At 48.0% G+C, this 143,809-nt stretch overlaps 2 protein-coding genes across 5 annotated transcripts in view; both read left to right on the forward strand.

The window, feature by feature from the left end:
* The first annotated feature begins 10,433 nt into the window (after positions 1-10,433).
* Positions 10,434-76,293, forward strand: MRAS (muscle RAS oncogene homolog). 3 transcript variants are annotated; one of them, XM_075933062.1, is made up of 7 exons: positions 10,619-10,793; positions 27,727-27,836; positions 48,991-49,215; positions 64,996-65,149; positions 67,775-67,874; positions 70,952-71,031; positions 75,403-76,293. In XM_075933062.1, exons 3-7 carry the CDS (start codon positions 49,023-49,025, stop codon positions 75,500-75,502), a joined length of 627 nt encoding a protein of 208 aa, XP_075789177.1. In that variant the 5' UTR covers positions 10,619-10,793; positions 27,727-27,836; positions 48,991-49,022; the 3' UTR covers positions 75,503-76,293. The 3 variants fall into 3 exon arrangements, with proteins under 3 accessions (XP_075789178.1, XP_075789177.1, XP_075789176.1); XM_075933063.1 differs by lacking the exons at positions 10,619-10,793; positions 27,727-27,836 and adding an exon at positions 10,434-10,538; XM_075933061.1 differs by lacking the exon at positions 27,727-27,836 and having other exon boundaries at positions 10,622-10,793.
* Positions 76,294-137,854: 61,561 nt separating this feature from the next.
* TMEM177 (transmembrane protein 177) overlaps positions 137,855-143,809 on the forward strand; it is a 9,765-nt gene continuing 3,810 nt past the window's right edge. The window contains exon 1 of one of the 2 annotated variants that reach the window (XM_006137721.4): positions 137,855-137,980. The gene's annotated coding sequence lies outside the window, so the exon portion shown is untranslated. The remainder of the gene's footprint in view (positions 137,981-143,809) is intronic. The other variant, XM_006137722.3, reaches the window with a different exon arrangement.

The following is a 143,809-nucleotide window of genomic DNA, read 5'->3' on the forward strand; positions in this document are numbered from 1 at the left end:
ACAGAAGTGCGCAGCGTGGTTGATCTGAGGGTCTGCGGCTCTCTCTTTTCCCCCTCTCTCGGTTTAAAAAGGCTATTTACAAAACACCCGTCACTCATGCAAAGCAGATCAGTCTTTGGCCTTGGCTTCCTAGGGCTACTCTCCAGTCTTGGCTATCGAACACACGCGAATAATATCAGGAGAGATTCCTCCGTGGCAAAGCTCCCAGCTGTGCAAGGCAACAGGTGAATGGGCAGAGATGGGGGGGGTCAGTAAGTCAGTCACCGATCACTGCTTCTGCATGGCATCACAAGACGGTATTCCAGTGGAAGATTGGCACTGCAGAGCACTACCCTCCGCACCCCCGCCATCCCTTCACTTTCCCCTAGAATCGTGGTGTCCAACGCACTAGCCACCTGTGGCTGTTTGGTTGGTTGAGTGTGGCTAGTTGGTTCACAAAATTAATTATTTACATTTTCAGAATAATGTGGCTAGTTCACTACAGTGGCTACTGCTTCAGAACTGGTTGGTCCCCACGGCCCTAGAATGCACCCTATGCTAGGGTGGCCTGGCATAGGAGTTTCCTTCCATGCTTTTAGGGAATACACCTCCATAAGGCTATTTGCAGCCAGAAACCACCCCTGTGCTGCCTTGAGAGCGCACATACTGTATGTAAGCAGCCACCCAGCTCCATCTAGGGATGGTCTAGACAGTACTGGGTCCTGCCATGGGGACAGAGGACTGGACTCGATGACCTCTCGAGGTCCCTTCCAGTCCTAGTATTCTATGATTCTATCACATCCTCCCCCCAAACCCTGCATTACACTCTAGTCCAGAGATAAGTGTGTGTCCCCACCCACACCCATGCACTGCAGAGCGGATTCCAATTTAATGTGCAACGAATACACACATTTCAGCCAAAAAACATACCTAACAAAGCCAACGGAATGAATGCTGCTTAAGCTTGGTTATTTGGCTCCATAGAGACCTGCCCATAAAATGATATTGGGCCAGATCCCAACCTAAGCCCCGGAATCAATAAGTGAGGTCAAATGGAGGTTTGCATAGGAGTGGGGATGTCAGGGTTTGGGGTACAGTGATTTTCGTTTAACTTTGATGGATGCCACCCCACAGGACCGGAATTCGGTTTTCTTAGTGACATGCTCACCACTTTGCGAGAGCATAGGTTAGCTTGTTGTTGCAGACACCAGGTCAATAGGAACTAGACATGGACCACTAAAGTCACATGGACCAGAGGTCTCAAATGCCAGCCACAGCCGGAGCAACTGCACAATCCAGCCCAGGACTCCCAGTGGGGGGCAAACACGGTCCTTTACTGGGCCCTAAGCCCCACCCCTTTCTGCCAGCCCCCACCCTCCTCCAAGGACACAGATTCAGGGATCACGGGGGTGGAGGGCTCACAGGGATTGCTCAGCAGCAGCAGTTGTACCACCCTACACTCTGTTTTGCTTCGCCATCGTTCCAGCACTACCATGACCACTACCATGACCACTGACTACCAGCACTACCATGACTACCAGCACTACCATGCAGCGCCAGGCTCCCTGGTGATCCCCAAAGCTGCATCCTCGGGAATGGGGTGCTATGGGACGGGATGGGATTATGGCAGGAAAGAATGGCACTTGGGGGCCAGTATCAGACAGCCTCCCCTCTCCTGCCCGTCGGGAATCCAGGTTCGATTGCACAATCACTCCGGCCAGGGCTGGCTCCCAGATTGGTAGTTTGAGACTCTGACATAGACCAACTCAACTTCACTTCAGGAAACTCTCAGGCTAGGTTAGAGGTCTGCAGATAATCAACACAGCCCATGTTCTGGGAGCCATTTCCCACCCTCCTCAGCCAGCCGCTCCCATTTCAAGCGACATACGGATACGACGCACAAGCAGTTTGCTCCTAACTGTACCTGCATGTGGCCACAGATAGCGATAAGCTCACTTTGTGACCTTCACAGCAGCACAGATGACCCTCGCAGTAGAATAATACGCTGTACAAATAACGGACAATGTTAGTATACACCCTCGGCTGGCTGCTCTCCAATGGGTTTATAGCCACTTCTATCCAAACTCAAATTCTGCCAGGAAACTGAAATGCAATGTTCGAGCAGACTGGGGAAAAGAAAAATGTTCCATGGAAACACCATCCAAAAATCGTACATTTTGAAAATAAAATTTAATTAAAAAGTTTCCTCCAAGTTTTGACCAGCTCTGTTTTATGTTCTACTGCATAACCAAGCTAGAGAGAGAACTGGCAATGGGGATCTCTTCTGTAATAAAGTCTTCTTCGTAGGTTCGGTTGAATAGGACATCCTCAGCTTTGAGTATCAGTCTGATTCCGCAACATACTGAAGTGCGCTGAAATAGGCATCACATTATACAAGGGCTTAAACCTGGGAGAAATTTACATCCCATTGTTTAGTTAATACGTCCGGTGGATAATCTCCCTCTGCCCCAGATAGCAGCCAGAATTTAGATAAAAGCTGCATTGTCATTGTTCATTTTACCTGCTTACATTTATGTGATGGAGGTGATGTGACTCAAGAGAGGCCAATTGGAACAATCCCAGCTAATGCTCGGGAGTCAGGAAATGCAAGTTCTCCCCCCACTGTTGTGTAACAAACTAAGCCATCATTTTCATACATCGGTGGCCTTAGGTTAGGCACCTAAATTTTCATGGAGGTGGCTAAGTCAGAGTAGGAAAGATGGCAGAGGTCAATGACAGCAGCGAGTACTCAGCAGTTCAGACCATCAGCTGCCAAAACATATTTGGGTGGGGATTTAGGTGACTAGTCTAGGTTAGACATGAACTGGCACCCAAGTTTGAAAGTGCTGGCCTTAAGCACTCTGTATCTGGCGGTTAAAGCACTAAGCAGGGAGTCTGGATTCACCTCCAAGACTTCCTTTGATTCTGGACAAGCCAATCTTACCTCTCTTGCACCATCTCTAAAACGGAAATAATAATATTTTATTTCTCCAACTCCTTGTCTGTTTCACTTGGAAGCATTTTGGGATGGGGCTGTCCGTTGCTATGCACATGTACAAACAGCACAATCTTGTGTAGGTTTTCTAGGGTTCTACATACAAATAACATGCGTGTGGAGGGTATTCATTTTCCTGAGTCATTCTGTGTATGAATCCAAGAATTACACATCTACTTAATCTGACAAAGTGGGTCTTTGCCCACGAAAGCTTATGCTCCTATACTTCAGTTAGTCTATAAGGTACCACAGAACTTCTCGCCACATCTACTTAATAAAACACAAGGCAGATAGGCACTGTGACAAAGTGAGACTTTTCTGAAGTATTTTCATGAAGCCCATGCATGCCTCAGTTTCCCTCTGAATTATAAAAAGGTTTTAAGTATCCCGATACAACAGCCCTGTAGGCAGGAGGTTGTGTGTCATCTACTTGTCTGCTTACAATGAATAGGGCCAACTAGATGAAGCCAACCCCTTGTCAGAAATTAATAGGCAATAGGTTTAAAACAAACAAAAGGAAGTTTTTCTTCACTCAGCGCAAGTCAACCTGTGGAACTCCTTGCCAGAGGATGTGGTGAAGACTAGGACTTTAACAATGTTCAAAAGAGCTAGATAGATTCATGGAGGTTATGTCTATCAATGGCTTTTAGCCAGGATGGATAGGAATGGTGTCCCTAGCCTCTGTTTGTCTGGAAATGGGTGACAGAGAGGGATCACGTGAGGATTACCTGTGTGTTCCCTCCCTCCGGGGCATCTGGTATTGCCCACTGTCGGCAGACAGGACACTGGGCTAGATGGACCTTTGGTCTGACCCAGTATGGCCATTCTTATGTTTTAAGGCTCTTAGAAAATAAATTTTTGGCTGATAACTTAGCAGTTAGCTGACAGGAGCACTGTATCTAATTCATATAAAAAGAAAGAAAATGAAATAGATATTAGAACTACTCAGCTCTACTACTAACATTCTGACATCTTGTGGCAAATCACTTAAGGATCACTGGTTAGCTTTACCATGTTAATGCATTTGCTTACTTGGTTACTAACTTTGCAAAGAGAGAGACCCCTTCAGGACTGCTGAGCTCTCCGCTCTTGGAGGGGAATGAGGTCTAGTGGGTTTTAGCAGGGGGCAGATACACCTGGGTTCTATATAAGAACATCAGAACAGCCATACTGGGTCAGACCAAAGATCTATCTGGACCAGTATCCTGTCTTGCAACACTGACCAATGCCAGGTGCTTCAGAAGGAATGAACAGAACAAGAAATCCATCCCCTGTCACCCAATCACAGCTTCTAGCAAACAGAGGCCAGGGACACCATTTCTACCCACCCTAACTAACAGCCATTGAAAGACCTATTCTCTCTGATCTTATTTCATTCTTATTGGAACCCTGTTATAGTTTGGACCTTTCCATCACTGCTAGCAAAGAGTTCCACAAGCTGATTATTTCATGATTGTGTTTTGCTTATTTTAAATCCGCTGCCTATAAATTTCATTGGGTGACCATCTTATGTTATGTTAATGGGAGTAAATAATGTTTCCTTATTCAATTTTGCACACCAGTCATGATTTTCTAGACATACCCCCATCCCCCACACACCATCTAGTAATTTCTTTTCCAAGATGAATAGTCCCGGTCTTTTAAATTTCTCCTCCTATGGAAGCTATGCCTTAGCCCTCATTATTTCTGGTGCCCTTATCTGTACCTTTCCCAAGTCCAATATAACTTGGTTTAGGTGGGGGCACTGCCAGGGGGCAAGCCCTCTCAATCAGTGCCCAACCCCGCACATAGCCTAATGGTCACAGTAACACCCTTGTGCCTCAAAGCAATGAGACCTAATGGCCAGTTTCCCAGGAACACCCTCTCTCAGCACGATGGTCAGGCCTAACTGCCCAAGTCAGTGGCAAAGCTCCATCCCTGCAGGGCAGCATGGCCTAGTGGCCAGAGTCAATAGTGACAGAAAGGTAGAGCCCCTTATGTGGTTGGTGAGGAGGGGGTAGAGGAACCCAGGCCCACGCGCTTCACTGGGTCCCAGACCAGGGCCCTGTCAGCAGTGGAGGGGGCCACCACTAGCTCATCAGGGAACCCTACCAAAACACACTAAGCACCGAGGGTACCACACCCCACCCTGGGCTACTTCCTACCAGTCTCTCCGGCTCAGTCTTCTCTGCCTCCAGCCCAAGGGGCTCTGCTGTGGCTCCCTGCTGACAGGGAACGGCACTGGCACTTGCACTTCCCCGTCAGGCGCACCTTCCTCACCAGCAATCAGCTCAGACTTAGCTGATCCACAGGCCTTTATAGCCGGCCTCCAGCTGGAGCATGCCCAGTAGGGCTGTGGGGGCGGGGCCTTCTCTGCTAGGTAGCCAGGGCAGGGCAGAAGCTGCGGCAGGGGAGAAGGCAATTGCACCTACCTATGTGCTCCCCTAGGGACAGCCCTGTCTGTGAGAGCTCTTTGCAGTCAGCTTAGGACTTAACTATTTTGGGTAATGTTGTATCACCTGCAAATTTTGCCACTTCATTGTTTCAAGATCATTTTTCAGTAACTGGAACGGCACTGGTCCCAGTACAGATCCCTGGAGCACACCGCTACGGATTCCTACCCTTTTCCCCCCTGTCTTTTAAGTGGAGTCCCTGGGCTATGTGATCTAACAATCTTTCCATTACTTGGCTTACAAACCTCCTGTTATCTTAATCACCCTGCCTCTCTGTGTCTATAAACAAACTCCCTGCCCCAAAGGCCAAGCTGGGAGCAGCACAAGCTCTGCTGGGATGCGTCTACACTGCACCCGTAGCTCCAAATAAGCTACGCACGTGGAGCTACGCAGATGCCGTAGCTTATTTCGGGTGCGTTTCGAAACAGAGCGCCATTCCGAAACGTCCCTTCATTCTCGTGGAACGAGATTTAGAAGGATGCCAGAATAGCGAGCCCGGTATTTCAAAAGCTATTTTGAAATAACGGGCTTGTTTAAAAGATGCGAAATAGCTATTTCGGGATACCAAAAGCATCCCGAAATAGCTCCATGGTCTAGACGCACCCTTGCAGATGAGAGCTGCCCCTTGACTTGGGCATGTGCTCTAGGCAGATCTCACCGTTCCACGAGGAGTAACGGTAGTTCGGAATAGGAAGCCTAATCCGAACTACCTAGTTCATGCCGCGTGTAGCCGCGGGCACAGAGTCCGAACTAGCGGACATTTAAAAATGGCGGCGCCCGGCAATATACAAATGATGCCCAGGAAATTCAAATCCCGGGCTTCATTTGCAACTCCGGTTGACTACATTAACCACCCTAGTTCGAACTAGGGTGGTAGTGTAGACATACCCTAAGAGAGGCTATAACCACTCTAGAGGCAGCTGTAGGATGGGGGCATGAGCCCCAGTAAACTGTCCTCTCCTCAGGCAGCTACTGTGGCTGAAGTCCATTAAGTGCATTTTTATTTTTTACTACTGAATATAAAGACTGTCTTGTGATTGTAATGTGCATTAAAATATTTAGTGGCTACTTTTTTACAGCCTTGTAATGCTTTTTAAAAAAAAATTAAATACTAGCTATTCTGAGTAACACAGGCCACTGGGGTCGTGCAGTAATTTTTATTTTCAGAAGGGGCTCGCCATGTGAAGAAGTTTGAGACATGCTGGGCTACAGGAACAGCCTCCCAGCGGAATCTGATTTGGCTGGATTTGCTGCAAGGAGCCATGGAGAGAGACAGAGGTTGCTGGTGCCAAAGGCCCAGTCTTAGAGGCCATGAGCCGGCCTCAGTGGAGTCCTTGGGATGTGTCAAATTAAAGGGATCACTCCCAGGACACTGGTTAAAAGCCCTGACTGAACAAGAATTTAAGCATGTGCCAAACCTCCAGTCAAGGACACTACTCAGCTGCTAAAAGTTAGGTACGTGATCAACGTTAGGTACTTTGCTAGATTGTGACCCAAGATACTAACATATTTAAGGGCAACGTCAGAGCCTGATCCTGCAAACCCTTACTCACACAAGTCATGTTCACTGATGCAACAAATCCCATCCAGCATCTTTCATAGGAACTGACCAGTGAAAAGGACTACTCAGGTGAGATGAAGTTGACAAGACCCACCTCTCCCCTTCCCCTTTCTCAGCCCCAAAGAGGTGGGTCAAGTTTATCAAAGGTGAATATCCCTGCCCCTCCTTGTCCCCTGTCTGAGACCCACTTGGTGAGTTTAACACAATGAACTCTACAAGATCTTGCTCTGATGAATCAGCCTGATTTGTACAGAGCTGCTGTTTAACCCTCATGGCTGTGTCTACACTGCACCCCTTTTCCGGAAAAGGGATGCAGATTAGACACTTTGGAATTGCAAATCCACGGGGGATTTAAATATCCCCCGCGGCATTTGCATTTACATGGCTGCCGCTTTTTTCTGGCTCTGGGTTTTTGCCGGAGAAAAGCGCCAGTGTAGACGCGATTCTCCGGAAAATAAGCCCTTTTCCGGAGGATCCCTTATTCCTACTTTCAAATAGTCCAGTAGCACCTTAAAGACTAACAAAACATGGTATCATGAGATTTTGTAGGCACAACCCACTTCTTCAGTTGACCTGAGTGTAGGAAGTCCAGATCCAAGAATAAATAAGAGAGGGGAGGGGCCGAAGAAGAAAAAAATGGAGGGGAGAAAGAAAAAAGAGACAGTGAGTTGATAAACTTCAGAGGGGTAGCCGAGTGAGAGTGTAACAGGAAAGACTTAAAACACAACAATAATCCAGTAGCACCCTAAAGTCCAAATCAGCGTTTCCCAAACTATGGGCCACGACCCGGTGCCGGGCCACAGGAAAAAAATACCAGGCCACAACCTGGTAGCCGGGGTGCTGTGGGCATCCAGAGTGCCCGTGTGACGCCAGGTCCGCCAAGCCATGGAGGAGGCTGGGCGGAGGATGCAGCCAGATGTTCCTGGCTCCTGGCACGGAGGAGTAACGGGGGGGAGAAGTTGCCTCAGGCACCACGCTAGGCAGAGGTGTAGCGAGCGGGAAGGACGGGAGAGGGCAGTTGCCCCCGGGCACCACACTAGGGGGGCGCCGGGCTGGGATGGGAGCAGAGCGCACAGCACCATGAATTGTGGCGAGCGGCGAACATGGTCTGTATAGAAATGCTCCCTGTAGGACTGTGCTATTCTGATAGTTTCCTATAGGAGCATTTCCTTACAATCGTACAGATAAGAAAATGCTCCCAGTAGCACATTCCTATAAGGTAGCAGCTTTCTACATTACACGAGCACTGTCGGGCCACATGCTCCCCGTGCAATCACGCCTCCGAGGCAGGGCCAAGCGGCAGGATCAGCAACTTTAAAGGCAGGGTTACCCTGCCTGGCTCTGCGGAAGTGGGAGAGGGACTGGGCTAGGGCAGGGAAGCTGGGGGTGCCTGGCTCTGGGGGATGGGCAGTGGATTAGAGCGGGGGGGGGAGAGTGTTTTGGGTCAAAAGGGGCATTAGGTTGGAGCAGGGGGGTTGGGGATGCCTGGATCTGGGGGAGGGGTGGGTGCATTGGGGATACTTATAATTTTTTTAATGGGGTACTTTATAAAAAAAGTTGAAAAACACTGCTCTAAACCAGTGTTTCTCAACCAGTAGTATGAATACCCATAGGGGTACTCAAGAGAAGTCTGGGGGGTACCTCAACACAACTGAAATTTGGAGAAAACTGAATTTTTGGTTTAAGTTAGTCAGTGCTTTACTAGTTTTGTACTTTTTACACCCAAAAATCTCATTACCCACCAAGCTATGATTAAGTTGTTTAAACAAATGTGTTGCAATGGTAGAAAAAAATGTTGTGTGTCTGAAAACTGTGCTGGGGGTACTGATAATTTTTTAAAGAGGGGTACTTTATAAAAAAGGTTGGGAAACACTGCTCCAAAGCATTCCTGTTCAACCCCCTGTTTCCTTTCTCCTTTGGCAAGTTGGGCAGGTAGCAGTTTTGGTAAAAATATATCAGACATGTGCACACGGTGCCCGCTCTACCTCAACTCGTGCTGGATAATCCGGGCTTCAGTTCTGAAGGAGTTGGCATTACTGAGGTGATCGATTTCCTCCATGTGTTATTGTGGACAGTGCATGTGGGGGCCTGCCCCAAACTGGAGGGGGTGGGGGAAGATGCAGTATTAGCTCCCTCCTTCCTCTCAAGGTCCGGCTCAGCCATGCACTAGGTTCAGGGCCCTGCCTCATGGTGGGGGGAGGACGCACATTTTGCTTTTGCCCCCGGGTGCATAACATCCTTGCTACTCCTCTGATGCTAGGGGGCGTGAGGCTGGGCTGCAGAGGGGCAGGGGGAGGTGTAGGGCGCTGGGCTCACCTGGGCTGCAGGAGGAGGGTGGTGCCAGGAACCCAGGGCTAGGATCAAGGGGAGGAAGGGACAGGAAATCAGAGCTGGGCTCAGCAGTTTTGCGGGGCTTGGGAGGAGGTGCAGGGAAACGGGGCTCAGCTGGGCCGCGGGGGAGGCATGCAGGGAACCAGTGCGGGGCTCAGCTGGGCTGAGGTGGATGGAGGAAGGCATAGGGAACAGAAGGGCAGCTCAGATGGGCTGCGGGGAACTGGTGCTGCTCTCCCTTGGATTGTGGGGGAGGTGCAGGGAACCAGCGGGGGTGGGCAGCTCAGTTGGGTTGCAAGAGAAGGAGGTGCAAAGAAACCTAGTGGGGAGGGGGGGAACCAGGAGCCCAGAAATGACCTTCCCTGGTCCAAAAAATCCCTCATCTGGGACCGGTCAGGTTTGGGAAACCCTGGTCTAGCCAGCTTGCTATCCATCTTACAGTCCATGTATCCAATCCATATTCCCTTAACTTGCTGGCAAGAATATTGTGGGTGACCATATCAAAAGCTTTGCTAAAGCTGGCACTGGGGGCTTTGGGAGGACCAGAAACAACTTATTTGCATATTTATCATTTGTTTAAAGAGTATGCAAATATGCAAATGAATGTTACCAGCCCTCCAAAAGCTGGTGAATGGCTTTACTGGTCCCCATATCAAAAAGTTTGGGAACCCTCTGGACTAAATAGTTACAAGAGGCTGATAAGAACTTGGAAAAGAAGATGAAAATCCATTCGCTTCGTTTATCTGACCAGACCAGCACACCAGCCCCTGTGTAAACAGCCTTGGATTCGGGATGACTAAGGGAGGTGGTGGAATCTCCCCCTCTGGAGATATTTAAGAACAGGTTAGATAGACATCTGTCAGGGATGGTGTAGACGGAGCTTGATCCTGCCTTGAGGGCGGGGGGCTGGACTCGATGACCTCTCGAGGTCCCTTCCAGTCCTATTATTCTATGATTCTATGAAGTGGTCTCACACTCCAAAAACGCCTTAAGGTCCCGCTGCCCAGTTCCCCACCTCTCGGTCCACCTTAAAGGCAACTCGCTGGAGCACACTAGGCGGACGAGTCCATTTGTCAAAGGGAGGGATGGTTGCTTTTTTTTTTTTTTTTTCTGGGGCAGCTCTAAAGAGCAGCTTGGCCCCTCCGGCCTCGGCTAAACCCAGAGTGGGGGAGGCTGGGCCGCTCTGCAGCGCGCAGCCTATTTTCCAAAGACCCCGGGCAGCTGAAATTGCGTCTGCCAAGTGAGCAACTAACCCACCCCGCCCCCCCCTTTTTTTGGGAGCCGGGCTATTTTTAGCCGCCGCTCTTGCAATATAAAGAATGGTGGAAGTGTTCAATCTGCAGGCAGACGGGCTGCTGCCGCTTTAAGGGGCGCTGGGGCAGGCGGGGATGGTGGAGGGGGTGGCAGGGGCAGCGCTTCCCACGCCCACCCAGGGCAGGGGGCTGCTGTAAGGGAGCGAGGCGCCGCTCGGACCGGTCCTGGGCACGGCCCCGAGGTGAGTGCGATGGAACGCGATCCGGAGCGTAGCCCTCGCTTGCTGCAAGCGCTTCGCATAGTTCCAGCTGGGGGTGCCCTCTGGCAGCGCTTCCCTGCCCCCTGTTGGCAGGGCCAGGGGGCCGAGCCGGCGGGGGGGGCTTTCTACTCAGGCTTCTCCAGGTAGGGGCATGTGGCACGGACCGACCTGTTGTAACCAGGTCCTGTCTGGAGCCCCCGGGGGCTGTTTGAAGCGGGCCATGTACCCTCTGGCTGGCGAGAAGTGGCGCAAGTTGAAGTTCCCCCTAGCAGCTCCCTGGGGGCGGGGGATGAGACTTTCCCCTTTTAAAAGGAGAAGTGAGCCGCGGTTAGACGGGGCTGCTCTTCTTTCGGACACGCCCGCTACTCTCCAGCTCCAACTCTGCTGTAGCATGTGGCGCGTCTCCCTCCTTGTCTGTGCCCCCCTGGCAAGATGTGGTTCCTAGTGACACTTTGCCCTGGATCCGCTGTGAGCCACGTTTCATAGACTCCTCCATGGAGAGGAGACCCCTTTCTCTCTTTCTATGGCTCAGTGTCAGAAAGAAAGGGGCAAAATGCAGGACAATGTAGCACTTTAAAGACTAACAAGATGGTTTATTAGATGATGAGCTTTCGTGGGCCAGACCCACTTCCTCAGATCAAATAGTGGAAGAAAGAAAGGGTTTATGCACAGGGGTGATTTTGGAGGAAAAAGCTTCCTCATCTTAAAAAATATTTCAGGGGTGCAGGATCTGGGGGTGGCAGCAGCCCCGATTTGAAATGGTTTTACAGGATGTACAGTTTTGTTCCATAGCTTTCGACAGCCCCACTACGCAAATTGCTTCAATGCCGCTGAAATATGTGCGATCTTCATTTTTCCACGGACGTGATAATTTTTAATAAAAAGTGATACGCCCAGTGGGTCTGATTGAATTTTCTGTATAGATAAAACTAGTGCCCAAAGTGAAGAGGGATGGTTGGGGGAAGAGATGCTTAGTGATAATGTGTAAATAAAATACCTTCTTTTAAAGTGTCTGACTCTCACAAAGACACCAGGCTTATATTTTTCAAAGATGCTTAATTATCATTTACTTTAATGTGATGTTGGTATCCAGTTCCCTGATATTCCCCACCTCATAGTTTTGCATTGAGCTAGTTTTGGACTACAGGATATTGTTGCTAACTGTCTGGGAAGCGGAGCCTTTCATTTTGTATTTTGGTTCTAGAGCCAGGAGTCGTTTCCTAGGACTCTAAATGAAATTTGTCGGCACAGAAGCTTCTTTATTAGAGTTAATGGAAAAATTATCAAAAAACAATGCCAAATGTATTTAATAATGCAAACTAATTGGCTTTAACTCCTATTTGCGGAGACAAAGTACTAGAAATCTGAGATGACTCTGAAAACTCCCTAGCTATTTGAATTTGTGACCACTGGTGCTGTGAATTAGTAATGTTACTTGGTGCGTCTTTCCATCCCGAGATCTCAAAGCACTTTGCAAAAAGTAGCAAATCCCTGTTTTACAGGCTGAGCAACTGAAGCACCGAGAAGTTAACTGACCATCCCACAATGACGCAAGATACAGTCAAGTGCTGGGATTAGAACCCACACTGGATGCCTCTCTGTCCTGTGCTCTACTCAGGAGATCATGCGGTGCAGGAGAATCAGTCTGATTTATTTAGCATATCGTTGACTGCTATCATTTTATATATACATTTATAACCGTTCCAGGGTGAACGATGGAAACTTTGGACTGTAAGCTTCAGGGGACAGAGACTGTCTTTGTAGTCACATTGAGACCAGTGTTTCCTGTAAGTTGTGCGCTTTTGTGGCTGCTCAGGAGAAATTCAGATGCCGTCCAGCTGATTAGCAGAGCACCCACAGATGTTGTGTCTCTATCGGTGCACAACTGCAAATGTCTCGGTGCACATTAAAAAATTATTCCGCACATAGATGGAAAAGATTAAAGGGAGCAATGGTTGAGAGGCCTGAAGGTATGGCTGAAATGTAAATATATAACACTAACCACGGAGCATTGCTGAGTGTGAAGTAAGCTGGCCAAAATTTCCAACATTGGTTCCCTAACATCAAGTATCTAAGTATAAAAATCTAGGCCATTTGCTTTAGGGATCTCACTTAAGGTTACAGTTTTAAGGCCAGACTTATTTCAGGCTTTAAGGGTTACAATCAATTGGAAAATCCTATTTTTCTGATCTGGAAAACATTGCTCATACAACAGCTTCAAGTAATAACTAAGGCACACATGTGGTTAAATCAGTGCAGTTGAGCTTGCATGTTTGCACAGAGCAGCACTGAAGTCTGTGGGGGCTCTGCAGAGGAACAAGGAGCTGACCACACCAATCTGCTTGTGGGATTGGGGCCTGGCACTGCAGTAATCAACTTTCTCCCTTTTTGTGTGTACTGTATTTGGAAGCATGTGCTCCCCTCTGTGTTGCCTTGAACCTCAAGACTGTTTTTCCTGGGAGACCTCCTTGCAAAAGCAGGCTCCAGCAATTCGTGGAAAGAAAACCTCCTTTTGCAAAGGAAATTAAGAAATATAACTCTAAAAACTCTAGCCCATGCTGTTAAACGGGCTCTCTACAAAAAGCTGGATTCCTTTTTCCATTACTCAGTTCCCAAAACCTCGAGTTGACAGTGTCCATCTAAATAATGGTGCAAAAATGAGAGCAAGTGCGCTGTTCAGCACTAGCTATTATTCATAACTCTTCCATTAAGTATTTGAATTTCTTCTGCCTTCACTCCAGTGAATCCCACAAAATACCATGGGTAGCCTGACTCTGCAAAGTGGGCTGAATTCATCTCTGGCCTCGCTGCACTGAAGTCCCTGTTTTCTGGAATGATGTGAAAGGCAGTTTGTATTTATTGAAGCAGTTGGTAGGAGTTGTCACAAACTCAAGATTTTTACAAAAGACGTGAAAGAAACAGAGCTTTCCTTTTTCCTTTTAAACGGGCTGAGCCTAGCAAAAAAGGAGAGGAAAAACTGGATCACCCGACAGTGCACATTGACACTTCGGAGATGAAGGGGGGGGGGGAGATGAAAGGTTTCCTAAAATAAAATGTTGTACTCTAATGAAGAGGCAGGAGTGTTGCCCCGTACCTGGGCTAGTGCCATAACTGGCCCTAAAGCTGTTGACGCCAGTCCAAATGAATGTGGTGCGAATGAGTATAACAAATCCACAGAGTTGGCATCCTGCTCTCAATTCTCTGTGCTGTCTGGCACAAAATACAGAGATGCTTTTCTACGCCAGGGACAGCATGCACATCGGTTTCAAACCGCATGGGATTCTGGGGTGATCTGAGGGATCGGGCCAATGCTCTGTTCTCCCTGTAATTCCATTTGCACAGTCCATTTCAAGGACTTTGTGCAGGTGGGGAGGGAGCATGTGGTGGTTCCTGTGTCCTTTTCTTTTCTTTCCTTTGCTTTCTTTTGTTATCTCTGTTGGAGATCAACACTAGGCCTTAAGCATCACCTAAACCATGGGTTCCCAAACTGGGGGGCGTGAAGGAATTCCAGGGGGGTGCAAGGCGACCCAGCCCCTCCCCGGTCAATCCCCTTGCTATTTTTGTTGCTGGGGGGGAGGCATGAGAGTTTCTCAAAAATCAAAAAGGGGGCGTGATGCCGAAAAGTTTGGGAACCACTGACCTATACTCTCCAAATAGCACCTCTGCACTGGTCTCTTCATGGGGGTGAATTTCATGCTACATAAGACAGGAAGTGGACCCACATTTCCTGAGTCCTAATCCAGTGCGCTAACTACTGACTCTCCCTTCCTCCTGAGACTGTCCTTCTTTCCTCAGGCTGGGTTGTTCTGTGGATTTTCCCTAAGGCTCCGTCTACACTATGAGTTTTGCTGCAAGCGCCTATGCAAATGAAGCATGGATTAGCATTTTCTTATGCTTCATTTGCATACTCTCTTCCAATCCATTTTTGCACAAGATCGGTATACCTCCTTTTTGGAGGCATAAGGGTCTTGTGCGAAAAGGGAATGTCCACACTACTTGTTTTTGCGCAAAAACAGCTCGGAAGAGAGTATGCAAATGAAGTGTGAGAAAATGCTAATCCACGCTTCATTTGCATAGGCTCTTGCGGCAAAACTCACCATAGCCTAATTGGTCTACTAGTGTGAGGTTGGCTTTACAGCTTCCTGCCCCTGGGAAATAAGGAGAGAGACTCCAACAGTTGGGCCTTCTCTCCAATCAGCCTGCTTTTTTGCACCCAAGATCTCGGCCAACCTGAGGAAAGAAGTGTAAGTCTTGGGAGGAAAGACTGCTTCCTCCCTCTGCCACAGACTTTCACTGTGACCTTGACTGACTCATTTGATCTCACTGTGCCTAGTTCCCCAGCTTACACTTGGTCAGGACGGTCTTCTCTCTGTCTTGTCTTTTTCGACTGTAGGAGGTAGGGATTCTCTTTTTACTACGTACACAGTTTGCCTTTGGTAAAGTTCTTGATATATCCGTAATGCAAATAATAATGAGGCCACAATAACAGTGACAGGAGACGGGTGTCTCCGGAAGCCACTCAGTGATGGCAAAATGTATACAGGGCAATGGAAAAGTGAATCTGACAAGGAATTAACTTTCAAACTTTATTTGAAAGAGAGAAATGATCTTAAAAGTTATGGAAACATATCTTGAAAGTGACCTTTTACAAATCAACATTGTTGTTGTGCTTGGGGTCTAAGGCATGGAAAAGTTAATGAAATATAAAGCCTGGGGGATTTGGAGAATTCAAACTAACTTTGAAAACAGACAGAACTGTCCTAAAATCAGCAAATGGGAGATGTGTGAGCCACTTGGCTTCCAGCCATGACATATCTTGCTGCGGCTGCAGTTGAGAACAGAGAAGATCCTTAGGTGGGAAAAGAACACAACGGTGCTGCCATCCTCAAATGTCCCACCACCGCAGACTAACTAGAGGAAAAACTCAGCAAAGGGGAAAATCCAAGATTGAGAAAGAAGCAGCCAACATCGGAGTAGCTCGATGCTGCTGGGGTGTGCCAATGTAAATCCAGTGTAATTCTGTTGGCTTCCGCAGCTTTTACGATAAGCTTTCCAAACAGAAGGAAGCGATAGAATCCTAGATACCAAGGTCAGAGGGGCCAGTTATGATTTTTTTTTTTTCCCCATCTGATTCCTGCATAATTTCCCCAGAATAATTCCTGTTTGGTTTTAAGGTTTCTGGCTCTCTGATTAGCTACGTTAGAATCCAAGGGAGTGGTCACTACATCTGAGGTAATACTGGTGAGGGAGTAACATGGATGGATAATCTACATGGGGATACGACTGACTAGCTGTCCCCCGCCAGGTATAGTTAACTGTCTTTATGGACCAGCTGTTTTCATATTGGCGGATTCAGTAAGTGATGGCGAGCTATGCACATGTATACTGAGTTGGCAGCATTTCATCTGAGGGAGGATGATCTAGTGGTTAAAGAACTAGGCAGGCGTTATATGCGCAAGCCCCTGCTCCATCACAGACTTCTTTGGTGACCCTACAACAACTTATTTAGGCCCAATTTTTTAAAAGCATGTAGCTGTTCCTGCACTCAGTGTGGCAACACCCAACTCTCATTTTCGGAAGAGGTGGAGGCACTTGACAATCTAAATCGCACTTGAACATGTAACATCGGCTCCTAAATCAGGGAGGTACTGCAACATTGAGAGTAGCGACACCTTTTAACGATCGGGACGTTAGCCTTGCTGTGCTTCGTATTGCCATCCGTAAAATGGGCGCAACTGCACTTCCCTACCTAAGAGGGGTGTTGTGAAGATAAATACATGAGATTGGGAGGTGCTTGGATACTTCAGTAATTGTGTTGTGGCTGCTCCGCGTGTCTGAAAACTAGTCCCGGAGTAACACGTGGCCAAAATCTGCCAGCCTTAATTTCCATTTGCCATTGTCTCCGTTGCTTAATTACAAACCACAGAGCTTAGCTGGTGGACTTCAGGTGGAAGTTTTTTAAGTAGCTCCCTGTGATGTAGTACAATAGGGGTGTGTCTAGACTACATGCCTCCTTCGACGGAGGCATGTAGATTAGCCAGATCGGAAGAGGGAAATGAAGCCGCGATTAAAATAATCGCGGCTTCATTTAAATTTAAATGGCTGCCCCGATCTGCCGATCAGCTGTTTGTCGGCAGATCGGGGGAGTCTGGACGCGATGCCCCGACAAAGAAGCCTTTCTTCATCGACACAGGTAAGCCTGGTTTCACGAGGCTTACCTGTGTCGATGAAGAAAGGCTTCTTTGTCGGGGCATCGCGTCCAGACTCCCCCGATCTGCCGACAAACAGCTGATCGGCAGATCGGGGCAGCCATTTAAATTTAAATGAAGCCGCGATTATTTTAATCGCGGCTTCATTTCCCTCTTCCGATCTGGCTAATCTACATGCCTCCGTCGAAGGAGGCATGTAGTCTAGACACACCCTAGCTGTATAGCCCTCTTATTCCAGCTCCAAGCAACAGCTCCGGTTTTGGGGACAGAAATGGTTTAACTCTAACAGGCCTCAGATGGGTAGCTGTGTTCTGTACGTTTAAAAATGAGTGGTCCTGTAGCAGCTTAGAGACCATCACAAATATAGAGTACCATGAGCCTTCATGGGCAGAACCCACCAGCTCATCTAATGAAGTGGCCTTTGCCCACGAAAGCTCATGATACTATATGTATTTTTGTTAGTCTCTAAGGCTATGTCTAGACTGCAGGCTTCTTTCGAAAGAGGCTCTTTCGAAAGCATCTTTCGAAAGAGCCTCTTTCGAAAGAGAGCGTCTAGACTGCATGGAGAAATTTCGAAAAAGCGGCTTGCTTTTTCGAAAGAGAGCACCCAGCGAGTCTGGATGCTCTCTTTCGAAGACGGCCTCTTTACATTGAAGAACGCCTTCTTTCGAAAGAGGAGCTTTCGAAAGAAGGCGTTCTTCCTCGTGAAATGAGGTTTACCGCCATCGAAAGAAAAGGCGCGTTCTTTCGAAATAATTTCGAAAGAACGCGGCTTGAGTCTGGACGCAGGGGAAGTTTTTTCGGGAAAAGGCTACTTTTCCCGAAAAAACCCCTGAGTGTGGACATGGCCTTTGGTAGTGGTCTCCAACCTTTTTAACCACCAGATCACTTTTTCAATTTAAGTCCAATGTAAGATCTACCTCAAACCCAAATACCCTTGCCCCGCTTCATTCCTGCCCCTTCTTTCAGGCCCTGCCTCTGCTCTACCTCTTCTCCGATGCCTCACCCTGCTCACTCCATCCCCCTGCCTCCCCATCCTCACTCACTTGCCCCAGGCTGGGGTAGGTGGTTAGGCTGCAGGCTCTGGTCTTGGGCCAAGGGGTTTGGAGTGTGGGAGGGGCTCCAGGATTAGCCCAGGGCAGGGAATTGGGGTCCAGGAGGGGTTTCGGGGTGCAAGCTCTGAGAAGGAGTTTGGGTGAGGGGGGACCTCTCGAGGTCCCTTCCAGTTCTAGTGTTCTATGATTCTATGACACATCTAGGGTAGGAGGTTGGGGGCAGGAGGAGGTTCAGGGGTTCAGGATGCAGGTTCTGGCTGGGTACCATGTAACTGAGATGGCTTCCAGGTGGTGGAGCAGTGGGGTTAAGGCAGCCTTACTCCTGCCATGGCCCTGCACTGCTCCAAAGCAGCTGGCATGTACAGCAATGGCTCCATGGCACCATGTGCTGCCCCTCATCTATAGGCACTAACCCCACAAGCTTCTACTTGCCACGGTTCCCCATTACTGATCAATGGAGCCACAGGAGTAGTGTCTGCAGGCAAGGACAGCATGTGGAGACCCCCTATCTCCCTCCCACCGCTCTGCCTTTCTCAGAGCCACTTCCAGCCACTTCCAAGAGCAGCATTTACCATAGGGATAATTACTCCAGGCATGGCATTTTAGAGCTCACTCCTCAAAGAATTAAATTTAAGTGTTAGAGAGAAAAGAAAACTATGAAATGCACAGACCAGTCACAAAGCAAACGTAACCCACTTTGCAAGCAGTAAAAGCAGTAACAATAAACCGCTCTTTCCCCCCCCCCCCCCCAATTATTTTGTTGGGTCGGGAGAGCAGAGTGAAGGACAGTGTGTGTGTTTATGAGAATGTGAGAGTGACAGAGATTTGCATGGCCAAGCTCCCTCCCTCCCCTTCTCTCTGTGTGGTGATAGGGTACACCCAGACATCAGCCCTCCCTCTTCTTCCCCCCACACCCTGCACAGCAAGAAGGCTCTTGGGGGGGCAGCTCCAAGGCAGAGGGCAAGTACAGCATGACAGTGGGTGGAAGGGCAACTGAAGTGCCAGCTCTTGATAGCTTCCTGGACAAACCCTAGTCAAGATCACCTGTCAGAGGCTCCAAGACCTACCAGTAGATCCTGGTCTACTGGTTGGTGACCACTGCTCTAAGGCTATGTCTGCACTGCTCAGTTATTTTGGAATAAGCTATTCTAGAATAGTTATTCCAAAATAGCTTATGTCAAAATAGCACATCTACACTGCAGGGAATCCTCCAAATGAGTCCGAGGCAGGCTTCCCTAATGTAGACGTGCTATCTCAATTGAGACCCCCAGAATGTCCCTGGTGAGGGGCTATATCAAAATAGCAGAAGTGGAGGGTCTACATACCTTATTTTGAAATAGCTGTTTCGGAATAGGCGTTATTCTTTGTAGAATGAGGTTTACAGAAGTCGGAATAAGCCGTCCGTTATTTCAAAATTATTTTGAAATAAAGGAATTGCTGTGTAGACACTCGCATCGTTATTTCGGAATAACGGCTGTTCTTTCGAAATAACTTTGCTACGTAGACACACCCAAAGGTGCCACAGGGCTACTCCATTGTTTCTAACAAGCCTACAAGTTCAGCTCTCGCACTGTTAAGTAAGAACACTGGTGACCACTGAAACCCTGGAAGGTCTGTTTTAAATTCTTTCCAAATAGTTGAGGTGTAACTTAATACAATATCATATGATTTTTCATCACACAAACCTTTTTAATTGCCGCAGACAAAGTGTCTGTCATGCGGCAGCTCTCTTCCAAATATGCTCATGCTGGTACTTCAGGTTAACAGGGAAATAGGAACTTGAAAAGCTCTTTGGTTTGGGTTTTTATCCCCAGGGTGGAAGCAGCCCAAGATTTTCACAACCAGAGAAATGTCTCCTGCTGGATCCCAGATGGCTCTTCCGGCAGCCAGATGTAGATTGATGTTCCCTATGCCAAATACAGACTAGACACTGCTTAGTTTCTGAGGCTAGACAAGCACAGCTGGGTGTTTATGGAGCTGCTGTCTTTTTATCAGATTAACTGGCGTTTGGGATCTCTCCCGTCCCACGTGCTTTATTAGATCATTAGCTGGTGTTAACTGGTGTAGCTCCATTGAAGTAAAAGGGGTTGCGCTAATTTACACTGACTGAAGGGGAAAAATCAGTTCAGCTACATGAATTTGCACTGAAGGTCTGACTTGTAGTCTGGGTCCAAATATCTTGGGTCCAATTCTGATCTCCAATATAACTCTCACTTCGGTGGTGTAACTCCTGATTTTGCATCCATGGAAGTAAAAGGAGACTAGGACCCATGGTTAAACTCGTTTGTCAGTTTTTTAAATTATTCATATTGTCATAGCCGATCTCTTATTTCTAATCCCTTTGAGGAACTGGGCCTTACAGCCTCTGAAAACATTTACCAGAAGTTGTACTATGACTTAGTTTCTTCAAATTCTCTATATTCCAAGGTAAATCTGGGCATCTCTTTTTCCAGAGACTGGCTGAAAAGGGTTGAAAAGAACACACTTTTCAAAAATCCAGCTACCTCATAATCTTGCTCGACTGGTCTGAGAGAAAGCCAGTGCCCATTCTTTAACTTGCTGAAACAGCTGCTGTGGAGCTTGCTCATGGTTAATTATCCATAACCCTGGTTGGAAGACATATGGAACCTTCTTAAGCTACTTCGAAGAGACAAGCATGATGATTGATGTCTCAGCCCGCCTCGCAGATAGAGCGAAAGCAAGAGTGTCTCCAAAGACCACCAGAGTGATGGCTTCCCAGAGCTTGAAAATGGATCTGTGTTTTAGAAGAGCCGTTGGTGCCGTTACTCACTGCGCCACTTCTTTGGCGGAACAGCGCGGTGGGGTTGTGCCTACGAAAGCTCGTGATCCTTACATGTTTTGTTGGACTCTACAGTGCTGCTAGACTATTCGTTGTTTTTTAATTCTCAAATCATCAGTCCAAAATGGAAAACAACATACGTGCCACAGTCCCACAGAGTTCAAAAATTAAATTTAAATTAATGGAGATTGCCTATCTCCTAGGACTGGAAGGGACCTTGTAAGGTCATCGAGTCCAGTCCCCTGCCTTCACAGCAGGACCAAGTACCACCCCTGATGAATTTTTGCCCCAAAGCCCTAAATGGCCTCCACAAGGATTGAACTCACAACCCTGGGAGCTATCTCTCCCCCCTGTTCAGTACACCTGGTTGCATACATAAGACTTTCCTTGTCTTACAATGTCTAGCTCAGTGTTTCTCAACCAGCGGTATGAGTACCCTTAGGGGTACTTGAGAGAAGTCTGGGAGGTATGTCACCACAACTGAAATTTGGAGAAAACTGAATTTTTGAGTTAAGTTTTACAGCACTTTATTATTTTTGTACTTTTTTACATCCAAAAATTTCATTGCCCGGCTACGATTAAGTTGTTTAAACAAATGTGTTGCAATGGTAGAAAAAAAAATTGTGTGTCTGAAAACTGTAGGTACTGGGGGTACTTATATTTTTTCTTTTTTTTTTTTTTAAAGGGGTACTTTATAAAAAAAAAAAAAAAAGGTTGAGAAACACTGGTCTAGCTGCTGCTGGAGTAGCTCAGTTTGGAGTGTGTTAGAGTGACGATCTGAAGTTCCCTTGTTCAATGCCAGGCTTTGGCACAGCTCTTTCTCCATGACCTCAGACAGGATTTTAAAAAATTGCCTAGAGAGGTTGTGGAATCTCCATCACTGGAGATATTTAAGAGCAGGTTAGATACACACCTGTTAGGGATGATCTAGTTGGTGCTTGGTCTTGCCATGAAGGCAGGGGACTGGACTCGATGCCCTCTCGAGGTCCCTTCCAGTTCTAACATTCTATGATTTCTTTAATACTAATCTCTCTCTTTGGGACTGACTTGGCCTCCATTACTATAGCTCTGAGCACTTGACAATCTTGAACGCGTTGATCCCCCCACACCCTGTAAGATAGGGAACTGCTACTATTCTCATTTTTTATAGCTGGGGAACCGAGACAAGCAAGCCTGCCGACAGGGGGCAAAAAGGGGAAATGTCCTGGGGCATTCAAAGGGGCCTGGGGCTGAGAGGTGGCTGTTCTTGCCCCGCCCCTTCCATCTGAGGCTCAGCCCCTTCTGGAGGTGCAGAATCACCCCCTCCCCCCACCATACACACACACCTTGCCCCAGGGCCTGTGGTAGCTTTCGACCCCACTGGAGACAGAGACACTACAGGTGTGTCTACAGTATTGTTAAAAAAAAACAGAAGCTGAGCCACCTGGTTCGAGCTTTAGGGCTCTCAAATAGCAGTGTCCATGTCCAGGCGCTGAGACCCCAGGAGGGAGAGGGTCTGTGATCTGCAGTTTGCGGGAGGCCAGACTGCATGATCGCGACGGTCCCTCCCGGCCTTACGTGGGAGTCTGTGCAGCTTCTTATTCTTTGCACAGCCTGGTGAAACTGGTTACACCTTTGGGATGTGATTGGTGAAACAGCCGGACAGTTTCTGCCTGGTCCTTCCTTCGCTAATGTCCCTGCCAATCCATTTTTCCCTATCTTTCACATGTGGAAAGTGAAATAAGCTAGCGTGACGCGATAAAGAACCAAAGAAGATCCGTTAGATCCATAGCACGAAGTCTGCCCTTGTGGCTATGTCCATGTAGCAGATGGGGAGGGCGGGGAAATTGCCAGCTCAGGTAGACCTATCCCGAAGCGAGCAAACTAACCACAGCAGCGGGGCACACAGGGCGTCTCCAGCTAGCTGGAGGTCCAAGGTACAAGCCTGGGCAACTGGCCTGAGCCATGGCAGCCACAGGGCTATTTTCAGCACCCGTGTGTCTGCCTGAGGTGGGAACGGCACTCCCAGCTGCCATGTAAACACGCCCTGGATGAGAAAAGCAAAGCAGACTTACGTTGTAGGGTGTCTGTATCCCTATATGCTCTGCAGACTTGGAGGCAAATAACAAAGGGAGAGAGACACTAGGATGTAAAAGCAAAGGAGAAATTGTTCTGGATGAAGGGTCCAGGCAGGCGGGGGGCAAAGGGAGCAGCTGCCCCCAGGACTTGGGGTCTGCTAGGGCTGCTGCTATCTGGCCATATGGAGCCTAGCCCCCAGCTTGCCCCTTCTGGCCGAGGCCCTGCCCCTTTTAGGAGGGCCCGGAGCCACATCCCGCCCCACCTCCTCCTTTCCCAGGGCCCAGCATTTCTGTCCTCAGCCGTGGAAGGGTCTGTTCCCTTACGCGTTGGGAAGAAGAATTCCTTCCCCTGCAGAAATCACGGGGTGGAATTCTCGGGTGTGTGTCATGCAGGAGGTCAAATGAGATGACTGTAACGGTCCCGTCTGGCCTTTGAAATCTATGAGGCAGAGAGATAAAGCATGATGGTGCCAGATGACATGCACTTGGGGAGACTTACAGAGAGAGATGAAGTGCCGGGATGAACCGTGGGGAATAGAGAGATGAGGTAGTCGGAGCAAGCAATCTTGGAAAGAGCTTTTAAAACCAAGAGCTGGGAGATGGAGGAGGAAGAGGCAGGGGTTGTACATATGCCATTCATAGGAAATACTAACATTTCAGGGAAAAAATTGCTCATGTTGTCCAGGCTCTTGAAATGAATGGGAAGCCGCTGGGGTTGTTCGAGAGTTGGAGCTGAGAAGTGTGACTGTAATATTAAATAATAATGCGTAGCTCTTATGTAATCCTTTTCATCAGCAGCTCTCAAAGCATTTTATGAAGGAGGTCAGGATCATGATCTCCATTTTAGAAATGGGGAAACTGAGGCACGGGGAGCCTGACTTGCACATAATCTAGACCAGGCGCACATATAAATGTCTAACACATCTGATGTGAAAGACACCTTTTGATGCCATTTTAAAAAAAATACTTCCTGATAGCTGGGACTGGGACTATGGGAAGTTGGATAATCAGATGATTATGAGCGACAGCAAATTATTTCTGGGTTACTATGCACTAAACACTGTTTAGAAGCCACTGAACCAAAAAGCTTTTTGTTTGTTTTATTTTGTTTTTTGGTAGTTTTAAATATGGGGACATTGGCACAGGGGGCCAGAACTGATTGACTGAATTGTCATTTCCCCCGTTCTTAAGACTGGGCGTGTACTGAATTCAGGCAGTGCTTACGTGTGGTAAAAGGACATGGACCCAAAAATGCTGAGGATTGCAGTGGTTAAACTGAAACATGCTGTGGTAAGAAACAGTCCTGTCCCTTAGCAGCCCTGATTCTCCCCCCCCCCCCCCCCGCCCAAGTTTTTAAAAGGCAACTGGAATCTGTAACCGTCTGTATTATGCTTCTTTGCTTTTTTTAATAAAGAGAATTTTATATCCAGACACTTGTCAAGACATTGTCAAGTTAGCTTATGTTTTACTGCTCACACGGTCAAGGTAAAATATAGCACTGTTTACAAAGCTTTCTCCACTGATAAGATCTGGACTGAAGCTGATCTTGGCTGTGTCCTTGAGACTATGTCAAAGCATGCATTCTCTCTCACTCTCACTGTGTCAAAACTTTTGCTTATGCCAAGATTTAGCTTATGCCAAGATTTAGCTTGGAAAGAACACAGATAAGATCCTTACCTAGAGAAACACCTCATGTCAAATGATGGAAGTCAAGACACGTCACTGCTAAAAGGTGTTTGATTTTTTTTTTCCCCAGTGGGATAACTAATGCACATTAGTGATCTCATTGTAAAGTTCTACTGAAGACAAAGGACATTTACATTTTTACTGAGAGAGCTACAAAAGATCAACATTATACACGGCTGCATGGTTGTCCTCATTTAATTGACCTCGTAACAAAACTCCAGATGCTTTGGCTCTACTAGGATTTTACAGTGAAATAACTAACAAGTTTGTTATTCTGTGGGGAAAAAATCTTTTTTATGAAGTGAAGACAAAGTTCAGATGAAACATTCCACTGAGGAGATCACCACAAATACTTAAAACTCATGAGAATCAAAGCAATGAAACTTGTTTAGAAGAGGACTACTTGCTTATTCAGTAAGGCTGTGTCTACACTGGGCCACTTATTCCGGAAAAGCAGCCGCTTTTCCGGAATAAGCTGCGAACTGTCTACACTGGCCCCTTGAATTTCTGGAAAAGCACTGACGATCTACTGTAAGAAATCAGTTGCTTTTCTGGAAAAACTATGCTGCTCCCGCTCGGGCAAAAGTCTTTTTCTGGAAAACTGTTCCGGAAAAGGGCCAGTGTAGACAGCACAGTAGTCTTTTCGGCAAAAAAGCCCCGATTGCGAAAATGACGATCGGGGCTTTTTTCCGGAAAAGCGCGACTACATTGGCCACAGACGCTTTTCCGGAAAAAGGGCTTTTCCGGAAAAGCATCCTGCCAATATAGACGCTCTTTTTCCGGAAATACTTATAACGGAAAACTGTTCCGTTTTAAGCATTTCCGGAAAAAGGTGCCAGTGTAGACGTAGCCCAAGTGTGAATTGCATTGGAAGAAGACGAGGATGTGGGTGACTTACGAAAGACTTTAGTAGTCTGGGATACCCATTCACCTTTGACTCCTTGGATAAGGTCACTGAATGTGGGGAGGGAGCCAATGGGATATATTTTTAAATGTAGAATACCTATTTTTGTTCTGTCCGGTTCTGCTTTTCTCATGGTAATGCTACCAGTTTCTTAAGCAGTGCCTGACACATTTGGTTAAATGAAGGTGAATCCCATTGCTGTGAGTCATGCATGTGGACGATATGTTGCGTATACAATCCTTCAGTGATGCCACTGCCTTCTAAGGCATGTAAATGTGGAGAGGCCCAAATCAGGATGACTCTGTCCTGTCAACTTTGTGTTTATTGCTGCTTTAACAACCGAGCTTCAGAACTTTTACAAAGGCCACTGTCACCACTAATAAAGTCTACGGTTTGTTTTCCTGTGTGGAAACAGCATCTTTACTGTCCACACAAAGTAGTTAGGTCTTTGGGTTTTTCAAACTTGCATAACAGAGCTGCCCCTTTCATAAGTGCTGGAACTAGGGATGCTGGGGTTACTACAACACTCCCGGCTTGAAGAGAATTCCATTATAAATAGGGTTTCCAGGTGGGTTCAACAACACTCACTATGAAAATTATTCCAGCACCCTGACCTTTTTGATTAGCTGCATGTAACTAGGTAGCTAGATCAGAAGGAAGAATGGGGTCAGCATTCCCGGGATCTGAACTTGTGTCATTGTGAAATTAACTTATGCCAATCTGATTGTTAGGTCACATCTCCACTTGCCATGCCAGAGACCCATCTTCCGATGTTTGATTTAGTGGGTCTAGTAAAGACCTGCTAAATCAAATGCTGAAGGCACCCCTGTTTGGTGCCAGTACTCCTCAAATCATGAGGAGTAAGGGGAGTCAACAGGAGCATTTCTCCTGTCGACCTTCCACTGTGAAAACAGCGCCAAGCTTGGCTTAAGCAGTGGTCCCCAACCTTTTGGGGCTGCCGGGTGCCCGGGGGCGGGGCCGCTCACATGCCGGGCACCCAGGGGCGGGGCCACACGTGTGCCCGGGGACAGGACCACCCATATGCCGTGCACCTGATGCCGGCGCCACCGATGCGCTGCACTCCCGGGGCTGGCGCCACTCCTGTGCCGTGCGCCCAGGGGCGGGGCCGCGCATCCAGGAGCCAGCAGGACCCATGCATCACGTGCCCAGGGACGGCGCCACTCCTGTGCCACGCGCCCAAGGGTGGGGCCACCCATACGCCGCATGCCCGGGGCCGACAGCCCATGCGCTGTGCACCTGGGGGCGGGGCCAGCGCTGCCCCTGTGCCGTGTGCCCGGGCTGTTGCTGCCCATACGCCACATGCCTGGGGCAGGGCCACCTAAACGCCCATGTGCTGCGTGCCCGGGGCACCGCCGCCCCTATGCCGAGCACCCAGGGGCTGGCACCGTCCATGCGCCGTGCACCCAGGGGTGGGGCCAGCCCCGATCACTTGGCGGGCACATAGAAATGGCCCGGCAGGACCATGGCGCCCGCGGGCACTGCGTTGGGGACCACTGGCTTAATGTATGTCCGCTCCAACTATGTAAATAAATATGTATGGTGCTGGAGTGGACATACCTTAAGCCACGCTTGGCATTTATTCATGTAGCTGGAGTTGCGTCCCTTAAGCTGAATTTCCAGATCTAGTAAAGAATAGGGATGTTAGACATTGGGTGATTGAATAGTTGAGTAACGGCAGGAGTTCTTATCAATTACTCGAGTATTCTATAGTCCCTGGGGGCAAGGCCAGCAGCCAGTGCACTCCAACCCCTCTCCTGGGGAGCCCCCTGCTACCGCACACTGCTGCCTCTGTATCAGAGGCAGCAGCACGAGGTGCCAGGCAGGAACTGGTCCGCAAGGGGAGCCAGTTTAAAAAACAGCTCCCTGCACAGATCGACTGCCTGCCACCCCATGCTGCTGCCTCTGATAGAGGCAGCAGCATGGGGTGGCAGCAGCCCCTGTCTACAGGTGGTCCGAGCTGATACAGAGATAACAAGTTGGAGGAGGGGGAATGCATGCAGCATCCAGGGGGGACGAACACTTCTGAGACAAGTGATTTTTGTAGTATGCAAAACTAACGGGACAATCACAACTTGGACTGCTTTACAGGGCAAAAGCAGAAGTGGAGTGTTTAGTGTGAAAGAGGCTTTGTGGCTGTGAGAACAGAGGGGGTTCTTCAGATGAGACATTTTTTTTGCTTGCAGCTTTAAGAAAAATCTCTGAAGTGGTTATGTAAGTGAGGCTGTTTGGAGCTGTGCTGCAGTTTGTCGACTCCCACGTGTTCCGGGCTGAATCGGGAATGTCAGTGCTTTAGGTGAGCACAAGAGACTGTATTGTGTTTCAGGATAATATAAGCCTAGAGTAATTCACTGAGTGGAATGCTCCAAATTCACTCGCTGATTGTTAAAACCATAATACCTGCCAAACCGCCAAGTATAATGAAAGTGTTAACAGACGCATATAAAAGGTAGTGCGATGCGACAAATGGTTTGAGCAATTCTGCGTAAGCCGCGTGGTCTGGATAGCATTAAGAGGAGTGGCCTGGTTGTAACCTCAAGTTTCTGCTCGTTGGATTTTTTTATTTTCTTTACTGGCACTGTATTCCCTCTACAAATCAGTCCTGTTGGGTGTATTTCTAAGGTGTATTAATCTTGGACTTCTGTTTGTCTCTTGTCAGGATACCCAAGGTTCCTAGTCTGCTGCTGTTCGTTGTAGCCATGTTTGCCTCCAGGATATGAGAGAGGCAACTTGGGTGAGGTAATATCTTTTATAGGATCAGCTTCTGTTGGTGAAAGAAACAAGCTTTCAAGCTCCGTGGAGCTCTGAAGCTTGTCTCTTTCACCACTAGAAATTGGTTCAGTGAAAGATATTGTCTCCCCTGTTCCATAAAAGTCATTTAAATGGAGAACTCGGAATAATGCATTAGCGAGAAAATACAAACATGGTGCAATCCCCAATTATTGACCTTGTTCAGAAAGAGTCGTTCAAACTCTTGTGGATAAGGGAGAAGCGGTGGATGTCATATACCTAGACTTTAGTAAGGCATTTGATACGGTCTCGCATGATATTCTTATTGATAAACTAGGCAAATATAACTTAGATAGGGCCACGATAAGGTGGGTGCATAATTGGCTGGATAACCGTAGTCAGAGAGTTGTTGTTAGCGGTTCTAAATCCTGCTGGAAAGGGATAGCAAGTGGAGTTCCTCAAGGGTCTGTTTTGGGACCCGTACTGTTCAATATCTTCATCAATGATGTAGATATTGGGATAGAGAGTACGCTTATTAAGTTTGCAGATGATACCAAACTGGGTGGGGTTGCAACTTCTTTGGAGGATAGGGACATAATTCAAAATGACCTTAGAAAGTTAGAGAAATGGTCAGAGGTAAACAGGATGAGGTTTAATAAAGAGAAATGCAAAGTGCTCCACTTAGGAAGGAACAATCAGTTCCATACATACAAGATGGGAAGCGACTGTCTAGGAAGGAGCATGGCGGAAAGGGATCTAGGGGTCATAGTGGACCACAAGTTGAATATGAGTCAACAGTGTGATGCTGTTGCAAAAAAAGCAAATATGATTCTAGGTTGTATCAACAGGTGTGTTGTAAGCAAAACTCGTGAAGTCATTCTGCCGCTCTACTCTGCACTAATTAGGCCTCAGCTGGAGTACTGTGTCCAGTTCTGGGCGCCACATTTCAAGAAAGATGTGGAGAAATTGGAAAGGGTACAGAGAAGAGCGACAAGAATGATTAAAGGTTTAGAGAACATGACCTATGAAGCCAGGCTTCATGAACTGGGCTTGTTTAGTTTGGAAAAAAGAAGATTAAGGGGGGACATGATAGCGGTTTTCAAATATCTAAAAGGGTGTCACAAGGAGGAAGGTGAAAATTTGTTCCTCTTGGTTTCTGAGGACAGGACAAGGAGTAATGGGCTTAAAGTGCAGCAGGGGAGGTTTAGATTGGACATTAGGAAAAAATTCCTAACTGTCAGGGTGGTCAAATATTGGAATAAATTGCCAAGGGAGGTGGTGGAATCTCCCTCTCTGGAGATATTTAAGAACAGGTTAGATAGACATCTGTCAGGGATGGTGTAGACGGAGCTTGATCCTGCCTTGAGGGCGGGGGGCTGGACTCGATGACCTCTTGAGGTCCCTTCCAGTCCTATTATTCTATGATTCTATGAAACTAGGGGAAAATCTGTCCACCCTTGTAGATATAAGTCTCTTCTTGCAGGTGTCCCTAACTTCGAGCGCACAAGGCAAGCGAGAAGACCAGGGTTGCATATTATAAACTCAGTTGAAGTCAGTTTGACAAATAAGCTGCTGCTGCAGTAGCACCTACTAAATGACCATCAAGGCAGAATCACCACCACACAGACACATCCCACGCCACCAGGGGCCCTGCTCAATCTGGAAGGGGGTACAAAGGCAGAAGCCGGATGGTAGCCATCATTCACAGAGGCTACCCACTGTTTCCAGGGCTTAGCCAGGGTCAGGAACAAGGGACTGCTGAGTTCCCCAGCTCTCTGCCAGCATTCTCCAGGGCAGCATTTCTTAAACTGTGTTCCACGGCACAGCAGTGTGCCGTGAGGCAGTCGGAGGTATGCCGCAGAGAGCAACAGTTCAAAATGGCTGCCCTTAAAGAGGCAGGTGAGCTTTTTTTTTTTTTTTTTTTTTTTTTACGCTCAATAACTTCCCCCAGGACACCGCCCCCCCTTTTTTTCCTCAACAAAAAATCCTTAGTTTCCTCATTTTAAAAAAAAATATTGTTCGGTGTTCCTCGGTCTTAAAAAGTTTAAGAAACACTGCTCTAGGGGAACATGTAGGCTGAAGAGACATCTGGTGATAAAAATGCAAGTGCCTAGAAAACAGAACTAAAAACTGTATGGAAGATCACAGCAGTCAAATGCTATGAAAATAGCCATGTGTACACCCAGAATACGGGGAAATCCCCAGGCCCAAAGTCAACAGTTAAACCATAGATAGATTCTGACTACTTTCAAACTCACTCTCCAGTTAGGTATTTACAAAGCTTAGGGACAATTCTGCCCCTGTTCAGGCTCTCACTGCCCAGCAGTGCAAGGGTGGTGGCGGGGGAAGGATTAAGAGCATCTCCTTGGTTCAGGAGAACTGTATAGTCAATAATATTAGCAGCCCTATGCGTCCCCTCCTTCCAGCCCTTGCCTCACCAAATCTTGGACTCCGCGCAGTTCACCTCTCTCTCATGTCCTCAGCGTGCAAGGGGGAAGGGAGCGCCTTGGTGTGCAGCTGCCGTTAACTTTTTGCAGTCATGAAAGGGCGTGCAAAACTGGTGCACAAGAGTCCTCCTCAGTCCCCAGGCCATACGGCAGCAATGCTGCCAATGGGTAAAAGGCATTTCAGTTCAGTTAGATGTTTGAGCATGTGGAGCAGGAATGCAAATGAAAGACGCCAGGAGAGGGCATTCCAGGCTGTCAGGGCTGTTCCCCACTCTGGTACTCCGAGTGTAGAAGGTGGGGGCTCCCAAAGACTTTAAATACCTTGCTCTGCTTACAAAAAAACTCCCCAGAGTCGCAAATGCACTGGCTCTAAGGGGGGAAAAAACTCGAAAGCTGCCACCATCAAGTTATGTCATCCTAAAAAACAGCGAGGAACACTTGAATTCCTTCCCCAGGGGTACCCCAAGTTCTTTTGCTCCCAAAGAGCTTGAAAAAAGAAAAGAGAGAAACAAGCTGCAGTCTCAGGTAGACCAGTCTTAGGCAGGCAAAAACTCACATAGCCGTTCCCTCCCCCCTTCCCCCCCCCCCCCCCCGCCGTTACTGTTCAGCTCACAAGAATCAAATCAGCCCCTTGAAAAAATGATCTTTATTAACAAACAAAAGACGTGCTTGATAAAGCATACTTGGTTGCTAGGTGTACAGAGCAACTAAGTAAAACAAATTAAAACAGAGAAAATCGCTAGGAACAAATATTAAGGTATGTCTACACTTGCACCCTATTTTGAAATAGGGATGCAAATGAACACATTCGAAATGGCAAATGATGCCGGGATTTAAATATCCCACGCTTCATTTGCATAATTTGACCAGGAACACCTCTCCAGATGGGTATGTAGCCAAGGGAAAAGGAGGAGCAAGTCGGGGGGTCTTGACAGCCCATCCTGGGATTGTATCTATTGTTCTGGATAATAAACATGCAATTTTTAAAAAATGTAGGACATAGGTGTAAAGCCGACAGACCCGGGTTAGGATTGAATCTGCGACGTCAGGAGGCTAAAGCCATATTCCTCTACTGCATGCGCTAAAAGCCAACTATCTCTTAGCTAAGGCTGTTGAGCAGACTTCACTGTCCCTTACCCAATGGTCTCAGTCCTCTGATTACTAAGATATACTTGCATGCCTTTGCTGCTCACTGGGCTATGTGAATTCCCTATCCCCAACAGAAGGCACCTCTATCTGCTCTTGCCTTCCTTGCAACACTGGCTAATGCCAGATAGGTTCTTCCAGACAAATCCTTTGCCATGAGTAAGCAGCATTGGCTGTTGCCTTCTTACCCATCAATCACTGCATTGCTTCTGTCACTGCTGGTTGTCTGGAAGAAGCTGGCTTGGATTGACACCCTCTTCTAGAGCTCCACCAGTCTCCCTTGGATTCACATCTATCACATGAGAGCCACAGAGGGAAGGCCAGAGGTGGCCAAAGCGTTGATGTTCTGCATGGCCATGCAAAAGACAGAGGGTGAAATCCTGGCTCCACTGATATTAATGGCAAAATGTCCCTTGGCGTGAGTGGGGTTAGGATTTCATCCAGAGCTTTTATGTGCTCAAATCTCTATGGGATTTGAGGATTATATGGATGTAAAACGGGGGGAGGGGGGAAGGGAGGAATGTGAGATCAGCAAGAAAAGTGCTCCCACTGCTACATGAGGGTGGCCAACTTCCCCGACTGTTCGCCTTTCTCGGTAACGGTGTCCAATCCAGGAGAGTTGGCGACCCTACTCTACACACAGGCCACTGGCATGCCGAGTCGCTAGTCATTGTTACGCAGACCAGCATGAGTACCATGTGCAGTCCTGACTTGGCACTTCTGGCCTTCCAAGGCTTTTACTAGCACTTACACTCCAGCGGGGCTCAAATGACTTGTGGTTTGGGGGGTTGCGCCGTGCTTGAGCTCCGCATTGAGCAGTTCAGTGTCTGCCAAGAAAAGGGCTCGTTTGACAAGCCACAGTGGTGCCACCTGAGGGCCTGGTTTGAAGTCCAGTGGAAAGATTCCCATTTACTTAAAGGTAGGCTGGGATGAGATCCTAAAGGAGCAAATCTCTCCGCATACTCTCAAGGCCCATTGTCTTCTGAGGTGAATGGACTCTTGTCTCGCCACATGCATCTTGGGTGGGGGAAGGGAGAGCTGAAGTGGAGACCAGAGATTTGGGACACCATACAATATCTGCCCCTCTGGCTGGGAAAAGTGAATTTATGCAAAGCAACACTTGTTGGATCCATAAGGGCAGAGTGTGTCACTGGGCTCCATCTGAAACACTAGTTCCTGCTCCATCTCCTTCTGCAAGACCTTCTTATCCTCATAGTCTCCATCTCAGAGATTTCTACCTCTCTTCCAGATGTGCAAGTTATTAAGGTCTGCCTGACATCTTCCACGTCTGTCTTTGCACAGAAGTCCATTACCCTATGGCCAGCACTTGCTATTACTTTAGAGTCTCTTAGATTTATTTAGAAGAGTAGGCGAAGTAGCCGCCAATGGTGGATATTGAGGGGTTTATAGGTGTGTCAGCAAGCTCTGATGTGTAAGAGGGAAGCTGCCCATTTCCAGGAATTGTACTAACAGGAAGGGCAGTCATTGGAATTCCAAGTCATTTCCTCCTATGCAGATTTGTTCTTTCTATTATCTCTCTATGGGCAGGGCAGGCGAACATCTCTGATTTCTTACAGCGTCTTTAGTTCAGCTTCAGTATTTCCATGATAACATAATACAAGCATCTCGGGTTCCAGTGGTAAGGAATTGAAGAGCTTTCTGTCATGCCTTTCCATCTCTGATAGGGCTTTTGATCAGAAAAAAGAGTGAGGGAAGTGAGTTTCCATGTTTTATATAAATGTACAAGAGTAGAAGAGATCCATTTTCCTCAAAACTTGGTCTACTGTAACATGCAGGGAGTTTTTCCTTCCATCTCTGATGCACAGTTCAGAACAGTTTTCAGTAGAAACAGTCCCAAATAAGAAGTCATTTAGTTCTAACAAAGGCCAAGTGTATGCCGAGACGGTACTTGTTTAGTTTTCAGTTTAGCCCTCCAGTGCCACCAGAAACATTCCTAGAAAACTGCTGAGTTGTTGGGGGTTTTTTAATTAGAGAGATGAGCCAAAGCTGTGACTTAGTTGCCTAACAAATGTGAGCACCCACATATAAAAATGTTGTCCTGTTGTCCCCAGGGTCTGGAAAGATCTGTCTAGATTCTGAGACTTCTCAAAATTCTTCTACGCATATTTTCTTGCATATTACAGCTAAAAGGAAAAAAGTGCTTCGGATTAAAGACCCGGTACTTGGAGGAAGAGTTAATACCAGTTGACACTTGTCAGAGGACTGACACTTTCTGCCCTGCATTGGACATGTGTCAGAAGATTGACGGACTGGGCACACTCTCTTACGTAAATATAGCTAAGCATTCAGATCTGGTTTGGCCCAGAGCTGTTTGTGACAAGTTCAGTACTGTCATAGGGGCTCCGGCTGCCAGTTATCACTTCAGAATTTGTGGTAGAAAGAGGGGAAACCAAGAGAGAAACGCCTACTCGAGTAATTTTCTCGATGTGGTGTGGGTGGGAGTGGCTATTATTTGTTCAAGCTATAATTTTGTGTTTCCCAAAATAACTACTAAGTGCTCATCATGCATCAGCTGCCTTTTGTGTGAATTTCAAGTGTGTTACAGCCCTGGTGAGGCTTCTCTTACAGTAAATCTGGGAGGTGGTGTGATCTTTTGTCCAACCAGAGGCAGAAAGGTTGAGCTGGCACAGAAAGGGACTGGGGCTCAGGATGAGGACATGAAAGGGCAGGACACGTCCTCACGGAACGATAGGCCAAAGAGCTGTGATTCCATCCCAACAATTATGTTTGAACCAAGCTCAAGCTTTTAAATCTATTCCATTGATGATCTTTATTGATGGGGATAATTTTGGGGATTACCAGAAGGGAACACCATCTACTGGAAGGCATGGGATGCATAGTCCTAGGGATGGGGGTTCCACGGCCACCACCCCCAAAAGAAAACGACGGGTGGTGGTGGTAGGGGACTCCCTCCTAAGAGGGATTGAGCCATCCATCTGCCGTCCGGACCTGGAATCTTGAGAGGTGTGCTGCTAACCGGGAGCTCGCATTCAGGATGTGACTGAGAGGCTTATCAAACTAATCAAACCTTCGGCTCGCTACCCCTTCCTGCTTCTCCATGTGGGAACTAACGATACGGCCAAGAATGACCTTGAGCGGGTTACTGCGGATTATGTAGCACTGGGAAGAAGGATCCAAGAATTCGGAGTGCAAGTGGTGTTCTCGCCCATCCTCCCTATTGAAGGGAAAGGACTGGACAGGGATCATCAAATTGAGGACGTAAATGCGTGGTTGCCTAGGTGCTGTCGCAGAGAGGGCTTTGGTTTCTTCAACCATGGGACTCTGTTCCGGGCACAAGGATTGTTAGGAAGAGATGGGATCCACCTAACCAAGAGAGGAAGGAGCATCTTCGCGGGCAGTGGGAGTGGGAAAGTCGGATACCAGGAAGAAATGCAGAGAGGAATGAGCAAGAAAGGAGGACCCCTGATTCAAATGGAGAAGATAGGGCGATCAACTGGTTACTGAGGTGTTTGTACACTAATGCGAGGAAGCCTGGGCAACAAACAGGAAGAACTGGAGGCCCTGGTCCAGTCCAAGAAATATGATTTAATTGGGATAACAGAGACTTGGTGGGATGACTCGCATGACTGGAGCGCTGTCATGGAAGGGCATAGACTGTTCAGGAAGAACAGGCAGGGGAGAAAAGGAGGAAGAGTTGCACTATATGTAAGAGAGCACTATGATTGCTCTGAACACCCGTATAAAGAGGGAGAAAACTTGTTGAGTGTCTACAGGTTAAGTTTAAAGGAGCAAACAACAACAGTGATGTTGTGGTTGGTGTCTGCTACAGGCACCGAATCAGGTGGATGAGGTAGATGAGGCTTTCTTCGGACAATTGAAAGAAGCTTCCGGATCGCAGGTCCTGGTTCTCGTGGGGGACTTTAATCACCCTGACATCTGTTGGGAAACCAATACGGCAGTACACAGGCAATCCAGGAAGTTTTTGGAGAATGTTAGGGATAACTTTTTGACACAAGTGCTGAAGGATCCGACCAGGGGCCGTGTGCAACTTGACCTTCTGCTCACAAACAGGGAGGAACTAATAGGGGACGTAGAAGTGGGTGACAACCTGGGAAGCAGTGATCATGAGATGGTAGATTTCAGGATCCTGACCAAAGGAAGAAAAGAGAGTAGTAAAATACACACCTTGGACTTCAAAAAAGCAGATTTTGACTTCTTCAGAGATCTGATGGGCAGAATCCCCTGGGATGCTAACATGAAGGGGAAGGAGTCCAGGACAACTAGCAGTATTTTAAATGAGCCTTATTGAAGGCACAGAAACAAACCATCCAGATGCATAGCAAGAGAGACAAACATGGTAGGAAACCGGATTGGCTTATAGGGGAAATCCTTGGTGAACTTAAACACAAAAAGGAAGCTTACAAAGAGTGGAAACTTGGACAAATGACCAGGGAGGGGTTTAAATGTATAGCTCAAGAATGCCAGGGGGTTATCAGGAAGGCGAAAGCGCAAATGGAATTGCGACTGGCTAAGGATGTGAAGGATAACAAGAAAGGTTTCTACAGGCATGTTAACAAGAAGAAGGTGATCAGAGAGGGTGTACGGCCCCTACTGGATGAAGGAGGTAACCTAGTGACAGATGATGTGGGGAAAGCTGAAGTACTCAATGCTTTCTCTGTCTCTGTATTCACGGACAAGGTGGGTTCCCAGACTAATGCGCTAAGTGACGCAAGATGGGATGAAGACGGACAGCCCTTGGTGGGTAAAGAACATGTTAGGAACTATTTAGAAAAGCTAACAGTACACAAATCCATGGGTCCGGACTTAATGCATCCGAGGGTACTGAGGGAGTTGGCAAATGTCATTGAGGAGCCTTTGGCCATTATCTTTGAAAAGTTGTGGCGATCGGGAAAAATCTTGGATGACTGGAAAAAGGCAAATGTAGTGCCCATCTTCAAAAAAGGGAAGAAGGACGAATCAGGGAACTATAGGCCAGTCAGTCTTACCTCGGTTCCTGGAAAAATCATGGAAGGAATCCTTAAGGAATCCATTTTGAGGCATTTGGAAGAGAGGAAAGTGATCAGGAATAGTCAGCATGGATTCACAAAGGGAAAGTCGTGCCTGACCAATCTGATTAGCTTCTATGATGAGGTAACGGGCTCTGTGGACATGGGAAAGTCAGTGGATGTGATATATCTTGACTTTAGCAAGGCTTTTGATACGGTGTCCCACAATACTCTAGCCAGCAAGTTAAGGGAATGTGGATTGGATAAATGGACAGTGAGATGGCTAGAAGGCCGGGCCCAGCGGGTAGTGATCAACAGCTCGATGTCAGGATGGCAGTTGGTTTCTAGCAGAGTGCCCCACGGTTCGGTTCTAGGACCGGTTTTGTTCAATATCTTTATTAATGACTTGGATGAGGGGATGGATTGCACCCTCAGCTAGTTTGCGGATGACACTAAGCTGGGGGGAGAAGTAGATACGCTTGAGGGCAGAGATAGGGTCCAGAGTGACTTAGACAAATTGGAGGATTGGGCCACAAGAAATCTGATGAGGTTCAACAAGGACAAGTGCAGAGTCCTGCACTTGGGACGGAAGAATCCCAAGCATAGTTACAAGCTGGGGAACCAACCACTTTAGTAGTTCTGCTGAAAAGGACCTGAGGGTTACAGTGGATGAGAAGCTGGATATGAGGCAACAGTGTGCCCTTGTAGCCAAGAAGGCTAATGGCATATTAGGTTGCATTAAGAGGAGCATTGCCAGAAGATCCAGAGATGTCATCATTCCCCTTTATTCGGCTTTGGTGAGGCCACATCTGGAGTATTGTGTCCAGTTCTGGGGCCCCCCCACTACAAAAAGGATGTGGATGCATTGGAGAGGGTCCAGCGGAGGGCAACCAAAATGATTAGGGGGCTGGAGCATATGACTTATGAGGAAAGGCTGAGGGAATTGGGTCTGTTTAGTCTGTACAAGCGAAGAGTGAGGGGGGGATTTGATAGCAGCCTTCGTCTTCCTGAAGGGAGGTTCCAAAGAGGATGGAGAGAGGCTGTTCTCAGTAGTGACAGATGGCAGAACAAGGAGCAATGGTCTCAAGTTGTGGTAGGAGAGGTCCAGGTTGGATATTAGGAAAAACTATTTCATTAGGAGGGTGGTGAAACACTGGAATGGGTTACCTAGGGAAGTAGTGGAGTCTCCATCCCTAGAGGTGTTTAAGTCTCGGCTTGACAAAGTCCTGGCCGGCTTTTTAGTTGGGATTGGCCCTGCCTAGAGCAGGGGGCTGGACTTGACGACCTTCTGAGGTCTCTTCCAACTCTATGATTCTATGATTTTTTACTTTTAAGTCCTAATTGGTGCATGGTAGGGAGACCTTTAAATTAACAGAAGCCATAAGACGTACGTCCCAGTTCTGCTTCCAGAAGGAAATGCCTGCATTTCATCTGCCTAGTCTTGCCAGGAATTGAGCTCCCTCAAATCCTATGGAAGTCAACAGACGTTAAGGGCATTCCATGGTGGACGAGCTATTCTCAATAAGTAACCTACGGGTATTAATCTTAACTCAGAGCTGCTAAAGGTCATCAGCATCAATCTCGAAAGGGGTTTTGATAATGACTTGCCTGCACCAGCAATTACTTCTGATAACTTTTTTTCAGGCAGTTAACATAGACAGTCCATACACCTGGCATTTGTTGAGCAGCAAACCCAAAGTCCTAGAGGAAACCCAGTTCTAGGCGCTAGCAGTTTATTGCCCGAGTTTTGTAACTAGATGTTGCTGGTTATTTCAGATGTATCTGAAGACCCGGAAGGTTTAAACTGGCAAAGAGGTAGTTCTTGGAGTCTACCTAATCTGGACTAGCCTAACTCTCGCACCATCGCTTCTGTGTGCAGAAGTCCACACTAGTTCCCAGTTCCCTTGTGGGTATGATTCAAGGTGTTGGCTGTGGTCTATAAAGACCCAAATAGTTGAGTCCCTTGCTGTCCTCTCTTGGTATGTTAGGTGGTGACTACTATGTCTGGTGAAAATAATTTCACGTGCTTCCGCTGACTGCACACAACAGGAGATGAGGGGCTGGTGGAAAAGCCCCCAGATTTTCTAAATTACTTTCTACTTGGTCCAACTCAGCCCGAATTCTGGCCCTACAAAGCTTTCCAGACAGGGTTTTGTGGAAGGGCTGAGCTAGGGAGTTGGTCTGCGTGAGCTGTGGGCAGGGAAAGAGTTATTTGTCCTGATGACTGGAAGACCTGGCAGGACTTTGCTGTTGATCTTGGTCCAACTTGGAGCTGGAAATGTCTCTTTCTTGAAATCGTTCGCACAGCACGAGAATGTGACAGCAGCTTTCTACAAATCAAAGCCTGTCAAGAGTGCATAAATTCTTGACCCCGGGCAGCTCCATCTCAATTCCTATAAAAACATATTGAAATTTGCATATAGCGTGCAGTTATAAATAAGCCCAACGCAAGCACCCGTCTGTTTTCTGCAGCGAGTTCCCACCAGTGGGTGTCGTTTCCGCGAGAAACTGAAGTAAGTAAGTGAGCCGGTTTGGAGACCAGCTGCCGTTTTCTCAGGATTTCATAACTGGATTAAGCAATTCCAACATAGCACGTTACCATGGATACCATAAATTCATTGTCATGCAAGGCTTCTCCATCAAGAAATCTGGATCTTTTAATTGCAATAACTGTAACAGCAAGACAACGGGGGGAGGGGGGAAGAGGGAGGGAAGGCTGGATTTGTGTCCACCTCTGAGACCAGAATCAGAGCTGAAGTTTACAAGAGTTGTTGAAGTTAACACAGCAAAAATCCGGGCCAGATTCTGAGGCATTAATTCTGTTGAATCCAGTGGCACTATGAGTTAAACCACTTGTTCTTCGGGCAGCTTTCACAGTAATAATAAGTGTTGCACAGCATGTGTCTGTCTTGTAGCATTGTCCCTTTGGGGTTTGGTGACAAGCTATCAGTGTGAGTCTGTTCATCTCTCTGCTTTTTTTTTTTTTTCCTTTCACTCGTGTACAGTTTTTTTTTCTTCCGTGCTTAGGGCTTGTCTTTACATACGGTGGCATAGCTTTAGGGGAGATGCTAATGCACTTATAGGAGAGCTTCCTAGCTACTGCTGAGAGGCAGTAGCTATGATGATGGGAGAGTTTCTCCCATTAGCATAGTGTGGTCTACACAAGGGGGTTAGTCAGTATTACTACAGTGCTCAGGGGCATGGCCTTTTCAACACACATGAGCAATGTAGTTTTACCTGGATAGGTCTGTAGTCTAGACCTAGTCTTATTTTCATGCAACATTTCATCCTTCCGTCACTTCCAGGTAAATATACATTCAATGTGAACTCAGTTTGTCTCAGATAAGTCCTTAAACTGGCGTCTTTGTGTATAGAGCTCAAAGGGTATGTCTATACTACAGAGTTAGTTCAAACTAACTTAGTTCGAATTAGTTAATTCAAACTAAGCTAATTCGAACTCACGCATCTAGAACTAAAAACTAGTTCGAATTAGCGTTTTGCTAATTTGAACTAGCATGTCCACATTAAGTGGACCCTGAACAGAGCTTAAGGATGGCCGGAAGCAGTGCCGGCAGGGCATAAAAGGAGGACTTAGAGCGTGGAGCTGCTGTCTCAGGCTAGCCGAGGGCTGTGCTTAAAGGGACCCGACCCCCACCCCGGACAGACAGTTCTCAGGGGTGCCCCGCTTGCAAAGCAGTCCTGGCTTGGAGTGCCCGGAGTGCCCACACTGGGCACATCACACCACTCGGCCATCAGCCCTGCTGCACTTGCCGCAGGCTGCCATCTGGGGAGAGGGGGCAATCGGGGGGCTGCAGGAGAGCTTCCACCCCTAGAAGCCTGCAGAGCCAGCCCAGTCCTCCCCATCGGGGGCTCATACCCCATTCCTCCCTCACCTCCTTCCACTTACCCTTCCCTAGCCCCTTTTCTTGATGTACAAAATAAAGGACAATTGTGTTCAAAAATGGAATCTGTCTTTATTGAACAAAACTGGGGGAGACTGGGAAAAGGAGGTGGGAGAGGGGAAGAGAAAGGCTGGGAGAGGGGAGGGCAACTAACATGATCAGGGGTTGGGAACAGGTCCCAGATGAAGAGAGGCTACAGAGACTGGGACTTCTCAGCTTAGACAAGAGGAGACGGAGGGGGGACAGGATAGAGGTCTCTAAAAGCAGGGGTTGGGTGGAGAGGGTGCATTCAGAAAAGTTCTTCCTGAGTTCCCATAAAGAAGGACTAGAGGACACCAAAGGAAAGGAATGGGTATCAGGCTTGAAACTAGTAAGAGAAAGTTGTTCTTCTTCTTCTTGACAAAGCAAATAGTTAACCTGTGGAACTCCTTGCTGCAGGAGGCTGTGAAGGCTACAGCTAGAACAAAGTTTAAAGGGAAGTGAGATCAAGTCATGGAGGTTGGGTCTATGGAGTAGTCTTAGCCAGGGGGTAGGAGTGGTGTCCCTGCCCAAAATTTGTGGAAGGCTGGAGAGGGATGGCACGAGACAAATGGCTTGGTCACTGTCTCCGGTCCATCCCCTCCAGGGTCCCTAGGGTTGGCCGCTGTCGGCAGACAGGCTACTGGGCTAGATGGACCTTTGGTCTGACCCAGGACGGCCATTGTAAGCTCAGGGCTCAGGGTCGGGGGTCTCAGTGGACCCCCCTGATTTTCATGCACTCCTGCTTCTGGGTGGCCAGGCTGGCAGCTCTCCTGCCCTAGACGGCCACTTTCCTGTGCCTAGTGCGGAGATCATGGACAAGGTCCATGATGTCTGCACTAGCCCAGGAAGGTGCCCACTTCTTGCGGTCCTGGGCAAGCTCCCGGGAGCCGCCAGCCTGGTCCTGGGAAGAGGGGGTGGGCTGGGGGGCATCGGGTGGGTGGCTCTGTGCCGTGCCAGGTGCAGGGTCTGCTGGCTGGGTGCTGGCAGGCTTGCACCTGGCACGGGCACCGTAGCCAGCCCGTGCCCCTTTAAGGGGTCCGGGGCCGGGAGGGGGGCATAGAGTTTCCCTGGTGTTGGCCAGAGTGGCCACCAGGGAAACCTGGGGAGGGCTAGCCTCCCACTAGTTCGAATTAAGGGGCTACACACCCCTTAATTTGAACTAGGCTTAATCCTCGTAAAATGAGGTTTTCCTAGTTCGAACTAAGCGCTCCGCTAGTTCGATTTAAATTCGAACTAGCGGAGCGCTAGTGTAGCGCCTATGAATGTTAGTTCGAACTAACGTCCGTTAGTTCGAACTAACATATATACCCAAAGACACTTTAGTACTATTATATAAGCTGGTTCTTTCTATTTGTCATGCTAGAAGTGGCTACATTTCTGAAGTAGCATATTCATAAGAGGAAACAAAGGCTGATGATCTGGCTCATCGTTTGTAATGTGCTTTGGGATCCTTTGGAATAAATGACTGTATAAATGTATTGTGAGATTATCACTGCCCGTTCATTACTATCACTGTCAGAATTCACCAAACAAACTTAAAAAGAAGCAAGTTTAAAACAAAAGTATTTTTTTCACACAATGCAGAACCTGTGGAACTCCTTGCTAGAGGCTGTTGTGAAGGCCAAGACTAGAACAGGGTTGTTAAAATACCAGATGCGTTTATGGAGGTTAGGTCCATCGATGACTATTAGCCGGGATGGGCAGGAATGGTGTCTCTAGCCTCTGTTTCAGAAGCTGGGAGTGGATGACGGAGAGGGATCACTTGATGATTCCCTTTTCTGGTCATTCCCTTTGGGCACTTGGCATTGGCCACTGTCCAAAGACAGGTCACTGGGCTAAATGGACCTTTGGTCTGACCCAATATGGCCGTTCTTAGGTTCTTATGAATTCAAAGCAGCATATAAGGGAAAAAAATGTCCAAGATTCATACCTCTCTATTACTCCAATTGCAGATTCTTTCTTCCTTGCAAACCCATGGACCGTAAGTCCCCTCCTCGCTTCCCAGTTTACCAGACTCAGGTGAGAAAGTTGGCCTGAGTGGTGTGTACTTGACCATAGGAACAGGATCTGCTAATCTTCAACTGCTGCACACTGCGGTGTGCTTTCCAGCAGGCATCACGCTTTCTGGTTTAGGGTTTGACCTATTAGGAGTGTAAGCTCTTCAGGACAGTCATGGCAATTGTTGTATTTGTCCATCGCTTAGCACCGAGTGTCCTGATCCCTGCTTGAGGGCCACAGGCACTACTACCATGCAGATCTTACTGTATATTTTAGAAACGTGCATCTGTCCGACTGTTTGTTCAAAAACTCCTCCTAAATAAGAGCTAGGACCAGCTTTTGTAGGCAGCTTCCTCTCATCCTAATTTGAAGCAAGGTCAGGGTTTGGTTGTGCCCGGAAAATGGGAGGTGCCTGGAATGGGATTGTTTTCCGTAACATGGAAAGGGAGGGGGTAGATCGGAGGGAGAGCTGTATGCAATGGATCAGGTAAGAGTTCCCACTGCCCCCAAACAGTGCCAGATGGGGGGGGACCCACTGGCCATGCTGTCATGGCTCCCCCTGGGACCACCCCTAGGGATGGGCAGTGCAGACTGGTCCTCCCCAGGAGAAGCCCCCCTCCCCAGAGGAGAGGCCAGGAACCTGAAGAGAGGTTCCCCCCCCCCCCCCCCCGCGGAAGGGCTGAGGGCTGTGACCCAGACCTACCCCAAGGAAACGCCCCTCTCAGAGGAGAGTGCTCTCCCCACAAGGAGAGGCTGAGGCTGGGAACTGTGGCCCAGCACCAGACCAGCTACAGGCCAGGGGGTTACAGGAGATCAGGACCACCCCCTGGAGCCCTGTCCCCTCGGACCAACTGCAGGGGGCACTGGAAGCTAGGGCTGACCTGTGGAGCCCCAGTCCTCTTCCTGCTAGCTGCTGGGAGGGGAGGAGGCAGCTGGAGGCCAGGGCCAGCACTCCCCCCGTAATCAGCTGCAGGGAGGGGAGGGGGCAGCTGGAGGCTGGGGCCAGATCCCCAGAGCCCTGCTCCTCCCGAACAGCTGCAGGCTGGGCATGGTAGCTGGAGGCCAGGACTGGCCCACAGAGCCCCGCACCCCCCAGACAAGCTGGAGGCCAGGGTCGGCCTCCCAACCCCAGCTTCCCAGGAGGAGCCACCAGCCAGGGAGTGCAGCCCTGGCCCCCGGAGGACCCGCTGCTGGATCAGCACCACCCTTGCTGCTATGAGTGGCCCCAGTGTACTCCCTCCTCCCAGCCCCCTGCCCTGAGGCCCCCACCACAAACCAAACCTTGTGCCCTGAGGCCCCCACTCCCTGCCCTCAACTCCAGCAACCTCCAAACCCAGCCCGGAGAGCCTCCCAAACCTCCCACTTTCCTGCCCTCACTCCTGCACCCCACCCCCTACCCTGAGTCCTCCCACCCACCCACTGCCCTTACTCCACACCTCCCCCCCACGCACCCAAATCCATGCCCTGACTTTGGCACCCCAACTCTCTGCTCTGTGCCACACACACACCAAATCCTGTACCCTAACCCCCCCCAAACACTTCCTGCATGATTCCTGCACCCCCATCCTGTGCTCTGAGCCCCCCCACCCACACCCCCACACACATCCTATACAGTCGTTTAAATAAAGCACGTACATTTTCCTTTTAATTAAGAAAAAAATTCTACCGTTAAGGACCCAAGCAACACCGGGTACATCTGCTAGTAACAATACAGCAAGAGAGGACTTTACAGGGAGCTGGAAATAGGATCAGGGAAGAGAGCTGGTTACGGGTAAGCTATTAATTTGCTGATATTTAGAATTTATTGGGGTTTTTTTTTTTCCACACTTCACGCTTCCCGACCCAGCTCTCTCCCTAGCTGCTGGCTGCATATGACCGTGAGCGTATACCAAAAAGTGTCTCCTTACGGAAATCGTCATCCAAAGAGCCAGGTCCTCTCCTGGCTCTCTGGCCTGGAGTCCTGTGGCGGTCTCATCTGGCTCTTGGTAGCCAGCGCCCATTGGCTCTTTGCCGCTCTGGATGCTTGTCTCTGCAGGGCTGGGACTGCCTGACTCACATACGCAAAGATGTCCTCTGTCAGGACACAGAGTCCCTCCGAGACTCCCTGATCTATTGTGCTGCTCTCTGAGCTCCCAATCTCCAAACTAGCCTCCGTCTCCGGGTCAGGCCATCCTCTGCCACTGAGCGGCTGGGCAGCCTGGTTCATCGTTGGCCCAGAAAACTCTCAGCCATCTCCCCCGCCACCCACCCCGATACGGAAACCTCTAAGTTCTCCTCAGTGATTTGCTTCGGCGTGTCCAATTTATCCTGCGCCCACCACTGACTCTGTGCATGCTGGGAAATGGAGTCTGAGGGCTCTGGTAGCCAGCATTGCTGTATGCCCTTGGGTTGGACCTCTTTGAGGCTCAGTGTTCAGTTCCAGGAATTCAGGGAGGAGTGTTGCCAATTCTTCTCTAGTTCTTCTAACGTGCACAAGGGCTATAGTTGAAATTTACACTATGGGCTAATTATTATCATGGTATTTTGGCAAATGTTTGATGGGGGTTAAGGCTGGGGGTCTCTGAGAAAAAAAGTTGAAGTGCTTCGTAATGAAAACCCATTGAAAATATAACACTTATGTCTTCCGAAAAGTAGCTTGTAGTTTATGGTGAGGTCAGCCAGTTGCATATCTTCTTTCACTTTTGTGGCCTGTCTGCTGCCAGATGAGTGACAGTTTGGCTTTCAAGCAGCTTGTTCAGGAATGTTTAAGAGGACGAACATCTGCATATACTGTGAAGAACCTGCAAAAGAGATGAAAATCCTGGCCCTGTTGGAGTCACTGGGAATTTTGTGATGTACTTCGGTACAACCAGCACACAGAATGTTAGGAATCGCTGAAAAAGGGATAGAGATTTAAATAATCCCCGCTTCATTAAAATAAAAATGGCCGCCATGCTGTTCTGACAATCAGCTGATCCAGCACAGCGCGGCAGTCTAGACGTGGTGCGGTCGACAAGGGAAGCTCCTGTAAACTTCATTGACTATGTCAAGTAAATTACTTTACATGGCTCCGTCGACAGAGCTATGGAGTCTAGACACACCCTAAGGGTACGTCTAGACTACATGCCTCTGTCGCCAGAGGCATGTAGATTAGGCTGCCAGACATAGTAAAATGAAGCGGCGATTATTTAAATCGCCGCTTCATTTTACTATGTCTGGCAGCCTAATCTACATGTCTCTGGCGACAGAGGCATGTAGTCTAGACGTACCCTAAGACAGACTACCGTATGGCATCTGTATACATCCATGCTACGCCCACAACTTGAATACTGCATACAGATGTGGTTGCCCCATCTCAAAAAAGATATCTTAGCACTGGAAAAAGTTCAGAGAAGGGCAACAAAAATGATTAGGGATTTGAAATGCCTGCCATGTGAAGAGAAATTTAAAAAACGGGAACTTTTCAGCTTAGACAAGAGGTGACTAAGTGGGGGGATATGACAGAGGTCTGTGAAATCGTGATTGGTGCAGAGAAAGTGAATAAGGAAAAGTTATTTACTTGTTGCCATAACATAAGAATTAGGTGTCACCAAATGAAATTGATAGGTAGCAGGTTTAAAACAAACAAAAGGAAGTACTTTTTCACGCAACACACAGTCAACCTGTGGAACTCCTTGCCAGAGGATGTTGTGAAGGCCAGAACTTTAACAGGGTTCAAAAACAAGCTAGATAAATTTATGGAAGTCAGGTCCATCAATGGCTATTAGCCAGGATGGGTAGGAATGGTGTCCCTAGCTTCTGTCAGAAGCTGGGAATGCGTGATAGGGGAGGGGTCACTTGATCATTACCTGTTCTGTTCACTCATTTTGGGGCACCAGGCATTCACCACTGTCAAAAGACAGGATACTGGGCTAGATGGACCTTTGGTCTGACCCAGTGTGACTGTTCTTTTTTTCAGGTTTTCATCCCAAGTCTTTGCCCTTTGTACAGGGAAAGGATTCAGCTGACATTTATGGGATTGCACTGGTACAAAGAAAAGGAGAATTTCATCAATGTATGCAAAAGCAAGCAGTCATCTGACCTGCTTAATTGCCTCAACCTTCAGCCAGGCACATCACTCATGTACATGATGAGCTGTGATTGGACCAGGACTCAGGAGATAAGGCTTCCTTTGCTATCCCTGACAAAGACTGTGCATGTGTGCCCTAGGCAAGTCACTTAATCTTTTCATACCTCAAGTTCTACCGTCTGTTAACCGCCCAATAACACTGCCCAACCTTGCAAGAATTAAATGCACAGAGTCTGTGTGACATGCTCAGATAACTTTGTGATGGCGCCATATAAATACTGTATCTACATTCCCCTCTTTTCCCATCAGTTCAGATGTTGCTACTTATAAGGGAGTGTCCCAGTTATTATGGAGGAGATTCTTCAACTCCATTCTAAAGTAGGGATGCTTCTCTCAATGGAAAATATTTAATCATCTCTGATTGTTCAATAGCAGTGGCCGGGGTCGTTAATATTTCTTTCCTGTTAGAAAGTCAACCCTCATCTCAGCTCAGGTGGGACAAAAATCCACTTGTCTTTTTACCTTGCAGTTCATGTCCTCTCAGTGTCCCATTCCTATGACAACAACTCAGTAATATTTCTCCCCTATATATGCACGATGCCTGTTTATTGAGAGAGAACTTAAATGAACATTCAGTGATCCCAATACTAGGAGTCTAAAGGACAGATTTCCAGTGTGTTGCTTCCAATGGAGTCCAAGGCATTCAGCTCCTTACAAGGCCTGAATCTGAATTTGTGTAACCTCAGTTGGTTTGTTCCCTCATTTGCAGCCCTACAAGCTCAAGTTGTTCTTTGTGGCGTACATAGGCAACTGGCGCCTGCAAGGGGAAGGGGTACGGGAGGGCTACCCACAGGGGCAGGGAGGGGTACAGAGGCACCCCGTTTAGCAATTAGAATTTTGGTGGGATCACAAGTGTTACGAGTCACCTATGGTGATGTATATTATGTGGAAAAATTCCCCATATGGAAAATCCCATCTTGGCATTTAGCAGTGACTATTTGGAAATGAAGTATCCTAACGTGTGTGCTACTCCACAACAGTTCATTCCTGCTGTGGTGATCAGAGGGGACTGGATTCTGGAAAGCATCAATGCGTGTTCTCTCATGTCAACAAAAAACCCCACACATGGCCCAGCACAGTGACGCTTTGCAGTTGCATTGTCCTGATGCTTTCCAGGCATGTCGCTGCTGCTGCACTCCGGTTTAGGGTTGCCAGGTGTCCGGTTTTGAACTGGACAGTCCAGTATTTCAGGTTTCTGTTCGGGAAACAAATTGAGAAAATAGAAATGTCTGGTAGTTTCTAAATAAGATGTAATGTAGATTGTGATGTAATGTCAAGCGTGTCTGGTATTTTTGTTGAAACCATCTGGCAACCCTACTCGGATTATAACTCTCGGGTCAGTATCCTGCAGTGTAGAACACGCAGAGTGCAAGGAGCAGGAAACTGTGCTAATGAAAAAGGAGACCGAATCTATCTCTAGCTGGGAGCAGAAGAGGGAGAGTGAGTGATTGGGCAAGAGAAGGAGCTAGTGCAGGGGTGGGCAATAATTTTTGACTGTGGGCCACTTCAGAAATTTTTGAAGTGTCCCCGGGCTGCCGCAGAAGGAGCCATGCGCCCCCTCCCGCATCCAATCACAGCACTGCTACAGTTTGGTCCACAGCCCCCGCAAATTCTAGGCATGCCAGCGCAGTTAGTAAAATTACCCTGATCCGGGAGAACGTCTCGGTGACGACAATCTTGCGGGTCACTGAGATGAAGGGCCACTTGTGTGGCCCACTCACTAGCCTAGGCTGCCCATCGCTGTTCTAGGTCAAGGTTGAGACATGCCAGTGGCGGAGGGGGGGCGGGGAAAAGTTGGATTGTCCCACTGCTCTGCCTGTCCTGTCTCTAAAAAAAGGACTTTGTCCTTCAGCCCTGTCAAGCCAGCACTAAAATCAAAGGAGCCCAGATGTTGAGAGGCTCCTTAGCAATGAATCATGCTTCCCCCCAGCCGCTCAGGGCAGCCCCTTGCAATAGCGGTCCCTATAAAGTAGAGAAACGACTCACTCCCGGCCTTTTTTTCCACCGTGCTGGGAAGGGAGCAGGCAGGACGCAAGGTTATCCTTCCCCTCCGCCCCCTTCTTTCTCAGCCAGCTCTGAGTGGAAGATCTGATCTCTCTTTCTCCTCCAGGTCTGGAGAAAGGTCTTCCCCCCGCTGGAAAGATGGCGACGAGTGCGGTTCCAAGCGAAAACCTGCCCACCTATAAGCTGGTGGTGGTTGGGGACGGTGGCGTGGGGAAGAGCGCTCTGACCATCCAATTCTTCCAGAAGATTTTTGTGCCCGACTATGACCCGACCATTGAAGATTCCTACCTGAAACACACAGAAATAGACGGCCAGTGGGCAATTCTCGATGGTGAGTAACCTACTTCTGCTCTGCTCTGTCCCTTCGGCCATTACCCAGGCGTGTCTGTGGACTGGCCTTTTCTGTCTCTTGTTGGGATTCTATGCAGATTCTACGCCGTATTAGGCTATTTGCAGTTAGAGTGCAAACCACCTTGTGGGCTATTTGTATAGTGGAGGATACAAATAAAGCTACAGTCTTCAGTGTGTTGTTTCATGCCAGTTCATAAAAACCTGTGCCTTTCCAGGGAGCCTTATGTAGGGGATGTGCTATGGGTAATGGCCCAGTTTATGTCCACCTCAGTTGTTGCACAAATCATTTTGCATATAGCTTGTCCACCAGCGCACTTTACTTTCTCTTGTCGTGGCCTCCAGGAATTCCCGATCTCCTGTTAATAAACAGTGAGATAATAAACAGTTAATAAACAGTGCTCTTGCCTCAGGTGTGTGTGAGTATGAAGTTTCCCCAGGTGTGCGAGGGGACCAGAAATACGAACGTACTGTTAAGCAGTTGTTGCTATTAAATATCACTGGGGTTATATTCTGGGAGATGCCCTGCCTCAGAGTATGCTGTAACAATAGTAAATGGACACCTACATGAGGAGTGAAATGAAAATAAATATCCTCCGCAGAAGATTTTATCCTCAGAAGCAATTCCCTTATGGTGTAATGGGTATCACAGTTCTTGAATTATCACTGTTCCACTCTGCGGGATCCGCAGGAGCTGGAGCTCCAGGAGTTTTTAAATCACCGCCGGAGCCCTATATGACATGCTCCAGGCAGTTGTGAGGACTGGCCGGGAAGGGGCACGGCATGGTCCCAGCGGTACTGAAGACTGGCTGCTCCCAGCCCCACCCTTTCCGCCCGAAGCCTCGCTCCTTCCAGGAATGCAGAGCAGTCCGCCCCCCCCCCCCTTGTCCAGGGCACTGGCAAGACTGCCACCACCTCTCTCTGTGATGGGTTACATTTACATCCAACTTTTAAAAAACCGGTAAGAGGCCTGTCTGCTGTGTGGTTGTGCTTCTAACTGAAGACAGATCGCTCTGCTTCCGTTTTTATTCTTGCAAGAAAAACAAACTGGACCGGTTAAAACTGCAACACAGTGCTTTGTTGTTATAAGCAAAACAGATTGATTTCTGGCTGTGAACAATTTCCTTTGGAAGCTTCTGGTCAAACTCTCTGGATGGCTTTATTTCCAATGTATAATATGAACTATTCATGCTAAGGATGTTGATTAATCACAGTTATCTCAACAAAGTTAACCACAATTAAAAAACTAATCAGGATTCATCATCAGTTTAATTGCACTGTTATAGAAATAGAATACCAGTTGAAATTTTATTCAATATTTTGGATGCTTTTCTATATTTTCAAATATTTTAGGTACAACACAGAATACAAATTGTACAGGGCTCACTTTATTATTTTGATTACAAATATTTGCCCTGTAAAAATGATAAAAGAAATAGCATTTTTAGTTCACCTAAAACTAGTACTGTAATGAAATGTCTTTATTGTGGAAGTGCAGCATCAAACACAGAGGGTTTAGTTGCATAAGTCCACTTAAAAACAGAATAATGGAAAAGTTTAGATCCTACAAGTCCATTCAGTCCTACATCTTGTCCAGCCAATCGCTAAGAAATTTGTTTACATTTACAGGAGATAATGGTTCCTGCTTCTTATTTATGATGTCACCTAAAAATGAGAACAGGTGTTTGCATGGCACATTTGTAGCCAGTATAGCAAGATATTTATGTCCGAGGTATGCTAAATATTCATTTATCCCTTCATGCTTCAGCCACCATTCCAGGGGACATGCTGGTGATGTTCATTGATTACATTTGTGACTCAACCCCTTGGGTAAGAATTGTATGTCTCCTGTTTTACCCACATCCTGACACATGTTTCATGGTATAGCAGTCTAGGATGACATGTTCCAGTGCATGATCATTATGAAAGTATTTTTACTGCTAGAACTTTAACAGGGTTCAAAAAAGAGCTAGATAGATTCATGGAGGTTAGATCCTGGATTATTAGCCAGGATGGGTTGGAATGGTGTCCCTAGCCTCTGTTTCTCTGGGAGATAGGTAACAGGGGAGGGATCATGTGAGGATTACCTGTTCTATTCTTCCCTCTGGGGCATCTGGTATTGGCCACTGTCGGCAGACAGGATATTGAGCTAGATGGACCTTTAGTCTGACCCAGTATGGTCGTTCTTATGTTCAGGTGACACTGTAAACAAAAAGAGGGCAGCATTAGCTCCTGCAAATGTAAACAAACGTTTGTCAAAGCTAAACAAGAGGTAGGACTGAGTGGACGTCTAGGCTCTAAAGTTGTTTTATTTTTGAATGCAGTATTTTTTGTACGTAATTCTACATTTGCAAGTTGCACTTTCATGATAAAGAGATTGTGCAACAATACTAGTATTAGGTGAATTGAAAAATACTTTCTATTGTTTTTATAGGGCAAAAATAAAGTGAGAACTGTGCACCTCATTCTGTGTTGTAAATGAAATCAAACTATTTGCAAACATAGAAAAAGTCCCAAAATATTTTAAATAAAGGGTATTCTATTATTGTTTAACAGCACAATTCATTGTGATTAATTTTTTAAACATTTGACAGCCCTAATCAATGTATATGTATGTGTGTATACATGTACTTGGATAACTTAAATTGTCATGCAAACTATTGTGAAGCACACATTAAATTCACTCTCCCACCCTCAGCATTTCAGTGCAATTAGTGAAAAGCAACAAAATCAGATGGAACTTGTAGAATTGTCAGTAGTAATGCAGAAAATCAGAAGTATTCAATTAATATTTTTGTATATATTTGGGGAAAACATGATGATGATGATTGATGCAGTCATTTAACATAGTGAAGATAACAGTGTTTCCAATCCATTAATATCTCAGGATGATATTAAACTGTAGTTTCTAAAGAAAGACATTTTTTAAATCAACAGATCCAGATAATTGCATCCAAGAGTTTGAAAAGAACTGGCTGACTAGCTCACTGTTCTACTGCTGCTGTTTTTCAATAAATCTTGGAGCACTGGGGAAGTTTAAAAGGACTGGAAGAAAGCTAGTGCTGGGCCAATTTTTAAAATAGTAATGGGATGACTCAGATAATTATAGGTGTGTCTGTCCAACATTGGTCCCCCAGGCAAGATCATGAAGTGGCTGATACAGAATTTGATTAATGAGGAATTAAAGGCAAGTACTGTACTATATTTAATGCCAGTCAACACGATTTCTGAAAAATACATGCTGTCAAACTAACATGATATGCTTTTTTAATGAGATTACAAGTTGGGTTGATAAAGGTAATAGTGTTTATGTATAAGGCATTTGTCTTGGTATTGTGCGGCATTTTGATTTTAAAAAATCTAGCATGATCTAGAACTAACATGGCACACATCAAATGGATTAAAAGTTGGCTAACTGATAGATCTCAAAATGTAAGGCTACGTCTAGATTGCATCCCTTCTTCTTAAAAGGGATGCAAATTAGACGTATTGCAATTGCTAATGAAATGGGGATTTAAATCTCCCCTGCTTCATTAGCATAAAAATGGCTGCCACTTTTTTTCGGCACGGAGCTTTGCCGGATAAAAGCGCCAGTCTAGATGCGGATCTTTCAGAAAATAAAGCCTTTTCTGAAAGATCCCTTATGCGTCTTAAAATAAGGGACTCAAGACCCTGTAAACTTCAATTTATGAGGAATAAGGGATCTTGCAAAAGAGGGGGTTTTCTGACACTTGGCCCCATTTACATGGGACCAAATATTGGAAAAACCTCTTCCTCAAAAACAATCGCAAGCGGGATTTGAATATCTTCTTCTGAAAAAAAAGGCAGTTTAGCTGTAGTCTTGGTTGGCTGGGCGTGAGCAGGGCGAACAATGAGCAATCGATACATGTTTTAATATAGCTCAATGTAAGATGACACATCTAGAAGCAAGAGATGCAGGCCATACTTCCAGAGAGAGAGAATCTATCCTGGGTACTCGTGACTGAAAAAAACTAGGGGTCTGGGTGGATAATCTTATGAACACAAGTTCCAAGAGCAACTGTGTAGCTAAATGGGGTAATGCAATTTTGGGGTGCATAAACAGAGAAAATTTGGAGTGGAAGTTAAGAGATTATTTCACCTCTGTATCTTGCACTACTGTGACCTCTGCTGGAATACTTTGCTGTCCGTGGCCCAAGAGAATTGTTGATATATTGGAGAGAGCTCAAAGAAGAGCCACAAGACTGATTAAAGGGTTAGAAAAGCTTATTTATGGTAATAGACTCGAGGAGCCCAATTTTGTTCGTTTTAACAAAGAGGAGGTTAAGAGGTGATGTAAGTAGAAAGATTTAATAATGGACTCTTCAATCTATCAGAGAAAGATATAAAATGATGCAATGGCTGAAAGTTGAAGCTAGACAAATGCAGTCTGGAAATAAGGTATACATTTTTAACTGTGGGAGTAATTAACTATTGGAACATTTCTCCAAGAGGTATCTGGCTTCTCTGTCACTGGCAACTTTTAAATCAAGATTATATGTCTTTCTAAAATATCTGCTTTAGGAATTATTTTAGGGTAGTTAAATGTCCTGTGTTAGACCATCAGACTAAGGGTACGTCTAGACTACAGGGTTTTGTTGACAGAAATGTTGTCGACAGATACTGTCGACAAAGCTTCTGTCGACAAAGAGCGTCTCCACTACATTCAGTTCTGTCGACAAAGCAAGCTGCTTTGTCGACATGGCAGTGTAGACGCAAGGACAGTTTACATGCAATAACGCTTTCTGTCGACAGAACTCTGTCGACAGAAGGCGTTATGCCTCGTGAAATGAGGTTTACCAGCGTCGACAAAACTGCTGAGTTCTGTCGACGTTATGTCGACACAACTCAGCGGTAGTGTGGATGCAGGTATAGTTTTGTAGACAAAAGTCCACTTTTGTCGACAAAACCCTGTAGTCTAGACACACCCTAAGTCATCACAGTGGACCCTTCTGGCGTTGGGATCTGAGATACTATGAACCAGGAAGACAAGAATCCGGACCAACCACAGATGGCATGTGTTAACACCCTTGCAAGCTTTTGATTTCCGATATCATGAACTACTCCCAAACACGGTCAAACCCAAAATGGAATGTTAACTGCTTGAGAGAGGATGTTTTATGGCAGTGCTCAAGATGTTCTGGGTCGTTGGGTAGGCAAAGCTTAACTTTTGTGGCGGTTGTCACTTTTTAACTATAACCAGGCAAAAAGCCATGAAGGGAAAGGGAATCTGCCTGTATCTTTAAAAGGGATCTCTTCTTAAATCTTCACAAACTTTTAATGATTTTATCAGAACTATTGCACTAAGAATTCTGCTGCATGCTAAGAAGCTATGGTTACCTTTTTCAGTGAAGAAAAGCAATGCCAAACATTTTTTTAAGGGTGGCTGTAAATCTTGCTTTTAGTCCTCAGTCCTGAAAACATGCATCTGCTTAACTTTAAGCATATTAGTAGTTGATCACCAGTGCTTAGCTTCAAGCATAGTGATAGAAATGTAGCCGTGTTAGTCTGATGTAGCTGAATCAAAAAACAGGACTATGTAGCACTTTAAAGACTAACAAGATGGTTTATTAGGTGATGAGCTTTCGTGGGCCAGACCCACTTCCTCAGATCAAGTAGTGGAAGAAAATTGTCACAACCATATATACTAAAGGATACAATTAAAAAAATGAACACAGATGAAAAGGACTGTTTGCTTGCAGGTTCAGGCATAAATGTGTATTGTGGTGTTCTTTGCAATAAAGCAATGTCAGCCCTTATGTAACAATTATTTTTACTTCAGTATTACATAAGATAAAAACCTGTTTGTTAACTGTCGCCTGCCATGGTCTGATCTGCCTCCTCCATCCAGGAGTGCCTTTTAAAGGGACAGATGGCCTTTACTCTCTGCATCCACACGATCACCAATAACAGCTAGTGCACTCTGGGGCTGGTCCAAGCATATGCTTTGTTTTCAGCAGAAAAAAAAATCCAAGAAATGATCTATTTTTACACTTTCGTTTAACTTTTGGGGGTTTCATCAAAAACACTGACAAGTTCCAAAGCATCCACTTTTTTTTTTCCTGTCATCAACAGATGGCATTTTTCTCACCGAACATTCTGTTTCATCAAAAAGCCATTTTTTTTTCACACCCCCCCCCCCCAAAAGAGTTCTGAATAAACAGTTTTGCTGGGCTCTTCTCTATGCATCTCAAAATATCCTGAACTTAATTCAGCCATGCCTTCAGAACTGCATTCTGGTAATCCTGCTTGGTTTTAGAATCCTCTGCCTACTGCCTGGTAAAACTGCAGCAGCCTGTATGTCTTCAAGCATTAGAAAACTCACCGTTCATCCTAGAGGCCAACTAATGGGGAAGAAAAGATGTGGTCTTTGCCATCCACCTTGAGAGACCAAAGGGTGTCTCCTACCTGTTTCCTTTTTTAGGGTACGTCTACCCAGTAGGGCTAAAGTCAAATTCAACTACACAACTTCAGCTACGTCAATTGCTTAGCTTAAGTAGAAATAGCTTAATTCGGCTTTTGGTGCTGTCTACACAACAGGATGTCGAAGGAAGAACACTCTTCCTTTGACTTCCCTTGCTCCTTGTGAAATGAGGGTTACCATGAGTCGGAGTAAAAAGTCCTCCAGCTCAACATTATTTTGAAATAAAGGCTTGTAGTGTAGACACGCGCCATGTTATTTTGACATAACGTCAGTTACTCTGAAATAACTCTGTAGTGGAGACGTACCCTTACTGTTTCTTCGGGGCCTGCTACAAAGCCCATTAAGATCAGTGAGTGTCTTTCCATGGAGTTATCTGAGTTTTGATCAAGTTCTGGTATCGCAGCACACAAATCCTTAGACAGCTGTTCATGTGCAAGGCACATACTTCAGCATGAGTAGTTAGAGCAAAACCATCACAGAGGGGCGTGACTTAAGTGTAGAGAAATGCATCATGTTAACCTTCAGACTCTTCTGTCTTTCTTTAACTATACTTCATTTGCAGTTAAATCTTTCACTGGGTGATTTTTTTTCATCTTGTGCTTGTAAAAACTAGAATCTGGGACTGACTGTGGAGAATATAATTGCTAAGTGAAGACACATAGGAGAGGGTTTTTATAAGCAACTAGCGAGGCAGAAGTAGATGTAACACACAAGCTGAATGGGTCGGCATTTGACATTTTTGTTCCAAAAACATAGTCCACTTTCTCTGGCGTTCCCCTCCAAGCCTGTGTACTGTCCATGAGCTGTAATGATGTCCCACCATATCATTGTAAAATGCTTTGTGCTAACCAGCTTGAGTTTTTCCTCTCCTGAAGCGAGATCTACACTCACGCTCATTGTGAAGCTGGCAAGGCAATGACATATTTTTAATTGAGCCATATAATTTCTGTAGGCTGCTCTCTTTTTCCCACTTGAACTAATTTTAAATGCAATTTGCTTGGATTTCATTTTTCAGGCCTTGAAGTCTAACTGGGGTTCTGCCCTATGTGGGATTTGCTCTATGAGCATGTTTGGGTCACTGCCTCTCGGTCTCTGCTTTCCTAATTATAAAGAGGGGGCAATCGTATTTCCCTGCCTCACAGAGGTGCCTGATGACTAATTGAGAAGGAAGCAACTTAGCAGGATTTTATGCAAGGTACTACTACAGAAGTGCAAAGATAATTATTAATGGCCCCTGCCAATCCAGCAGAACTGTCCCCAGAGTATTTGGGGCACATTGCTAGTGAATACTGTAAAGTGCTTTATTAAATAAGGGATGTGCAAGTGTAAAGGCCAGGTCTACACTAGAACTGGAAGATCGGTTGACAGTATGCAACTCCAGCTACGTGAGTTTGGTGTCGTCTTCACAGAGGGAGGCTGATGGGAGCAAACGCTCCCGTAGGCTTCTCTTACTCCTCACAACTGCCAGGAGTACCAGTGCCCACCAGAACCACCCTCAGCATTTGATTTAGTGGGTCTTAAGTAGACCCATTTAATCAAATGCCAGAAGATCGATCTCCAGCGTGGCAAGTGGAGATGTGGCCTAACCGTGAATTATAGGAGGTTGTCTCCTTAGAAATCTTTTATGAGCGAAGGCTCCGTTGTCTCTGCACTCAGCTGTTTTCATTATTTCTTGATGACCTCATTGAGGTCAAAGTGGATATACCATACTGGGTTAGAAACGCACACACTTAGCAGGTTAGAGTTCAGTAGCTCCCAGAGTTAATCTAATTTGTTAGCTGTATCCAGGTGAGTTTCAATCGCCAGTTTTCTTACCCCTCTTTCTGTACACAGGTTGAGTTAGTGACCAGCAAAAGATTAACCTTTATGTGAGTGTTAAATGCCAATCTGAATTTCTGTTCTGCAGATGGAGCCATTATGGAATGCTTCCATGGACCTCAAATTCCTAGGAGGTCCTAGGTCACACCCAGGGAATGGGGAAGTCCAGAACAGCCCCTACCATATGTTTGGCTGGCAAGATGATTTGGTTGGCACATTGCTGGACCTAACTTGCCACAATCTACTTATTGGAACCCTTTGTATGCTCCCTGGGCCAGATTCTCAGCTGGTGTAAAACCGTGTAACTGCACCAATTTTGGATCTACACTGAAATCTGCCAACTTAGGATCTGATCCTCTGTGAAGTTCCAGAGTGGGGTTGGGAGAGGAAGCTAGTAACTGAGGTCTACCCGTTGGGTACAGAAGCTACTGAATACTTTTTTCCATGAGCATTACTGCTACACAGATGTCTGTGTTTCTAAAGACTCGCGTGAACGCCAATTCTGTGCTCCATCTCCCGATTGCTAAGCTAGTTAGTGAAAGGGCTAGAGGCCAGTGCTTGGTGATCCCTGCATTCTCCAGTGGTTTGTGCAGTCTCGTTTTAAGGGCCCCGTCTTTTGGGACCTCCCAGTTAGGAAGTTTTTCCACACTCCCTCACAATGCTTGCTGGAGGGAAGAATTTTCCCTGATATTCAGTATTTCTTTTTAGCTCTCATACTTTTGCTCCTAGTTATTATATCCTTGTGCATACTGTGCTGGAAGCCTGATTGAAAGCCATTAAGTCAATGGAAAGTCTCCAGTAGATTTGGAGCAGGCTCTACATAATCCCTCTCCAGCCTGTGTGTTTACATGCTTGAAATCACTGAAGACAGTTACCCTGACCCCTCCCTGTGCATGCTTGCTCACGCTTGGCATGTCTCACTGTGAGGCAGGATGTTGTTGCGGTCCGAAGAGCACTTGCATTTGACAGCTTGTCTGCTTTTCCAGGGAAGAAGTTTGGGGAATTCTCTGACCAGAAGGTGAGGTGTCGGTAGGCTCCATCCATCTTGCCAGAGGGGGGTAGGGGTTGTTTTTAATTAAGGTGGTTTCACAGAATGAACTACATGTCAGCTACTTTTTATGACTCGGGGGTTGTGACCTCCTAAGAGGCTTATTTTATTTTTGTCTTTCTGCCAGGAAAATGTCAGTATGGCAAGACGGAGACCACAGAGGCTTTGGATTCTTGCCTGTTTGCCAGAGAAAAGGCCCCTTTTAACTAATCGGCTCTTTACGCTGTGCGTTGACACGGAGGCTGTTCTTTAGAGGGCTTCTCTGCCTTGGTGAAGGCCCTTCTCTTTCCCCTAAAGAAAGGGCAAGAATTCGAGTGCTTGTGTTTTTCTGTGATAGAACATCTGTGGCTGTATCTAAACTGGCATGATTTTACACAAAAGCAGCCACTTTTGCGCAAAATCTTGCCGCCTGTCTAGACTGGCAGCGAGTATTTGCACAAGAACACTGACTTTGTACTGTACAAAATCAGTGGTTCTTGTGCAAATACTCCGACGCTCCCGCTCAAGGATAAGCCCTCTTGCACAAGTATTCTTGTGCAAGAGAGCAAGTGTAGACAGACAAGTTGATTTTTTGCGCAAGAAAGCCCGATGTCTAAAATGGCCATCCGCGCTTTCTTGCACAAGAGAGTGTCTACACTGGCATGGATGCTTTTGTGCAAAAGATGGCTTTTGCGCAAAAGCATACGTGCCAGTATAGACGCTCTCTTGCACAAATACTTTTAATGGAAAAACTTTTCCATTCAAAGCATTTGCGCAAAATCATGCCAGTCTAGACGCAGCCTGTGTGTTTAGCTAGCGTACAACACAGGGGCTCGTAAACGCCCAACTGAGTCCTTGTGGCACGGCTCTCCTTGGCAGGTTATCACGTGGATGAGCAGAAGGGAAGCAGCTGAAAGCCGGGGAGGCCAAAGGCAAATCCGTAGTGAACACTGGGAGCTGGTTCACTAGGGATGGGCCCAAGACATGCAGACAAGGGAGCTGGCAGCCTGCACAGGCCCTAGGCAAGGTGTGGGGGTGGCGGACCTGGCTCCGGGCTCCCAGAAATGGACGGGGCTTCAGGTGGAAGGAGTGAGGCTCGTGCAGCTAGACCTCTGCACTATCTGGAGTGTGGCATGCTCCTCCCCGACCCATGGCGCCTCACAGAGCAGTCAGCATAGCGCCTTCACAGTCATTTACAGGGCCCAGGGCGCTGGCTGCTGCAGGAGCAATGATAGTGCCTGGGCACGCATACACACACACACACACACCCGCCCTCCGGGGGTTCCACCCACACACACACACCCTCCAGGGGGTTCCAAACTGCTTGTCTAGGTCAGATCCAATGTTCCCTCTAATTTTTTTTTCCCCATTCAGCTGTGGAATAAATTTTGTTACGGGAGGTGCACCTCCAGTAGAAACACATGATACCGGTTGTGAGCCTAGTAGGCATTCTGCTAATCAGTTGGGCAGCATTTGAATCTCTCCTGGGCGGCCACCCAAGCGCTCAGCGGGCAGGGAACACAGGTCAGGTCCAACGTTAGTTGACTACAAAAGGGAACATTGAATAATATTTAACCTAAGTGTCACAGTGAACGCTGCATGCGTGCCACATCCTCTCCTTACATCAATGGGAGTGGATATATTCCAGAAATCTCAACAAGTTCCAAGTTCTCTGGCTAATGGCCCAAATGGTGGATTCAGCATCTTCCCTCCATTCAGAGCCTAATTCACTGAGCTAAATTCATCCCTAATGCAACTCCTCTGAAGTCCCCGAACTGCTCTAGGGATGAACTTGGGTGTATCTATCGTGCAGTCACTGCAGCCCAGTGTTAAACCCAGCCCCCCCCCCCCCCCTGCGATTGAGAAGGCCCCATTAAACCCCTCCCAAACCTGGTCCCACGCCATAGCCTATTCCCCCTGCTAGAGCCCTCCCAACCTTCCCCCCCACCCTGACCCTCCGGGCCGTCCCTGAGCCCCCCTCACTCATGGCTCCACCCCACAGCTTGAGACCTCATAGCCTTGTGCCCCAACCCTCTGCCCCATGCCGGAGCCCCTTCCCAGAATGCAAACCCCTTGGCCCCACCCCCGCCACGTGGATTGTATTAGGTGCCACCACTATGAAGATGTGTCCGCGCATCACCTCCGTGTCCCGCAGCACCTCCCCTGGTGCACGGCGCAAAATCCATTCTGCTCAGGAGTGGGAAAAATTAGAGGGCACGCTGCCCATACGACAGGCCACCCCGAGCAGCGCTCTGACCCCAAATTTGAGTGAGTGGTGTTGCAATCTGGTACCTGGGGTCACCGTACCGCTCAGGTTTGGCCTGGTTGCCCTGTGACAGAGGCTCAGCTGGTCCAAACTGAGTTAAGATGGGGGAGGCCTCCATTTCCACAGGGTGCAGGGGCCCCACAGATGTTTTAGGCTGGCCCCAGGGGCTGTTCTACAATTGGAACACGCAGTCACCTTTCTAGGAGCACCACAACCCAAAGCCCTTGCACTGGAAGCGGCTGACCCGGCAACTCCGTCGCCGCTTGTTATGAGGCAGTGGCAATGAGCCAAGGGAGACAGGAGAGGCAGGAGCCCAGCACGGCGGTGTCAGAGTCTGGCGTTCCATGCTGCCCCGGGGGAGCAGAAACTGGGGTCAGTAATGCTCGCTGATTCCACATCTAACGAGCGAAGGGGAAGAAGGGGGAGGGGAGGCTGCAGAAATGTTTACATGTCTCATGGAAGGTGGCTGGAGATCCGAGAGGCCAAGGAAAATATTGCTCTAACAAGGCTAGTTTGCAGGCTGGTGTGTGAGAGAGACCAAGACACAAGGCATCCCGGCCGGACCAGCGTATGCTGTAAGTCAGGAGTGAGACAGACGACTGACAGCACAGCAGTCACCAGACGGGCCGAGGAATGCCACAGGAACAGCCATAGGCTGAAGGCAGCCTTCAATGTGAGGGCAGCGAACGAAGCCATGGGCAGAGAGGGTAGAGAGCCATGCTGCCAGGAGAGGCCGGGGGAGGGATTTTAGCTGAATCCGCCAGAATTCTCCCCAGGACACCAGGGCAGGGGCTGCAGTGGAGGGTGGCTCCAGGGTACAGCTTGTTCCTACCCTACCAGAGAGTGAGGCTGAGGAGGTAGGGGGAGAGTGGACTTGTGGCACCACATTCCCTATGTGGAATCAGCCCCCCCATACCCCATCCAGCTGTAGCTGGTCCTTCACTGATGTGTACAAGGAAAGAGAGGAGGGATGAAGATTCTCACCCCCTCTTCCTCCCTCCCAGTCCCCATTTTCTTGGCTCTATCACACAGCCCAACGAACTGAAATTGGCCCCCGGCTGGCAGCTCCCTCCCCCAGCCAGAGGCGTACGGTGCCTAGAATGAACCGCCAGCTGTTCAAAATGGCTGGAGGTTCCCTCTAGGCATTGTACACCCCTGCCAGGGTGGGGCCGGGGGCCAGAGACTTTGTGCGTTCCCCCTACCCCAGGCCCTGATTGGCCTGGGGGTGGGGGAGCGCACCAAGTGTCCCTCTCCTGCCAAGGGCTAGCCATGCCTAGAGGGAATAGCCCCTTTCCACCTGAGGCCCCACCTCTTCCAGGGGGGCCAGCCCATGACCATTGCCAAAATTCATGACGTAGCCCCCTGCAAAAATGATTGCCCACTCCTGCTGTAGAGCAAACTCATTCTCTCTCAGTAGCACTGCATGGGACAGTGCACCACCCCCAGTAGGTGTGCAGGTTACGCTATGACCAGTCACTTTCCTTTACGAGGGAGGCCTAACACGCAGAGGCAGATAGCGGAGTCCACTTCTCCTTGTGGTATGTTTGGCAGGCTGGCATGGCTGGCTACTGGTGCTGACTCTGCAGGAAGCACCAGGAATAAAGCAGCTCCACTGTGCTTATCCTCTAGAAGTCCACAGAAAAGGGCAACAAAAAACGATTAGGGCTTTGGAATAGGTCCCATAGGAAGAGAGATTAAAAAGACGGGGGCTTTTAATCTTAGAAAAGAGGACACTAAGTGGGGATATGCTAGAGGTCTATAAAATCATGCCGGGTGTGGAAAAAGTGAATAAAGAAAAGTTATTTACTTATTCCCACAATATAAGAACTAGGGATCACCAAATTAAATTAATAGGCAGCAAGTTTAAAACAAACAAAAGGCAGTTTTTCTTCATTCAGTGCACAGTCAACCTGTGGAACTCCTTGCCAGAGGATGTGGTGAAGGCTAGGACTTTTACAGGGTTCAAAAAAGAGCTACAGTGAAACCTTTGTTATCCGGCACTCTGTTAATCAGAAAACTTTGTTTACCGTCATTGCCCCCAGCCACAATACTGTCACATCTTCAGGCTCACAGCCCTTGCTTGGTTTACCATGATTGGCTTAATTTTTTATTTAAAAAGTACTAATCATCTTTAACTCAAAATAGAAATGTGGGACCAAGTGCCTCACACCACAAAACTACCAATGTTAAAAACGAGTTTTACTATCATTGTCCATTGGCTTTTCCTAGGTTAATAGGACCCTCAGATAACTGGAATTTTTAGATAACGGGAACACCCTAATCCCCAAGCATGCCGGTTAACACAGGTTTTACTGTAGATGGATTCATGGAGGTTAGGACCATCAATGTCTATTAGCCAGGATGGGTAGGAATGGCATCCCTAGCCACTGTTTCTCCGGAGCTGTGTGACAGAGGAGGGATCACATGAGGATTACCTGTTGTGTTCCCTCCCTCTGGGGCATCTGGTATTGGCCACTGTCAGCAGGCAGGATACTTTGGTCTGACCCATTATGGCCATTCTTGTGTTGTTATGTAAACCAAGGCAACCTCAACACCTGACGCAAACAAGGGTGTCTTGTTAGGGCTACAAACCCCACCCCTGTGCCAAGCACCCTCAGCCAAATCAGCAGATTGCTTATGGTCCTGTGTCTCCTTTCCTGGTGCATATGCGGGCAGTACATGCTGACAGGCCGTGTGTCCAGCTGTCTGCTTTGCTTTTCTAACCCAGTACCTCCAGCGGACAAAAATGGAGAACCTTCGTTGCTGCCCTACACGCCAGCGGGCATAATAGGCACTAACTAACCTCCCCTAGGCATTTGAATAGCCAGTATTCCACTCTGTAGAGTGGTCTAATTTCTACCCGGAGGATCCCCTGTTAGCTGCTACCCTGCTGCTTCCCCGCATGCTCTGGGATTTGAAAGGTGACAGTTCGGGGGCTTTCCCACTGCCTACAGAATTGAACCCAGGAGTGCAGATGTGGCTTGCTGAACCTACCCTAATGCACCAATTGCCAGACTGGCTCGGACCTGAGCTCCAATAGACTCCAGTCTCTTTTAGAATCCTATTCGGCCATTGTCCTCCATGACTTCCTGTGCTCCTCCCCATTCCTTCCTCCCTTGTTCCCCTGCACACATGGGTGTGATGGGCAAACTGAGTCTCCCGCACTGGTAATCAAACATGGAGACTCTCCAGCCTTTCACTATGAATCAGGAGGCACAGAATGACTGATGATGGTCAAGACTGAGATCAACCCTCGTGGCTCCATTCCTCCGGCAACCTTTGGGTGCATCGGTAATGTGAGCTGTGCCCAGAGCTCACCGGGTGCAGCCCATGACCATGTACCAAAATTCATTAAGTGGCCCCCCTGCCAAAATTGTTGCCCACTCCTTCCCATGCTGGTTACCGCTCTGCTAGTGGTGTGCTGGGGATTGGAGGGGATGGTGCAGGTGACAGATTGCTACGCAGAATCCCCGCCAGGCGCAGAATGTAAGCACGCTCACAGACTCATAGCTGCAGACTGAACCTCAAACAGGGAGGTCAGTTAAAACTTCACTGTCTTTCCTAGCCAGGTAGTGGCTTTAGGATTGGCCCTGAGGCTCTCCTCCTTGGGCCGGGAACAAAGAACAGTGTGAAATAACGTTTTGGTTTTGGACGAGGAATGTAAACAAAAAGAAGTTCTTCAAACGTGTGTCCCGCCTCCACCTGGACCGCTGGTCTAGGGAGTAGCAGTGTCTTCGGCACTGGCCTCTCTCTCCCTTCCTAGACATGGGCTTTCCTGAGTGGGGAACAGCAAGGGTTGCGAGGCAGAAAGGATGAGGATTAAAACATGTTAGTCAGGACTAGCCGTGTGCTGATGCACCGAACTCAGAATCCGGCTTGTGGCGGAGACCGATGCTGAATGCTTTGGAGGAAGGTGGAAGTCACCTGGTCCTGTGTGGGGATGGCGGGTGTAGAGAAGGAGATGATACAATGAAGGGAAGATAGTACTTCTCCCTCCACTAGCTCATATGGCTAGGAATATTCTCTGATCACAACCACCCCTGCTACCTGATTTTTACCCAGGAAGCAAACTGGTAGCCTGGAATGGCAGCTGTCAGTTACGGAGAGTCGTCTCAGTGAAGGTGGAAATGTGAAGAAAGCTGTAATGTAGATTAGAGATGGCAAAATGACTAACACTTTTCTCCCCTTCCTTCCCCCGCCCCTTTGCTAGTTCTAGACACTGCAGGGCAAGAGGAGTTCAGCGCTATGCGCGAGCAATACATGCGGACGGGGGACGGGTTCCTTATCGTCTATTCTGTCACAGACAAAGCCAGCTTTGAACACGTGGACAGGTTCCACCAGCTGATCCTCCGAGTCAAAGACAGGTGAGTGCACTGGAGGGAAGAGCTCCCTTAAACACAAAGCACTGCGGTTGGGGAGGCATTATGGTCCCACAGCTAGAGCACAGTTAGACCTGTCTTTGCCATTGGTTGCTGGGTGAGCTTGGGCAAGTCATTTCCCTTTCTGTGCCTCAGTTTCCAGATCCATAAAATGGGATCAAGTAACTTACCCGTTTTGTCAAGTGCTTTGAGATCTATAGATGGGAAGTTCTGAGATCTAGGTGGCATTCTTTTTCAATGAACAATACCTCTGTGTGTTTGCATTTAAATGTCTGTTTGATGAAGATTTACATAGAGGAGAATACAAAAGATAAGGCAGTATTAGAGGTCTAAACCAGCGGTTAACCAGTACTTCAGAAAGATCAAAGAGGAAGCTCATAGAATCTTTTCATCTTTTAATAATTCCCTCTTCTCCATTCTAGTGCACCAGGGTGTTTTTTTTAATTTTCACGGGGTGGAGTGTGACTCTAGTTCATGCATCCCTGCAGCTTTAAAGCACTTAATTTTTCCATTCATCATGGTTTTTTTAAACAAGAGAGAATTCAAGAGCAGGTTCCAGAGGATTCAATCCTTGTGGCTGGCTTCTTTTCGGCTCTGAATAACTCCCCGAAAGGAGGAGTGGACTCATATCATGGGAGGTTTATGGCTGGAATGCTTTTCCACTGAAGTGTCCACGAGAGTAGGAAATGAAAGTATTTTTACTGCATCTAGATAAACATAAATACCAATCATTTTTATTTGCCTCCTAGACAGAGAAATGGGATTTTCTCCATGTCTGCCACATTCTCTTAAATTCTGGGCCTAAGATAGGTCAACAGTGAAGCCTTTGTAAATTGAGAGAGAATGAAACTTTGTTTCTATTATGATTAGACATGAGTTTTAGCTAATAAAATTCATTGAAAATGGATCACCCTCTTGTTTTTGGTAAGAAACTTTCTCCTCCCTTCAGGGGTACTGTAAACCCAAACACAACAGGCTGCCTATGAGAAATGGGAAGTGAAATTGACGAGAAAGAAACATGTTCGTCTTGCCCAGTCCAATCTGAGTGAAGCGCAAAACCTAAACAAACTGTCAAATGATGAAGAGTAAATTTTGCTTATTTAAAAATCTTGAATCATTTGAAAAGGCCCAGGTTCTATTAGCAGCACGAGAAAAGTGTTTCATCCAACATGGCACTGGATTCTACACTGTGTCCAGCCGTCACTCTAGCTTCACATCAGAGTGAATGACAACAGAATTTGGTTGTATCTTCATCTTAAGAATCGTATGTCCCCTTAAGCATTTGGAGATTTGAAATCCAAACTAGTTATGGTTTCTCTCTAGAGTTATTTAGAAGACGGTGCTTTTTCATTACAGCTACTGACACTACAACAGTTAAATGTATTTGCCTTGTTCAAGTAGCAATCATACAACTCACTACAGGGAACAATATCCAGAGTTTTATTTCTGACGTAAACAAGGCAAATTACATACTGTCCAAATTTATTCTGTTTCTACCGCTGTGCTACAAACCAGAGGAAAATTGAATCATCAAAAAGAGCAAAGCATTTACTCCAGTATACACATAGAATCAATATTCATTATCACTCTGATGTAAATTAAATCCATATTATCATAATTAACTATAAGAGTAAATGAAAATTCAAAGAGCTGCGTACAATGCACCTCCAGCCACAGTTATGAAGCAATATTCCAGAGAAAAGATTGAGTCCATCTCTGTCTCATTGAAGAAAACAAAATATGGAAAGTAAGTCTGAACATTCATGTGAACTGAAAGTAACACTCATCAAAAGTTGTATTCACATAAGTAAGATTGGCTACTTGTCAAGGCAAACCTTATGGTTCTGTCATAGCAAATAATATAGAAATCATAGCAAATAATATAGAAATCATAATTTTAGAAAGTAAAGGGGAAAAAAGCTGATGTGATATTTTGTTTTTCCTAAAGAAATAAGGAAAATCAATTGTAAAATTGATTGTAAAATCAATTTAAAATTGTAAAATAGTAAAAGCCATTTCATCTTATTTAACAGTTTCAAAACTAGTTAAACCCCATTCAATAACTACACTTAATTGGATGTACATGGGGCCTAATGGGTAAAAATTCACAGGAGAATCTAGCTCAGTAGAATACTAGCATTAATGACAGATCGTGATTATTCAGGGGGCCAGATTTAAAAGGCATATGGCCAGATCCTCTGTTGGACTAAACTGGCATAGTTTTGTTGACTTCAGGGGAACTATGCTGATTTACAGCAGGTCAGGAGTTAGCCCAATTTTTGTTATAGAAGCCTTGGATATGACAAACCTACACCTTCATAGGATTTTGACACTAATACATTCTCAGGCATTATGTTTCATTTATAGTAAGCAAACTATACAGACAAAGTAATAAAGTGTTTTTCATTGGGTTTGTGGGTACATTGACAATGACATTTACAAACATTTACTAATAAAATATCTAATTCTTCTGAGCCTAATTATAAGTAAGTTGCTAAATGCCTACATGGTGCTTCTTTCTGCCTGAAAACGCAAGATGGTGATAGTATTTGAAAAGGAAGCTGACCCTAAACCCTTAACACTGAAAATCTCCTAATTGCTTTTTTCCAGAGAGTCTTTTCCAATGATATTGGTGGCCAACAAAGTTGATCTAATGCATTTGCGGAAAATCACTAGGGAACAAGGAAGAGAAATGGCAACTAAACATAACGTAAGTTTGTGGGTGGAGTGGGTTTTTTTGGTTTGTTTTGAGGTTTTTGCATGTTGTTTTGACTCTGATTTTAATTTTCACTACAGGCATTTGGAATGAGTTTCATTTTGCATTTGGAGTTTAATTGGATCACTTATTTTATAATTAAACAATAGCAATTACATTTTCAAATAAACCGCAAAGAAAGTACAGGCTGAAACTCTCTAGTCCGGCACATCCGTGGTCCAGCATGATTTTAGTTAGCTGGATAGCTGCTTATCATGGGTGTGGCCATGTTTCCCACAGTCCCATAAAATTTGTTTACAGCCACCAGTCCTGGTTTTCAGTGTTCTGCACTGTTATTTAGCTCTAATTTACCCCTAAATGTCTTCTAAGACAGTAAGCAGTAGAAGTGTTGGTAATGCTGCTAGACAATATTGACCTCCCATGACCTGGAAAATTCTGTGGTTCAGCTCTAGTGAGGTCCCAAGGGTGTTGGACTAGAGAAGTTCAACCTGTAATATAGAGAGAGGTAATTTCCAGTGAGGCCGGTACATGGCTGAAGCAGTACCAGTTTTGTACGCCATACTATAGCAGAGCTATGATGATCATAAAGTCATTAGAGCGATAAGGTGGGTGAGATATCTTTTATTGGAGCAATTTCTGTCGCTGAGAGAGACAAGCTCTTCCTCAAGTCTGGGAGAGGAACCCCCAGCTTCTCAAAAGCTTGTCTCTTTCACCATCAGAAGTTGGTCCAACAAAATATATTACCTCTCTATTATCTTGGGACCCACATGGCTAAATCTATGGTGCACACGTACCATAAAGTCAGGTAATGCAAGTTCTGTGCAGGTGGGACGAATGTGCATACAAGATGGACAGAATGCACTCTTCACATGAAAATGCAAAAAAAGTCGTTAGTAGATGCACAGGCCCTAATTCTGAGTTCCGTCTGTTGTCCATCAGGAGAAAGTCCATTAACGATAATGGAATCACATGAGTGTAAAACTCATGTAAACCAGAACCAACTTGTCAACTCCCTATTATTCATACTGCAGTTTGGCTCCAGAAATGGCTCCCAAGTAAGATGATAATCACTGTTATACTAGGTTAATCACTTCTAAATGCTCCCAGGCATGGAAAAAGACTTAATGGAACTTGCTGCATCCCAAAGGACTTTTAAAGATAATATCATGTGAATTATTCAAGGTATATTTACTCCCAGTCCTGTAAAGAAGCTTTTGTGGAAGAGTAGCGAGCCAGACAACCTAAACAACAACCCAGTACATAGCTGTGAATTATGTTGTTTCAGTAGCATAGAAGGTGCTGCATGTGCAAATGCAGAATTTTCACATGGGATATCAGCAGTCAAGTTTACAAATGTAGCTCTTCACTGGGTATGTCAACTACACGTAACCAAAAAGTTCACTTGGGTACCAATGGAAAATGACCTTCTCTATCATCTGAACAGAAGTTTTTCGAAATCTGAAGGATAATTGTAGAAATCACCCTTCAAGGACCTTAAAATGTAGTGTAGCGGGAAGGTATGTTTAGCAAGTGTTTGTTCTCCAGCAAACTTCTCGCATAGTTTGTTTTTGTAAATGTAGTCTTCATATCCTCAGGTACATCCCAGGGGGAAAGAACATCCCTCATAATAACCGCTGCAATTACTTCCCCCAAATTTGGAACTTTAGACTTCTAGCTGTTTTGTATGCTGCATATTTTGTAGGCTGGGGTGATCTTAGTTGGGATTGGTCCTGACTTGGGCAGGGGGCTGGACTTGATGACCTCCTGAAGTCTCTTCCAGCTCTATGATTCTATGATCTTTGGTAAGAATTTTCTGTCCACTCTACAAATTCACCTTGATGTCATGGCAACATTTCACTTACCTGCCTTTCTCCAGGCAGTCTCATTTGGATATAACTTTCTTTTTGTACCCCAAACTCCAGTACAGCACAGCTGTGCATTGTTCCCCAAAGGCTACATTCTGCCTCTTGTTCATTTCAATGTTGAGTGAAGTGACCTCTCTATGTAAGATGAAATCTTGGCTCCATTGAAACCAATAGCAAAATCTCATTGACTTCAATGGGAACAGGATTTCGCCCATAGTGATTTAGACCTGTGTTTCTCAACCAGTGGTACAAGTACCCTTAGGGTACTCGAGAGAAGTCTGGAGGGTACGTCAACACAACTGAAATTTGGAGAAAACTGAATTTTTGTTTTAAGTTTTACAGCACTTTATTATTGTTGTACTTTTTACACTCAAAAATGTCATCGCCTGCCTGGCTACAATTAAGTAATTTAAATGAATGTGTTGCAATGGTAGGAAAAAAATTGTGTGTCTGAAAACTGTAGGTACTGCGGGTGCTTATCATTTTTTTAAAAAGAGAGTACTTTATAAAAAATAAAAGGTTGAGAAACACTGGTTTAGACCATTTGTTGGCAAAGGGCTTTGAGATATCCCAAGATGCATGATTCTGTGCTATGAATGCCATGGTTCAGAGCACCCTTATTAAACAGTCTGCTGCTCTAAGGCTGTGTCCAGACTCAGGGGTTTTTTCGGGAAAAGTAGCCTTTTTCCGAAAAAACTTCCCCTGCGTCCAGACTCAAGCCGCGTTCTTTCGAAATTAAATCGAAAGAACGCGGCTTTTCTTTCGATGGCGGTAAACCTCATTTCACGAGGAAGAACGCCTTCTTTCGAAAGTTCCTCTTTCGAAAGAAGGCGTTCTTCAATGTAAATAGGGCTTCTTCAAAAGAGAGCATCCAGACTCACTGGATGCTTTCTTTCGAAAAAGCAAGCCGCTTTTTCGAAAGTTCAACGTGCAATCTAGACGCTCTCTTTCGAAAGAGGCTCTTTCCAAAGTATCTTTCGAAAGAGCCTCTTTCGAAAGAGGCTTGCAGTCTAGACATAGCCTAAGAGACTATTTGAAAGTGTCCCTAAATATGTTCAGTACAGTTCTTCTGTGCTAGTCATTATATCACCACCCTTTGGTTTGCATCCAAGTTGCTCTAGTTCCTTGGGTTGTCACTTGAGAAAGGTTCATTGTCCACCAGCAAAATGTTACTAGTATTTATGGTGCTGGGCTTTTATCTTTCAGATTCCATACATAGAAACTAGTGCCAAGGACCCGCCTTTGAATGTTGACAAAGCCTTCCATGATCTTGTTAGAGTAATCAGGTGAGCCATAAAACACTTTACTCGCCCATGGATTAACCGTTGTTGGCAGGAGGTGCCTCATTCATTGTAACACACGATTATCCGATCATGGATGAAAATATGGAACAGACCTGAACTAAAAATATTGATCTGCCTTTCCAGCTGGTCTGTGAAGCGTGGATCACTACTCTTTGGTAACAGTTTTCCAGCCAGCTATGCACCCATGTATAGACGCTCCCTCTAGATCAGGAGTGGGCAAACGTCTTGGCCTGAGGGCCACATCTTGGTATGGAAATTGTATGGCAGGCCATGAATGCTCACAAAATCGGGGGCTGAGGTACAGAGAGGTGAGGGCTCCAGCTGGAGGGGGTGGGCTCTGAAGTGGGGGGTTGGGTTCAGGAGGGTGCTGCACACTGGGACTGAGAGTTTCAGAGGGCAGGAAGAGTATTGGGGCAGGGGTTGGAATGAGAGAGGGGGTCAGAGGTGCAGGTTTTGGTTGATGCAGCTCCCAGAAGAAGCAACACGTTCCCCTCAGGTTCCTCTGCAGACGTGCGACCAGGTAGCTCTGTGCCCTGCCCCATCCACAAGTGCTGCCCCTTCCACCCTCGTTGGCCAGGGTTCCCAGCCAGTAGAAGCTGCAGAACCATCATTTAGGGCTGGGGCAGCGTATGGTGCCCTCTGGCTGTCTCTGTTCACGGGAGCTGGAGGAGCGACATGCTGCTGCTTCTGGGAACTAAGCGAAGCCACAACACGTGTGGTGTGTTGCAAACCCCCAACCTCACTTGCCAGAGCAGGGCAAGCCCCTGACTCCGCTCCCCAGCAAGATCTTCAGGGCCAAATTAAAGGTCTGATGGGCTGGCTGCAGCCCTGTGGGCCTTAGTTTGCCTACCCCGATTTAGGTTGTATTTGCCAAGTGTGTTTAGGTGAGACAGTACCAAAAGCCTCACAAAAGTCAAGACATACCACATCTGCCACTTCCCCCCAACTTCAGCCGCAAGGCTTCTTGCCCTGTCAAAGAAAGTTGTTGTGCTAATAACTAATGCTGTCAGGTGAAGCTATATTTTTTCCATATGAGGTGGAAGAAATGGCTTCCCCAGCAATGAAACTTGTTAGGCACTTACACACAGCGCCTCTCTGTTACTGTTTATCTTACCACAGCTTTGAGTCAGCTTCCATCGAAAGCAGATGGTGCTACCCACTCTTCCAAAATCATCTCAAGCTAGCAGAAGGAAGGTGTGGGTGGAAAATTATCAGAGTGTTACAGATATCAGTTGGCAACATCCCAGGATGTTTCTGATCTATTCTGCACCTTGCAATTAGTAGGCTGGGCATTAGTATTAATTACACTGAGCTCTTAACACTATCCATCACTATGTTGAAAAATCACAACAAAATAATTGGCTCCCTATTTGTTGTTTCTCAGTGACTCCAAGTCAAATGTTCTCGGTTAAGAAAGTTACATTTAAAATATATGTTCTGTATGTGCTAGCCCAAAACATGGACACCAGGACCTTACAGTCACGTTTCGGCTCTTTTCTTCATTTGCATCGTTTGTTAGGCTCCACTAGTCCCGTTAGACAGCTGTGCAGCCCTGTTGCCTTCAGTACTGAAAAAATCATGTGCATTCATTCAATTAGAGAACATAAATGAGGCCACCACCTTATCTGATCAATCGAAACTAATTTTTGTTGAAGTGCTTTAAGAAAACTGTTAAAAGGCCATCACGGATTATCCACAGTCGGATAAAGGATAAAAATCATCTGCTTAATTTTTTGTCACAAATTGTGAGCTCAGCTGTAGTCAGGAAAATGTCATTTTAAATGTCCTACAACCCTGCACCTATCTCCAAATTGCTTCCCAAACATAAGGGGCTAGCTCTAGACAGAACCAAGCCCATGAGTCATAGTCTGAGTAATACCATGGCAACTGTCAGCCAATGGTTGTGCTCCTCCTGAGCAGAGCTGCATTTGGTTGAGTCCCAGGTTTTCTTACAAGTGCTGGGATTGGCTCCATGGAGCTTGGCGCAATCCATATAGTTAGTGGTGCCCGCATCTAACTGGTAGGTGAATTATCAGGATCTTCCTGATCCCCTTCATTGTGCTGTAAGTTCACCGCTGAGCTACACTAGTCCTCTTCCCACTGTAATACAGGGTCAGGGTAATTCTCCATCCCTGGGATCATCTTCCAGAAATAAGCTTTGTATAATGCTGCTCAGTGTTGCCTGAAAGCAGCATGCTTTGTATGCATATATAAACTATGGCAATGTTACCTTGCTTCCTAATTAGACCACTAAGCAGTAGATTTGGGTTTGGTCAGTTCTCTGAATAGTTAACTGTCCTGAAAAAAAAACCTCATTCAACACGTCTTTCGAACTTCTATATCAATGGAATGTGGTTGCAGTGAGAGGAAGAAGTCAAGGACCACACATTTCTCTTTAGCAATGCAGTATTGGCAAGCGTTCCAAAATCATGCATCAGATTCCACACATCATAAGATTGGCTTGATTTTTGTGTTTCTTTATTGTGAGAGCTTTGTGCTTTCTAGTCTCTGAGCCCTTAAGAGTCCTATGCTTTTCTCTTCCTCCATAAGTAGCATTTAAAAAAAGCAAAGATACGATTCTCCATAAGTAACGGCTCCAGGAGCTGGAGCTTTTAAGAAAAACGCCAACTATCTCAAGGCTCGCAATCAAATCGCAAGAGTTGGCAAAGCCTGCTTCCTGTATTTGGTGTGGTTAACTTTCTGTTCAGCCCATGAAATAAGCTGAGGCGGTTGTTTAGGGAGTTTCCCCATCACACAGATTAAATACTCCAAAGACTAGGGTTCAGACCTTTGTGAGTTGCCACGGATACACAGTAAGTCTGTGGCATCAACCCCAAGTCCTGCATTTAACTACCCAACCTTTCTTTCTCCTGTTTATTCTGCAGCTCTGGGCCAATCTTACCTGGTGTAAACTGTAGGGATGTAAAATCCCATTTAATTAGTTAACTGGTTAAACATTACATTTAACTGGTTAACTGATTAAAGGGGGCTGAGTGGTGGGGGCCCCACCCCCCACCCACTGTGGCCAGCTACTTCCGCACCAGCTACCCACTCACATCCCTACTAAACTGGTTAGTGTCACTCGCATTAGTGTTAGGGAAACTAATGATCTATGAGCTATGCCCATTTACACCAGCTGATGATCCAGCCCTGTGTGTAGCAGCCAGTCCCCTTTTCTAAAAGACGTAACGCTGACTAGCTTGTGACCCAGAGAACTTGGGAGGCCCTCAGTAACACAGAGGTGCAACTCAAATGGAACTGTAGTGGCACTAAAGAGATGACTCCTGCAACACTGGCAGAAGGAGGTGACTGAGGGCTGCAGGGACATCCAGCGGGGAGGGAATCCCGGCTGTGCCTTGCTGATTGCTTTGAATTCCTTCTGTCTGGAGGGTCTTCCGAGGGGCTGCTGTCTGGCGAGGACACGGAACACTTTCTCCTTCTGAGCCACTCTGCCCGGCTTGGAAAATGTTGTATGTATCAGCACAGGATAGAACCCATTTGAGCAGCAGGGTTGTTAAAAAAAAAAAAAAAAGCTGATTGATTCCAGATCAATTCATTTGCCCTGGGGGAAATTCCAGCCCGGCATGAATCTGCAACAGGCTTTAGTTCTCCCCTGATTTCTGTTTCTCTGCAGTCCCTTGCTCCTCTAAAATGGGACAATGCAATCCACTGCCATGGCAACGGAACCCACGCCCACTTTTGCGGCTGTCACCTTTTCTGTAGCCACACGATTTCCCTTCCTTTTCCTTACCAGCTGCTCCAGAGGCCTTCCCCTCCTCCTACCCCCTCCGACGGAAGGCTGTTCTTCACTCCAAATTTCATTCACTTCAGCTCCTTGACTCTAATGGGGTGGTTGGCAGTGCTATGGTGATTACTGCTATTATCGAATACCAGTGGGGCCTGCAACGGGTGAGGTGCTGCCCCAGGAGATACTGTCCCTGTCTCAGAGCTCTAGCAAGCTAAGAAATTGGCCAGCAACACAGTGAAAGAGACCTTGATAAAAGCAGCACCTGCTGCCCGGAGGCCCAGGAAATACAATTTGTTCCTGAACTCTCGTCTCCCTCTCACCGTACGTAGAAGCTGTGCCAGGATGTTGGCTCCTTTAACAGCACAGATATTTAAACTCTCACTGACAGAGTTCATGTCCCTTTGTTCTTTCTCTGTTTTGGCCCCGTGCCTCCTTGTGCACGAGGGAAGAGGAGAGATTCACCTGCCGGAGGGATCAGGGAGCGGGGAAAGTCATTTCACCCTCTTCTGACTGATTCCTAGAGCTGTAGGTTACCTGTCTATCTACCCCTAGCCTAAACAGCATGGATGGTTCACTGGCTTTGCTTCTTTCTTTCCTCCAAACAGGCAACAGATCCCAGAGAAAAGCCAGAAGAAAAAGAAAAAGACCAAATGGCGAGGAGACAGAGCGACCGGCTCTCACAAACTGCAGTGTGTGATTTTGTGACGTGGGAGGGGGCTCTGGGCACCCCCGCCTGACCGAATGTGAACTAAACCAGCACTAGCGAGACACGCTGTACCACACCATAACGCTTCTAACAGTGGTCCTAACACTGAGGAACTTGATGGGGGAGGGGGGAGATTGGACTCGCTGACATACTTGAACGGCGGCCAAACTGCCAGCTCTTGGCCTGATTTGTGCACGGTGCAGAGCGACTTGCAAGCATGCCGAGGAGGCAGGAATAGCCAGGACCAGGCCTCTCCACAGTCCCCAGTCCCCAGCATCTTGGTGTTTATCTTAAAAAATGGGGGAAGGGGTTAAAGTGTTGGTTTTATCTGCAAACATTTCTCCACGTGACCCATGTCTAGCAGCCGTGAACGACCCTTTGTGTGGTACAGTCCGTCGTGTACGTATGTGTGGGGGAAGGGGAAGGGCTTTTTATTTTCTTTTGCCCAGCGAGCACTGGATAGGAAAGAAACCCGGCTGGGGTTCGTTTCTGTTGCACTGAACTCTCTCTTCGGTAGAGATGCCAAACCGCAGCTTCGTAGGAGAGTGTGTAGATTTGAAGGAAGAAAATGAACTCCAGCTGTTCTCAGCACTCCAGGCATTGTGTCAGACCTTGGAGGACAGCCAACTTACAGTCCATAAACGCCAGCGTAGAAAAAAAAAAGGGGCGGGGGGGAGGTTACCCTCTGTGAGGAGGTTCTGTTTCTGTTTTGTATTTTGGGGGCATGTCTGATTCAAAAGGCATTTTGTTAACCTCAAAATATTTAAATTAAAGTAATTTACAAATGGAAGGAATGGATTTTTTTTTAAGACAAACCTGTGCTGATCCTCAATCTAAGTGTCTATAAAACTGCACTTGGATTCCAAGTCATTCCTTTTGCCTCTCTTGCCTTTCCCTGTAAAACCAATAACCCGGCGATAGTGAGATGGGTTGTTCTCCCCCATCCACATTCTCAGTTCAAGAAGATTGGCTCCATTTCCTTCCTCTTTTTTTCCTTCCCCCACTTTCAGCTGGATCCTGCTGCCTTTGACGTCATTTCGGAGTTTTGCTGTTGACTCAAATGGGATTTGCCCCTTTGTGACTTTAGTGAGCCGTTGATGGCATGGAGGTGAAAGATGTCTGTCCCTCTGAGGAGGCACAGGAATCCAGGCTGACTTCCCCCACCTCATGGGTGACCTCTGTCCTTAAAGCCCATATTGCAAGCTGAGGGGGGAATGAAATATGCTTTTGGTCCTTCACCTTTCTCTCTGTTAATTGTGGTGGTGTTTTACTTATGGGATGGACAGTCATCCACTGGACTGAGACCACCAATTCATTCACTGAGGGCTACTAAGCACCTGTAAGAGTAACAATGTACACTTGTTACCAGCCGGGATTAGATTGGTTTCCATTCAATTCTGATTTATTTGGCATGACAAGCTGGGGTTTCTGGCTTTCATGCGTTGGTATCTGAAAACTGTAGATACAGGTATAAAACATCACGGATGTGCCCATGACTCACCTATTTGCATTTGTCATTATTTTCTGTTTCTTGATTTGGGGCCAGGTTGTTTTATAGCACGTTTGCCTTGCTGGGAGCAAGTTAACTTTTTGAACAGGTAAGTAAAACTAATGAAAAACCCTAGCCAGATTGTACTCTTCTGCATCATGCTGGTAGATTTTGTTCCTTGGCTGGTAATTGTCCAAGACTTTTTATGCCAGGCTAAATGGATGCTTTCTCCTCGGTGGCAGATGTCTTTTCTTTTTTCTTCATTGTTTTTTCATTAAAAATGTTTATTTCTTAAATCATGAGGAAATATTTCTCCCGGACCCCCATATTTTAGACAGTGGATTAGAAAGGGCTACGTAACTTCAATGAATCTATAAGAATGCATTCCCACTGAGTCTCTGGCCCAAAATTATCTTACTGCTGTCACATAGGTTTCTCACTGAGCTGTGGGTAGCCTGGTAGCATAAGGATGAATCCTGGCCCTGGGTTTTTAGCAGGCATTTTGCAATTCACGTCAATGGGACCAGAATTTCACTTCTGCCTGCCATTGTCCTAGAGAAGCAAATGGCTAGGTATCAATCTGCAATTAATGTAGTCCACGGTCCTTGATGACACTAAAGTGTTAAAGGACTAGAGTTGACTCTATTGCATTCTTGCTGGAATCCCTTTCTACTTGGATCTACTAGCTAGCTTTAAAATCAAATGTATATTAACTTCTGATTATGAATCATAGAAGTCCAGCCCCCTGCTCTAGGCAGGGCCAAATGAGATTTCTTCTACAAAGAGGCCAACATCTGCCGTCTCTAAGACCATCCTGTTAGAAATAATCTGGTTTTTATGTCCTGTTTCTATGGGAATTTGTTATTGGTTTATTTATTTTAATCCAAACTTATGGGAATATTTCCCAGAAGCTCTCTGTATCTCGAGTCACATCTGATCATTGTATACTTGAAATTACGGTCCACCGAGTTTGAAATGTCCTAATCATTTCTTCAGCAAACAACTGGTAGCATGGAAGATTGCAAAGTGGGAAATAAGCAGGAACAGATTAACTCTAAATTAAGTACAAAAGCAAACGGGGAAGATGAACACAACACAAACTAGGGAGACTGTGGAATCTCCATCACTGGAGATATTTAAGAGCAGGTTGGACAGACATCTATCAAGGATGATGTAGAATAGATGGTGCTTAGTCCTGCCATGAGGGCAGGGGACTGGATTTGATGACCTCTCGAGGTCCCTTCCAGTTTTAGTATTCTATGATTCTAGGTTAATCAAGTTATTTGTAAATAAAAGTGATTCCCAGCAGGCGTCTCCTATCTGAGGCTGTCATGGCTCCTTCCCCAATCTGGCATGATAAATGCAGACGTGGGGGCCAGCAAAAGTACCTCAAAACCTTATCTACCAGGCTTTGGTATAAAACATCCCCCCAAAATCTTAACAACCTAGATTTTGGGGATTAAAATCTCTGCTGCCAACACCCAAGTATTGGTACAAAAATCAGGGGAAAGATCACTTGGGAAAACTCACCTCTAAAGTACAAACCAGGACACAACCATTAACCAATACCAGGTTAATAAAAAGGAAAGAGAAAGAACTTTATTATCACCACAATATTCCTGTTGCAAGCATAATGACTAGATGGAACAGTAACAAAATAATATACTCATGGAGGAGAAATTTACCATGGGCCAGGAGCTTAGCTACAAAGGAGAGCAAAACCCATTTTTAAATGCACAGGCATCAGATCCCATTTCCTAAACCATAAAACAATAAAACCTAATGGATTTACCTAAACTTTATCCTACTTACAGACTGTGAAGAGTATTTTCTTAGAGAGAGACATCCTGCCCCTTCAATAGCTGGAGAGAAACTATGCAGGACAAAGGAGGGAAAAACCCAAACATTCCTTTGTCCCAGTTTGAAATTCCTACCTACATTTCTATTGGCTGCCTGCCACCTGGTTTAGGTAAGGGACATATTTAACCCCTTAGTCCCCAGGATGCTGGCTAACCTTCATGATCACGGACAGAGGCTATGTCTACATTTATGACAATGTGTACACTGCATAGCTCCTCACCGTGGTACAAATAGCAGTGAAGAGGATGAAGCACTGGTTAGGTAAGATACTCCAAAACTTTACAGCACGTACTTCACGTGGCTCTCTGCACGCTCAAGCCGCGTCTCCCATGTCCACTGCTATTATTAGCAGTGCAGTCACCCATTGCCTCATTGCCACTAGAGCCTTTCTCTGCCCCAGGAAAAGGCTCCAGCAGCAGGGAAAGTCTCAGGTAGAGGAGAGGCGGTGGGAACCTTTCTCTGCTGCCTGGCCCCTGACAGAGCCGTTCACATGTAGCCACACACCTCAGTGGTGAGTAGCTACATGCAACCTACACGCTGGGGCCAGTGCAGACAAGAATACGATTTTGTTCCAGATTCCCTGCCTTTGAGACCTCCATGACGTTTCCCATTTCAGCCCCAGGCATGGGCTGGAGCTGTCAGCAGATGGGGACCCTAGAGCGCCAAGCTGTTGCCATGGCGCTGGGGGGAACCGGGAGCGTTGAGCCACCATGGGCAGCAGGGGCACCTGGAGCTCCAGATGGAGGCAGTCCCTGAATCTCGGGTGGCAGGGGTCCCTTCCGGTGTTTTAGGTGAAAGGGGCCCTCACTAGGGGATGTCAATGGTTAACCGGATAACTGGTTAACCAGTGGCCTGGCTGGGTTGTGGGCCTGGCTGGAGCAGCCTGGCTCTGTTTAAGCAGTTAACCAGTTAAATATAACCGTAACTGGGAACAGGAGGAGCCACAGTTCGGAGCTATGGCAGGGGTGAGGGGGGAATTTGGAGCTTCCATCCACAGTGAGGGCAGATGCTGCCACCCTCCCTGCCCCCCACAGGAGGGTTCAAGCTTTCATTCCCCCACCGCACCCCCATTTTGTCACATTTATTTTTAGTAAAAGGCTGGGGCAGGGCTACAGGTTTCTGTGAAGTTTTGTTTATGGCCGTGACCTTTTACTAAAAATATTTTTGACAAAAACTTTACTAATAAGTCATGAGTTGTGTGTGGGGGGGGGGGGAGCGGATGTTTTGGTTTTACTCAGAATGGAAGTAATGGGTTTTGCCCAGTGCCTCTCGGTTCATCACTTTGGCTGCAGCTGAGGGCTGCTCTCATGAATCCACGAGCCATACCCACCACTCCATGTCACACACATTCAAGGAGAAATGGATCTAGAAACATGGCTTGCGAAAACACAGACTGAGGCCATCTAAGCTCTAGGACTCCCTGACCAAGGAGTGGGTATCTTATTCTCCGTGTGGACCATCCCCCTGGAGGGTGACGTCTGTCACTCAGACACAGCGTGTACACTATGAAGTGGCCAATAGAAGCTGCCATTGGCTGAGGGTTCAGAGGGGTGTGTAAACATGAGTTTGCTGGGCTTCATCTAGAGTCAAGTCCACAGATGTTCATTCCTCAAAGGTTTGCCTCCCTGGGAAGCTTGAAAGAATGAGCAGCAAAGCCAGAGTGGATTGGATGAGGAGGATGAGCAGCTGTCTCAATATTAGAGGTGACCGGGCGAGGTCCAGGGTTAGGCAAAACAGTGTCCCAAACGTTGCTCTGTCATTGCTTGTCCCTGCCCTGGGGGTCAGAGTGCACCACCCTTGGTGGCTGTCCATCTGGCAGCTTTCAAAGTACTCCATTTACATGAGCAATTTTGAATGAAAAGAAAAAGTATGCAAGCAAAAAAAAAATCTAGTGGAAAAAAAAGTCAACCAGTCCCAGCAAACTCAGAAAGGGGCAGAGGGTAGCTACATGAGGCAGCATGTCCTGTGGTCAGGTATGGTGGGAGGACCTCAATTATAAGCTGAGTGCCCTTCAGACAGTCATTTCTAGAAGCCCTCTTGGCTACAAAATGTGTATCCACATCCAACCGCAATCCACGCACATGGTCTGTGGATATAAAGCGTGTATATGCACATTGGCCTGGCTCTACCCATTTCCTTTCTCCATGCCTCAGTTTCCCTCTGTAAGCGTAGCTAATGGTAGTGAATGTCTTTGTCAAGCCCTTTGAGAGCTTCAGATGCAAAGTGCTATATAAGAACTAGATGTTATTTATTTCTGTCCCACACGCACTTGAGAAAGGGGAGGAGAAGGCAATCAAGGTTAGGAGCGGGAAGCCTGCCTAAAAATGAATCTCTCCTCTGCCTCCACCTCCAAAGGTATTACCTGGATAAATTTCTCTATCCCTTCCACACTGTAGGGACACACACCTTTACCCAGTTCCTAGGGCTCAAGGTGCAACCCTGTGAATTTACACACCCACCCTTACCCAGTTCCTAGGGCTCAAAGTGTAACAAACCATGGGTTGGCAGGATCTTTAGTCACTGAAAGAGCCTCACACAATAATGTCCTTATCCTCTAGTTATTGACAATTCCCTAACAGGCAGAATGCACGTGCTAAGCACACAGTGTCATGCTCACCAACCCTGATAAAGGCAGACAGACTTCCCCAGTTGACCAGGCAATATCAGTTTCTCTGGTCTTAGGCTGTTTCTCAGAGGTGAATTCTTCTTTTCCAAGTCTTCCCCCCTCCTCCTGGTCCTCTTCCAGCCTTTTCTTCCTTCTGTTACTTCTGATCTTATTCTTCTCCTTCTTGAACCCCAGTTTATATAATGAAACCTGAGTCTTTCTTAGCTAGACCTTAACCAATTATTTTAGTATTATTTTACTAAGCAATCATAACAAAATTACCTAACCAATCATACCCCACCACCTTAATTGATTTACATCTAGCAAAATTAATTATACAGCAGACAGAAAGAGTTACAAACCAGACAGAGATCACACAGTCAAACAATAGGAAAGTGCAGTGACAATGATCGTAGGATGAGGATTCCACAACATGCTCTATGGAGAAGCGATTTCTTGCCAGACAGAATGGTGTGACTTAAGTTTTCTTTACCCATCTTGGGATCTGTTTCTTTATCAGGTGACAGTGGGGGAGCTATCAGCGCGAAGTCCCCTCCTCACAGCCTAGTGTGACACTGTGTAATACAATTTAGATGAAACTGTGAGTATGTGACTCCAGGCCTTACAATAATGGCTGCTACTTTTCAGTCTGGCTACAGAAGGCGGCTTTAGTTCAGGCCTAGCACAGGCCTTCCAACATGGCTATAAAAAGCCATACTGTTACAATGGAGTCACTTTGCATTTGTTTCCTCTCATCATGTGAGCAACAGATGTACAGTAACCGCGCAGACAGCATCCCTGAAGTTGTGGCTACTGCCTGACAACACACAGGATGGACAGGAACTCAGTTACAAACCGCTTTTCATTGCAAGCATGACCACAGAGGGATAATATCCATTTCAAAGCAAGCTGCAGCGATATTGTGGGACACTTGGGGTACATGTGGCTGCACCACCTTCATGCCTCTCAAAAGTAGGAATAAGAGATCCTCCGGAAAAGGGCTTTATTCCGGAGGATCGCGCCAGTCTGGATGCTCTTTTCCGGCTTTTCCCCAAGCCGGAAAAAAAGCGGTGGCCATGTTTATTTAAATCCCGCGGGGGATATTTAAATCCCCCGCGGATTTCCCTATTCCAAAGTTAGAAATTAGCATGCCTCTTCCGAAGAAGGGGCCAGTCTAGACACAGCCTTCAGTGTGCTGTTTGTGCTTACGTGTGCTCTCATATGGAACTGAATTCTCCCTGCTGCCAATTCCCCTTCCCACTGGAGCTCTCCTGCAGAAACTAGGTTCCTCAGGATGGGGTTCTTCCCACCTTAGCAACACACACAGACACTCACACCCACTAATCAGAGCACATCTGAGAGGACTGGGTACTCAGCACTCACAAGCTGACCCCCTCATATGTCCCTGGTCTCAGCTGGCTGGGTTTCACAGCAATGCCACACTGCACCCTCATGTGCCTTTGGACTTCGTGGGCTGGATTAAACAGCACTTTAAGCTGCCATCCTCATAAGCCCCCAGGTTCAGCACCCCCTATCCCCACTTTCACTCCACAGTCATTCACTGGTAAACCACACGATGAGCAAACCCCACAAGCTTTTGGGCACTACAGGGATCTTTTGCTTGGGTACAAGAAGCGTTGTTGCAGAGCGAATGGGGAAGCCAAAACAACACCCCTTAAGGAAGAGTGAGCAAAAGAGAAAGAAAGAGAGAGAAGCAACCAACTTAACAATGAAAGTGATTTATTTCTGAGTAGTGAATAGATATCAAAAAGTTACAATATTAAATCTAAATTGAAACTGATTACAAATGTTAGGTAACCATAGAACAGTTTACACAGGGCAGAGTCAGGAGGCTATGCTTAGAGAGATAGTTGATGAGAGAGAGAGAGACCTCACCACTCCACGGAGCTTGCACTGATTGGGGTTCCCAGATGATGATGGTAGCCGGGGGGTTCAGAGGGCAGGAGAAAAGCAGAACAAAGCCCCCAGCACGATCAGACAGGAGATGAAGAAGTCTCAATGGACTGTTGCAGTTTTAGTCCAGGTATCAGAACAGTTTTCTTGGGGCAAAGATAGGCATTTTTATAGGGATAGTTCAAAGAGAAAGAGGAGAGACAATAAAGACTGATCACCCCTGGTTATGGGTGATATTCTTTGAACGAGCTCACAATGCAACTAGGCAGTTTCAGTATTTTAGATGTCAATAGGATCGTTACTAGAATTGGTCTGATAATGACTAATTTGGGTGTGAGCAGGCCTGGGTTCATTAGCATCTGGAGCAGGGATTTCCCATCAGGCAGTGCTTCTCTGCTTTCAGTGTCCCATAGTTCACTGGGGTTCCTGCCTTGGAAGAGCTGCTCTCCATTCTGTATGCTAATGAGATGTCCCTCTGTTCCATCTTTAATGCAAATGAGTCTGGGGTGTTTCCTTAATTGTATCCCCCTTGTCTGAAGCAGTTTAGGTGTGTCTTCCCCGGCCTTTTCATTGCTTTGTCTTTGATTCTAGCCGAGGCCTGAGGGAGGGGGATGGTTTTCCATGAATGTCACTCCCTGGCTCCCCAAGAGCACAAGGCTGACAGGTGACCATGTTCTGGTTCCCCAAGAATCACAGAGCTGGTGGGGAACGCATGGCTAAGAAATCATTAGGTGGTTCCTCTAGCCTCACTCTCGCTCACAGCTCACAAGGCTTTCATGGGTCCGATTTATGGACGATTTTGCTTGTCACCGCTCATATGCTTACTCAGGATGGGGCAGTGAGCACAGGGAGGGTGCTGCAGAGAGGCAGCTTTTGCGGGCGTTGAATTGTACCCACCAAACATGCAATGCCACTTAGGTTGAGCCCTGCAGTGGGTTGGGATGCATCCTGGCCCATAGCCTTTCCGGGCCACTTCGGTTTGGCACCCGTTCTCAATAGTGCAGAGAGAGCACTTTGCCCCAATTATCCGGAAGCCCCCCAGGATGGCCAGCGTAAGAGCCCCGAGGGAGGAATGGGGCTAAGAATACTGCTTCAGCCAAAAGAAAGGCTGGAGATCAGGGAGGGGTGGGACCAGGATCTCCCCCACCTCCCAGTTGCATCCAGGGTGGAGATATCCCATGTCCCTGAGGGAGGGTAGGAATGCCACAGGCCTGGGCCCTCTCCACTCCGCATTCCCTTATTCAGCCCTCTCCCTTCCCTAGCACAGTGCACCCATTGAATCTGGAGACGACGTTCACCCCCTAGCTTGCAAAGAATGCAGCCGATACACATGCACATCCTGGCCCTGTGGTCCCAGAGCAGATTGGAAGCCGTCCTCTAGGCCAATGATTCTCAAACTTTTTGGCCCATGGCTCACCCTGTTCACTGCAGACCTTTCCACGAACCACCCACCCATGATGACAAAATGGGTGCAGACAGGGGTGCGGGATCTGGCTGGGAGGTAGAATGCAGGCATGGGCTGGAGCTGGGGGGTCAGGAGGAAGAGTGAAGAAGTGGGGTGGAGGTGTAGGATCTGGACATGAGAGGGATGGGGGGCGCAGGTCCCAGACACCGCCCCCACCCTCCACTGCTCCCATTGGCTGTGATTCCAGCCAATGGGAGCAATGAGCAAAGCCGCCAGGTGAGCAGTTTCCCCCACTGCCGTTCCTCCAGCCAGTGGGAGCGGGAGCATGTGGAGACATTTCCATCCTGCACAAGCCAGATCCAGCCTACAAGGCTCCCCCCACCCACAACAGGAAGCCAGCACTGGCACACCAACGTCATGTGGGGGGGGGCAGGGCTAGAGTCAAAGTGCATGCTCCCCACTGCAGAAGAGGGAGCCCCGAGCCCACAGACCACCTGCAAGACAGTGGTGGAGCATTAATGGCCCATGGACCACACTTTGAGAATCACTGCTGTAGGCCGAAGCACAGGAACAGATCTGGGGACTTGCAGAACTAATGTATGAACTGCCATGGCTTGAGCTAAATAGCCACGGCTCTCCAGCTAATGCGGTAACTGATTCCTGTCCTACATGGATCAAGCATGGGGAGAGACCTGCAACCCACACCCACCTGTGGGTTACGCTCACACACCAACAGTGCTATGCAACAACTCTGGCCCGGGTGAACACAACGGTGATACCTTTGCTCACACAGTCACGTGGAGTTATACTAGCCTGCTAAGGCAGTCAGTGGCAATGTGTCTGTCCAAAATTGACGTGCAGAGACAAGCAAAGCAAGGCTTGATTTTTGCTTTGCAAACTCTTGCTAGTCTGATTGAGCTGTGGAGGGGCTGATTTGACTCCGGTCTTTCTCTGGGTTGAGTGCCTTCCGATCCTGTCATTGCTTTCCACTCTGAGGTTTGTAGAGCCCCCTGAAAAGCAGGCAGAGGAGGAAGGGTTCAGATAAAACTCTTCTGGTTTTGCTTTGTACATTCCAAGGAGACAGGATGGGCAATAGCAGGGGAAGCTGCGGGTTTGTTTCGGATCCTTTTCTCTCCAAACCTCAAATCTTGAACTCAAGGGATGGTTACGTGGTTCAGGTTTTGGTCCACCTCTTCTGCAAATACAGCCTCAGCAAACCCACCCAGTCAAAAGCTGCTTCTCTTGGGCCAGCTCTGGCAATAGAGGGCATTGATATGCAGCCGTTGCACCAAAGTTGTGACTGAGTTCAGGAATCATGCCAAGCAAGGTGGTGCACCTTGGTGTCCTGGGAGCCCTCACAGCTCATAGTGCTAGTACTGCTGGTGCCTGAGGTCTGAGAACCTGCTGGAAGGCCTTGGCAGGTGCTCTGGGTGCAATGTGTTCCTTTCTGTGCGCTTCATCATAAAGCCTGTGGTTTGAGTAACAGTGCTTGCAGTGCAAGAAAGCAGGGAATTCCAAGCAAAACCTGATCCACCGGACTTTGCTTTGGACTATTGACTTTGGATCAGGCCTTAAGTTTCTCACGCTATTGTAAGGACGGCCAATACTGTTTTGAATCCGCCTCTCCTACAAGAACCCTAAGTTATGTGCACACTGTAGCTCCTGTGCTCTCAGCAGATGTCCAGATGCAATATCATTAAGAGCTGAGGCCCTGTCTTAATTAAATCAGATTCCATAATGAATTCTTTTTGGGAGGCTGTACTGGTGACCTGCATGGCTTTGCGCCTCTGAGACCGGCCGCCCAGACTAATGAATTGGATTGGGAACAGCAGTGGGGAGGGACACTTTGCATCTGAGCTGTGCTGTCTGACGTGAGGCAGCTTGGATTTCTTGCCAGAGAAATCAACCTCTCTTAAAATACAGGACTATGTAGCACTTTAAAGACTAAGAAGATGGTTTAATAGGTGATGAGCTTTCGTGGGCCAGACCCACTTCCTCAGATCAAATAGTGGAAGAAAATTGTCACAACCATATATACCAAAGGATACAGTTAAAAAAATCGAACACATATGAAAAGGACAAATCACATTTCAGAACAGAAGGGGAATGCGGGGGAAGGTAAATGTCTGTGAGCTAATGATAGCCTCTCTCATGCACCGGCATCAAGAGGCTCTGTCGCAGGAAGCCCCACATTGTGTTAAGAAGCGCTCGCTGCTGAATGGGAGGATTTATAAAAGCTGTGTGAAAATGCTTGGACGGCTACAGCACAGTGACGAGGGAGATCACTTATTTGACCCTCTACCTCAGAGGTCCCCACACGGTGGGTCACACCTGCCTGGGGGCATGAAGGAACATCCAAGGGGGCATAGAGGGGCCTGGGCCAGTGGGGAAGCCGCATTAACCAGCTCTCCCCACCCCCACCTCTGCTCCATTCCCACCCTCAGCTGCAGCCTGGGCTCCCTGCCCATGAATCTAGCTCCTTCTGCAGCCTCAGTGCAGCTCTGTTCCTGGTCCCACCCCAGCCTTGACCCTGGCTCCATTGCCAGTCCCATCCCCAGCCTCAGCCCCCATTACCCACGTCTGCATCCCCCTACCCACTCCAGAGATCATCGAATCATAGAACCCTAGGGCTGGAATAGATCTCAGGAGGCCTGAATGATAACGGGATCGTTAACGCCTCCGGCCACGGTGAGCCTCAAGCACCTCAACAGACCAATTTTTACTGTTCATTTCAAAGAAGGCCTGTCTTTCCTGACTTGCATTGTCTGTTGGAGGCTGCTGTATTCTGCACTTACATAACTCCTCGCGTCTTCATTGTTTATTCACTAGCCCGTGACAGGGAAAAACATTTCCTGAGGAAAAAGTTAACTTTTCACTTTAAAAAAAAAACAAAAAAACTCCACAAAAACTCAATACTTTTCCTCAAAAAAACAGCATTAAAATGGAATTTTGAGTTTTGGCAGAAAATATTCAGTTTGGACGGGTTGGGGTTTCTCACCCCCAAAAATCAAAAAGAGCGGATGATGTTTCCACACAAAAAATTTCATTTAGGCTACATCTACACTGCAGGCTACTTACGCGAGAAGCCTTTTGCGCAAGAGTTTTTGCGTAAAAATTTCTTGTGCAAGAGCATGTCCACACCTCAAAGTGCATCACAAAAGCGATGTGCTTTTGTGCAAGAGAGCGTCCACACTGCATGGACATTCTTGCACAAGAAAGCTCTGATGGCCATTCACAGAACACCTGTGCTTTTCCCCTTCTGGATCGTCCACACTTGCCTTCTTGTGCAATAGCTGTAGCGCAAAAGGGAGTTATGCCTCGTAGAAGAAGGTTTACCTACACTGGCAAAAGCCCTCTGTTCTGCCATTTTACTGCTGAGTTACTTGCGCAAAAGCACAGTTGAGATGTGGACGCTCCACAGGTTTTTGTGCAAAAACGGCCATTTTTGCGCAAAAACCTTGCAGTGTAGACGTAGCCTATATCAATAACCCAGTTTTCCAGTTATAGTGCTGATGGGTTTTTGTTTTGTTTTTGTTTGGTTTTGAGCAGCTTATATATTCACAGCAAAGGACATGCAGCACTAGGAAGAACCCGAAAGTCCACCATAATGCTGAACCTCTCATCAAACAATAGCCCATATTTGGCAAATTAGAGTGAGGCAAAATACCCTTCTAAAGCATCTCACTGATACACAGGAAAAAACGTAGGAAAGCATTTATTCTTTGCTTCTGCTGGTGATAAATGTATGCGCTTATTCATGTGAATTAATCAGACTTGTGAATGTGAATTTACCTATTTTGAATGAAAATGCTATTCCCACTTGTCTACACTTTTGAATCTCCCTAAATTATGTGCTTCGAGGACCATGTTGGGGATTTTTTTCAGTTTGTACCGCCAGTAGCATAATAAGATCCTGACCCTTCACTGGGGTTTCCAGCTGCTAATGTGACCGAAATAATAAAATTACAATGATCATGTCCTCCCACAGTGAGATATACTGTAGTAATAGGTCACTGATAACTGTGGTACATTTTTCCCAGGAAAAAACAAAGTGAAGCGCACACATTCAGCCAGGTGATCTTTTAATTTGCAGAGGACTCAAGTACATGCTGTGAGCAGCCTTTGCCAGCAGGTGCAAAAATCTTGTAGGCGAACATACTACACACCATCTTGTACATGATGGCTACGTCTAGACTGGCATGATTTTCCACAAATTCTTTTAACGGAAAAGTTTTCCGTTGAAAGCATTTGCGGAAAAGAGCATCTAGATTGGCACGGACGCTTTTGTGCAAAAGGACTTTTGCCCAAACGGGAGCAGCATAGTATTTCCGCAAGAAGCACTGATTTCTTACATGAGATCATCAGTGTTCTTGCAGAAATTCAAGCGGCCAGTGTAGACAGCTGGCAGGTGCTTTTGCGGAAAAACTTGCCAGTCTAGACGCAGCCATCCAGTCTGAGGTTAGAGGTACCAGAATCACACTGCACAAAATAGACTCTCCCTAGAAGGCTGGGTTTTTTTTCTTTTCAATGCTCAGGTAACTGCTTTTCCCCACCCTCTCTCTTACCTATGCACTCCACTCATCCATAGCTAAAGTCCCTTCACATCATTCCACTACGAATGAAGTAAAAGCCTTCACGTGCCTTTGTTTTTCTGACTCATCAATCCTGCATTTCTCTTTTAAACATCTCAGATCATCTGCAAATCTCATTTTATACATATGATTTGACAGGGATTCTTTGGATTAGTCCTGCTTTGAGTAGGGGGTTGGACTCGATGGCCTTCTGAGGTCTCTTCCAACCCTGTGATTCTGTGAAAGTATTTTGGAATAGTGCTTGCCTGAAAAACCTTCTGCAAAAGAAAGTAGTACTGGACCGAGGGCCTTATACAAAGCTGATTGGGGTCAAAGGGAATTTTTCTGTTGACTCCACCAGGCTTTGGATCCAGTCTTATTGTATGTATTGTTTTACAGGAGCTCAGCAACATGGGTGACTGAAGGGGGTTTACTAACACACACATGGGGTGGTAAACAGACAATGTCAAGTTTAACACTGAAGCAATTTTTTCCCATCTTCCAGCTGCAGGCCTGAAACAGCAGTGTAAGCAGTGTTAGAATTAAGCAATTCTATCTCATTGGAAACCCTACTGTGCGTGACATGCCAACTGCGTTATGCAAGCGGCCATTTTTCATGGGAATGAGATGCTGAAGTACCTCATTTCTGACATGATAAAAAATCATATGTCAAGGGTATGCAATACAATTATCCCTCTCTCCAATTCAGGGCGCTTGTGAGGCATTTATTAATGGCTAGATTGTTAGTTTCCTTTACCCATTTCCATTTGCCTTCCACTGTTCTTCATCTTCAAGCACTTTGTGTCTATTTGCTAGCACGATTGTAAACTCTTGCTCGTTTGTTTTTGCTTGGTGATGCTGTGATGTGGGCATCTGGTCTATACTTCTTCTTTACATTTATTCTCTCATTAGCTGCCCACTACAGTCTAATTTGTTGCCACATCTTCCTTGTTCCTACAACATACATCTAACTTCGTTCACCAATATTTGCAAAGAGGTACTGGAATTCAGGAAAAAAACATCACAACGAATGGGTCTCTGGGGATACATGGCAAAAATAGAAGAAAGATGCAAAATTAAACTGAAACTATGGCCTAGTCTACCCTTCACTGCTCGGCCTAGGTAAGGCAGCTTACGGTGACTGAAGTATGTTAGTGTACACACTACAGTCTTCTGCCACCGATGTACACCGACATAACAACTCCACCTCCACAACAGGCTTTGGTCAGTGTAGTAAGAGCGATGCAGTGTCTCTGCAGATGCTGTCTTCCTCAGACTGGCTGTTGGATGTCTCGGGAGCCAGATTTCCTCTCTTCTTCAACTCAGGCAGCTGCCCAAACTCCCCTCTCTCCCACTGGGAGCTTCCTGCCTCTGGGTCTAGGCTCTGTGTTCCCCATCAGGGGCACACCAGCCAATTGGACTCTGGGTGCAAATCTCCCTCCCCTGAGGCAAGAACCCTAGGCAGTTTCCAGCCCCCCCCCCCCACTTCTGGCTGGGAGCCCAAGCTCCTTACAACTGACTCCTTTGTCCCCCACTGTTTGCAGGCCTGCTGAGACACACACACACACACGGAGACACCTCCCCTCTTTGAAAACGTTTCTCTTTGGGAGTGCATTTTTGGTTTTAAATTGTGCGCATGTGAAAACAGGGAGACTTGGGCACCTCTCCCTTGTAGTGCTGGGAGACTGTAGTTCTTAAAGGGGGTCTTTTTTTATTATCCTCGCCGTTGCTTTTTGAGCAACAGGAAAAGAAAGTTATTTTCCAACTTTAAAAAACCATTGCTTTCCGCACTTTGCTGAGCAGGGCTATTGCAAGAACAGCTGGCAAATGAAACTTGGCCTCCTTTGAGACCAGTGCTTTCGGTTTGTTTGAAAAATAAAATCCTGCCTTGCCTTAATAAAGCTGCTAAGAATCTAGGTCAGGATGATCTGTGCCTCTTTCTAATGCAGAACACTCAGATCGCACTGTAAACGGAAGCTGGTCTGAATACAGATTTAGACCTCAGTCGCACAGCTAGCTCTCCACAAGCAGATCCTTGCAGTGAAAACGCTGTGGTTCTGTGTGGATCCAAGGCCCCCTACGGGAGCTAACTGAAGGATCAGGGTCTAAATATGAGTAAGCCCACGGATTGCACAGTATTTAATGGGCTTGCTGGAGAAATGCTTTATGCGGAGTCTGGATCCAGCTGGCTGACCATAACAAGAGCTTCATAAGTCTCCTGTCCACATTCGTCTAGACGCTCCGTCCTTAAAGTCACAGCCACAGCTCTTCAGCCAGGCCCCTTGCCACTCCCTGGCACCTGGAAAGCAGCTGTAAAATTCTGGCTTGGTATATCAGGCCTGGATACCAAAGGAATTTAGGCTCCTGACTTCCAGGATCAGGGCCTGAAGCTCTCTCTGCCCCCACAGTTGTATATAACTACACAATGGGCCAGAGAGTGGGGAAACCAGGGGCATTGTTCCTTCCACTGTCTTCAAAGTGAGTCTGTGTGATGGGGAGTACAAACTCCGTAGGCGCAGGCACTGACTTTGCAGTGTGCTGGGGAGAGGGATGCTCGATTCCCGCCTTTGCCCCAGGCCCTGCCCCCACACAACCCCATCTCCCAGGAGTATCCAAATTGGTTTGTGCTTAGAGGAGTCTCTTCACCGCCTGGTACCTCAGTTTCCCCTCCATCAAAGGGAGAGCTCTGGTTCACAGGAATGCTGGGAGAAGCCAGTGTGCCTGGGTGCTCTAGTATTGGGCAGGGGCCATCAGCAGCAAAGCCTAAGGACCTACACCTAGTCTGTGAGACCGAAACTCACAGATGTTGGTGACAGCGCACGGGGGCCACTCATGAGGTCCCTCAGTGGTCTGAGGAACTTGCAGTGGCAGCAGGAGAGGCAGGGAAGGGCCTGAAACACAGAGAGAAGAGGAGTTGTCCACCCACGGGTGTATACCTGGAGAAGCAACCACTGACACAGGCAAATACACCCCGAGGCTCATGAGTGACTGAGGCTGGGTGGAGAAGGAGACTAAGGGGCAATGGGTATAGTCAGGGGAAAGCACTTCCCAAAGCGCCAGCCTGGCCCACCCGTTCTCTGCCCCCTGAATGCCTGCTGTAGGCGTACTGGGGGTGAGTGTTGCTGCCCCCAAGCACCCGCCCTCCCCATGCTCTGGGGCCGTGGGGGCTGGGACCATGTGCCACCTCGCTTGCCCATGCTCTGGGGTCAGGGAAGCTCAGGCCAGGCTTTGCCCACCGCACCCCCTGTGTACCGGGGTTGGGGCTGCACTCTACTTGCCCTCCCCGTGCTGTGGGGCTGGAGAGGCTGGGGTCACCCGTCACCCGCCCTCCCTGTGGTGCGGGGGGTGGGGCAGCGTGGCTCCCGTGGGGGCAGAGCCTGGGCGGAAGGGGTGGAGCTGGGGGCAGGGCTGGGGACTTGCCTCCTCCAACCCTCCCTTCACCCGCTGCCCATGTTCCTATTTAAGAAGAGCCTCAGGCAAGGCAGCTTTAAGAGCAGACCTACACCAAAGTCTCGCTCTGCCCCAGGAGAGAGCCACCCTGCTTGCTTCCTGCCATGATCCTTCCCCGCTTTGTTGGCTCATTTCACTGACAAGCGGAATGTGGCTGAGGGAAGCTGGGCGCAAAGTCTGATCACCTGGGCCTCAGCTTGGGCCACCCCTACGTTGCAAACCGGGCTGGTGCAGGGCAGCAGGAGGGTCTCACTCTCCTGAGAATCTTGACTTCAGCTCTGGGTCACACCTGCATCCCCCTTGCTGCACACCTCACGCTGTGCACAAAGGTGCGTGGCTCTGCAACTTCCTCACCACAAGCTGCGGGTGGAAACCGTAAACATCAAGAGATGTTATCTGGAATCTTCGGTGCAGTAGTTTGTGACTCCATTAAAGGACACTGTTGTTTAAGGCAGACAGAGAGTGAAGGAATGCAAGAGAGTGTCTGAAAGCACAAATAATTTTTTTTCAGAAGGGAAGCTATAGGTCAGATAATATGAGTCCCATAATATAAGAACTAGGGTCCACCAAATGAAATTAATGGGCAGCAGGTTTAAAACAAATAAAAGGAAGTTTTTTGGCACTCAGCACACAGTCAACCTGTGGAACTCCTTGCCTGAGGAGGTTGTGAAGGCTAGGACTATAACAGGATTTTTAAAAGAGAACTAGATACATTCATGGAGGTTAGGTCCATTAATGGCTATTAGCCAGGATGGGTAAGGAATGGAGTGCCTAGCCTCTGTTTGTCAGAGGATGGAGATGGATGGCAGGGGAGAGATCGCTTGATCATTACCTGTTTGGTTCACTCCCTCTGGGGCACCTGGCATTGGCCACTGTTGGCAGACAGGGTACTGGGCTGGATGGACCTTTGGTCTGACCCAACATGGCCATTCTTATGTTCTTATAGTCTTAAAGACCCAGTTGCGGAGAAAGTAGACAACAGCAACAGAGGCATTCCAAGCTGCGGTAGGAAGCAACACAGTAGAAATGGTTAATTGCCTGACTCTTATATGGTATTTTTCATCCACAGGTCACAAAGTGCTCCACGAAGGCAGCAAGTGTTCTTATCCCCATTTTCCAGCTGGGAAAATTAAGACATGGGATGTATGCCCAGAGTTGCCCAGTTCTCTGTCCAGTGGCAGGTTGAATGTCTTAGCATAATTCTGCAAGGCTGGATGTGAGATTTGGCCAGGATGAAGGGCAGTCTCGACTTTTGTTGTGTATTACTTCATCAGCAGTATTGCCTATAAGCTGTGTGTGTGTGTGCAGACTCTCAAGAAACATTCCGATGCTGCCCAGATGATTAGCAGAAGGTCCACAGCTAGGTTTTGTGTTTTTATTGGTGGTGCACATTTGCGCATGCTGTGGTGCACATAAAATTATTCCACATGTGGATGGAAAAAATCCATACATGGATGGAAAAGATTAGAGGGAACATTGCTGACCACTGCAATATAAATTTGGCAAATATGCTCTTGTGTGCTGAATATAGGGCAGGAAGCAGAGACTATTGCAGCCACGACAGCAGTGAGAAATGTAAGCATGGTAGATGGAATTTAATAACTGAAGTTGTCATGTAGTCAAAACACGAGGGTAATAATCACTCCCTTCTTGAGTAAAGCTGATGAGACCTTTAATGAGCATTAGGAATCAGGATGCTGATTCTGGGTAAAGCTTACTGGAAAAAAATGCCTTGCAAATGTATCTGCCAGGTTTGGCCTGGCCTTGTAAGTAACTATTTCCAAAGTGTTTCTTTACTCTGTGGATTTATTGCTTTTAAGGGGATCTGATGCTTGAGCTGTGTTGGTTGGTTCTGATTGATGAGAAGCCACATGGTATGTTTTTCGGTTTCCGGCTTGGGCGAGTACACCAGCACTTCCAACACAAATATTTACGCATGCAAATCTAACACTTGGTTACTGCACATACCCGTATGCTGTGAACAATCAGGCCAGTGAAACAGGGTCATAGTAGTGCCCACTGAAAGTGAACACAAGAATCCCAGGTGAATGAATTCCATTGAAGTACCACAGTGGTTTGTCATTTGTTGGGTGATTGCGGGGATGGGTGGCCTCGTGGTCCAGTTCTAGTTCCAGTCTGACTCCAGAAATGCCAGCCCTCTTGTTGCAGAATGCCTATCCCGGCTACCGCACTGGGGCACTGAGTCAGTACTGACTGCCCCTTTGAGAACAATGCACCTTTGGTATGCCCAATACCCTTTCCCACAGCATGCTGGGTTATTACAGCCTCACCCAGGCTGGTATCCGTGCATAAACTAGAAGAGCATGTTCCCTCTGCGCTAAGGGAACAATAAGCTAAACTCAAGCTACTGCAGAAGGACTGCGGGGAGCATGAACTATGTCACTGCGCACACAAGGCTGCACGCTGTGGTTTTTCACTTCAGCAAGAGTGCTTGCACCAGCTGCAGCCCTACCTCACGCCTCAGGGTGGATGGAGGGTAGCTTTGCTCAGATGCCTTGCATGGCCCTCGTTCCACATTTTGCATTCTGCCTCCTCTCCCTGCACTTGCGACCACAGCGCTGCCTGAGAACGTGGCGTGTGTGAGGTTTCACAGCAGCTCTGAGGGGGCTGGGCGCTGGCAGATGGTGGGTTTGAACGACTTCCAAGCCCCTCCTCCCCCACCTTGAATCTCTCTTTTGCTGTACAGTGAAGTGTGGCGCTCTAATGCAAATAGAGGGAAATGACCAAGCCAAAGCAGCAAGGGGCCCCCTAAATGCAAGGTTTGGATGAGCTCATCCCTAATTTACAGTCCCACCTTCAGTCCCAAATGCCCAAAGTCATTGCTCCATTTTATAGGCGGAGCAGCGTCAATGAGACATACAAAGCACAGAAGCTTTTCTTTAGGACATGTCACTGAGACCTGATGCACAATGGAAGTGGAGCTATTACATTTATTGTCTTTGCCTAACGATTGCCTGCAAGGAAGCAGAATGTGGTGAAAGAGGAGGGGTTGGGAGAACTTAGTGCTGTAGCTGAATTTACCACTGCCTCCCTATGGCAACTCGGGTGAGTTGTTACACAGCTCTGTGCCTCAGCATCCCCAGCTGTAAAATGGGAATACTTAGGCATTCAGTATCACATCTTGAGATGGAAGAATGTCCTATGAATAGTTTATAGTAATGGCTTCAGATAAGGGGGTTCCAAACAGTCTGGTTCAAGATTCACACTGAATACCATAAGCCAGGAAAGACAGCAGGGCCATTTGATACAACACTATACAGCAGGCATGTCCAAAGTCCGGCCCGTGGGCCAATTGCGGCCCGTGTTCTGGTTTAATACGGCCCCCCAGGTAATTTGGCAATATCTATCTTTTATGGCCCCCAACAAATCCATATGTATTGAGATGAATACATTGTAAAATCTCAGTTAATGTCAGTTGGTCTAAATCAGTTATAAATATATTTGGACACAACATGTATACTTGGTGTTATGTTCCTGTTCATATTTTTTGAACTTAAAAGTTGACAGACAACCTTTATTACCAATAATATGTAATGTACTTTACAATGTTCCTGACATATATTTCAGCTTCCTGGATTTTTTTTTTCATCTGGCCTTCAGATATGAAAGGCAGAGTGATTTAACACCTGTTTAGATTTGTCATCCATGTGACGAAATGAAAAGTATGCCGTGTGCAATAAACTTTGCATAAAATAGTTAATTTGCATTTAATTTTAATGGTTCAAAGAATGTCAGGCAAAATGGTCGGCCCTCACGCTTGTTCACTTCATCAAATCTGGCCCTTGTTGAAAAAAGTTTGGACATCCCTGCTATACAGTTTCCACTGCCTTTCTCTGAAAAGTATGATTCTCTCTAAGCCAGGGGTGGGGAACCTTTTTTGGGTCAGGGGCTGCTGGCCCACAGAAAAATCAGTCAGGGGCTGCACGCAAGAGAGAAGTAGCAAAACACAAAAACCAAAACCCTCACTGACATGCTCCCCCCCAACCGAGAAGGAGAAAGACACTCCCCCAAGTTCCCTCGCACTCCAGAGCCTAGATTGTGTGTGCTCTGGGGGGGGGGGGTGCACCAGTGTGGACTCCCTCATGCTGGGGGCCAGGTCCATGCAACCCAGGGGCTGCATCCAGCTCCCCAGCCTTAGGTTCCCCACCCCTGCTCTAATCCAAGATAGGCCAGCTCGCTCCTGTGACAGTAGTCTGATTCTCTAGCTCCTACCTCAGGGAAAAACTGCCATCTGAAATGGCCGCTCATCATTGACAAGGGGGTAGACCTGCTGGCTTCTCCTGCCCTGGCTGCCTCCCTGCAGCCCTAGTGATCTCAGGCCTTGCTTCAGACCCTGCAGCCTGAGAGTCTGCCTGGCCAGAGCTCCCAAGCCCTGCTCTAAGTTAGGACCCCTCTGGCAACTAGCTCCCACCTACTCCATAGCTAGAATAAGTCTGTCTCCACCCCTTCAGGTGCTCTTATTTATATATCCCCAGCTAGGCCCTAATTGGCTGTCTCTGCCCCAGCTGCTGGCTCTCCACCCCAGCCCTCTGGCAGGGCTGGGTTTTAACACTTAAAGGGCCAGTGTGGGGCACAAGGGCATTCAGCCAAATCCCACCACGAGGTTGCATTGCCCCCACTGGAGTTGCCTAGGAGTCATTCTGGTGCAGCCATGCCTGGCTAGGCTCAGACCCGTGAATGAGGTTGGGCTTGCCTCAGGCAGGGAGAGACAGTCACCTGCTGATTCCCAGTGTCTTGTGCATTGTGCCTGTGAACTCCATGTCCAGCTGCTCATGGATGTCTGTGTCCAGCTGTTAAAAGTAGACAGACCTCAGCCTATTCCAAGCAGAGGTGGCACTAAAATTCAATGCAAAACTCAGTGGCTGCGTCTAGACGGGCATGATTTTGCGCAAATACTTTTAATGGAAAAGTTTTTCCGTTAACCGTATTTGCTCAAGAGAGCATCTACACTGGCATGGATGCTTTTGTGCAAAAGACATCTTTTGTGCAAAAGCATCCGTGCCAGTGTAGACGCTCTCTTGCGCAAAAGTGCTCTCTTGCGCAAAAGAAACCCATCGGGGTTTCTTGCGCAAGAAATTAACGTTCCTGTGTACACTGGCCCTCTTGCACAAGTATTCTTGCACAAGAGGGCTTATGCCTGAGCGGGAGCATCAGAGTATTTGCGCAAGAAGCATTGATTTCATACATTACAAAGTCAGTATTCTTGCACAAATACTCGCGGCCAGTGTAGACAGGCGGCAAGTTTTTGCGCAAAAGCAGCCACTTTTGCACAAATCTTGCCAGTCTAGACACAGCCACTAGTAAGTTTCTCTGGGCAAAAAACTGCCCTTTACTACAGCCAGAGAGAAAAGCAAAACTGGAGACATGCAAACCCCCTTACCTCATCCCATCCCCCCGCAAGGGTGAATGAAAATCCTGGCTCAGAGCCTCAGGTATTTGGCCTCCTGACTTCCGCTGATTTTGGCAGCACGCAGAAGGGGAAATACTTTTGAGGCTCTGTGTCTTTGCCACCAGCCTTGCCAAGGGCTCTCAAAAATCCCTGTAACGAGCAGTGTATTAGCCCAAACCACATTTCATGAACAGGGGAGGCAAATATTATTATGGAGGCAGAGGGACATAATCCTGCTCTCATGAGAAAAGTACCAGCTATCACTGAAATCCCATGGGCTGGTTTTACCCTCCAATGGCATTATGGTAACGGCAGCATCATTTAATCTTACTCGCCCTTTTCTCCCTCTTCAACACACACTCATTCCTATCACACCTGTTGATATTCCCACTAGGACAGTCTCCTGGATTGTATTGACAAAACCTACACAAGAGATTCCAGCTGGGAAGTAGAGCACACAGAGCCCAAAGCTTTGGGGAATCGCTGTTTGTCAAATTGACACTGTTTGTGATTACAGGAGCTGCATGCAAACTCCTTAGAGCAGGGACTACATCCCTGATCCTCCTCTGCCTTCTTCCTTCTGCAATCTTGATGCAATGCACAGTCAACCTGTGGAACTCCCTGCCAGAGGATGTTGTGAAGGCCAGGACTTTATCAGAGTTCAAAAAAGAGCTAGATGAATTCATGGTGGTTTGGACCATCAATGGCTATTAGCCAGGATAGGCAGGAATGGTGTTTATCAGAAGCTGTAAATAGTTGACCGTGGAGAGATCTCTTGATGATTAGATGTTCTGTGAATTGCTTCTGGGGCACCTGGCATTGGCCACTGTCGGCAGACAGGATACTGGGCCAGATGGACCTTTGGTCTGACCCAGTATGGTCGTTCTTATGTTCAGTCACATTTGTGCAAAGCAAGTGTGCTGTAAAACAACTCTATGCCACCCTCGTTGTATAATCAAAGCAACTGCCATTCCACCCACACTCCCTTTTCAGAGATGTAAATTACCAACGGAGGTACAAATTTGTGGGGAATCTGGCCCTGCTTTTTAAAGATTCCCCATAGATTTGCATCTAAGCACCCAGGACAGTCAGGATGGTACCTAATAGAGAGGCGCACACTCTGTGGTTAACCTAGACTAAAAGGACGTCTACAGTTTGCATGGGAACACTGAAATGGATGTTGCAGGGAAGAGACATTGGGAGAAGCAAAAGCCACCCCTGTGCAGGCAGTTATGAATGCAACAAACATCCTTCAGGGCTGCTAGGCTCTTGTTCAACAGAATCATGTTGTCATTAATTAAGGCTCAGCATAAGATGCTTCACAACAAGCGTCCACATGGCTGGCTTCTTAGCTCGTTCTGGTTGCTGCAGCTTTTCCCTTCTCCCAACTCTCACTTTCCAGTATTTTAATTTATTTCCCTCTTTAAATTCCCAGGCAGGATTATACTGAAGAGACTATAATGCTCACAGCAAATCTCTCCCCTGATCCTACTGGCTAAGCTGCTGCTCTTCGTTAATGCAGGCTGGGCCTACCTCAATCACTTTAACCCATCAAATGCCAGGATCTCCTAAACAGCTGGCGTAACAAATGCTATGGAGTATTGTTAAACAATTGCAATGCACATAAGGAAAGAGAAGCAACCACATGGGTGAAAGGGGACACTGGGGGTATGTCTAGACTGCATCCCTCTGTTGGCAGAGGGATGCAGATTAGGCAGGTCGACATTGCAAATGAAGCGTGGATTTAAATATCCCGCACTTAATTTGCATAAAAAATGGCCGCCATTTTTGCAGACTCAGAACTTTATCCACAAAAAGCGGCAGTCTAGAGGGGGATCTGTCGAGAAAGAAAGCCTTTTTCGATAGATCCCTTATGCCTCCTGCAAGGAGGTTTCTTTCTCGACAGAGCCCCTTCTAGACTGCCGCTTTTTGCCGACAAAGTGCTGAGTTGGCAAAAACGACGGCAATTTTTTTATGCAAATTAAGCACGGGATATTTAAATCCCCACTTCATTTGCAATGTCAGCCTGCCTAATCTGCATCCCTCTGCTGACAGAGGGATGCAGTATAGACATACCCACAGTGTCCTCAACTGCACTAACACAGAAAAGTGATAAAAGACAAAACTCACCCCAGGGATGAAAACTTTTCACAAAGTGATCACTCCACATCTGACCTCACAGGAAACCTGCACAACACCTTCAGAAAAATATGAGGCTGGGAGCTTATATTCATTGCTCTGCCAGAAACTAAAAATCATGGACTGACTTGAGATACTGGATTTATAGCTTATTACAACAATCTATAAGCAACATGCCTCCATTTTTTGGCCTATAACTACAGAGGTGTTAACTGGTCAGGACACATTGAATGGACTCTTACAATATGTGTTAAGAACCTACGCTAAAAAATCTGCTCCACTTAGTATTTATCTGTGGCATTTACCTAACCTGTGGAACTCCTTGCCAGAGGATGTTGTGAAAGACCAGGACTTTAACAGGGCTCACAAAAGAGCTAGATACATTCATGGAGGTTAGGTCCCTCAATGGCTATTAGCCAGGATGAGTAGGAATGGTGTCTATAGCCATTGTTTTGCAGAAGCTGAGAATAGATGACAGGGGTGGGATCATGTGATGATTGCCTGTTCTGTTCATTCCCTCTGGAGCACCTGGCATTGGCCACTATCAGAAGACAGGATACTGGGCTAGATGGATCTTCGATCTGACCCAGTGTGACCATTCCCAGACCTGAAGGTGAGCTCTATGGATGCACAAAAGCTTGGCACTTTCCCCGTCAGAAGTTGATCCAAGAAAAGATTTTTGCTTCACCTACCTTGTCTCTAAGCCTTCCAGGCCACTTCCCCGCCAGTGACAGAGAGCTAGGCCACACTAGAAGTGCTATATCACATTCCTGTAGTGCAGCTGGTGCAGGCACTTTATGCCAGCCAGAGAGAGCTCTCCCATTAGCCTAATTACTCCACCTCCGCAAGAGAGCCCCTCCTACCACCACAGAGCTGTCTGAACCTCCACTTGGGTCAGTGTAACTTGTATCAAGCAAGGGGGTGGCTTTTTCACATTATGATGTAAGTTATAGCAACAAAGCAATAGTGTAGACCTGCCCTGAGTTCAGTCCCAATGCCTAAGGGTTAGAAATAGGGGCTCTCTAGCCCAGATGTTCTCAGTTTTCTGATGGGCTGCAGAGCAGTTGTTCTTGGCTTTTGAAGGCCTTTAGAGTCACAATATTGTTATAGAATCAAAGGGTTAGACAGGACTGGAAGGGCCAGCTAGTCTAACCCCCTGCCACAATGCAAGATGTGTTGCAGCTAACCCACCCAAGACAGATGGCTAACAAACCTCCATTTGAAAACCTCCAGGGACTCTCCCCAGGCAGTTTGTTCTGCGTCCTACTGTTTTTACACTGTTTTTCCTGGGATTTCATCTCAATCTGCTGTGCTGTAGTTTCAGCTCACTGTCTCTTGTCCTGCTCTGCCATGCACAGAAAAGCTAGTTCACTCCATTTTTAGCAGTTTCTAAAAATAGGAGTTACTTTTCTCTCCCCCACAGGGCAGTCTACTGGCTGAATTCTGATTGCTGTTACCCTGTTGTAAATCCAGAGCACCTCCACGGATTTCAGTGGCAATTTAACAAATGTAAAAGAGGTAGACATTAGCCCAGGGTAAGTAAGGTACCAGGCAGAAGGACACCAAAACCAACAATACCATTAAATGATAGTCCAGACGCTCTCAAACATTTTCCCACTCTCCTTTCCGTAAAAGTATTTGGCTACTGGAGACCTGGAAGCCATGTATATAAGTAACTAGCTAAATGCAGGGGGAGGGGCTCTGCAGAATTTGTGATGGGGGAGGAGCGCTATGAAGACCTCACAGGCACTCTTGAAACGACATGTAAGTCGTGCGTTGATTCACCATCTGGTATTATGCTGATAAGCGCTTATCACATTCGCTACAAGCAAGGTTTAATTCTGCCTTTGGGTAACTTAGTAGCAGCTCAGCAGCAGATCATTTATTTAAAAAGGAAAACCTACTCCTGTCCGTCCTCACGCCCAGCCTACACGTGGAAGGGGGCGTGCAGCACTTCAGGCATAAGCTTGGTACTTGGGAGACCAGGATTCAATTCCCGGCTGTCACAGGCTTCTTGTGTGACTGATGAAGGGCGCTGTTTCAGGGGCGCTGCCGCGCGTACCAAGACATGGCGTGCTTTTCTGCCCATCCCCCTGACTATCAGGGAGCGAAGGAAATGTACTTGGATTCTGTGCTTGCCTCTCACTCCTGGCTGGAGAAGGGAAGGGACAGAGGAGAAATTCACGTACTTGCCCCTGACTCCCTGATAATCAGGGGAAGAGGAAGAAGAGCCAGCCGTGTCCCAATACACACAGCTGCTGCCGCTCCTGCCCCCTGCACTCCTGAAATGGTGCCCTTGTGACTGGACAAGGGCATAGGTGCTGCAAGTAGGAATGCGGGGCTGGGGAAAAGAAAGTAGTTTCCATTATGCAGAGGGTTTACAATTTGGTTCAATGGCTCTCAGCACTCCCAATATACAAATTGTTCCAGCCCCTCCCCTCCCGAGCAAGGGATTTGCCTTGATTTCAGGGAAAGCCAGGAGTCTAAATATCGTAGGGTATGTCTACACTACCCTCCTAGTTCGAACTAGGAGGGTAATGTATGCATACCGCACTTGCTAATGAAGCCCGGGATTTGAATTTCCCGGGCTTCATTAGCATAAGCGGGGAGCCGCCATTTTTAAATCCCCGCTGCTTCGAACCCCGTGTAGCGCGGCTACACGGGGCTCGAACTAGGTAGTTCGGACTAGGGTGCCTATTCCGAACTACCGGTACTCCTCGTGAAACGAGGTGTACCGGTAGTTCGGAATAGGCACCCTAGTCCGAACTACCTAGTTCGAGCCCCGTGTAGCCACGCTACACGGGGTTCGAAGCAGCGGGGATTTAAAAATGGCGGCTCCCCGCTTATGCTAATGAAGCCCGGGAAATTCAAATCCCGGGCTTCATTAGCAAGTGCGGTATGCATACATTACCCTCCTAGTTCGAACTAGGAGGGTAGTGTAGACATACCCTTAGTCTCTGTGTCTCAGTTCCCCATATGTGTAACGGGGATAATAGCACTGCCCTGTCTTACGGGGGGGTTGTGAACATAACTGCATTAAAGATTCTGAGGGGTTCAGATGCTGTACTTTGAGGGGCCCATATAAGTCCACATGCTAGACAGAATCATAGAATCACAGAACACTAGAACTGGAAGAGACCTTGAGAGGTCATCGAGTCCAGTCCCCTGCCCTCATTGTACAATCTAGACCCGTGGTCACCAACCGGTCACTCGCGAGCTACTGGTCGATCTCGAGGCCTCGACCAGTTGCTCGCGAGGCATCCTGTAAGCCCCGCCCCCATTTCTCTCCCACCCCCCAGAAGCCCCACTACTTACCTCCAGAGAAGACGGAGGTAGTGTCGGCTTCCGGCGCGCTGGGGTTTGGCCCCAGGGCTTCCCAGCGCGGGGAGGAGGTTGGTGCCAGGACAAGCGCCCGGGGGGCTTCCCAGCGCGGGTAGGGGGGTCGGATCCCTGGGCAGGCGTGCGAGGCTTTCCTGCACGGGAAGGCAGCGGGGGATTGGCCCCGGGGCAGGTGAGCGCGCGCGGGGCTTCCCTGCGTGGAGGGGGGAGTTGGCCCCGGGGCAGGCACTCACGGGGCTTCCCTGCGCGGGGGGCTTTGGCCCCGGGGCAGGCGCGTGCGCACGTGGCTTTCCCTCTGCAGGTGGGGGGGGTCGGCCCCCTGGGCAGGCGTGCACACGCGAGACTTTCCTGCGGGGGGGGGGGTTGGCCTCGGGGCAGGCACGCGCACGGGGCTTCCCTGCGTGGGTGGGGGGGTCGGCCCTCTGGGCAGGCACGCGCTGGTTTCCGGGGGGTGGGGGGAAATGCTGGGAGGAGGGAGATGCAGGGGACTCTCTGCCTCCACTGGCATCCCACTCCCCTGTCCCCACTCCCCTGTCCTCAACTACAGAATGCTGTCCCCATTCCTGTCCCCACTCCCCGAACTCTGTCCCCAGCTACAGAACTGTCCCCACTCCCCTGTCCCCACTCCCTGAATTCTGTCCCCATTCACGTCCCCACTCCCCGAACTCTGTCCATACTCCCATCCCCACTCCCCGAACTCTGTCCCTACTCCCGTCCCCACTCCCCGAACTGTGTCCCCACTGGCACTCTGTCCCCTGCTGCAGAATCCTGTCCTCTGCCCTCCCAGCACCCTGTTCCCTCTCCCTTGCCCCCAGCCACAGTACTCCGTCCCCACAAAATGTATAATTATAAATGCTTCATTTTAGATTTAAATAGCATGAATAAAAAACAGACCATTTATTTCATAACTATAAACACGTGATTTTAATTGTATGAGATTTTAATTGTATGTATCGCAGAATTTAAAAATAAACTGTTTATCAGAGTGTGTAAGTAAGGACTGGGGATAGCAAGTGATGGACAGGAGGAGAATAGAGAGGGCGGGGCTTCAAGGAAGGGGAGGGGCTTCAAGGAAGGGGCAGGGCGGTAGATCTTCGCCTGTTCTGAGATTTAAAAAGTGATCTTGGGTGTAAAAAGGTTGGAGACCACTGATCTAGACCATCCCTGACAGGTGTCTGTCTAACCTGCTCTTAAATATCTCCAGTGATGGAGATTCCACAACCTCCCCAGGCAATTTATTCCAGTGTTTAACCACCCTGACAGGTAGGAACTTTTTCCTAATGTCCAACCTAAACCTCCCATGTTGCAATGTAAGCCCATTGCTTCTTGTCCTATCCTCAGAGGCCAAGGAGAACAATTTTTCTCCCTCTTCCTTATAATGCCCTTTTAGATACTTGAATGTTTCTATCATACCCCCTCTCAGTCTTCTCTTTTCTAAACTAACAAGCCCATTTCTTTCAGTCTCCCTCATAGGTCATGTTTTCTAGTCCTGTAATCATCTTTGTTGCTCTTCTCTGGACCTTCTCAAATTTTTCCACATCTTTCCTGAAATGTGGTGCCCAGAACTGGATACCGGACTTCAGCTGAGGCCTAATCAGTGCAGAGGAGAGCGGAAGATGTGGAGTACCTTGTATTTGTCTTTATTACACTTAAGTGAATAGTACATCTTTTGCTTCTCCCTCCCAAATATGTTTAGATCCCTGGCATAGCAGAAAGCAGTAAACACTATCTTGACACCATGCTAGATCCATGCTTTGAACAATAATGCCTCTAAACTGTATGCACGTCCCCACATCGGAATAAGCCACACTGACACATTCATCTCAGGTAGTTGCATATGCAAATAAGCACTTAAACAACCACTCTTTATGGACTAATGTGCACTTTGCTGGGACTGTGAATGCATGTGCCTTTTAAGAGGTATGCTCTAGGCCCACACATATCAAAATTTGACACTTGATGCATGACTTATCTCTCTTTGGTAATTTGCCTTTGCATTAGCATCTGGTAGCACGATCAAATCAGAGTTTCACATACCGCATCTGCATAGCAAACCCAGTAACTCTCAATACAACTTCCTCACCTCATGCTATTTCTCAGCAAAGACTTCATTCCAATCCGAGGTCATGGTGGCCTCTTAATTGCTAAGGTTTCATTACTGTTGGCTAAACATGCCACACCACTTCCGCTAATACACTACGAAGCATTATTAAAGGCAATGAAGCTTAAAGTGCATTTTGAAAAGGGCAAAAGTTAGAGCAGAATTTGACGTTGCTTTTAATTCGGGTCTCTTTTCAGATTTTCTGAAGAAGGAAAAAAGTTACACAACTTGCTAGTCTAGGAGCAGTTTGCCGTACACTCACTTGCGCTGACCAATACCTTCTTCCACTTCAGCGGGACTATGTAGCCCACCAGGGCTCAAGGAGGACCTGTTCCCCCTCTGGGTCAGTGGGCGGATACTCCGCCTCAGTCCAGCAGGTCAGTGTCGTCCTTGTGCTTGGGCCTGTGGTCATACCGAGCCGACAATTAATAGGTCAAGGCCTCCCGGGCAGGCGACACTAGTCCTGGGGCTCAGGCGGGTGGTTGGGCCGAGCCAACAGTCAATGCTCTATAGGACCCAGGCCCTAGGTCAGGGCAGGGCAACAACCAAACAGTTAATCCTCTTAGGCCCAGGCCCTGGTTCAGGGCGGGGCAACAGTCAGACAGTTAATAGTCTATAGCAGTGGTCACCAACATCAGGGGCGGCCTGTGACTATAGGCAGTCTCAGCTGTCGCCTAGGGTGCCGCCTTCAACGGCGCCTGATGATGATGTCATGGGGCACCCGGGGGGCCCGATGATGATGTCATCCCATTGTCGGCCGTGCAGGTGGGGTTGCCGATCGTGCGTTCTGCCTGGGGCGCCAGCTGCCGCAGCTCACCTCGGGCCACTCCTGACTAACATGTAGATTGGGATCTACCAGAAGTTCTTGGAGCCTCTGATAGGGGATCCTGACTGGTTTGGCCAGGAAGCTATCAAGAGCTGGCACTTCAGTTGCCCCACCTCCTACTGTCATGCTGCTCCTGCCCTCTGCTTTGGAGCTGCCCTTCTGGGAGCCTCCTGCTTGCTGTGCAGGGTGTGGGAGAGAGAAAGGAGGGGGCTGATGTCAGCATGTCCCTTCTCCCACCACTCCTGTACCCGATCTCCACACAGAGAGAAGGGGGTGGAGGGAGCTTGGCCATTCAAATCTCTGTCACTCTCATGCACTGTGTGTGTCTCTGTCATTCTCACACACACACACACACACACACACACACACACACACACACACACACACACACACACACACACACACACACACTGTTCTTCCCTCTCGTCTCCTGACCCAACACATGTGGGGGTTTGTTGTTACTTCTTCTACTGCTTGCAAAGTGGGTTATTTTGGGGGTTTGGCTGGTCTGTGCATTTCATAATGTTCATTTCCCTCTTATGCTTAAATTTCATTCTTTTGAGTAGTGAGTTCTAAACTATCTAAGCTGTCGCGGCTGGAGTAATTATCCCTGTGGTAATTGCTGCTCCTCAAAGTGGCTGGCATGTCCCTGCAGCCCCTGAGAAAGGCAGAACAGGGGGAGTCTCCACATGCTGTCCTTGCCTGCAGACACCACTCCTGAAGCTCCCATTGATACCAATAACTGGGAACCATGATCAGTAGAAGCTGTGGGCTCAGTGCCTGTAGATGAGGGGCAGCACATGGCACCATGGAGCCATCGCTGTACATGCCAGCTACTTTGAGGAGTGGTCCAGGGCCAGGGCAGGAGTAAGCCTGCCTCAACCCCACTGCTCCACCACCCAGAAGCCGTCTCAGTTAAACGGTGCTCAGCCAGAGCCTGCTCCCTGAACCCCTGTCCCTGCCCTGAACCTCCTCCTGCCCCCAGCCTCCTGCCCCAAATGTGAGTCCCGCGGTGCCCAAATTCCTTCCTAGAGCTTGCACCCTCAACCGCCTCCTGGACCCCAATCCCCCAGCCTCGGCTAAGCCCGGAGCCCCTCCCACACTCCAAACCGCTGGCACAAGACCAGAGCCTTCGCCCCCAACCCCTTACCCCCGGGTGAAGGTGAGTGAGGATGGGAGAGGAAGGAGGATGGAGTGAGCAGGGTGAGGCCTCGGAGCAGGGGTGGAGCAGGGCCGGGGCCTCAAAGAAGGGGAGGAAGGAAGCAGGGCAAAGGTATTTGAGTTGAGGTAGATCTTACTGTACAAGGGTGACCCTGCCGGCCCCGTTTCGGGGTCCTCTGACCACGTCCCGCGTGGGCTTGGTTCCCACTCAGTGGTTAGTCTTCCCACTTTCAAGGCGGTGGATTCGGGCTGCCGGTCGTGCCTTTTGTCGCCGCACGGCCGGCCCCTAGCTCAAACGTTTCTCCCCCCTAGGGAGGGGGAGGGAAAGGGGGGCCCGGGCCCGCCCTCACTCACGGGCCCCAGCCCAGGGCCCTAAGGACACGGAGGTATTTAGCTCCGGTCCGGCTGACGGGGCTCCATGCCGAAACGCGTCAGCCCGCCAGCTCCAATGAGCTCTGCCCTGGGCCGCTTCCTTTCCCTCCTCAGGTGCCCTTCCTCCCCCTCCTCGGGGCGGTCACCTTGGGCTCGTCCGTCAGGCTGGCGGTCGGGCGTCCGTATGCCCGCACCCTGCGCTGGGCTGGCTCCACAGCCCAGAGGACTGTCGTGGCCGGGCTCAAAGGGAGGTGGTTTCTCCCGACCCCCGCCTCTTTGGCAACAAGCCTGCTCGCGGCTGCCGCCCGACTCCTTTCTCTCCTCCCCCCCGTGAGCGGAAGGGGGTCCATTTTAAATTCCCCGCCGGGCGCCCGCCTCCACCTACGTCACCGGGCGGGCGATTCCCCTATCGCCCGTCCGGTTTCCCCATTGGCCGGCTCCCCTGTCCCTCAAGGCGGGGAAATGCCGCCCCCGCTATCTCCGCGCTGTCCACCACAGCGCTACCGCTTCGGGGGGGGGGGGGCGGTCGGCTTTCCCTGCCCCGGCGCGGCTCGCGTGCACGCCGCGCAGCCCCGGCAGGGCCCCTCTATTTCCCCCAGGAATGCCTGCTCGGCGGCGCCCCAGGGACGGGCGGGGGACGCCCCGTCACACTTACATTGCACTTAAATTGAAAAAATGAGCTTGTGTCGTGGCAGTGTGTCGGGGACCCTCCCAATCCTGCACCCCCGTAGCAGCCAGAACAGACTCCGCCAGCCAGTGGAACAGAGGGGGTTTATTGCTTCTCCAGGATACAGCACAGCACAGACGTGATGTGGCTACAGGAGTCAGGGCCAGGATGCCTCAGACCCCTTGCGTTAGGGGGTCCATCGCCCCCCTCATCCCTCAGCACTCAGCTGAGTCTGTTCCCTTCATTTTTCCCAGCCAGAAACTGCCTCACTCCCAGACTCTGCCCCCCAGCCAGGTGTTCGTCTCCGCCTCCCTCCTTTTGTCTCTCCCCCTGGGAAGAGCTTTGCTAACTGCCCAGGCTGGGACTAGGTGTCTGGGCCAATCCACATGTGGGTGAGTCAGTGGGAATCGCACATCAATGACATTGGTGCTTCCCTTGGCTTGGGCCTGCCATGGTGGTGCCCTGCAGGAGCCAGCTGCCCCCTGTTCGGCTGCTGCATGGCTTTGAGGGGGCCGATGGGGCCCACTCTCTGTGGTCGTACCAGCCCTTCCACTTCCCTAGGGCTCTGCCCACGGTCTCTCTGGCCGGGCCCATGAGCTCAGCGAGACTTTCCCAGAAAGCCAGGGCATCCTCCACCCCCGACTCTCCATTCAGGGAGGTCTTCCCCTCCCATCGCTCTCTCAGCATGTCCAGCATGTCCCCTTCTGCACCCTGACTCGGTCAGGGAAAACCTGGCAGACCCTCGGTGTGCCTCCCTGTGTGCAGACAGCAGGTGGGGCAGGTACTTGTCCCAGGCCTGCGGGTGCTGGTGCATGAAGGCCTCCCCTGGAACCTCCTCACCAGCCCGCTGGACCAGGAGCCATATGCTGGGGCCCAGGTGAGCCAGGCCCTGTGCTTCTCCCACAAGCAGCGGAGCAGAGCTGACATGAAGTTGGATCCCTGGTCCGTGAGGACCTCCTTGGGGAACCCCACCCTGCTGAAAATGGCCAGCCGTGCCTTGATAGAGGGCAGAGCCATGGCCTCGGGAACTACCAGGATGTATTTTTTCCCCATCCCGGTTGCCTGGACGACAGGCCCCACTATCTCTATTGCTGCCTTCCAGAACAGCTCCTCAATGATGGGCAGGGGCCTCAAAGCAGCTTTCCTCCCACCTTGGGCCTTCCCCCACCCTCTGGCAGGAGTCGCAGGACCGGCAGTACCGCTGCACGGCCACAAATATCCCCGGCCAGTAGAAGTTTTGGAGCAGCCTCAGCCGGGTGCGCCGGATCCCCCAGTGCCCTGCAAATGGGACGTCATGGGCCCGGTACAGCAGCTTGCAGCGATACTTTTGGGGAACGACCAGCTGCCACTGGAGCCCCCATATCCCCACCTTCCCTGGGGGAAGCCATTCCCGGTACAAGAATCCCCGCTCCCACAGGAATCTCTCCTGGCAGCCTCCTCCCAGGGGCTGAGCTACGTGGAGGCCAGTCCGGTCCCTCAGCATCTGTAAGGAGGGATCCGCCAGCATCTCAGCCTGGAATTCCATAGCTGGGGCAGGGACAAAGACCTGTCCTCTCCCCCCCTTTGCCTGCTGGGCCCTGTGTCTGCTGGGATGGGGCCCTGAGCCCCCTGTAGGGAGCCCTCCCCTGGGTCAGGATCGCCAGCCCCTCGCTGGCTCTGGCTACGGGTGGTAACTAGAGCCCTGTGGGATCCATCTGGCCACTCCTCTAGGTCCCCCCCCCCATTAGCACCACCGTGGATAAATGCCGGTGCACCCCCACTTCCTTGGGGCCCTCCTTGGCCCCCCATTTCAGATGCCCCCAGGCCACAGGCACCTTAAATGGGGTCCCCTCTATGCCCCTCAGGGTCAGCTGAGTGTTGGGTACCATGTGGTCTGGGGCAACTACCTCAGGCTGGGCCAGCGTCACTGCCGCACCCGTGTCCTAGTAGCCCGTCGCCTCCCTGCCATCCACCTGCAGGGGCACGAGGCAGTCACCCCTCAGGGGCTGCCCTGCCCCCACCCAGTATACCCGAGAAATCTGCCTCCAGAGGGTCAGATCTACCAGGGGAGTTGGCCTGAGCGTCCTTCCCCCCACTCTGAGCTGAGGTTTGCCTTCTGGCCCCTGCCTCTGGGGCGGCCTGCCCTTCCCCCAGCCCCAGCCAGTTAACCCTGGAAAGTCTCGGTTTGTGGGACTTGTCCTGGTGCCTAGGGCACTGAGCCCTCTTGCGGCCTCTGCCCGCAGCGATGGAAGGTTAGTTCCGGCAGGACCCTTCAGGCTGTCTCTATCCAGGCCCTGGCTGTCTCTGGGGGGCCGCTGACCGGTCGCTGTCTTCTGGTCTCTCCCCGTAGGTGATTCTCTCCGTTGCTCAGCCGAGAACTGGTCTCTCTGGGACTCCCTTTCTCTCCGGGACCGGCTGTCCATGAACTCGTCCGCCAGCTTCCCGGCCTCCTGGGATCTCTGCCTCAGGCTGGGCAGACACGCTTCATAAAACTGACCCAGCATCATCAGCTTACGCAGCTCCTCTGCGGTCTGGGCTCTGACCCCACACACCCGCTTGAGGCAGGATTGCACCATGTGAGAGGCCATATCTACATAGGTCTCCCTTGGCTCCTTCTGCACCCCCCGCAACTTCTTCCTGTACGTCTTCGGGGTTAGCTCAAACTTCTGCAGCCTCTTTGACCCGTTCGTAATCAGTTGGCTGCAGATTCTCCAGCTGCTTGAGCACCCTGGCGGCCTCCTGATCCAGCAAGGGGGTGAGCTGCTGGAGCCGGTCCGCTGGGGGGATCTGGTGCAGTTCACAGACCTGCTCAAAGGAGTTAAGGAACCCGTCCATGTCCCCCATGTTTTTACATTGGGCCAACACGAGCTTCTTAAAGTATCTGGCCACCCTGGGCTCTCTGGGGTCCTCTCCACTCCCCACAGCCGGGGACCCTTGGCTTCTCCGCTCTGCCATGGCCAACTCATGCTGCCACGGCCTCTCTCGGTCCCGGCGTTCCTTCTCTCATTCCTGGCGCACCTCCCTACGATCGTCTAATTCCTTTAGCCTCAGCTCAATCTCCAGCTACCGCAGCTCTGCCGGGATGGACCCCGCCCTGGATGAACCGCTGCTGGTGGAGTGTGGCCTGGTGGGCACCGCGTCTGTCTGGTGGACTCCAGCCCTCCCTCCAGTCTGAGAGCCTGAGGCGCTCTCAGGAGGTGTCTGGCTGCTCTCCGCTGGGACAGGATCCAGGCCCCTGGACTGGTCTTTCTCTTCCAGCTGGATAATCAGCTGGGCCTTGGTTGCTTTCCCCATGGGCGGGCCCCTCTCTCTGCACAGCCCCACAAGGTCTGCCTTCAGGAGTCAGGTGTAGGCCATCTCCCGTCGATCCCCGGGGTGTAGACTCACCGTCCGAGTGCTGCAGTGCCCCACAACTCCCAGGAATCGCTTTGCTCTGCCTCCAGCACACTTGGCTCTTGCAAGCCCCTTCCTTCTCCTGCTCCTTGTCACTCGCTGCTGGAAGCTCCAGCCCAGGGGTGCAGCGCAACCCACTCCTGTTGTCACTGTGACGGCGTGTCGGGGTTCCCCTGATCCTGCACCCCTGTAGCAGCAAGAACAGACTCCGCCAGCCAGTAGAATACAGAGGGTTTATTGCTTCTCCAGGATACAGCACCGCACAGACGTGATGTGGCTACAGGAGTCAGGGCCAGGATGCCTCAGACTCCTTGGGTTAGGGGGTCCATCGTCCCCTCAACCCTCAGCCCTCAGTCTGTTCCCTTCATGTTTACCTGCCAGAAACTGCCTCACTCCCAGACCCTGCCCCCCAGCCAGGTGTTCGTCTCCACCTCCCTCCCTTTGTCTCTCCCCCTGGGAAGAGCTTTGCTAACTGCCCAGGCTGGGACTAGGTATCTGGGCCAATCCACATGTGAGTGAGTCAGTGGGAATCGCACATCCCAGCGCAGGGGAACCCCGGGTGACAGAGCAGACAGCACCCCCGCTACATCACAGTGGTTAAAAAGGTTGGAGACCACAGGTTTAGAGACCCAGGCCTTGGTTCAGGGCAGGGCAACCAAACAATAAGAAGGCAGTTTGGGCTTAGGCCTACGCTCGGACATAGCAATAGGGACTAGACCCAGGTTCAGGTTGGGGCTGCAAACACACACACAAATTCCAACTGGGGAAAACAATTGGGTCTCCTTGTTCCAGCGGAGATCCAGCCATGAAGCATGGCCTCACACGTACAGTGCATGCCAGGTCACACTGTGCTGAGGTTGCCATTTTGCATTACAAAAAATGGCCTTCTCCATGCAGTTGGGAACCATCCGTCTGAAAAAGGGGTCACGCATGCAAAAAGTTTGGAAATCGCTGCTCTAAGACATGAGCCTGGATGACCCAATCTACCCTTAATCCAGCCAAGTCCTGAGACTCCCCTCTGAAGTGCCTGTCTTGACAAAAGTGACTCACATTCACAAGTGTTTATTTATACAATGAGGCCTCATACCCTGGCTTCTCCTTTCTTAGCCAGCTGGGCACTGAAAGACTGTAAATATTACCGAAGCTCCTCAGGATGTGGTCCTTTTCGCTTTTATGATAACATCACTCTGTTTTCTTTCCCTGCCACAGTCTCCAGTAACTCTGTCCGTGTCCTATACCTTTGCAGAACTGTCAGAAGCCATACACTTTAATTTCCCTCCACAGACATGATGAAACTTCTTAATTACGAAACCGTCTGTGCTAGTTCACTGGCAAGAAGGCAAGCCCTGTATGTTCTAACTGTTTGTTCCCCTCTGTTTCCTTGGCACAGGATTTTTTTTTTCTTGTCGTTGAACTAATTCTTTGGACTTGACATTCACAAGAATCTGTTGAATTAAAACCAGTTGAAGCTTGCAGCCCTAAATCTTTCAGTGAAGGAAGGAATGGAGAAAATCTCTTCCCGGGAATAATTTCTTAGGGTGGTTAGTAAGAAAATGTAGTGCCTAGAATGCTAGTAAACTAGAAGAGCTGACACTGGGTAACTCAGAGCAAGATGTTAACCCTCCCATTCCTAAGGCCAGGTCTGCACTAGACCCAGCAGCTCGGCTAAAGATATGCAACTCCAGCTATATATTTTACATAGCTGGAGTTGGCTTACTTTAAGCCGAGTTTGGCAGCATCCCCATAACAGGAAGCTGAACACTCTTGTCGGCTTCCTTTACTCCTCACAAAAGGAGTCCCGGATGCCAATGGGGGCACCCTCTGAGTTCGATTTAGCGAGTCTTAACTAGACTCGCTAAATCAAACTCTGGAAGATCAATCAGGGCAGCGGCAATCTTCCTTTTAGTGTAGACAAGGCCTAAGTGCTTACATCTGCACCTCTCTCATTGTCTCGTGTCCATCATTAGACTGGAAGCCCCGCAGGGTTAGGAGTGTGTCTGACTCTATATTGTCTAAGGCAACTAGCATAGTATGGAACAAATAATGATGCAAAAAAAGTGAGAGGAGAACTAAAGCCCAGGAACTTTAAAATGAAGGGGAAACCAACAGGGAAAGCTGATCACCCGAGTCCTTTGATGTTACCCTGAGATTCTGAATTCCCTACAGGGCTGACAAGGGAGCACAAGCCCTGCCTTAGCTGTAACACACTCCGACTATCACTGAACTCTCAGTAAAGTTTTTGCCAGGAGATGAGGTCTATGCCATGTTTATCCAGCACTGATCCTGTAATAAGGGTCTGGTATGAAATTCATTAAGGCCAATACCTATTTCCTTGGAAGTTTCACTCTCATCCTATAGGAGCACTGACAGCAATCTTACAGCTAAATAATCACAACAGCGGCTTCTGACTATGCAGAAACCTGAGGTACCACCATGTTAACTCTTCGAGCTCTCTTCTCGTTACACCTGACCCAAAGCCCAGAGAAGTCCATAGAAAGACTCCACATATTTCAGAAGACTTCGGCTTCATTTCTTCATCTATAATCATTTGATCACAGCCCACACAGGCTCCGACTCAGTGGGTTCTCCAGGGTTGGAGCACCCATGGAAAAAATAGTGGATGTGAGTCAGCATCCACTGGGAGTGCCATGGATTGGCTCCAACTCTCCCTCCCCACTACCTCCTGCCTGCCAGTGCACCACTGATCAGTGACTCCCCTTCCCAACACCTCCTGCCTGCTGCAATCAACTGTCCAGTGGTGTGCAGGAGGTGCTGGGGGAGAGGGAGAAGAAGGGTTAGGGTATTCTCACCGAAAAGGGTGACGCAGGTGCGGGAAAAGGTAAGGTGGGGGTGGGGCAGGGGCAAGAAGAGGTGGGGGGGGCTTGGGAAAAGGGACGGGAAGGGGTTGAAAACCCAGCTCCATGTTTCTGCCAGCCTGATTCCTACCGTACCCATCACAACTTGAAACCAACAGAACCCACTAGGGATGTAAAAAGTCGTTTTTAAAATGTAACCACATAAGTGGTAAAAATCCTAATGGTTACACTCGCAGTTTACATAAGCTTTATACTGCCGAGCCCTCTGCGGGGGGGGGGGATATCTCAGTGGTTTGAGCATTGGCCTGCTAAACCCAGGGTTGTGAGTTCAATCCTCATGGAGGGGATTTGGGGCAAATATTTGTCAGGGATGGTACCTGGTCCTACTGTGAAGGCAGGGGACTGGATCTGATGACCTTTCAAGGTCCCTTCCAGTTCTAGAAAATAGGCAATCTCCATTAATTTAAATTTAATCCCTGGGAGGAAGGGCTGAGCCAGGTAAGAGGCTGGCAGCAGTGGATAAGAGCCTGATCTCCCAGACCATCAATCCAGTGCCACTCACCAACACTAAATTCACTCTAAAAATGAGCTGAACACAGCAGACCACGTACCAGATTCATTCTGAGACTCAGTGCGTGCACCTAGAGCAGAGACGACACCAGAAATGCAATTGGTGAGAGCCACAGTCTGTACTCCCGGAGCAATGGAAACGTCTTTCCTTCCATTTTCGTTATTTTGTGACACTGAGTCAACTATGACTAATTGGGATTGGTCCTGCTTTTAGCTGGACTCACTGACCTTCTGAGGTCTCTTCCAGTCCTATGATCTTATGATTCTATGATATCGGCTCCTACAATGGCAAACTTAATACCGCAACATTCAAAGTGTTTATTTGCTCCACTGTTTTGGGGGTGAGATTATTTTTTTTGCCCAGATGTTATGCGCATTCACTTATTGCTCTCAGCAAGCTCCAAGTGGAACAAAATGGAAATAAAGAGCTTCCTTTTACAGAGTCAGAGCTATCCATTTTTGTAAGGGTTTGTGTAATACACAACCTGACTTTACAGAGCACCTTGCATGCTGGCTGCATGCGATGAGGTAAACAGTCCCTACAAGCAGCCCTGCCTGCCTCCCCTGGGATGAAGAGCGGGATGTGGAGGAGATGACGGCCCTACTGTGATCAACAGGAAGCTGTGGAGGGAGGGGGGAACCGCTGAAAACTGTGGAGAGAGCAGGCCTGCTGACAGGGGACAACCAAGGGGGAAATTGCCTCAGGACCCTGAGATTCAAAGGGGCCCGGAGCTCCCAGCCAAAGTCCCGGACCCCTCTGAATGGCCACTAGAGCTAGGGTTGCCAGATAGTTGAAATAAAAATACTGAACATGAGCCCCTCCCCCCCCTGCAAAAAAAACACCAGGAAAAAATTCTGATGAAGGGGGAAAAAAAGGGGGGGGGAGACCAAAGTTGTTGAGCAAAAAAAAAATTAATATAAAACAGCATGTCCCCTTTAAGAGTGAGTGCAGGGATAGGAACAGGGGAGCGGTTGAGCACTAAGACTCTGGGGAAGCATTGCTTCCCCTTTGTCGGCAGCCATTTTGTGCCGGCAGCCTTGCAGAACCAGGTATTTTCATCTCCTGGCTGGGTAAAAAATCAGAAAATACCGGACATTTTAGGTGTCCAGTATTCTCTGAATTTTTTTACGGGACAGGAGCGAAAATACCGGACTGTCTGGATAAATACCGGTCACCTGGCAACCCTAACTAGAGCGCTGCTCCATGTGTCTCTGAGGGCCAGAGAGTGCGTGGTCTGGGCGGCGCTGAGAGCTAACTGCTCAAGGACCCCTTCCCCCTCAGCCGGCCCCCTCACACCTTGCCCCGGGGCTTGCGGTGGCTGTTGGATCCGTTGGGAGATAGTGAGAAAAGGCCTGCCAAAGGGGGACAGTTGCTTCATCTAGGAAGGGTTGGGAGCAGCTTGCCAAAACAGGGAAGATCACGGTGGCTTAGGTCGGTGCCCAGCTGAAGGCCTAAGGGAAGACTTTTGTTGTATGCTTTTTTTGAACTTAATCTGCTAGGCCCTGAGGAGAGATGCTGCTGCCTGTGTAAAAGCCTCTGTTGGTAAGGGGTAAGAACAAGTATCACAATATACAACAGATGTCCTCATGGCTAGATCTTTGAGAAGCCTTAACGTTTGTATTACAGGTTGAGCTTCTCTAGTCCAGCACTTTCTGGTCCGGCAACATCTGTGGTCCGGCATGATTTTAGTTAGCCAGATGTCCTCTTATCATGGATGTGACCAAGTTTCTCACAGTCCCATCAAGTTTGTTTTCAGCCACCAGCCCCGGGTCTCTGTGTTCTGTGCTGTTATTTAGTTCTAATTTACCCCTAAATGTCTTCTAACAGCCCTGTAAGCAGTGGAAGTGTTGGTAATACTGCTAGATAATATTGACCTCCCATGGTCTGGCAAATTCCTTGTTTTGGCACAGTCCAGGTCCCAAGGGTGCCAGATGAGAGAGGTTCAACCCGTATTATCTTATGCACACAATCTCTACCTGCCAGGCACTATGGTCATTCCAGAAACTACATTCTGTGTGAGTTAAAACTCAGGTTGTCTGTTCCAGCATCTCAGAATGTACTTTGATCCTGAACTGGGACAAAAAGGTTAAATTTCCCATAAAACAAAACTAACAAAAAATGTCATTTCATAAATATCAAAACAGCTATAAGTAAATGATTTATTTTAACTTTGTTATACAGCCGGTCCCCGAGTTGCGAACGGTCGACTTACGGCCGTTTTCATTTATGACCGAAGCTGTCGTAAATGGTGGACCCCGAGATACAAACACGATCCGCGCTTACAAACAGTGCGTTCACGTGCAACTCTATGGGGTCTGACTTACGAACAAACCGAGTTACAACCAATTGGTTGGTCTGTAACCAGTTCGTCAGTCAGGAAGAGGCTGTATTAGTCCGAACGTATCAACTTTTATATCAAATGCATGAATACAACAAAGTTGAAACAAAGCACGCTGAAATGTTTTCGTCAAAATAGCAACAGTCACACAAAATGTTTGGATTTTGTCAATTCGCTATTTTACTAGGAGAAAACTCTTGTATCTTAACAGCGTGAATTTTCCAGCCTACCTTTCATACTGGCCCTATTGGCCCATTCCTGCCCACTCACAAATGTCCATTGGAAAATGGGGGCTAGCAATTCTAAAGACATGAGTATGAGTCTTGATGAAGAGGGTCTTTTCCCGAAGTATGATGGCAGCCCAACACACACACACACACACACTCATTGTGACATTGATGTCACTCCAATGTGTGGCCTTTAAACGCTCGTTTTCCTACAGGAAAAAGAACACAGAGGAGCAATATAAGCAAAGGTTTTATCCAATGTTGAGTTGTGAGTTGTGCACTCACAACTCTAACTAACTGCAGTGAGAACCTTGACTACAGGAGCAATGCAGGATCAGGGCGCAGTGGTGAGTGCAGCAGTCAGAGACCGCGGATGCAAGGTGAGCAAAATGGGGCCACAGTATCAGCAGAGCACCACATACTGCCCAAATCTGCAGGCACCGCCCCTCAGCTCCCATTGGTTGGGAACCGCAGGCAATGGGAGATGCAGGGGCGGCATTTGCAAGTGAGGGCAGCACACAGAGCTGCCTGCCCCCCTAGTTGCCGCAGGGACATGCCAGTGCAGCAACCGTACACTTCTGAATCCAGGAGCTGCCAGAGGTAATCACCCACACTGCCTCCCACAGCCCAACCTTGTGCCCCATCCTGCACCTGCTCCTGCACTCTAGCTCCCACCCAGAACCCGCACCCCTATCCCTGACCCAGCCTTGAGCCCCCTTCCACATCCTAACATCCCTACCCAGAACCCAACCCTGAACCCGCACCAGCACCCTACCTCCCACCCAGACCACACATCCCCACCCCTACCTGGGGCCCTCTCCTGCATCCAAACCCTTGGCCTCAGCCCTGATCCCCCTCATGCACCCCGACCCCTTCATCTCAAGCCCCACCACAAAGACTGCATCCCAATCACAGCTCTCAGTCAGCTCCCAGACCCCAAACCTCGTTCCACGAGGCGTACAGATAGTTCGGATTAGAAGCCTAATCCGAACTATCTAGTCCGTGCCGCGTGTAGCCGCGCGGCACGGGGTTCGCACTAGCCGGCTTTTAAAAATGGCGGCGCCGGCTTTATGCTAATGAAGTCCGGGAAATTCAAATCCCGGGCTTCATTAGCAAGTTCGGTATGCATACATTACCCCCCTAGTTCGAACTAGGGGGGTGTAGACATACCCTCTCTGTGCTCCTGCTACTAGATTTGCCTGCAGAAATAAGACAGCCTGTGTGCAAAGCTTAGGGAATCAGTAAGGGTATGTCTACACTACCCCGCTAGTTCGAACTAGCGGGGTAATGTATGCATACCGCACTTGCTAATGAAGCCCGGGATTTGAATTTCCCGGGCTTCATTAGCATAAGCGGGGAGCCGCCATTTTTAAATCCCCGCTGCTTCGAACCCCGTGTAGCGCAGCTACACGGGGCTCGAACTAGGTAGTTCGGACTAGGGTGCCTATTCCGAACTACCGGTACACCTCGTTTCACGAGGAGTACCGGTAGTTCGGAATAGGACCCTAGTCCGAACTACCTAGTTCGAGCCCCGTGTAGCCGCGCTACACGGGGTTCGAAGCAGCGGGGATTTAAAAATGGCGGCTCCCCGCTTATGCTAATGAAGCCCGGGAAATTCAAATCCCGGGCTTCATTAGCAAGTGCGGTATGCATACATTACCCCGCTAGTTCGAACTAGCGGGGTAGTGTAGACATACCCTAAGGTATTTCTCTCCTCATCAGTGTGGAGCTGTATGTGTTTTGCTGGAAACTAAATGGGAGTTAAAGTTTAGCAGATCCTGTGTCACGTTCTGGTTTACCTTGAGCACAGACACGCACCAGATAACAGCATGCAAATCCACGATCTTGCAAGAGCCCTTCAAGGAAAAGGACTGCACATACATCTCCAACTTTCACATGCTCTTACATGCTCTCTTTCCCCCCTAAGCCACTTCCTGCATCTGTACACACACTAAGCCTGGGCCTACTCTAGGGAGTTATTTTGAAATAACCCTCTGAAGGTCGAATTCATAAGGGGAGCGTCCACGTTACCAAGCCAGTTATTTTAAAATAACGGGCTGGTTATTTTGAAAATCTATATTCCTGCTTTCCTCGGGGAATGACACTAATTTCAAAATAGCTATTTCAAAATAGCGGTCGTGTGGATGCTCCATTGCTGCTATTTTGAAATAATGACTCCCCAAAGTCATTCAAAGTAATTACTCCCCAGTACATCCACACTAACGGCGCCCGACTCGGACTAATTTCGAGGATTCCCCATAGTGTGGACACACTGCAGGTTGGACCTCCCTGGTCCGGCACCCTCAGCACCAGACTGGTCCCTAACAAGAGGGTTTGCCAGACATGGGGAGGTCCCTTGTCATTGGTATTCCAGCTCCCATCCCCCTTGTCCCTCCCTACTGCCAGCTGCTTCTGGCCAGCGCCTGACCCCACTGCTCCCAGGCTCGGGCTCCAGCCCTGAACCTGCTTCTGCCAGGCTTCAGTACCAGCCCCCCAATGCCAGCCCATCGGGGCACCCCAGAGCTGGAGCTCCCCACTGTGCAGCCAGAGCTCCTTGGTGGCCAGAGCTCCCCACTGGACCCACTGCTGCGGGAGCCTGGGCCGGGTCAGAGTTTCCCCCTGCTTGGCCAGAGTTCCTTACCAGCTGGGACCAGAGCTCCTCATTGCACCGCCAGAGGCATTGATGCTAGGGCTGGGGCCAGAGTTCCGCACTGTGCCACCACACCCTACCTCCCCCCCATCACGACTTCCTCTGCCGTGCTGCTGGCCTTGTCGCTAGACCTCCCTGTTGCTGGGCTCTGTGGTCTAGCAACCGCCATGGTCCAGACCAGAGAGTACCAATTTAGGGAGGTACAAACTGTATTTTGATTTTGTTCTTTTGGGAGTGTCATGGCCATGAGGGATGGCCAGCAGCCTGGGGACTAAGAGGTTAACCTAGCGAGGTATCAGGTCAGCCAATGGTAAGGCAGGTAGGGATTTCCAACTGAGACAAAAGAATTTTTAACTTTTCCCTCCTTTGTCTCTGAGCCATTTTTGCTCTCTAGATACTGAGGGAGACAGAAGATATGTCTCTCTCCAAGAAAAAGACTCTTCATAATGTGTAAGTAGGGTAAAGTCTAGATAAATCCATCAGGTTTTATTGTTTTCTGGTTTGGGAATTTGGATCTGAGGTCTGTGCTGTTAGAAGTGGTTTTTCCTCTCTTTTGTAACTAAGTTTTGGCCCATGGGGGGATCCCCCATGAGTATATTAATTGATGGCTCTTACCATCTAGCCATTCCAACTACGCTTATAACTGTGGTTTTGTTTTGACAACAAAAGTTTGTTTCTTTTTTTTATTAACCGCTATTAGTTAATTTTTGTTTCCTGGTTTTACTTTAGGGCTGAGATTTCCCAAGTGATCTCTCCCTTGGTTTTTTTCTTACAAATACTCGGATGGTGGCAGTGTTTTTTATTTCCAGGTATTGGAATTGGAGGGGGGCGGCTTTTGTGCCAAAGCCTATAGAGATCAGGTTTTGGGTTGCTTTTGTGGGCCCCCACTTCTGCATTTATCATGCCAGAATGGGAAACAGCCTTGACTGCGAGTTATTAAATCGATTTTCATTATTTCGAATGAGTTTTCTGGTGTAGACATGCCCTAAGTGTTTGTGCTTGTTACATTGTGTATCGCTACATTGTGGATATGAGAACCAGCAACTAAAGGTAACATTGCTGAGTGCTAATAACATCTCTACCATTGACCTGCTGTGTGGCCTCGACCATGTAAATCATTGTGTGGCAATTAGGGATGAGGATAATACAAGCGTGCTGTGAGTTTTAATAATTCAGGCCCCTGCAGAAAGAGAAGATGTTTAAGTGCAATAAAGCTGTGACATCCAGGACTCTGGTAAGAGACTGAGCCTCATTATCTGGCCCAAGTTATGCATCTGGGTGAGGATTATAAAAGTCTCACACCCAGGGCCAGCCTGAGCATAGAAGCGAACTAGGTGGTGTCCTAGTGCACCAGACTTTAAGGGGAATCAAATTAGATGGAAGTAATTCTTTTCTCTATTTAAAAAAATACATTAATACTAGCAGATGTACCTAAACTCCCCGCTGGCCTCCAAGCCCCCTGCCCTGAGCCCTGCACCTCCCACTCCCTGCCTATGTTCATTTTCCTTTTATTTTCCAAACAAATCCAGAAACCCATTACCGTGAATTAGTGTCTATAACCCGCACTCGAGTATAACCCGCGGCTTTTCCTGATTGTGTAGAAAAAGTCTTAGATAACCCGCAGACGAGTATATTCTGCAGGTTCTATATGCTAATTCACGGTGATTGCACATACCAGCTGCCAGCGGGGGAACAGAGAGCACAGTGCAGGCACGCTGGCTGGCCTGCAGGAAGGGAGCCGCACTTGCCCCCAGACTCTGCGCAGCCTCAGCCAGGCAGGAATGGACAGCACAGCGCAGGCTTGTGAGTAAAAATAAACAAGTATACCCCGCAGACATGTGAGCGCGGCGCTGCTCTGGCGGCGGGTCTGCCATGGAGCTGGGGCTGCACACCCTGGTTGGTGGTTCCTCACCAGGGGCCGTGGCTACATTGACCATCCAGCAGCTCCTCCTTGGGGGGGGGGAGGGGGGGCAGGGATGCACAATCCAGCTGGTGATTCTTCCCGGGGTGGGGGGGGGGAGCCTCAGACTTCAGATTGTCCACGGGGAGGGCTAGCGCTCCATGAGCTGGCCCTGACCTCCAGCTGCCCCCCCCCCATCTTGTTTGGGGGTGGGGTGGAGATCCATGTGCTGGCCATGGCCTCCAGCTGCTCCTCTACCCCCTGGGGCTCTTGCTTGTCCAGGGAGGGCCTCTGTGGTCAGGCCCCAGCTGCTAGCCTGGTGGGGGAGGCTGTAGTTCCGTGGGCCAGCCCAGCTTCCACAAATCCCCCCTTGCTCTGCAGCTAGTTCAAGGGGCAGGGCTCCAGAGGCCAGTCCCAGGCTCCAGCAGCCCCTCCCCCGCCTTGCAGCTGGTTGGGGGAGGCGGGGCTCTGGGGTCTGGCCCCGGCCTGCAGCTGGTCCAGGGACAGGCTGCAGTTCCCAGCCCCGGCTTCAACTCCGGGAGGCTTTTCCCGGGGGGGGGGGGGGGGCAGGCCATGGTACCCAGCCTCAGCCTCTCTTTGGGGGAGGGGGGAGAGTTCTGGGTGGGTGCTTGGCTGTGATGCCCAGCTCTAGGGGGTGGTCCCAGTGGGACAGGGGACAGGGGGCTCCCCCCATGCAGTACTGTTAGCGCTGATCGGGACAGGGGAGCCACTTACCTGGCCCTGGGGCCAGTCATGTGGTGCAACATCCCCAGCTGGCCACTCTCCTGCTGGTGCGGCTGCCCCCACTGGTCACCCTGCAGTATCGGTGTCCCCCACGCTCACCGCCCCCACTGGTGACCCTGCAGTATCGGTGTCCTCCACGCTCACCGCCCCCACTGGTCACCCTGCAGTATCGGTGTCCCCCACGCTCACCGCCCCCACTGGTCACCCTGCAGTATCGGTGTCCCCCACGCTCACCGCCCCCACTGGTCACCCTGCAGTATCGGTGTCCCCCACGCTCACCGCCCCCACTGGTCACCCTGCAGTATCCATGTCCCCCACGCTCACCGCCCCCACTGGTCACCCTGCAGTATCGGTGTCCCCCACGCTCACCGCCCCCACTGGTCACCCTGCAGTATCGGTGTCCCCCACGCTCACCGCCCCCACTGGTCACCCTGCAGTATCCATGTCCCCCACGCTCACCGCCCCCACTGGTCACCCTGCAGTATCGGTGTCCCCCACGCTCACCGCCCCCACTGGTCACCCTGCAGTATCCGTGTCCCCCACGCTCACCGCCCCCACTGGTCACCCTGCAGTATCGGTGTCCCCCACGCTCACCGCCCCCACTGGTCACCCTGCAGTATCGGTGTCCCCCACGCTCACCGCCCCCACTGGTCACCCTGCAGTATCCGTGTCCCCCACGCTCACCGCCCCCACTGGTCACCCTGCAGTATCGGTGTCCCCCACGCTCACCGCCCCCACTGGTCACCCTGCAGTATCGGTGTCCCCCACGCTCACTGCCCCCACTGGTCACCCTGCAGTATCGGTGTCCCCCACGCTCACCGCCCCCACTGGTCACCCTGGAGTATCGGTGTCCCCTACGCTCACTGCCCCCACTGGTCACCCTGCAGTATCGGTGTCCCCCACGCTCACCGCCCCCACTGGTCACTCTGCAGTATCGGTGTCCCCCACGCTCACCGCCCCCACTGGTCACCCTGGAGTATCGGTGTCCCCCACGCTCACCGCCCCCACTGGTCACCCTGCAGTATCGGTGTCCCCCACGCTCACCGCCCCCACTGGTCACCCTGCAGTATCCGTGTCCCCCACGCTCACCGCCCCCACTGGTCACCCTGCAGTATCGGTGTCCCCCACGCTCACCGCCCCCACTGGTCACCCTGCAGTATCGGTGTCCCCCACGCTCACTGCCCCCACTGGTCACCCTGCAGTATCGGTGTCCCCCACGCTCACCGCCCCCACTGGTCACCCTGCAGTATCGGTGTCCCCCACGCTCACCGCCCCCACTGGTCACCCTGCAGTATCGGTGTCCCCCACGCTCACTGCCCCCACTGGTCACCCTGCAGTATCGGTGTCCCCCACGCTCACCGCCCCCACTGGTCACCCTGCAGTATCGGTGTCCCCCACGCTCACTGCCCCCACTGGTCACCCTGGAGTATCGGTGTCCCCTACGCTCACTGCCCCCACTGGTCACCCTGCAGTATCGGTGTCCCCCACGCTCACCGCCCCCACTGGTCACTCTGCAGTATCGGTGTCCCCCACGCTCACCGCCCCCACTGGTCACCCTGGAGTATTGGTGTCCCCCACGCTCACCGCCCCCACTGGTCACCCTGCAGTATCGGTGTCCCCCACGCTCACCGCCCCCACCGGTCACCCTGCAGTATCGGTGTCCCCCACACTCACTGCCCCCACTGGTCACCCTGCAGTATCGGTGTCCCCCACGCTCACCGCCCCCACTGGTCACCCTGCAGTATCGGTGTCCCCCACGCTCACCGCCCCCACTGGTCACCCTGCAGTATCGGTGTCCCCCACACTCACTGCCCCCACTGGTCACCCTGGAGTATCCGTGTCCCCCACGCTCTCTGCCCCCACTGGTCACCCTGCAGTATCAGTTTCTCTCCAATCAACCCCCTCCCTTTCTGTGTTATGGAAAACAGTCCCAGATGAGGCACTTCCCATTTTCCTGGCACAACCAAACCCTCTGCTTTAAGTTAGAGTAAGAGGAAGCTGCCTACCAAACGTGGTGGTCCTAGCTTTTATCGTTTAGGAGGCGCTCTTGAACAAACAAACTCACAGGCAGACACACCAACTCTCTAAAGTATACAGCGAAATCTTCTCACTCATAAACTAAAGTGTCAAATATTGTACTTCTAAAACAGCGCAGCATTGCCTTGTCCGAAGCTGAGTTATTTATCTCACACTGTGGAGCATGACTGTATATGTAAACACAGTTAAAATGCTTCCAAAGAGCACCCCTGGGTTTGCTGCCTGGGGGCACAGGGTCTGGCAGGTCAGTCATTCTCAGTAGCCCAGTCTTGGCCAATCATACAGCTGAGTCAGTGTTCCTTGCCACTTAATGAAGGCCAGCCAGAGTGCTGCAACAGCTGTTATCCTGTGTTATGAGCCATGATCTCAAAGATGCTGTGCCCACAAAGAATCCGTATTGTGCTGGAGACTAACAGAAATGAATCCTCGGGTGTTTTTCATCCCTTGCAGTGCACATTCCCTGAATTTGGTTGTCAGTGATGCTGCCAGATGTTGTTTGGAGGCAAATAGTTTCTTTGATCTGGTGCAAGACACATGTGCGCTTTTTTTCAAGTTCAGCATGCCCAAATTCATGCATATATTTGCACAAGGAGAATGGGGGAAACATCGCCCTAAGAACAAGTAGTGCAGGAGGTTCAGAAGGATGGAGCTAGGCCCCTTTTAGCAAAGGCATTGCAATGACTCCGTCGAGGCTCCTTTCTACTTTTCGCTGACTTTCTCAAGGCAGCCGCAGTGGGGTTTCTGCTTGCCTTCAAACAGCTGCTCCCTTATTCTTAGGGTGAGGTTGTCTGCAAGCGTAACTGCTATTGATTTTTAAGATTAAATCTGATTACAGCACTGCCTTTAATCAAGACCCGCCTTTCTCAAACTGGACTATCTCTAATTCTGACGGGACATGGTACAAATCAGTCTCACAGGGTGAGGCACGGCATTTTAATTCACTATCGCTAGCAGCCTCCCACCCGAACTAGTTAATTGTGGAGCTGCAGCTCTTGAAATAAAAGCTGTATTCATGGCAGACAATATGCTGTTGTCCTTATTTCTATGGTGCAGCAAATCTGTCCAGTATGCACTGGCTAAGCAGGTCCAGATGAAACAATGAATCCATTTCTGAGGACCATGTTTGTCCTAGTGGCAGGATGTTGCTCTGTGTCATATAAACACACCTAATCTGGTTTAAAATGCCAAGAGGAGTTAGCAGTGAATTTTTTTAAACTATTCAATAATCCTGTGTAAGAAAAAGAATTTAATCATTGGTCATTTAAATCATTGCTAGAAAAAGCCTGATACTGTGGCCAGCTAGGGACTTTCAGTTCTCAGGTTTTACCCATGAAAGCTGATGCTCAAATAAATCTATTAATCTCTGAGGCTATGTCTAGACTGCAAGCCTCTTTCGAAAGAGGCTCTTTCAAAAGATACTTTCGAAAGAGCCTCTTTCGAAAGAGAGCGTCTAGACTGCACGTTGAACTTTCGAAAAAGCGGCTTGCTTTTTCGAAAGAAAGCATCCAGTGAGTCTGGATGCTCTCTTTCGAAGAAGCCCTATTTACATTGAAGAACGCCTTCTTTCGAAAGAGGAACTTTCGAAAGAAGGCGTTCTTCCTCGTGAAATGAGGTTTACCGCCATCGAAAGAAAAGCCGCGTTCTTTCGATTTAATTTTGAAAGAACGCGGCTTGAGTCTGGACGCAGGTGAGGTTTTTTCGAAAAAAGGCTACTTTTTTCGAAAAAACCCCTGAGTCTGGACACAGCCTAAGGTGTTACAGGACAACTCATTGTTGTTTTTTTCCAGTGAAGCTGGTAAGTATCAAAGAAGCTTCGCAACATGTGAGACTGGGTCCGGAATCTGGAGTTGCTCTAGCTACAGTGGAACGATAAGAGTTGAAACATCTTCATGTTCTTCTTATTCCCTATTGGTCATCCTGCTTGGATTCTGTTCAGGTCTTGACTCACACCAGTGGAGGGATAGTTCTGCTTGAAGTATGAGACCATGACCCGCTGGGATCAGAAAGAAGTTTCTCATGCACTGCAGAATTGCACAGCTAGCCATTCTAAAGCCAGAAACGGATAGAGCCATGCTGTATGCTGAAGTGAGGAAAATCTCACCCAGGCCTATTGTATTAATTTAGATGTAATATAGGGGCTAAAGATGTTAACATAATCTAGTCATCATCCAACATTACACAGTATTAGACAAGGTCAGGGATTTGATATCTAGAGACATTTGCCTGCTTCGTACCATGGCAAACACCTTACAAAATTCAGAGCAAAGGTTAGAAATGTATTAATTGAAACTCACAGAAAGAAAACAAGGTAAAAACATTAGAAAGAAAAGTGATTGTTTATGCAAACCAAACCAAATCAAAACTTATCAAAGTCCTTTCTGGAGACAGTGAATATTGGTTGAATTGTTTTATTCAAACAGTCCTGGGGAGTGGGGAGTAATAGAGAAAAGAGAATCACTTTCCTGGTTTTGACTAAACAGACAGACACAGGAGAGAGAGAAGATATGGGATAGGACAGATGAGGGAATGTGGCTTTTGTTGATGTCGTTGTGGCGTGGGCACATGCTTTGGCCTGGCAGGTCAGCCATGACAGCTTTTGCTCTGGACACTGGCTCGCTTCTCTGTGACCGTATCATGTGGCTGGTATGGTCAGGTCCTGCTCCTTCACTGATCCTTCTCAGTGTGAACCGGATGTCATCTCCCCATGCTGCTGTTGTGCAGTGCTGTTGATCTCAGGGTCCAGTGAAAAGCCAAGAGGGAGGAAGAAGATGGGGGCAGGCAAGCGTGCACGAAGGAGAAGACAGAGCAGGATTTCATACATATTAGGCTGGCGTCCAAGCTGGGGCAATGGTGATGGTCAAATGTCCCCACTAAAATATCAAGGTCTAATATCATAACAACAGTCCTGCTGATCTCCCCTAGAGCCTCTTTCTAAGGATCCCAAAAAAGGCAAGGATGAGCCAAATAGCCCATTCTCATGATTCCGTCCACCAATTAGGTCTCATTTCCAACACTTCCGTTTTGGTTCTTTGTTTTCCAATTTTCTGCTGCTCTTCTTTACTAGTCAGTCTTGACCCGTCTCCCTGAGTGGTATCAGAAAACCCTTTCGGCTTAAATTCATTCATTTTCTCCTCACCTCTTCTCTGAAACAGAGCATAGTTGCAATTCATGAAATGTTGCTTGCTTTTCACCAGTTGAGCACATGAAAGTAAATTTGTGGGCCCACCTATTACCACAGGCCCCTCTGTGCAAAAATTCAGATCCCGAAGCTGAGGTTTGATTCATTTAGCCTGCATAGCTACAAATTGGAATGACACACGAGCGACGACATTTTGACCAGCTTCTGCAGCTCAGGCGCTTTAAGGTTTGCATGAGATGAAATGAAAGCCCAGCTCACTCCCACACCCTCATTTACTGTCGTCCTTTATTATGTTTGTCCAAACTCTTCAAACAAGGGAGCTGTCGTCCTATACGGCTGCAAAGCTGCATATGCTCCAAAAAAACAAATCATTTCCCCATGCGGGAAACACCCATTCAAGGGAGAAGAATCTTTTACCCATAGATTATTGTGGCTGGAAATAGGAGCTCAAGTGACAGTTTGGGATTGGCAGAGGAATTAATATTCAGGCCAAGTCCTTACTGGGGGAGGGAGGTATTTTACACACGTTAATTAACTCGTAATAAAATCCTAGTGTAAAAGGAACCTTAGGGTTTCCCTCCAACAGACTGAAACCACAACCGCCTTATCTACATTTTCTATGAATTTGTCATGGGGGGGTTCCCAAAAAGTCTTTTTTAAGCTTCCTGTTGGACCAGTACAACTCCTGGTGCTTGATTATATTCCTTCAGCAGCCATGCCAAGAGTGCTACTGACACAGCGTCCAATAGTCAGTTCCCACACTTATTTCTAGGGAAGGATCCAGTATTAGAAGCGGCTGCCAGGCCTAGCTAGTCCTATCTTATTTCTGGTTCCTTAGCACTGCCCACCTGTCTACTATGCAGTCCTAGTAGAGGGTGGTGAGTATGTCCACCCAATTAGCCCCTCAGATGTATCGCTACTCGGTTAATTGGCACCCTATGCCAGAAGCCTGTCTTTCAATCAGCTCCCAATTATCTGCACCCTGGTGGGGATTTGAGTGACGGGGTATGGAGTCAGCACATCCTGTTACAGGGTGAGTTAACACAGATTCAAATGCACTTTTTTTCTATTCCACAGCCTGAGGTGCTACAGGGATGAGGCTTGCATGGGTACTCAGATAGGGTCCATCAGCAGTTGCCACCATATCAGCCTAATGCAGGGTAGAACAGACAGAGCCTTGAAACCCCATATGGGCAGATCTCTTCCCCCTTCAGCTAAGAGGCCTGTAACTTTGCACTCCCTCTCACCCGTCTGTGAGTTTTCAGTCCCTTCCACCCTATCACTGTTGCAATAGGATGCACGAGCCCCTGAAGATTGGCAAGCCTGGGAGAGCTAGATAGCCTTTAGCCTTTCCCCCCTCATGTGTTTGGTTCATTGCCTGCCGGCCTGCCTGCCTCTGCTGATAAACCCACCCAGAATTGCTCCTCGTTCTGTATCACCTGTGTTGAGAGACACCTTCCCCAGGGGCCACAGGGACATGCCAGGCACTTCTGACAGTGGCATAGCATGGAGAGAGGGAATAGGGAGCCACATTAGCCCTGCTGTGCTGCTGCTGGCATATCTCTGCACACTTCTTAACAGGAAGAGGCAGCGGGTCCCGGTGCGCTGCCTCGGGGCGGGGGCCATTTATGCAAAGCCACCTCCCCCCCCCACCAGGGGCACGCAGAGACGTACCAGCAGCCTGCCACTTCCGGGAGTGGCATCGGACCAACAGCCATGACATGCAGAAGCCTTCCTGCCTGAGCCCAGCTGCGCTGCTGCATTTGGGGGGGCTGTTATTCGGGGGGGTCATGCGATATCAAACAGTGTGTTTAATGGTAAAACCACTCCTGCCACCCATCCCTCCTGTTAAATGTAAATGCTATGAGCTGCTGAAACTAGCATAAAACAAGTGTTCCAGCTTCCTGAGTCACTCTCAGCCAGTGACTAAGCCTTCCTGTGTGGTGAAAAACAACAAGTAGTCCTGTGGCATCTGAGAGACTAAAACAAATATACAGTGTCATGAGCTTTCGTGGGCAAAACCCACTTCCTCAGATGATAAGCTGGAGTGGAAATAAAAGACCCAAGATATTTGCAACAGAGGGGGAGGAAAAAATACCTGCCAATTGTAGGACCAGTGCTAATAAGGATAATTAAGTGAGCTTGAAGTGTCCCATTCTTAGCTGTGGATGTAAAGATGCAGTTGTTACAAGCAAGGGAGAATGGTTTTATAATGCGACATCCAGTTAATGTCTTTGTTCAAGCCCAGGGAAAGTGTCAAATTTGTAGATTAATACCAATTCCACCGTCTCTCTCTCTCTGTAATTGGCTAGTGAGATTACTTTGTAGAAAGACAGCTACTTTTAAATCCATGACCGAGTGACCAGGCAGGTTAAAATATTTCCCTACAGGTTTATGTGAGTTGAAAAACAGAATCTGATTCAGTCACATCCTTCTTGACTGGATGCTCCTCAGCTATTTCATCTCTGCTGCCTGTAGGACTCCATCACTCTTCCAGAGCCTGGTCCCTTTCAACCAGAGCCTCTTCTGTTCTCTGAAACCCCCTGTGTCATCCCTCAGGCTTTGCTCCCCCTCTGTGCTTCAGGCATTTTCTTACTGGTGAAATCCTGTCCTGAAGTCATCATATGTGCAGTTCAAGTCATATATCTGATGGCTGTAGGATTGCTTTCTTTTCAGTAGCGTCTCTCTCTTGCTCTCTTTCCCCTGTTTCTATTCTAAGCTCTCACGGTGTCTTTCCTTTTCCTCCATGCCCTCTTTTTATTATTAACTAACAGATTTACCTGGTGTTGCTCGGGTCCTTAATTCAATTCATTTTTTTAAACAAAAGGACATGTACGTGCTTTATTTGAAACGATTGTATTTTTCAAAAATAAAGCGTTATTTTTATTAAGTTAATTTTAAGTAAATGTTTTAATTGGGAATCCCATCAAGTGTATTTCTTTATCTTCATCCCCCATAAACGCTTATCATTTGCTATGTTTTAACAAAAAAGAGCTATCGCCATTTGGTTTCCAATAACGTTGCCTTCTAGTTTTCCAGCCTTAATGATTAAGCTGTGCCAAAACAGAGCACTATTCCAAATTTCTGTTGTATCTCTTTTCTGTAAGGGTACGTCTAGACTACCACGTTTTGTCAACAGAAGTTTTGTCGACAGTACCTGTCGACAAAACTTCTGTCGACAAAGAGCGTCCAGACACATTGAGTTCTGTCGACAAAGCAAGCTGCTTTGTCAACAGAACCCTGTAGTCTAGACGCAACCCTACAGGCAATAACACCTTCTGTAGACAGAACTCTGTCGACAGAAGGTGTTATGCCTCGTAAAATGAGGTGTACCAGCGTCGACAAAACTGCTGAGTTCTATGGACGTTATGTCGACAGAACTCAGCGGTAGTGTAGACGCTGGTATAGTTTTGTCGACAAAAGTCCACTTTTGTCGACAAAACTCAGTAGTCTAGACACACCCTCAAGTTTATTGAGAAGCAATCCTCTTGCAGGTTCATCCTATTTTTCTGGCTCATCTTGTTTCAGTCTCTTTCAACATTCGCTCAGTTATGTCAGTTCTGAAGACTGTACCTGATGTGGTGATTCCATCTCTTTTCTGTTTGGTTTTATGAGAAGAAATCCCATTCCAGGCACATCTCATTTTCCTGGCGCAACCAAACCCTTATGTTGTTTTAAGTTATGATAAGATGAAGCTGCAGGCTGAATGTGGAGGTCCTAGCTCTTACTGTTTAGGAGAAGAACTTGAACAAACAGACAATCGCTCTAAAATATATAGTAGATTATGTTTATTACCGTAGGAACCAGTCAGAAACAGGACCCAATTGTGCTAGGCACTGTACAAATACTGCTCCAGAGAATTTAGACCTATCCACACGGTCTGTACTGCAGCTGCAGTGATGTAGCGCTTAGTGAAGATGCTACCTATGCTAATGGGAGAGCTTCTTCCATTGGTATAGGTACCCATCTCCCCAAAAGATAGCTATGCCAAGGGGAGAAGCCTTTCCATCAACATAGCACTTTCCACACCAGGAGTTAGGACAGTATAATTGTATTGCTTAGTGGGGAGTGGAGATTTTCCATACCGCTGGGCAACCTAGTTATACCAACATACATTTTTAATCTCTTTTCCTGTTATCGATCCCGTTCTCCTACCAGGGGCTCACACGATAAATTGCACAAATGTGCAATCCATGACTCTGTTCTTCTTGCAATATACAAGAGCCACAATGAGTAGGGACGTGACTGAGACACACAATTCTGATATAGTTTGGGGTCTGGATTGTGTAACTTCCCTTCTGCACCACCACTAATATTCAGGTACATTTGGTTTCAAAGTGTAGGTGCAAGCCAGCTCTAGGGATGCATCGCATATAACACGACAGAGAATCCAGCATGGACTCTTTATGGATAGTTTCTATAGCTCAGCTTTAAACTCATAAAGAATCACTAAGCTAACCATACTTACCTAGGTGATCATACAGTCAAAGAAGCCACAAATGGGCATAAACGCTTCACCAGAAACTGAAGTTGGTGACCCAAAGGAGTTCACTCTTTAACAAGAACCAACATTTCAACTGATACAAAGTATCAATCAGCGAGGCTTTATCCAGAACATTGTAGATTTGAGCATGGGGGAACAGGTTCTATAGAAATCTATTTATTTTCCTGTTATAGACCGAAATGAAAATGTGATTTCTCATGGAATGAATAGCTTACAGCATGGCCTATAGCACCACCTAGCAGGCTAATTGAAATAGTGATCTATGAGCCTAGATCTTTGTTCATGTGTATATAATAAAGTGACAGCAGAGTTCTGTCCTACCATATCATCCTTGAATGCAGAATCCAGTCAAGTTTGGGATTAGACACTGAAAGTTGACGTACGATACATGAAACTCAGCAGGGTTTGAGGCTCCACTTTTTTCAAATAAATCTTATTTATTATGAAATCTGTGACATGGCTGCTAATTCCCATGAGGCTTTGGACATGAAGCCATCCACCTTAGGAAACTGCATCTGGTACAGAAAGTGGTGGAGTAACCCCACAGAAACATGGGTCACTATAAGCTTATCAGACCTGTTCATGTTCTGGGCCAAAAAGACTGTAGAACTCTCTGATGAGGATCATGATGGATCAATTTGCTCTACTGACATATGGGGACTTTCTATTGCAAGAGTAAGGCCAGATCTATATTAGACCCAGAAGGTCAGCTTAAGGTACGCAACTCCAGCAACATAATCATGTTATCATAACATGTTATCATAGCTGGAGTCGACAACCTCAAGCAGAGTTTGGCTCCGTCTTCACAATGGGAGGCCGACAGGGGCAAATGCTCCCATCAACTTCCCTCACTCCTCACAACTGCAAGGAATACCAGTGCCAAGTAGGTGTGCCCTCAGCGTTTGATTTGGTGGGTCTTTACTAGACCTGCTAAGTCGAATGCCAGAAGAGCGATCTCCAGCACAGCAAGTGGAGACGTGGCCTTAAGATCATCTGTGCAAGATAGAGTTTCCTGGAGGGCCGATGCCAGAGAGTGAAAGGAACTCTCACAGGACCTAAGAGCCATCACGAACCCCACCGCTTCCATTCCAAGTGCAAGACTCTATGTAAAAAACAAACAAAAAGTAAAATAACTTTCTACACACTGCCCGTGCTATCCTCCCTCTGCTGAGAGGACGGCACAGGGAATGACCACACACAATAGACGTTACTCACATCATTGAATCCATGGCTACTAAGATATTACAGTGAAGAGGGTTAAAAAGACCCTACATAGAACCTTTTTCAGGAAAGCATTTGGAGTTGCTGCACTGGAGCACAGGTGGATAGAATGGATCTATGGAAATTCACTTTCTCCTAATTGAAGTTGGAATAATTGCTAACATTTTTTTCTGAGCAAAAACTACTATAAGAAATTTGTAGTCTCCTGGCATTTGAGTTACATTTATGTTGCACATCCCGCAGACAAAATAGCTTGTGTCTCCAAGATGTGAATTCTCTTTTCAATACACAACTTCTTGTAAAGTTGGGGCTACACTGATTGTAGGCACAGCCCCAAGGAAGGGGTTGAGGTGCCAGTGATGCCACCTCTGGGATCCCATTAGCTTCAGTGTCATGCCCAGGCAATTAAGACCTTAATCCAGGAGTGGGCTGGATCAGGCCTGCCAAGCGTATTGATCCAGCCCGCGGAGGCCCTTCCGCTCCCCAGACCCCAAGCCAATTAGGGCCTGGGGGCGGGGGAGCACATAAAGCTTCCTCCTGCCCTGCCAGGAGCACTCAGCGCTTTGAAGCGCTATGTGCTCCTAGCAAGGTGGGAGGGGATGTCATGCGCTCCCCCGCCCCCAAGTAGAGTTGCCAGATGCTCTCCCAAAAAAAACCCGAACACATGGGCTAAAAATTTTTGACGAGCAAAAAAAAAAAAAAAGAACACATGTGCATACCAAAAAAACCCACACCTGCACCACCCAGCTTGACCAGAAAAACAGAAAATATTTTTTTACCAGACAGAGGGCACAGCACAACCACAAGTGATCCACCCCCTCTTGCCCATTCCCAGCCTCTGGCAAACAGAGACCAGGGACACTTCACGGCTCGACTTCGCAGGATATTGGGGCGTCTGTCAAAGCACCCTGGGATGAAGTGGCGGATTGAGGGGGGCTCACAGAGGGAGGGTGGGAGGAGGCACGTGGGGCGAGCTGTGGGGAGTGGGGGGCTCGCAGGAGCTGCCTGCCCAGGGTTAGGACCTGGCGCCTGCATGTGCCGTGTGTCTCTGACCTCACACGGTGCTCCGGGCGCGGCTGCCGGGTCTGTGCGCGGGGCGGGTCCCAAGCCCGGCCAAGCCAGAACACTCCCATTGCCGGGACCCAAGCGGCGGGTCCGTGTCTCACGCCGGAAGTGGGGCCCAGGGACATCGCAGGGCCAGGGCAGCCACTGGCCACAGCCGGAGTCCAACAGGCCGAGCCCACGGCAGGCAGTCCCTCAAGTCGTGTGCAGAAGCCAGGTGGGAGCGGAGGGAGTCCCAACCTCTCCCCCCACACGGCTTTTGCAGGCGACCACAGGCTCCCAGCGCCAATTACGGCCCTGCCTCCCAGTCGCTCCCCCGCCCTCGCCAGGCTTCCCTCCGGCGCCCAGCCGGAAATTCAGAAAATACCGGAGATTGCACATGTCCGGTATTTTCTGAATTTTTTTACCGGGCAGAGAGCGCAAATATCGGCCTGTCGGGTAAAAAACCAGACTCCTGGCAACCCTACCCCCAAGTCCTGATTGGCCGGGGGACGGGAGGAGTGTGTGAAGTTTCCTCTGCCCTCCGCCACCCCACCCACCCGCAAAAAGGGCATACGCACGCAGGATGGGGGCAGGGTGAAGGAAGTTTTGCGTTCTCCTCCCGCCCCCAGGCCAATCAGGGCCTGGGGAGCCGCACAAAACTTCCTTCCCCCTGCCCCAGTCCTGGGAGGAGCATGCGGCACTTCAAAGTGCCACGTGTTCCTTGCAGGGCGGGAGGAGGCTTTGCATGTTCCCCTGCCCCCAAGCCCTGATTGGCCTGGGGGTGGGGAAGCATGTGAAGCCTCTTCCCACCCTACCAGGGGCATAGGTGCCTAGTGGGAAGGGGGCGCAAAGGGGCTCCCCCCACCCCCAGACCAATCATGGTCTGCAGGTTGGGAAGCCCAGAAGCATCCTGGCCCTGCCCCTACCGGGGCAGCCTGGGGCCACTTCAAAAATTATTGTCCACCTCTGCCTTAATCACATGGGTCAGAGTTCAGGGATCTGGCTCTTCGATTGTTGGATTGTCAGGACAGAGAACTTATCACTTTTTTTTTTTAAGCCAGACACCTCTCTGCAGCATTTTTGTATTACCCATAGCAGCAAACCCAGGGCCAACTGCAGGTTGCAATATGAGAGATAGATAGGCCCCGCTTTTGATGGTAATGCAACATTAATTTCTGCTAATATTGTGGACACACATTCCTCATTGGCACATGCTACACTCATAACATTTTCTGGTTGTTTTGTGCTGTCAGTAGCCTATTCTTTATTTGTTGACATAGACTTAACCGCCTTGTAACAAACCAGTTTACTCTTCTTTTTGAGTTAGGAGAGATGGTTTCTTCTTCCCATAATGCATCAGTGTCAGAGCCCTCCCCTCTCTGCATGCTTTAAATAACTGCTTGTTCTTTGCATCTGTACTGGATACACTTTGCACAGCTGCATACAGCATATGTGAACAGGCAACTTTTCCAGCTGGCACCAATGAACAATTCAACAGCTGCTTCTGGTTTTTCTTCCCCAGAGGTATGGTCGTATCAACAAACCATTACATGTTTTAACGGAAACCTTGCGATGCCAGTGTGTTTGGGGAAGTTTTGTGTGATGAATCATGCCTTTCTGTTAATCTTGGTGATATGCACACAAAAAATCACAGGGTGAAATCCTTGTCCCATCAAAATCAATGGGAGTTTTGCCTTCAGAGCCAGGATTTCACTCAGGGAGCCTAAAATATTGCAAGTGAAATGCAGAACTTCTGACTGGCAAAAAAAAAAAAAAAAAAAAATCGGAATAGGACAGGATGAAAATGCTCTATATTTTTCACAAATAACGTTTTACAAAAAAAAGCCACCCAAATATTGTGATTTGCATTTAATTATTTAGATGTAGTTTTTTAAAAAATCCAATAAAACCAAAAGACAAAATTTTTGTTTTTTGGAAAACAGACACTTTCAGAATCACTCAGCCCTTTTCCTCTGCCTTCCTTCTACTGCCCTTGAGGAATCTTCTATAGTCAATAGAAGCAGGCGCGCTAACATCCCAGAGATGAACACACCTAAAGTTGGGTTTCTTTGATCTCCAGTCCTGGTTGCAAATTCTGTGCCACTTGCTTCTCTGGAAAAAATATTAAAGCCTGCAGAAGTCTAACATGGGTTGCCAGACTTGCCACGGTAGCTGATTTTTCAAGTTGAGCTGTAAGTAATTAAAACACACATGCACTAAAAGAGGTGGCACGTCCTCAGGGGGGTGTAACGCTAAGAGAGTCCTGTCTGCCTGAAGGTGCAATCACACCTGGAGCTTAGGACTTGAGCTTCTACCGCATGGGCTACAAGTCAGCTCATTATTGAGACTCATTATTCTCTCTGTAAGTGGTCTCAGTGCCACTAGAAGGGACAGCGGGCGTGTGGGTTACACAAGCAGCATTCACTGGCTGCACTCAGCCTGTGTCGCTATGACAACCGGCCACTTCCCCTGGCTGCTTTGCAGCCCTCCTTAAGTTTCTTTTTCACTACAGCTCTCTGCTTTACGGCCAGCGCTTCCTCCCCTCCCCCAAGAGCTCAGCTTCCCAAGTTCCTATTGCCCCAGCTGCTGCAGACTAGAGAGGCAGGTGAGACTCTGGAGGGGTTAATGCCTGCTTTGGGAATACAATGTGTAAAGCCAAGGGGGGGGGACTTGAGTTTATTTTTTGCAGTGATTTGCTGTGTTTCCTTTGGCTGCAGTGAGCATACAGCTGAGTTACCTGCCCATAAGGGAGAGAAGAGTTGAGCTCTGCACCCCCCAGCTGTTATAAGTCTTGTGAAATGCCTTGGCTTTGTTTTCTTTTCATGAAGCAATGATGAAAATCCAGCTACCTCTCCGTTTGAACCCGATCCTGCTTTCAGTGACGTGACCAACAAAATTTTCAGGGCCTTCAAGGAGTCTGAAACCTGATTCCCAGTGGTTCTGTCAATTACTTATGCTAGTGTTGCTCTATTGAAATCAGTTACAGTGGTGCATAGGAATGGGAGGGAGTTTTACTCACACGAGTAGAAAAAGAGACGTTTAAGCACCTGGTTCCCAGCGGACTTTCACTGGGTGTTACCATGTGCACAGCAATGCCAGTTATGATATTTGGTGTTTTCGGTAAAGTTCAGGTTCCAGGGTGATGGGATTAGATCAGGGTTTCTGCTTTAATGTTTAATAAATCATTCCTACTCCTTGAAATGGCAGGAAAAAGATTGAAATCAGTAACCCTTTAGGGGAAAGGCAGGCTAAGGAAAGGCAGGCAAAGGAAAAGACTTTTCTTAAAACTTCGTAACTTTTAAACCAGGTCTTGTAAAAACTAGGGATGTAGAAGCTTGATTAATCAGTTAACCAGTTAACAGACTAAGCCAGATCCCGGGGAAGGACTGCTCCAGCCTTGCTGGAGTGGCCTCCTCTCACTGGGGCTACCTGCCAGCTCCTAGCCCCTGAACTGGAGTAATGGTGGCTTTTGGTCCCACCGTTGTCCAGATGTGACTCTGTAAAGCAGAGGAAAGAGGAGAATCGGGTGCATTTATTTTTAGTAAAGGAACCTCTTACGCTGGGCACTTCAAGGGCAACACTAATTTGGGAGTACAATTTGGCAGTATAAAAATTATTAATGCTGGGGGAAATTGAAGGGCAAAAGTTTCCTAATATAGCTTTTGCCCTGCCTGCCCTCTATTAAGAAGTCATTTCAGCAGGGAGATAATACAACCAAAATAAAGGGCTGTGATCTTGCAGTTCTTTGCCACTAATCCTCATGGACTTTAATAAAATCTCCTTCTGTGAGTTAGGGACTGCAGACAGGATGAGGCCCAATGATAGAAACATAGCATCATACCTTTTGTTAGGGCCTAGTGTTGTAATTCTGTGAGTGACTTCAGTGCGGACTAATCAAATGAATAAGGAAATCCAGGGTTTGTGCCATAAGAACAACCCTTTGTGTGTTGTAGAAAGTTAAGGGTGGAATAGGTACATATAGGACCATGTTCTCAGCTGGTGCAGACCTCCTCTAAAGTAGGGATGTGAGTATATAACCGTGTAAATGGTTAAGTCCAGGCTTATTGGTTATCACTTCATGTTCACGGTTACACGCAGGCTCCTGCCCTGCTCCTAGGGAGCCAGCTGCCACCCTCCTGCCTCCCTGGGAGCCAGCTTCCTGCACACAGATGCTCCCTGCCTCTGATACAGCGCTGTCTGGGCTGCACACACTGGCTCCCAGAGAGCTGGCTGCAGGTGTATGTAACTGTGTAACCATTGAGATTTTCAGCAGTTAACGCATTTACACAATTACCCACATTTTAACATCCTTAGTCTAAAGATTGGGTACAATTTGAAAAACTATTGAGAACCAGTTCCTTGTTTTTATTACTGTAGGCTTTTATGGAAAAAACTGCATGGTTATTTCTTCCAAATTCCCCTCGTTCTTCTGCTTATTTCTCACACTGTGTATGTGGTACAGCAACTTGGTCCAAACCTGTGTTGAGCTCAGCCTGGACATAAGGGTCATCCCACATGGCTTCTGAGCTCTGTGCAGAAAGAACTCATTTGTTAGACCTAATGAACCCTTATCTGCTATGGAAGTTACTTTTTCAAATTGAGGATCATGACTTGAACAAGGAGAATAGGAGAAACTGTGAATGACAGTGTTGAAATGTGCATCATCTATGCAGACTTCTTCAAACTTTCAAATTTTGCACAAGGTATTATTTTGTTTTTGTTTTTTTCTTATATGATTTTGCTTTTTCCTTTTTTTTTTTTCCCCCCTTTAAAACTTTTTCTGAAATCTTGGTTCCAGCTAAGCCAGCCCCACAACTGGAGAGTGGAGTTTTAAGAAAACTGTTTGTAGGCCTGTTGTTTTGTGCTGCTGTAATCTACTGATAGTGGCTATCCTGTACCTCCAAGCATATGAACCTTTTGACCATCTCTTAAGAGCCTGGCTCTTTGTCTGAAGCTGAAACAGGGTGTACTTTTAGTTTGGAAAGTCACTGGTTCAACTCCCCATCTGGCTGAAGGTGGCATTTGTCACATTAGTTTTTCCTTCTGAAGCACTGGCTGCTTCACTTTTAAATGAGTGACATTTTCAGTCACACATTAGTCTTGTGAATATGCCAAAGGATCACTAATGCCAAAGAGGTTTTTTAGGTTTATCCTTAGCAGTTCCCAAAATGTACGACTCTGCTGATATCAAGCGGTTTTATTTCAGTGTGTTAGGGCCTAATCCAGCAAACTGTGCTCTTTAACCTGATCTTCAGGAATCAGCTGTCCTGGCTCGTGCTAAGTCCCTCCTGCTGCACTTTAGTCTGACAGGCTCTTAATCCATTTAAAAGGTAGAGTGGGGTTAGCTCCCAGGCAGGAGCTAACCCTGCTGTGGCTCCCCGCTTATTGAGTTATTGACTAGTTGATTAAACTAAATTTAACATCCCTAGTCCTGAGAGTTTTCATAATGAAATCTACTCATAGTGACACTTTGTGCCACGTCTAGTGGTTAGAATCCCTTCCAGGTGTTTGGACAAATGATTCCCCTTTCTTTTATCTTAGACCTTGTCTATGTTGACCTGGAAGGTAGAATCAAGATATGTAACTCCAGCTACGTTAATTGTGTAGTTGGAGTCAACATACCTTAATTTGACCTTCGGTGCCATCTCCACAACAGGAGGTCAACAAGAGCATACATTCATATTGACTTCCCTCCTCATGAATCAAGGAGTACCAACATTGATGAGGGTATCCTCAGTGTTCGATTTAGTGGGTCTCTACTAGACCCCTAAATTGAACTCTGGAAGATTGACCGCTGCAGCCTCAATTTTACCGGAAGTGAAGACCTGGCTTTTCTATCTTCTCTCTTACAGACAAAGAAAACTAATTCTTCCTTGGTTGTTAGATTTAATTGTTAGAAAGTATACATTTTTAAACAATTCTTCATCGGATGAGTTTGAAAATGTTTTATTTTCAAATAAACTGTTTTTTGTGGGGTTTTTTGAAATTTTTTCAAGCTCTGCTTGGAAAAGCAAATGCATTGGTTTTCAGTTGTCGAAAACAGAATCATTTTCAGTATTTCACTCAAATTTTGAAACTGGAACTTTGCTTGAAAATATTTCTGCTTTGTCAGTAAGTCTTGATGAACTCTTAACCATCTTTTCTTTGATGGAAAGCAGTACAGTGAAACCTTTGTTATTTGACACTCTGTTAACCAGAAAATTTTGTTAATCAGCATTGCCACCAGCCACAATACTGTCACATCTTCAGGCACACAGGCTTGGCCTGGTTTACTATGATTGGCTTAACAAATTTTTATTTAAGAAGTACTAATCATCTTAAACTCAAAATAGAAATGTGAGACCAACTACGTCACATAGGATTGCCAGGTGTCCGGTATTGACCCGGACAGTCTGGTATTTTCACCTCCTGTCTGGTGGAAAAAATTCAGATAATACCGCACACCTAAAATGTCTGGTATTTTCTGTTTTTTTCCCTGCCAAGAGGCAAAAATACCAGGCACCTGGCAACCTTATGACACACTCAGCAACTGGGTCCAGCCCCCGGCCTGCCCCTCTCCCCCAATTTCCCCACCCCTGGGCTCCCTGCTTACCTGGGGGTGCTCGATCAAGAAAACAAGATGGCTGCCGGCAAAAAGCCTAAGGACCTGAAGCAAGGAGAAGCAATGCTCAACCTGTCCACTCTTCCACTTAAAGGGGTTATTTTATTTTAGCTTAATAACTCTTGGGGTCCTTTTTTGGGGGGGGGAGGGAGAGGTGTTCTGCATTTTTGGTTAAACCATGTGGCAACCCTAACCTCACACTACAAAACTACCAATATTAAAAACTTGAGTTTTATTATTATTGTCCGTTGGTTTTTCCTAGGTTGATGGGACCCTTAGATAACTGGAATTTTTAGATAACCGGAATGCCCTAATCCGCGAGCATGCTAGATAACACAGCCTTTACTGTATATAACATAGCGCATGTTACAACAATTAGTGCCAGTCACTATGCTTTTATGGAAAGTAGGCATTGTCAAACAAACTAGATCTTGTTCTTTGAGGAGATTACACATTTGGTTGATTAAAAACAACTGTGCATGTTATTGTATTTAGAATTTAATGAGGCATTTGACTTAGTGCTACACAGCATTCTGATTAATAAGAGGAGTTATTACTAAAAATTATTAAGAGCACAAATTAAATGAAAAAATGATTGCCAATGGGTAATCCTAATTGAATATATCTCTTATGCATCCAAATAAAATTAAGTTAAAAATTTGGGACCAAGGAATGCAGGTGATGCCTACAGAATTAGAGATTATATCCTGGAATGCAGCAACTCTGAAAAGGAGTTAAGGGTCATAATGGACAAGTGAGTCAATGTGAGCTTTCAGTGTGATGCTGTGGGGGGAAAGGGCTATTGCCATCTTTTCATGTATAAATGGGGGAGCTTTGAGTAAGAATAAGGAGGCAATTTTACCCCTGTATATGACACTAGCCTGGAATCGATCTCACCATGATGGCATGGTGGACAAAAGTGGACAGTTCTGGTGTCCACATTTTTGAAAGGTTGTTGAAAAGTTGGAGAAGGAGCAAAGAAGAACCACAAAAATTATTTGAGGGCTAGAGAAAATGTGTTGCAATGAGAGTCTTAAAGCGCTCAGATCTGCTCAGTTTGTCAAAAAGAAGACTGAGAAGTGACTTGATCACAGTGTTTAAGTTCCTTCATGGGGAGAAAATACCAGGTATTAAAGGGCTCTCTAATCTAGTGAAGAAAGGCTTAACAAGAACCAGAAGCTGAAACCAAACAAACTTAAATCAAAAATGAAGCATGCATTTTTTAAGTGGTGGTGTTTTTAATCACTAGAACAGACAACCAAGGGAACTGGTAGATTCTCCAATGCTTGATGTCTTCAGACCAAGACTGGATGCCTTTCTGGAAGATATGCTTAAGTCCAACACAATTTATTGCATTTGATACTGGGTAACTGGATGAAATTTAACAGCCCATGTTATGCAAGAAGATAAGACTATGATCACAATGATCTCTTCTGCCATTAATATATCAACTATAACAAAAAACAGGACTATGTAGCACTTTAAAGACTAACAAGATGGTTTATTAGGTGATGAGCTTTCGTGGGCCAGACCCACTTCCTCAGATCAAATAGTGGAAGAAAACTGTCACAACCATATATACCAAAGGATACAATTTAAAAAAATGAACACATATTAAAAGGACAAATCAAATTTCAGAACAGAAGGGGGGGGGGTAAATGTCTGTGAGCTACTGATATTAGAGGTGATAATTGGGGAAGCTATCTTTGTAATGGGTAAGATAATTAGAGTCTTTATTCAAACTTAGGCGTAAAGCGTCGAATTTAAGCATGAATGACAGTTCAGAGGATTCTCTTTCAAGTGTAGTCTTAAAAGGCCTTTGAAGCAGGATGC

The sequence above is a fragment of the Pelodiscus sinensis genome, chromosome 7, assembly GCF_049634645.1.
Source record: "Pelodiscus sinensis isolate JC-2024 chromosome 7, ASM4963464v1, whole genome shotgun sequence".
NCBI lineage: Eukaryota > Metazoa > Chordata > Testudines > Trionychidae > Pelodiscus > Pelodiscus sinensis.

What these genes read in the sequence shown, in the direction of transcription:
- MRAS (XM_075933063.1), top strand. Translation starts at nt 49,023, where the DNA reads ATGGCGACGAGTGCGGTTCCAAGCGAAAACCTGCCCACCTATAAGCTG. An exon ending in CCAGTGGGCAATTCTCGATG is followed by an intron (nt 49,216 to 64,995) that starts GTGAGTAACCTA and finishes CCCCTTTGCTAG; the next exon opens with TTCTAGACACTGCAGGGCAA. An exon ending in GATCTTGTTAGAGTAATCAG is followed by an intron (nt 71,032 to 75,402) that starts GTGAGCCATAAA and finishes TCCTCCAAACAG; the next exon opens with GCAACAGATCCCAGAGAAAA.